At 52.2% G+C, this 142,296-nt stretch overlaps 1 protein-coding gene across 3 annotated transcripts; it reads left to right on the top strand.

Annotated features, from left to right (window-relative positions):
• The first annotated feature begins 32,380 nt into the window (after nt 1–32,380).
• Nucleotides 32,381–95,195, top strand: Dnajb6 (DnaJ heat shock protein family (Hsp40) member B6). Of its 3 annotated transcripts, none has more exons than XM_071610650.1 (10): nt 32,381–32,499; nt 50,885–50,975; nt 54,205–54,314; nt 56,539–56,598; nt 57,369–57,479; nt 67,796–67,924; nt 69,028–69,169; nt 70,982–71,052; nt 90,257–90,466; nt 93,829–95,195. In XM_071610650.1, exons 2-10 carry the CDS (start codon nt 50,911–50,913, stop codon nt 93,909–93,911), a joined length of 981 nt encoding a protein of 326 aa, XP_071466751.1. In that variant the 5' UTR covers nt 32,381–32,499; nt 50,885–50,910; the 3' UTR covers nt 93,912–95,195. The 3 variants fall into 3 exon arrangements, with proteins under 3 accessions (XP_071466751.1, XP_071466748.1, XP_071466752.1); XM_071610647.1 differs by having other exon boundaries at nt 67,793–67,924; XM_071610651.1 differs by lacking the exons at nt 67,796–67,924; nt 69,028–69,169; nt 70,982–71,052; nt 90,257–90,466; nt 93,829–95,195 and adding exons at nt 59,714–59,818; nt 61,524–61,890.
• The last annotated feature ends 47,101 nt before the right edge of the window (nt 95,196–142,296 follow it).

Below are 142,296 nucleotides of genomic sequence, written 5' to 3'. Positions count from 1 at the left end.
CCACGGGCAACAGCTCCTGCCTTGGGGCTTGGCACCCTCCCTGCTGGGCTGGTGGAGCCCGGCTCAGCTCCGCCTCGCCCCACCCTCCCCCAGTGCCGGGCATTGGACCTGGGGTGCTTGACCACTGAGCTGCATCCCCAGCCTTTTTCATTTTTCATTTTTCATTTTCATTTTTCCCTGGGTTTGTGAGGATGGCCTTGAGCTTGACACTCCAGCCTCTGCTGCCCAGGTCTCTGACATTCCAGAGTGCACGTCTCAGACCCACCGCGTGCCCCCACACATCCCTTTCCTTGTTCACGCCTCTCTTGTGGCACCGAGTGCAGTCTGACAGACTTACGTATCTCACTGGTCATTTTCTCCACCTTCCTCCCAGAATAAATATCACTGTGTGGTGTTGTAGGTGCCCACTGAGTGCCAGGCACCCAGAATAAGGCCCAGGATGCAGCTGGTCAAGTTCCCATCTATAGTGTTCAGATTCTTGTTGATGGGCCCAGATCTTCGCGCACCCCTGGGAGCCTGCCTTTGACTGGGAGATGGGCCCACCTGCTTGCCAGGACGGGGCGTTGGCGCCACCCAGTGGCCAGTCCAGGGTCTGCACCCTGGCCACCCTGGGAGGTCCCATGCCTGCTGCTGGCTGCAGCTGAAGTGCTGCCGCCACTTGTTGCCCGCCCCTCGAGGTGGCCATTAAAGTGATGGAAAGATACAGCTGATGCTCATGTCTGTCACCTTGGCCCTTTGTTCCACTCCTGGGTGACAAGACCTGCGTCCAGAAAGCCACAATTCACAATTGTCCGCAGGCCAGGAAAACATAAGTGCCTGTCGCCTGCTGGCCCATCAGCACACAGTGGTCCATCCATACCCCGGAAAACATGAGAATGCAGGACTGTGGCAGAGCTGCTGAGGCTGAGGCAGGAGGACTGCCGGAGGCTGGGGGGTCGAGGCCAGCCTGGGCACCATGGCAAGATCCCCTTTCACAGAATACATCCGCCGCAGCACGGATGAGCCTTGAAGCCAGAAACGAAAGGACACACGGTACGGATGCATCTGTGGGACATCACCAGAAGGGCAGGTCCACAGAGAGGAGAGTGCTGTGGTGGCCACCAGGGCCTGGGGACGGGAGGGAGTGACAGCTCAGGACTGCTGCATGTCTCTGTGGGCCGACGGAAATGCTCAGATGGTGGTGGTCATTGCCATCCTTGTGAATGTACTGAAAACAGGATTATAGACCTTAAAAGTGGACTGTAGATTGTGGATCATATCAATAAAATTGGCTTAAGCAGTTCCATTGTCTTTTATTTATATTTGTGAGATTTGCATCATCAAAGGATGAAAATGAGGTGAGCTTTGTGGCACACACCTGTAATCCCAGTGACTGGGGAGGCTGAGGTGCGAGGATCTCAAGTTTCAGGCCAACCTCGGCCACTAGCAAGGCCCTAAGCAATTTAGTGAGATCCTGAGGAGAGAGAGAGAGAGTGTGTGTGTGTTTGTGTGTGTGAAGTTCCCCTGGGTTCAATCTCAATTTCAAAAAAAAAAAATTAAAAATGAACTAAGCATATTGGTGTACACCCATAATCCCAATATCAGGAGGCTGAGACAGGAGGATCACAAGTTGGAGGACAGCCTCAGCAATTTAGTGAGTTACTTCAAAGAAAATAAAAAGGAGGCTGAGATTGTGGCTCAGTGGTAAAAGCGCTTGTCTGGCATGTGTGGGGCACTGGGTTCAATTCTCAGCACTGCATATAAATAAGTGAATAAAATAAAGGTCCATCAACATCTAAAAATCTATATTAAAAAATAATAATTTTTTTTTAAAAAGGGCTAGGATGTAGCTCCCTGGTAAAGCATCCCTTGGTTCAATCCCCAGTGCCCCCCCCTCAAAAAAAAAAGAAATGAAAACAATCCTACGGTGGGCCCACAGGGACAGCTCACTTCCTGCCTTCCCAGCCTTAAGACCACCCTTGTCCTTAGAGCCCTCCCTCCACCTCCGGGGTGGTAGAGGCTGACTCTCTCCATGCCGCCTCTCTGCCCACCAGGTTTCCCGTGGTCCCCGTGCAGGGGGACCCGGACTGCACTGACCCGCCTGAGCATTCTCTCCACTGGAAAGTGCCCGCCGCGTCCGCCACCCCCTTCCACCAGAGGGGAGCGTGCGCAGGCTCCTTGGTGCTGCCCTCTCAGTGTCCAGCCTGCACTGGGAGTGGGCAGCAGCTCACAGCGCCCACGCCTGACCCCGGGCACAGGAGGCCTCCACACCCAGGCCTGGGTTCCAGCTGGGAAGTGGGTGAGGTAGATGGCCAGCCGCCGGGTGGGGCTGACCTGCTGACCAGCACCCCTGGACCTGTCCCCCCGCAGTCACCCCACGGACCGCTATGACCGCACCATGTCACATGCAGTGAACACACGTCACGTCACATGTGCAGTCCTCGTGAAGCAGTGGTCACACCATGGTCACAGCCGTCTATGCAAGCCATCATCGTGTGTCTGAAGTCGCCATACACACCTGTGTCACAGACGCCTGCTTGTCACCACTCCTGCCATCTCCACACAGGCCGTCGCCACCATGTACCCCGTCACGGCCTCAGCCTTCCCCCCACTGCAGCAAGGGTCCCTCCGGTGCCCGTGGCGGGCCTTCCTGGCCATTGCTGTGGGCTGGTGGCCTCCTGCAGCACCAGCCCTGCCCTGCTCTAGGCGGAAGTCCTGTCTTGGTGACACTGAACCAAAACCAAGGTGTTGCTCCTTCAGGACTCCAAATCCGGCCCCTGGGTCCCCTGGGCTCAGGGCTGTCTCCCAGCCTCGGCCAGGTGACCATGCGGCTCACTGTCCATGACTGTCCCTCTGAAGCCACACACGATGGCATGGGGAGCCCACCAGGATGACACCCTTCACAACCTCGGCACAGCTCGAGCCCTAGACCTTTGCATGGCGGGCATGGGTCCCAGGGGTTAGGACCCCACATTCTGGGAGGGCACCGTCAGGCTGCTTCACCCCTATCTTGTCAATGGTTTTTATTTTTAAATATTTTCCCTTATACCACTGACCCTCTCTGGGCCTCAGCCTCCCTGGTTGCAGATGAAAGTTGGGCAAGTGGGTCAAGGCTCTTTGTGTGGCGTCCCGTGCCAGGTCGGACAGTTCCTGGGCTGTGGGCAGGAGGCCTGGCTCATCCTCACACTTCAGCATACAAATTCATTTTAGCGTCTCCCTTTTTTTTTTTTTTTTTTTGGTACCAGGGATTGAACCCAGGGGCACTTAACCACTGAGCCACACCCCCAGCCCTTTTTTACATTTTATTTAGAGACAGGGTCTCCCTGAGTTGCTAAGTGCCTTTCTAAGTTGCTGAGGCTGGCTTTGAACTCGTGGTCCTCCTGCCTCAGCCTCTGGAGCCCCTGGATTATAGGCATGCGCCACCACATCTATCTTACTATCTCCCTTTGTTAAAACTACACGTGCAGTGTCACTGGTAGCTCCTGCCTGTAATCCTGTTACGCAGGAGGATCACAAGTTTGAAGCCAGCCTGGGCAATTTAAAATAAATTGTCTCAAAATTTAAAAAGGTCAGATGTGTTGGCTCACGCCAGCCATCCAACAGCTTGGGAAGCTGAGGCAGGGGGCTGCCATGTTCAAGGCCAGTCTCAGCAACTTAGCAAAACGCTGTCTCAAAATGAAAAATAAAAGGGCTGGTGGTAGGGCTGGGGATGTGGCTCAAGCGGTAGCGCACTCGCCTGGCATGCGGGCGGCCCGGGTTCGATCCTCAGCACCACATACAAACCAAGATGTTGTGTCCGCCGAAAAAACTAAAAAATAAATATTAAAAAAAAAAAAAAGGGCTGGTGGTAGCCGGGCATGGTGGCACAGGCCTGTGATCCTAGTGGCTTGGGAGACTGAGGCAGGAGGATGAAGAGTTCAAAGCCAGCCTCAGCAAAAAAAACCAGGCCACGGAGGTGGCTCAGTGGTCAAGTGCCCCTGAGCCCAATTCCTGGTACCAGGGGGGAAAAAGAGGGCTGGTGTGGCTTGGTGGGGAGGGCCTGGGAACAATCCGCAGCACTGCACAGATACAGCACCCGCGCGTGCAGGGGAGCCCAGGACTCTTCAAGGCCTGTTGAAGAAGGGCTCTTGCTGCCAGGTGCCCTTCCTTCCTGGGGCAGCACAGGGCAGAAGGGAGCAAGGACCCGAGTCAGGGCAGGGCTTCGCAGAGACTGCGGATGGATTGGAGCACAAACACATCTCTCTCAATGAGTGAAAAATACTTTTTGTAAAAAATTTGTTTGTCGCTTATCTGAAATCGGGTTTCAAGGGGCACCCTGCATTTGGCAGAAGCCTCACCCTGAAGCAGTTCATTTCCCTGATGGGCAGCGGCAGCCCAGAGCAGGCAGGCAGGGACGAGTGGCAGGAAGAAAAGCCCGTCCAAGGGTGGGGGCCCCTCTGGACCCCATGTTCTCTATGGAGGACCCTTGGCTCTCAGATCCTGCCGGGCCACAGACCATGGGGTCTGCAGATCCACGGAGCATGCTCTATTTACAGTGGTCATCTGCCTGACCTGAACTGACCGTGATGAATTGATTTCATTTCCTACTCCTGCATTTTCCAATAAATATTTACAGAGCCTAAGTCCTGCACCAGGCCTTATTCTGCGCCCTGGCCTTCCTCTATCAGCTCAGTCAGGGAGTCCAGTCCACTTGTGTTTGGGATGGGGGAGAGAGAGCTGGGTGCAGAGGGGAGGGCCTGGTGGAGCCAGGTGCCAGCCGCTGGGGCCTGGGAGGACCTTCAGGAGCTGGTGTGGGAAGGTGTAGGAAGGGGGCCTTGCAGGCCTCGGGCTTCACTTGGACAGTGCTAGGGAGTAGCCGGGGGTCTAGAAGGAGGGTACAGAGCTCCCAGGGTCAGACTGGCATTGCCAGCAAATTGGCAGAGAGACGTGTAGAGCAGCTCCTCGGGAGGCACACCCCTGACCGTGGCCAGCTGCCACCAAGGGCGTGGAAGGCCCAGCAGATGCTCTGGGTTTCTCAGGAATGACTCAGGTCACCTTCCCAGGAACCAGGGCCACCCGTTCAGCGGGACCATGAGCCAACCAAGGCACAGGCTAAGTAACTGACTGGCTCCTCCTCCTCCGGGAATGCAGAGCTCCCAGAGGTGCTGGGCGGAACCGGCTCACGGTCCCATCTGGGCTGGGCTGCTGGGCTCCGTTCCTCCTGCCTTCTGGGGACTCAGGGACCAACCAGGTATGTCCACCTCAGCTGCGCTGAGTCTCTACTGGAGGGGGGACCTGAGTGCTGACACTAGCTGCCTGGGCCCAGGTGACTTCCTTCCAGAACACCCACCCCCTGAGGCACAACCCACTGTGCTGTCCTGTCTCTCCAGGGACTTGGCCACATGTGCAGACAGTTGAGGTCATCATAGCTGCTGGCATCTGCTGGGCTCAGGCCAGGATGCTGGCAGCCTCCTAGCAAGCACAGGACGAAGGACATCAGTCCAAGGCCACAGTGCTGCTCAGAGAAGCCCTGCTCAGCCCAGAACTGCCCAGGGCACCTGTGCCCAGCGGGGGGACCATGGGGACGCCCTTAAATGTTTCCCCAGAAACATGCTTCTTCAGCAGGGTTCCTCTGCTGCCTCTGCAGCTGTTGGTGCTCAGGTGACATGAAGATCCAGTGTCCATGGGCAGGCAGTGCAGGGCCCAGCCAGGGTCACCAAGGACACTGGATCCTGCAGGTAACTTAACACGCAGCTCCAGTGACAGCCGCCTCTCCAGCTGTGGCCTGCACATCTGCAGATTCAACCCCAGCTGAACGTGTCCGGGGAAGGCTCCACCCTGCTCATGGCACCCAGATGCTCCTCTGGCTGCTCTTCCCCAGGAACCACGGTTTTCAGAGCAGCAAGTCTGATGTGTCGGGTGTCCTTAGGGACAAGGCGTGTGGGTCCTCAGCAATGCTGCAGTGCTCCATGGGAGAGCCTGAGCCTGATGCATGAGGGTGTGGGCGGGGTCCTGCAGCCAACCCGAAGACATCAAGGCACAAGGGCACTCACGTCTTTCAAAACGACTGGTCCCATCCAGCGGTCCACACGGGTGTGCAGAGCAGCAGCCAGGACCCGGCGCTCCCTCCCCACCGGCCCCCTCCACGGGCAGCCCCTCACCCTGCGCCAAGGCCCTGGATGCCAGGGTGGGGGACTTCCCGTCAGGAGGTCCCCACCCACCCTTGGGTGCTCCAGGCACACACCTGCATCCCAGCAGCTCCTTAGGCTGAGGCAGGAGGATCACAAGTTCAAAGCCAGCCTCAGCAACTTAACAAGGCCCTGAGCAACGTAGTGAGGCCCTGTCTCAAAAGAAAAAAAGAGGCTGTGGATGTGACTGAGTGGGAAAACCCTGGGTTCACTCCCCGCGCCTCCCAAGAGAACCCCACAAATGCAAAGGTACAGAGATTAAGAGTATCGAGGGTGACTGCAGAGTCGCCCGGCTACCGGGTGGAGAGGGACAGCAAGACCGAGGAGCCCACCCCTCACACCCAAGGAAGGGACAGCAGAGCCCGGTTGGGGGCACTTCTCTGGGGCAGTGTCCGGCCGTCCTCATCCTCACGGGCCACACCTTCCCCGGGGGCCAGGAGCCGAGGCCCAGGAGCCGAGGCCCAGGAGCAAGGCTGTGGAGGACACTCCCCAGAGGCCAGGTAGGAGCCCAGTGCGGGCTGCAGCCATGGGGCCTGCCAGCACTGCCCTCCCGTGAGCCAGGATCCTCCTGCTCCAGCCTCTGTGCAGACAAAGGTGCCCCTTCCTAGCAGCTGCGGGCTGCAGAGGTCAGAGTTCAGGACGCAGCGCACCCACTTCTAGGGAGCAGGCCTTCTGAACCCAACGTCAGGGGGTGGTGAGGACTCCGGTCTGCCTGGCAAGGCGCAGAGGGACGCGGCCTGCGGTTCAGGGAACCCTCAGGAGTCACCCTGCCTGGAGCACATGGGAGGGGACAGGAGGGTGGAAGGGAAAGGCCAGCTGTTCCCAGAAGACTCCAACAGGGGTGGGCCAGACACCTGGATGCACCCGTCAGAGCTTCCCCCTGGGGAGGGGTCGCAGGGTGCACAGGACCCCAGAGCTGGCTGGTGAGTTGGAGGCAGCGGTTGGCCTTCAGCCTCTGCCCCAAGGTTGCAGGAGCATGGGTCCCACACCCCCAGCCTGAGGTCCAGGGAGGGACAGCCAGATAGCAGAGCGCAGAGCCGGAGCCCCAGCCACTTTCTGCCCTGGCTCTCCTCTGGAGGTGAGTCCCACCCTGCAGGGCCGCTCTGCGGATCCGCACCTCACCACCCGAGAGCCCGCTCCACGCCTGCTGTCTGGGGTTGCCAAGGGCTGGCTCTTAGTCACCCTTGCTACTCCTGACCCACGCCCTGTGAATCAGGGCTGTGGCCTCCATGCAGGGCCTCCGACTCCATGCTGACCTCATGGCGTTGGGCCTAATTGCCGCTCCACCTGCAGGGCCCCGGCCGCGGGCTGTGCATGTTGCGGGCGGCAGAGCAGCCACACGCGGAGGTGATGCGCTAAAGGATGCCTGGAGAGACTTCCCCCTGGCACCCAAGGCCGGCTCTGGCCAGTCTCACACAGTGACCACTGTGCGAGTGAACCAGGGCCCAATGCCGCCAGGGAGAGGGGACAGCGGCACCTGCCATGGGCCGCAGGGAGGGGCGCGACCCTGGGATTCACATCCCTGGCTGGTTCTTGTTAGAAATCAGGAAGGCAATCAGAAGCCCTGGGGTCTCTTGTGAGCGAGCGGTGTCCTTCACAGACCAAACACCGCCTCTCCACAGTGAGGTCAGAGTTTTACTTAATGTTCATTTTTTAATTGTAGTTGGACACAATACTGACCCAGGGCCTCACACATGAAGGTGAGCGCTTTACCTCTGAGCCACAACCCCAGCCCGAATGTCAGAATTTCTGAGTAACAATAAATTCACAAGCGACACCACTTCCGTCACTGGCGTTCACAGAATACTTGTGGGCCACCTGGTTGTCGTAAGCCAGGTAGTCGCAGGTTCTTTTATTCCAATCTTACTTTCTAATATCCGTGAGGCTCAGGCCACACATCCCCTTGACACATTTATCGTAGGTCACAGAAAGGCTGGGAAGGGTCAAGGCAGCCACAGGGTTCAGGAGGCTGAGCTGAGGGCAAAGGCAGAGGGCAGCCAGAAAGAAGCCTGGTTGCTGCTGGTGGCCAGAGAAGACTGAGACCCAGCAGAGGAGCTTGTGCAGGGTGCAGAACACCCTGTCAAAGTGCAGGGACTTCTTCTAGGCCAAGGTCCCGATGGATGGCAGTGTCAGACGGTCAGCTTGGAGTGGGACTTGCTTGGTCGTCATGGGCAGAAGAAACCAGACTCTGCTAAAGCCCGAGGACAGAGATTCAGAGGTTTGTTGCTGTGACGATTTTCATGGGTGAGGCTCCTGGCAGGTGACCAGGTGATAGATCAGGGTGACTTTGTATGTGTGTGTGTGTGGGGGGGGGGTGGTGTTCCTTTTATAGGCCTCAAGGGAAGGGGTTTCTTCACTGGATGGTCAGCTGTTGGTCTAGAGTGTTTGATGAGCTCATGGGCCTGGTTTTTCCAAGAAGATCTTTTTTTTGGGGAGGGGGAGCAGTTTTGGTACCAGGTATTACATTAAGGACCCTTAACCACAGAGCCACATCCTCAGACCTTTATTATGTTTTATTTAGAGATAGGGTCTCTCACTGAATGGCCTAGGGCCTCACTAAGTTGCTAAAGCTGGCCTTGAACTCATGATCCTCTTGTAACAGCCTCCCCAGCCACTGGGATTATAGGAGTATGGCATCGCACCTGGCCCGATAGTTTTTGATACACCCGTGCATCCAGGTGCTTCTGATTGATTCAGTTGTGCCTCTGAACAATATGAAAATGTGGTCATTTTTATTAGCACAACTAGTACATTTATGACTGTCCCTTATGGTGGGGCCAAGCCAATGGTGGTTGTTTACTTGCAAATTAAGGATGTAGAGTCATTGCCTCAGTACTTAATGGAATAAAAAATGTTCAGGCACAGCCTGAGAGCTCTGCTCTGTACACCATGGGGTCACTAGGGCAGGCACAGCCTCAGAACTGTTCCTCTGTACACGAGGGAGTAGCTCAGAACAGGGCACAGCCTGCTGTCTGGGAATTAATGGAAATTCCCCAAGTCAGTGTGTATTTCTGCATTACACATCATTTTTCACAGTATTGACTGACAGTAATAGTAAGAGTGAATCATTTTTCTATGATAGGTCCTAAGAAAACCTTTGGGTTTTACAAAGATTAGGGCTGCGCATGGTGAAACACATTTGTAATCCCAGCGGCTAGGAGGCTGAGGCAGAAGGATTGGAGTTCAAAGCTAGCATCAGCAATTTAGCAAGGCCCTAAGCAACTCAGTACGACCTTGTTTCTAAGTAAAAAAAAAAAAAAAAATATATATATATATATATATATATATATAAAGGGGGGGCTGGGGATGTGGCTCAAGCGGTAGCGCGCTCGCCTGGCATGCGTGCGGCCCGGGTTCCATCCTCAGCACCACATACAAACAAAGATGTTGTGTCCGCCAAAAACTAAAAAATAAATATTAAAATTCTCTCTCTCTCTCTCTTAAAAAAAAAAAGGCTGGGGATATGGTTCAATCCCCAGTACCCAAAATAACTAATCAATTAATTAATTAATTGAAATTTCAAAATAAATAAATAAAGAAGGCGCAGTGCTGGAATGTAGCTCAGTGCAGTGTTTATCTAGTATGCATGAGACCCTGGGTTCAATCCCCAACACTGCCAAGTAAAACAAAAAAAGTTTTGTTTAATAAGGAACAGTAAACCAGGTGCGGTGGCACACACCTGTAATCCCAGCGATTTTGAAGTTTGAGGCAGGATTGGGGGTTCAAAGCCAGCTTCAGCAATGAGGAGGCACCAAGCAACTCAGTGAGACCCTGTCACAGAGGTCAAGTGCCCCTGAGTCCCATCCCCAGTACCTCAAAAAATAAAGTAAAATAAGGAACAGTCAGCTCTGCACAGGGGCACACACCGGTGTCTCAGCAACTCAGGAGACTGCGGCAGGAGGATCCCAGATTCCAGACCCACCTGGGGTGACTCAGCAAGATCCCGGGAGGTGCTGCCACCACACAGCCCTGCGGGAAGGGCAGAAGGACAGTGCAGAAAGGCCAGCCCATCTGAAGACAGGCGACCCTGGGTCAGAGGCTCGGCTCCCTCCCGGCCCGGCCACTGGGGCCCACAGCTGTGGGCGACACCATGCGCCTCAGGACGGGATCCCTCATGAAGACTGCCAGGAGCCGGGGCCAGACCTCTCCCCAGCACCCCGGGACAGACAGCCCACTGACCGCCGGAAGGACCTAGAGTCCTGAGGCCTTCATCGCTGCCCTAGGAGCTCGGCTTTCACTAGGCTGCCCATGAGTGTTGGTCCTGGCGGGGGGCACCCAGGAGGGAATCCCACAAGGAGCAGAGGACAGGCCCTCGTCACGAAGCTGCTGCCCCACAAGGGACGGAAACAAGAAGGAAAAATCCTCCCTGCTCCTTGGCTCCAAATGCCTGGAAAGAGCAGCTCCCAGGCAGAACTGCCCGAGTGGGGGCTTCCTGTGGGATCTGCTGCCCCCGCTGCAGCCCTGCCCAAGAGCACGTCACCTGGGGCATCCCAGACCTTCTCTGAGCCTTGCCCCACCCAGACCTGCTCTCCTGGAAATGCCGGGCTCCTCTGCTCCACAGACTTCCTCTTCCCTGAACAGGCCTGTCTCAGTGAGAAGGCAAGGTCAGCTGATTCTCACTAACATGGGAATGACTGAAGGAGAGCCCGCCAGGCCGAGGCCACCAGGAAGCCCACGCACGTGGGGCACCAGGAGGGTCTTCTCAGGGGCACCTGGGAGCTTGGTTCACTGTCTCTGCCCTGCCTCAGTGTGCATGTGCTGGTGGGAAGGTGGGCGGTCAGGCCCAGTCCCAGGGCAGGCTGAGTCTTGGGGGATGCAGACAGGTTTGCCTGCTGCGAGGGAGGCAGGGCCAGGGGCAATGGGGGGTGCTCTACAGCCTGCCTTTGAAGCCAGAGCTGCCTGCCAGGGCTCCTGTGCCCAACGGTCGCCTTATCTGCCAGCCACAGACAGAAAACAGCCGGCCCGTCCAGCCTTGTGGCAATAGGCAGGGACGTCCTGGAAATGCCTGTGTTCTCCGAGGGAGGCCCAGGCTGCGCCCCTGGAGGACCTGGGAGAGGAGCTGGAGGTGGGCAGAGCATGAAGGTGCAGGGACTCTGGCAGGTACACCTGCTCAGCCTCCGGGTAGGAGGGCTTCTGGGAGGAGAAGTGGCCACGCCACAGTCTCAGAACAGCGTGGCAAGTGCTATCCAGCCCACCCTCTAGCTGTGCCTGTTCTGTGCAGTGCACCTCCATTGGCACTGTCTGCCGCCCAGGTGTGCGAATTCCTCCTGGCTCTGGAGGCCTCTGGGAGGAAGACCAGCAGCTGGCTTGCACAGCGGGCGGGTGGTGGACAGGTCGTTCTGCACACAGGCCCTGAAGACCAACTGGGAGAGTGGAGGAAACAGACATCTGTGAGGCCGGAGGACCTCTGGGCAGCTTAGGGACACTCTGTCCCAAAGTAAGTATTTTAAAGGGGAATGAGATGCAGCTCAGTGGTTGAGCGCCCAAGTTCAGTCCCCCATATATAGCTCAGCTGGTAGAGTGCTTGCCTCACACACACAAGGCCCTGGGTTCAATCCCCAGCACCACAAAAAAAGAAAAAAAGTGTAAGAGGGATGCACCACCCCCAGACCTTAGTGAACAGCAGGCTGTGGTGTGGGAGCTCTCTGGAGAGATGAGAGCACATGTGCATTGTAAGTATATGCACAGGTATATGTGTGTGAGTATATGTGCCTCTGTGTGTGCGAGGGGTGCTGGTGCATGTGGCCCTACAGCAGGACTGGCCCAGCCTTGTCCTGGGAGGCCACCTGGGGTCCTACAGCAAGCACAGGGTGGGTGCAGCCACAGCTGGACAGTGATCTCTGCAGGGGCACTTGGGCCAATCTCCCGACCTTCCAAGTCTCTGCAGGGAGAGGTCTGAGGGGTACAAGGTCATGCTGTGGACCTGCAGCCACAGGGCAGCTACAGTGAGGTGCCTCCTACAGCACCTGGTGCAAGTAAGGACTGGCAGGGGGTGGGCTGGTCTTTGGTGTTCCGTCCCACCCTTCACAGGTAGGCATGGAGCAGCTGCCCTGGTGATTCCCAGATCCAGCCCCCAAAAGCCCATCTTGTGGGCTTATACAGGCCCAGGCCCTGGTTAGACAAGGACCTGCCTCTTCCTGGGGCAGGTCATTGCTGACACACCCAGGGAACTGCCACACCTGAGTCAGAGGAGGTGAAGGACAGTGGGACCATCTCACTATGGAGGGCCACCTGCCACTCATCCCCTTCAGGACAAGCGAGGGGCCTTGGGCCTTCCCTTCCCGGGCACTGCAGTCCCTGAGCATCTTAAACTCTCAGGAGCACAGAACTGCGGAAGAGCCACGTGTGCCCACGTGAGGCTCTGTCTCCAGGCCCCGCTGGGGCTCAGGGAACTGTGGCATGGCTGAGGGCACTCCCTTCTCGGAGGTGGGCACCCTGGGCAGAGCAGGCCAGAGCGGGCCTCTGTCCCCTGTCTTGGCACTCTCTTTCCAGCTGCTGTTTCCAAGGTTGCAGAAATGGTGCTGGGTGATCTTTTTTCCTAACCAGGGCTTCACACTCGCTGGGCAAGCATCGGAGCCACACTCCCAGCCCTGGTTAAGTCTGTGGTTGGCAGGGTCGCCCGGGAGCCATGTGACCGGCTTGAGGGCATTCCCTTTACAGCAGCACTGCCTTCTCCTCTCCAGGGGCCAGCTCTGAATTCTCCAGAGTTCAGATGAAGTTTCTGCTAAGCCAAAAAATAGAGACAGCCTCCTGCAGACATCCCCTGGAGGCGCTGACTGTCAGGAATGTCCCAGGTGATTGTGCTTGGGCAATAGGCACCTCTCCCTGCCTGGCACCTAATTAGGCAAGGAACTCCCTGATGAGGTCACAGCGGTGTCACCAGTTGGCCAGGATCTGGGTTTACATCCCCCCACCTTGCCCCAAAGAGGTGCTGAGTCAGAGCTGGTACCTGGGGCTGCAGGCAGGGTGGTCTTACTGATGGCCTCTGGGCCCAGGTCCCTCCTCAGAGTGCTGAGTCCTCTCCCCGGTTGCTGGCCTTTGAGGCTGTTAGAGGAGGCCTGTGGCCTAGTAGAGCGGAGAGCTTCCATGGTGTGAGGATAAGAACCCCATTTAGGGCTGGGCTGCGGCTCAGCGCAGAGCACTCGCCTCGCATGGATGCCGTGAGGCCCTGGGTTTGATCCTCAGCACCGCATAAAATGGATAATAAATAAAGGTATTGTGTTCATCTACAGCTGAAAAATAAAAACCACCACATTTAACCTCAGGAGATCATTGTGGCCTCTCAAGTGGTAGGGACTGTGATTTGGTTTATATTGGAAGGGAGAATTCCAAGCGATCCCGTAATCACGGTCCACTCACTTTTTTCTTGGTACTGAGGATTGAACCCAGGGGTGCTCTACCACTGAACTGTCCTTTTTATTTTGAGATAGGGTCTCACTGAGTGGCTGAGGCTGGCCTGCATATCGAGGTCCTCCTGCCCCCGCTTTCCGAGGGTTGGGGTCACAGGCATGCCTCACTGTGCCCACCAGTGACATTCTGAATGAGTCTGAACCTCATCGATTGAAACACACTACACATTTTGTCTCCTACATCTCTAGGAGCATATTATTCATCTACAAAAGTTGCTACATGCATGAATTTACGAATCTTGGTGTGTGTCGATGACCTCGAAGACGGACGGAGGCCACCGTGAGGGACCTGTGACCTCAGGAGGTTTTTGCAGGCTGTGCTCAGAGAGCCCCAGGAGGGACAGCAGGCTGTCTTCCTCAGAACCAGTGGACCCCCTAGTGGCTATTGTGGGTTAACTTAAGTCCCCCAAAACTGTCAAGCCTCAGTGTCACCAAAAAAAAAAAAAAAAAAAAGCAATGCTGATTCTTTTCACTTGAGTTCAGGGCTCTGGTCCCTGGGCTCCGGGAGGAACTGTCCACACTCCTGCTTGGCTGTTCCTGTGCTTGCAGCTGTACCTCTGCGACCCCCGCCTCTGTTGCTGCCTGAGGTCTTCCCTGTGTGTCCTCTGTGTCTCCTGAGGGCACCAGTCACGTCCCATCAGAACCCGCCCTGCTCCAGGGAGACCTCATCTCAGCTGCATCTGTAGTGATAAAGTCACATTTGGAGGTACTGGGGGCTAGGACTTGCACATATCTTTCCGGGGGACACCATCAGGGAGAGGAGGAGCCTGGAGAGAAGGGGGAGTTGGACTCGGGGCCAGCGGAGCTCTTGGCACACCCCGGAGAAAAGAATCTCTGCATGCTCCAGCCACGGCCTGGACAGGTGCACCAGGAGAGCTGGGCAACAGGGACAGCAGGGCCTTTGGGGTGAAGGAATGGGCACTGCAGGCAGGAGGCAGCCCTCTCCCAGGGAGAGACACCCTCCAGGACGGAGGGACGGAGTCGGGCTGCAGCTGCAGGGTTCTGGGCCAGTTTTCTTCCTGGCACTTGTGCGTTTGCCCTCTCGTGTTGCTTTTTTTCTTTGTAGTGGAATTGTACCCAGGGCCTGAGCACGCCAGGTGAAACCTGCACCACTGACACTCCCAACCCTTTTTGTTTTTTTTAAAGAGGGAGAGAATTTCAATATTTTATTTTTTAGTTTTTGGTGGACACAACATCTTTGTTGGTATGTGGTGCTGAGGATCGAACCCGGGCCGCACGCATGCCAGGCGAGCGCACCACCACTTGAGCCACATCCCCAGCCCCCCCCCCCAACCCTTTTTATTCTTCATTTTGAGACAGGGTCTCCCTGGGTTGCTGAGGGCCTTGCCCATAATTAAACTTTTTCAATCAGGCCGTCTTCAGTAGTACTCGTCTGGCCATGCAGACTCCTCAGGGACATTGGCAGAGTGGCACTAGATAAAGGACAATGAACAGTAGACGTCGAGCTGACAGCAGTGGGAGGCACAAGCCTGTGACCCTGTGGAGCTACCGCAGGGGTGTGGGAGGGGGCAGTGGGCGGGGGCAGCTCTTCCGTGGCCTGAGAGGACACACCGCAGGCTGCACCTCCACCCCGGAAGCCTCTGTGCCTTGACAGAGGGGGCTTCTCGAGCCCAGAGCTCGCCCAGAGGCTTAGAGCTCTCCCCTCTGCCTGTCCAGGCCTCAGCCACAGGGCGCAGGCCCTCTCTGCGAAGCTGCCTCTCGGCTCCTGGTCCCCTCAGCTGGGCTTCCTCTCCCTGCCCTGATGGAGGTGCAGGAAAAGCCCCGGGGAGCCATTTCCCCTGGACACGGCTTTCAGCATGCAGGACACACGGGGGCCCAGCTGCCAGGTCTGGCAGCCCTGGGCTGTGTGAGAAAGCTCCTACGGTCCCTTGCCAGGAACTGACCCTTGCCCAGGACATCTCCAGCTCAGATTGGTACCACGGGCCGTCAGCCTTTGGGGCGGAGGCCTCTGGCCCTCCTGCTCCTTCAGAGCACTCCCCTCTGCCCTCTGCACAGTGGGCCACCCTTCTAAGGTAAGAGGGGCTCCTCCAACAGCTCCTCCAGCAGACACCTGCTCTGCACTGGGCTGCCCACGGAGCGCCACAAAAGGGGAGGTCTCTTCAGCAGTTGCTTGTGATGTGTGTGACCTTCTGATTTAGTGCTTAGTCAATAGCCACGTTGTTCCTTGTTCTCTTTCTCAGGTCCCTTTCCTGGGTGGGGGACATTGTCTTCTCTTGAAGCCTCTGGACTACTGAGAGTGCTAAGGAGTACACTGCTGTGGGACAAACCTGCATCTCTAAGTGTTAGGGAATGTTCATTAGAAAATGAGAGCCCCCCCCTCCCAAGAGCTGGCCGGCAGGCGTGGGACTGAGCTGGACCTGCAGGCCCTGCGTCCTCTGCTCACAGGCCTGGCTCCCATCCCTTCCCCACAAGTCACAACTGCAGCCCCGGCCTTCCTGCAACTCAGGACACCTAAACTCTGACCACCTGGCCCTTTGCACTTGGGCTTTTGTGGGACCCAGTGCATGTGTGCATAATTAAAGTGGCTTTCCCTACATTTGCTTTCTGTCAATCTAACACATAGGCCAGCCAAAGACCATGAGAGGGTGGGGGAGCTTTCCCCTCAGGGAGGTGGTGGTGGTTTTGCCTATTGCTGGTGACGGCCAGTGGCCAGCAGCTCCTGGGTGTGAGTCCCGACTTCTACATGGACCCTAACTCTTCCTGGGGCTGCGTGGCACCTCCTGGTGTGGGTCCAGAGGGAGCCAACTGGGAGTGGCAGGGAACCTCAGCCTCAGGAACCTGCCCTGGACATGGTTCCAGCCTCTCACTGCGGTCACAGGGAGACAATTCAGAACCAGCCCTCACACCAGCCTACTGGCCAGGAACTAGACTGGAGGTTCCAGTCCTTGAACTTGGGCACTCAACCACTGAGCCACACCCCCAGCCCTATTTTGTATTTTATTTATTTAGAGACAGAGTTTCACTGAGTTGCTTAGTGCCTCGCTACATTGCTGAGGCTGGTTTTGAACTTGTAATCCTCCTGCCTCAGTTTCCTGAGATGCTGTCATTACAGGTATGTGCCAGGCGGAGATTTTAGTTCTAAGGAGGACGCGGTTCCTACCTTATGGACTCTGAAACAGAGATGTTTTCCCACAGGTCGGGTTGAGGCTTCTTTCCCAATGCCCTGGACTCTGTAACCACTGCACTGCCCCCTACCCCATCCACGGGAAGGTGTGGCCCACCCAGAGGAGGAACTCCTTCTGGATCCGGATCCCCCCTACAGATCCTGTAGGTGGGCAGGAACAACACCCAAAACCCCATAGAGATGCGGCTACTTCCTCACTCTCAGGGTCTTAAGGTATTTCAGTGTCCCCCAGGGTCCCACTCCACAGCCTGTGGTGCTCCTTAACAGAGCACTCCTGGTTGACCAGGGGGAGAGGGTGTTAGGGCTACTCTGGTGACAGGAGGGAGCCAAGAAGGAGCCTGGGAAGCCACAGTCCCACTCACCGGCCTGGCTGGTGAGCTCAGAGCCCCAGCACCCTTCCAGGTCAGTTAATCAGGACTCAGATCACCTGAGGCCAGAGAGAAAGGGAGCCATTGTTACCCTGTGTTAACAGCTAAAGAAACAATTGTCACCCTGGCAAAACAACAATGAGCACATTATGACTTCATTTCTCATGAATGAGCCTCGCAATTGCCATGATTTTCCGACTTTAAAATTATTTTTACTGTGAAGTAAGGAAAAGTACCAGATTAAAACAGAGGATAGGGGCTGGGGTTGTGGCTCAGTGGTAGAGCGCTTGCCTAGCACCCGTGAGGCCCTGGGTTCAAGCCTCAGCACCACATAAAAATGAAATAGATATTGTGTCTACCTACAACTAAAAAATAAATATATTTAAAAAAAAAAAAAAAGCAAAGGATAGCTTCCCCATTTCCAATCTCATAGCCATCCTAAAATGGAATTCTCTTGTTCTTAGTGCTGGGGATCGAACCCAAGGCTTCCCGGTAAGGCACTCTACCATTGAGCCCCACCCTGGAATTGCCTGTTGGGATTAACAGTATTTTCAGAACTACCCTGAAAGTTTTTCTTTTTTTTTTTTTTTTTTAATAATTTTTTAAAAAATATTTATTTATTGTTTTAGTTTTCGGCGGACACAACATCTTTGTTTGTATGTGGTGCTGAGGATCGAACCCGGGCCGCACGCATGCTAGGCGAGCACTTGAGCCACATCTCCCCAGCCCACTACCCTGCAAGTTGCACAGTGTTCTAAGTGAGGACAGCGGTGTCACAGTCTTCCTGCCCCAAGTGCTCAGCCATCAGACTCACAGGGTTGAGCAACCTCGCCTGTCCTTCGTCCCTGCTTGACCCTCACACTGAGTTGAGCACTTGGTCTGGGCCCTCTGGATACAAGAGAACTGTGTGGGGGCTTGGGCGACCCAACAGGGTCTCTCAGTCTGAAGGTGACTGTCCCCAGTCTGAGTGATACTGTTACCGCTGTTGACCGGTGACGAGTCCTTGCTTCCCCAATGTTGAAGAATAACACCAGAGGAGCACGCCGAGGCAAGGTCAGAGTAGAAATTAGAAGTTTATTAAAGGACAGCAGAAAAGACTTCTTCCTGAGGAAGAAGGGGACCCAAGAGGTGGAACCCGTTGAAGGGCAAATGTGTTCCCCTTTTTATAGTTTTTGTGATGGAAGGTAGGTGGGAAGGCCCGAAGGGTTGGGACACAGGTGGGCCAAAGAAATAATCTGGGCACTTCCGAGTCAAGTTTGCTGTTCATTAACATTTCTTTGGGATGGGCTATCTTCAAATCTGTTGTGGGCTGTTTCCCGGGGTTCATTAGCATTCCAAGAGTTGCTCAACTTTTCCGGAAATTCATTCTCAACACGGCCTCCATTTTAGATTTCACTCCATATTAGACCCGATTTACCTAACTACACTGACTACCTAATTTTAAATCTGGCTTCAATACCGCTGGTTACATGTTGAAGTCTGAACATTAGGGAAGCACGCCGAGGCAGGCATATAAAGCAGGGTTTATTTAAAAAGCGGTAAGTAACATAGACTTCTCCCAGGAGGGAGAAGGGGGCCATAGCTGGTATCCTGATATCCCAAGGAAGGAGGGCGTTCTGCCCTTTTATGTAAGTCCTAGGCTTCCTTTGTTCTCCTTCCCCTCTATCTCCTTCCGGTGACTAGGCCTAGGACGGCTCGGTGGGATGGCCAAAACGTGGGAAACAGGTGGGCTGGAGGGGCCAGGAGGGAGTGATCCGGGCGGGAAGGGCCTAGGGTGAGTTGATCAGCAGTTCCTGGCTGCGTAGAGCTGCTTCATTAACAATTCTTTAGGATGGGCAGTCCAGGCTGGGCTCTGGGAACATTCACAGTCACATTTCAATCTCCCAGGGGCACAGTTTCCAACCTTTGGTCTGTTTTCTTCAATCTGGCCCAATTGATCTTTCTGTTTTTTAATTCTGGCTTCAAGAGCATCTCCTGGTCAAAGCAGCAGGCCTCTCCTTCCTCCAGGAGACTCCTCAGGGCTCAGGGAAGGGCCCGTGCAGGTGTGGGTGCTACCTGAGGAAGGAATTGGGGCTGGGGAGGTGGTTCAGTGGTAAAGCTTCTGTTTAGCTAGCATGCCTGAGGCGCCGGGTTCCCACCCTAGCACCAAGAAAAAGAAAATAAACAAAAAGTAAAGGCAACTTCCCAAATTCCTTATTTCAAAAAAAGTGAAATGTTGAGGAACCTAACAGTTTCCTGAGAAAAGAGAACATGCATTCGCTGTGGGGGTGCTGCTGAGTGCACACGTGGAGACACCCAGGAGCAGCCAAGTGTCTGTTTGGGGACAGAATTTGCACACTCTTTTGCTCTGGGTTTAGAGACAAAAGCAAGTGACCAGCCTGTTCTGGGACCCACGCTCCTTCCTGCTGGTGCTCTTTGCGACTTTGGTCTTTGTGATTTGGCTGGCCTTTTTCTTTTTTATCGAGGATTGAACGTGGGGGCCCTCTACCACTGAGTCACACACCTAACCCCTTTTAAAAAATTTGTACACAAGGTCTCAGTTTCTGAGGGCAATTGGAATTGCAATTATATAACCAATAACAAGACCAAGACCAAGCACTGAATGAGCAGTGAGGGAGACTTTGAGGCAGGAGGATCCTGAGTTCAAAGCCAGCCTCAGCAATGGTGAGGTGCTGAGCAACTCAGTGAGACCCTGTCTCTAAATAAAACACAAAATAGGGCTGGGGTGTGGCCCAGTGTTACAGCAATCCCTGGTACCCAATAACAACAACAAGAAAAGCACAAGCAGGAGCTGAGCTTCCAACCCACTTCCCACCCTGAGATGGGCCTGGATAATGCCAGGGCAAAGGAGTGCAGAGACGAGGAACAGCCCTGCCTGATCACAATGAGGTCACAGGTCCTCTGGGGTCACTGGAAGCCCTTTAGATCCCTCCAGTTTGGGCCAGTTCCCCCCCCCCCAGCCACTCCTGGCCTTCAGGTGGCCTGAACTCAGAGACCAGCAGGATTTGGGCGGGGTGGAAGTTCCTCTAGGCCACCCAGGTAGGACAGGGGAATGTCACTCTCTGGAGAGCCTCCCTGAACCGCTTTCCGCTTCCCGAAGCCCAGGACCCCACATCCCTTGTTGCCTCCAAGCCCATTTCCTACCTGCTGGGAGCCATTAGCCAAGTAGGTATGACAATTTCCTTGCCAGCGTACCCCATGCTGCTGACATGTTGCAGCGACATGGAATGTAGGTGACCTTGCTCAAGGACCAAGGCAGATTAGGGTGTTCCCGGTTTTAAGATAATCGTGTTTAGGGCGTTCCCAGTTTAGGTTCCAGGTTTAAGGTTTAAGATTATTCCTGCTGGGAATAGGGCGTATCCTGCTGCCTGAGTTCCCCTTGAGTTCTCACGGGATTCAGACAGTATATTTGGGAGACAGAAGCCCAGTGGAGGTGGATTTGGGCAGAGAACGTGGATTTCCCCAGAACGTGATTGTAGACGGCTGGTGTGAGTTCGGGAATAAAGAGTTGCTGTTTGAATCTACAAGCTGTGTGGTGGCTCTTGATTGTGTGCCCAGCCAGACTGCGGCATTTGTGCCCAGCCAGACTGTGGCATTTGGTGGCCCGTACGGGGAACTTCTGAAGCTTAGAGGTAAGTGAAATTTCTCACCCTTGAGGAAGAGAGAAAGAATGGGTGAACATTTCAAAAAACAATGTGTTATTGTTTTGATTTATTTTGTTTTTATTTCAAGTTGCCTGTTCCTAGAACTTTCTCAGGCAAACTGGGGAAAATGGTTGACTCAAGGTTTGAAGTTGTTCGCCTCCGAGGAAGAAAAATTGTTAGAGGAAAGAGGCACCCCAGTAAGACCAAGAGCAGTTAGGACATATGTTGATACAATACAAAAATGTAGCCCATGGCTTTTTAAAGACGAGTTATTAAGTATATCAATGGGACCATCATGGTATCCTGTAGAAGGAGTTTTCTTCAAGAAAGAGATGGCTAGTTCTGTTTACTACACTTGTCTAAGATCTTGGTTTTTACAGATATCTGATTAATTTACAATGCTAAAGTGTTAAAATATCAACCACTAAATATGAAATCAAGTACTCTTTACTTATTAAGTTCCATAAGGTAATATATTTAAACATTATGTGTGTTTTCATAAATTGGTAAATGGAAAAATGTTTAATATTGCTTTGTGTCTGTGTCTTTGCTAAAACAAGTTTACTAAGTGTTAAGATTCTATCATGTGTAATTTATATACAAAGAGTAGAAAAATTTTCAGTTGGGTTTCAATTATAGTATAGTATCATAAAAAACATGAAAGTCTTTCATCTTATTAAAGTGGAGTAATTTGTCTAAATCAGAAATTTTATAAGAGTTGTTTCAAAATGTGAATTTATAAAAAGGGTTAACGGTTAAAAAAGAGAAAAAGATTCAAGATATGGAAATATATTTTAATATAAAAGGTTAAAGGAAAAAGAAATGTCTCTAGATGAGTGATAATCTGTGTGGTAAAGTAAAAAGTTGTAAAATGCCATTTAAAAAGATTTTGAGGAAACTAGACTTACTTTAAAAGCTTGAGAAAGGAAAAAAGAAGAAAAAGGTATTTGTACATGGCAGATTGAGACAAAGCTTCTCAATGGAGTTTAAAAAAAAAAAGCCTTTGGTTGAAGGGCAGCCATGTAAACTAACATTAAAGAGATTTAAACAGAATCTAAGCCTCGTTTAAAAGAGTGAAGTTGTAGGTGGTGAAAAAGTACATTTAAAAGTACAGTGTAGATGATAATTGGAAGGCTTTAAAAGGTTAAATTGAAGGTGGTTAAAATGCCTTCATGATGGAGGAAAGAAGCTTAGTTAATCTTAAAGGCATTGCTTAAAAAATGGGAAGATAATAGGATAAAAGATATTTAGATAAAGAAGATTAAAAATTTAAAGTGAAAAACTTTAAAGACAGAAGTATAGAAAGTTAAAAAGAAAAAAGATAAAGAAGATGTAAAAAGATAGAAAAGATGTAGGAAGACAAGAATTTTAAACCCACAAAATAGGAAAAAAAAAAACCCTAGGAGGAAAATAAGCAACTAAGGGTAAAAATACAAACCTTAGGAAAAAAAAAACTAGAAGATAGAAATAAGATAGAAAATGGTTGAAAATGTCAAGTAAGGTATTACACAGATAGAAAATGCAAAAAGCTAAGACAACTATTAGATACAGACATACTTATTAAAGCAAAAAGAGGGAATTGGAAAGGGGTATATATCCCCCATAGATAAACTTAAAATAACGCTTTTTACTCTAAACTTTTTAAATTTGGATTCATCAGGACTTAGTGCTGCAGAAAGACATATGTATCCAAAAAATGTACATAAGCCTAAAGTACTTTGGAAAGATATTCTAACAGGACAATGGAAAGGTCCTGACCCAGTGATTGTCTGGAGTCGGGGGTCTGTTTGTGTTTTTCCACAGGGAGAACAGCAGCCCATTTGGATTCCAGAGAGATTAACTAAAACAGTCTCTACAGATCGAAAAGAAGATGATTTGACTCAAATCCATAACAGCTGATATCCAGAACTCCAGCTTGGCCATTCTTACATCTGCGACAGTGATTAACCAGGATGCTTTTTTCAATAGCTATTTTATTATTGCATTTTTCCACATCATAAGGTTCTATTTTTATTTTTTGAGCTCATACAAACCTAGGTTAATGTTTTTCTGATCAGTTTTATTTTTTGACTGTGGAGTTTTTAAACATTGCAATGGAGATTTCACCTAGGTAAAGCTACAAGGCCTTTACTATTTTCTTATGTGTTGTACGTTTGTGTACACTCTTGTGTTTTGTGTTGTATGTCTGTATGTGCGTATGTCCATATTTCTTATATGAGGAGCGCTCATGAAAAAATGGATCCGAATTATTATTATTTTTATTCACGTGATTTAAATGGTTTAATTTAAATTAGGTAAATAGCTGTTAAGGATTGTTTTTAAAGGTGGTTAACAGATCTGTTTGTTTACTAGTTTAAATTAGGTAAAAGGCTGTTAAGGATTGTTTTTAAAGTAGGTTAACAGATCTGTTTGTTTACTTTCACCTTTCCTTTTCATTATATTTAATAATTCTTTTCAGGATAATGTCTCTTTAGCATCATTGCCAGAATTCCTATCTCCATCCCAGTGCCGGTGAAGAACTCAACAAGTAATGCTCAATCAAAGAGTCAACTTACTATGGGAGGAAACGGATTTTGGGAGGAAATGGACATATTGATAGATTCCTCTGCTTTGAACTGCTTGCAGAACTTGCCTGGACTATGTAACTATCGTTTGGTGCAGCGAATTGTGGTAATGCTGGCATATCTTTGCTGATGGTGTCACCAGTGATGCATTTTTTCCCAAGGAGCCGTCAATTGGCTTGGTGTCGTGGCATTTCTGTATCCTCCTCCCTTCTGCTAATGATGGTCTAAAATTTGGGGGCCAATGGCTTATGCTGGACCGGTAGTCAGTGACGGGTATGATCCAATTGCAGTGGTATCAACCTAAGACAGGAGGCTGACGCCTAAAGGTCAGTTTTCCGATGACGGGTAAGAACCATATGTTGAATTGGACAACCTACCAGGCATGGTCCATAAGCCACATTAACCTCACTCCCCCACTGGCACCAAGGCCAAATTTGGGGGCCAACAGAGGTGAGGCAAAGAACCTCACCCCCCCACTGGTGCATAGACCTATCCACAAGTATGGCTGTATGCTGGACCGGTAGTCAGTGACGGGTATGATTCAATTGCAGTGGTATCAACCTAAGACAGGAGGCTGACGCCTAAAGGTCAGTTTTCCGATGACGGGTAAGAACCATATGTTGAATTGGACAACCTACCAGGCACGGTCCTTAAGCCACATTGCTTGTTGTTTAATTAATCAGAAGGGGGGAGATGCTGGGAGCCATTAGCCAAGTAGGTATGACAATTTCCTTGCCAGCGTACCCCATGCTGCTGACATGTTGCAGCGACATGGAATGTAGGTGACCTTGCTCAAGGACCAAGGCAGATTAGGGTGTTCCCGGTTTTAAGATAATCGTGTTTAGGGCGTTCCCAGTTTAGGTTCCAGGTTTAAGGTTTAAGATTATTCCTGCTGGGAATAGGGCGTATCCTGCTGCCTGTGTTCCCCTTGAGTTCTCACGGGATTCAGACAGTATATTTGGGAGATAGAAGCCCAGTGGAGGTGGATTTGGGCAGAGAACGTGGATTTCCCCAGAACGTGATTGTAGACGGCTGGTGTGAGTTCGGGAATAAAGAGTTGCTGTTTGAATCTACAAGCTGTGTGGTGGCTCGTGATTGTGTGCCCAGCCAGACTGCGGCATTTGTGCCCAGCCAGACTGTGGCACCTACCCAGACCTGCTCATCTCCAAGCCCCCTTCCCTGGAACTCTGCTTGCTCCAGGGCCAGCTGAACGTCCTTACAGAACCCACTGCGTGTAAGGAAACCAAAGGGCCTTGGGGACTTTGCATACCCTAAAGCTTTTATTAAAATCCCATTTCCCTAAAGGTGTGTACATTTGTTGGTTGAAATTTTCTTTCAGGAGATAATTAACACACCTTTAATCTGTAGAGTCAGAAGAGCACCGAGCTTAGTAAATGTCCCAATGAGCATTACCAGGCATGGTGGCACACGTCTATAATCTCAGCAACTCTGAAGGCTGAGGCTGAGGACCTCAAGTTCTTTGAGGCCAGTCTCAGCAATTTGAGGCCCTAAACAACTTAGCCAAACTCTGTCTCAAAATAAAAAATAAAAAGAACCACTGGGCATGTAGCTCAGGGGTAAAGCACCCCTGAGTTCAATCCTCAGTACCAAAAAGGGTGGGAGGAATTTGGAGAAGGCTTGGTTAATATCAATGCGTTAAAAGAGAGGGCTGAGAAACAATCCAGATGTGTCACCTGATAACCACTGCAGGATCTTTAGTCGTCTGGGATTAGGTGCAGTGCTCTGTGGGGACCCAGTCTTGGTGAGATAGACCAGACTCCAAATGTGCCACTGAAGTCCTAGCCCAGAGGCCTGACCTGGGATCCCATATATCAGGACTGGCCCCTCCTGCAAAAACCCACTGGAAAAGGTGATGGCGAAAATCAGGAGAAGTACTTCGCGCAGCAATGTTACGCAGGGATAGGAAAGACCCCTGTCCTCAGCCCTGTCTTCCAGTGGCTGACAGTGACTTTTAAGTTTTATAGAGAGGGGAATGGAAGCCACAGTGGGGAGTCTGCTCAGCCAGGGAGAGCAGGTGATCTTCATCAGGTCTGCTCCACAGCCCGCCAGGCGGGTCCTAGTCAGGGCACTTCCTCCCATCACAAGGTGTTCAGTGGATCAGCCCTTGTCCCTGGAAGCCAAGGGGAGGGATGTGGAGCGACTGAGACAGACACAAAATGAGACAGAGATGCCAAGCTCTCGACACCGGAAGCTCGGTCCTTGTCCTCAAGGCCAATCCAATATGAGGCACAGTCTTGAGAAAAAGCAAAAAGAAGGTTTACTGCTTTGCTAGCAAAGGAGAAACACAGGGGCTTCTGTCCCAAAGACAGTGATTCTGCCCATCCATAGGAACAGGGAGCTTTGATAGATGTGATTCAGAGAAAATGAGATTAGGGAGGAGAGATCCGCAAGGAGATCAGGGAAAAGAAGATCAGGGAGGAGATCAGGAAAGTTAGGGAAGAGAAGAGTGGGGGAAAATGTAAGTTTCCAAGCCACAAGGGACATAGTCAAAGCATCAAGTGAACCCCTGCTACATCCTAATCCTGCTCCCACTACGGACATTCGCAAGGGAAGCCAAGTAGCTTTTTTTTTTTTTTTTTTGCTACTGAGCATTAAACCCAGAGGTACTCTGAAAGCGCAAAATGAGGGTGCAGACTTCAACAGATTCAGGTGTTATGCTCGAATTCGGGACCCCCAAAAGACCACCAGAGACCAAGATTGATGTAAGCAGCAAAGAGGTGCTTATTGCGAGCTAGCTCGGTTCTCCGCGAGCACACAGCAACTGGTGACGCTGAGAGGCCCCGAGTCCAGGGTTTGCAGCAGTTTTATACACTGTTTGGGGAAGGCAGGGACCTCACATACATCAGAGCAAGGGGGATTCGTTTAAACTGATTGGTTTTAAGCCAAGAGGGGAGTTCTTGCTGAACTACAGGGTTTCCCAACAGGTTATCAACCACCATAAACTACTGGGAGGGTCGTCTGGCATCCCAGGTATTTTCCCTGTCTCATGCTGATTGATGGTTGCTAGGGGGTTGCTATGGGTCCCCACCTAGCCTGACTGAGTCAGGGACACCTGGTGCTGCAGACCTCTCCTGTTATTTGTAGATAAACAACTCAGCAGGGTGGGTATGTGCCTAGGAGTGCTCTGTGGGTCTTTCCCAGGACAAGGGTCACACCCCCTTCCTTGGACAGGCTTTGCTCTGAGGTAGAGGCTGGTTTTTCACAGGAAAGCTGGCGCCTTGGGTACTCATTTTCTAGATGCAAAAATGGCCAGTGGTTACAGAGAGGATTTTGGTTTATAGGGTACATTAGGGTGGTTTCATCATTGGAACTCGTGGGTGTGCCCTTCAGACTGTGAGGGGCTTGCTCTGTGGGTTAAAACTCAGGAGGGCAGCTGTAAAGGTTGCAGCTCTAGGTTACTTGGGGAGATAGGAGTCGGGACTGGGAGGGATGGGTGTTTCTTTTTCGGGGATTTATTGTCTCCCGGGGTTTCAGTATTCCCTCCTTCCTTCTGGGCCCATTGTTAAGTATTTACTGTGTGTCCTTTTAGGACTGATTTGCAATGGGGGAAGGTCAAAGTCCAGAGCCTGACATTCAGTATTGGCCTCCTTCCCAGGACCCATTGTTATGGGGAAGGGTAACACTTGGCTAGTTTCCTCTACCTCCTCCTGAGTTGCTTTGTCTCTCTGCTTTTCTTTGGGGGCTCTTTTGTAGAATTATTATTTCCATAACTCTTAACACTCTACCACTGAGCTACATCCTCAGCCCTTTTTATTTCATTTTGGGACAAGGTCTTGCCAAATTCCTGAGGCTGGCCTTGAACTTGTCACCCTCCCACCTCACCTCTGCAGTTGCTGGGATCACAGGCGTGGCCACAGTGCCAGGCATGGTCTTCCTTTTTTATACCCCCCCCACCTAAAAGTTTTCCCAAAGGGATTCTGTTTTCATCTGAAGAATGTGGAACAGCTTCTCTTAAAAACCATACCCTTTTATCTTCTTTTTTCTTTTCTTGGTTACCCTTGGCAATGGTCCCTGATGCTGAAACTCTCAATCCAGCCAGGGTTTTAGCTCTTAACTCACCCCCACCCTCTGATGCTAATCTGCCAGTCCCTTCTCTGGGCTGGAGCTGCTCCCCAGCCCTCAGCACCAGCACCAAAACAAAGGATGGGTCCTTGCTTCAGGCTGAGGCCCTAAGATCCTGTCTCTGGGAGAGAGATTGTGTGGGAAGCCCAAAGTAGTGTCCCGTGGCTACTGACACCTGCTCAATGGATGAATGGTAATACCCTCCTATGTTCTGTCTATGGCTTTACTTCAAACTCAAGCACCTCAAAGCCACACGAACAGAATTCTGAATGGGCTTTCTGTCATTTGTGGTTTTCATTTTATAAAAATTTACTCTTTTTGAAAAGTGATAATAAATAAGTCAATCTATTTCTTATATTTATAGTAATCAAAATTAAAACTTGATAAAATCACAAAGAAGAAAGAAATATCACCATCTAAAGCAATTTTTTTGGGGGGAGGGGGAATACCTGGGATTGAACTCTGGGGAACTCGCCACTGAGCCACATCCCCAGCCCTATTTTGTATTTTATTTAGAGACAGTCGCTGAGTTGCTTAGGGCCTCACTAAATTGCTGAGGCTGGCTTTGAACTTGCAATGCTCAGGCCTCAGCCTCCAGGCCTCTGGGATTACAGGCGTGTGCCACTGCATCTGTCTCTATCTAAAGCTCTTCCTGACCATTCATCCAGCTTTCTCTCTCTGTGTGTGTATGTGTGTGTGTGTGTATAAATATACAAATTTTTGTGTGGTACTAGGGATTGAACCCAGGGCCTTGTACATGTGAGGCAAACAGTCTACCAATTGAGCTATAACCCAGGCCATTAATATGACTTTAAAAAAAACTATGTTTTGCTACACTTACTATCTCATTAATGTGTCTTGGATATGCCTGATGTCAATAAACATAACCACATTGTCATTATTCATGACAGTACCAGGAATGGAACCAGGACCTCAGCATGGCAGGCGGGTACTCCACCACTGAGCCCTACCCCAGTCCCCACTCACTGCCATTTTTATGGACTGTGTGGTCTTTCATAGTGAGGTGGTGTTGATTCTCTGCAAACTTGTGATTAATAACTGTGTTTCTTTTTTTTTAATGTTTATTTTAGTTGTCAATAGACTTTATTTTATTTATTAATATGCGGTGCTGAGAATGGAACCCAGTGCTTCACACATGCTAGGCAAGTTCTCCACCACGGAGCCACAACTTCAGCCCAGTTTTGTTTCTTTTCTCCCCACTTTGCGGTTATTGCTTTTGTGAAAATTTGTGCAGTATTATTGTCTATTATTTGATCCTATACCAATTCTACTGTTAGAGAAAAGATTGCAGACCTGCTGAGACTCTTATCTCATAGATGGCAGATGGTGTGGCAGTATGTGGTGGGTGTGAGCACCTGTGGACACAAGAACACTCAGCACTTGCACACTTGCCTGGGAAGAGTGGACTCCCTTCATCAGTCTCCACAGAGGTTGGTGGTACAGAAGGACTACTACTGCTGAGTGCTGAGTGGCACATTTACTACTGCACCACGGAGCTCCTTCTCCCATTGAGAGAGGAAGTTGTAGAGAATGACTGGTCTCCCAGTCTTCTGTCCTTCCTGCAAACCACAGACTTACCACTGTTTGGCTTCCTTTCCCCCAAAACTTCCATAGCATTCCACTGCCTGCAGGGCAGTCTCTGACCTCGGCAGTCCCTTACCTTTCCATTCCATCTCCCTTTTGTCTGTCACCTTGAAACCTGGTGACAGTCACACTGATGTGCTCACTTGCTCAGTTTCTCTGCTCAGCAAGTTCAAGTCCTTGCTGGCCCACTTTAAGGGGCTCTCCTGAGTCAGGTTTCTGGGAGCACCTTCACTGGGCTAACATTAGTTTTGGAATAAACAAAGGAGCTCTGTCATTTCACCAAGAGCCACTGCAAAATGGCTGCACCATCCAATGTTGAAGGTATTCACACCTGTTCTCTTAGCTGCCTGTGGATCCAGGAGGCTGGACTCCGTGTTGCTAGTCTGTATGTCTCATACTACAGATGTTCATATATACAAAGGTTTTCAAATATATATATATTTGGAGGGTGGGAAAGAGAAGCTATTTGTGGCTAGTCTGACACTTACTACTTAAAATTCACACATCTGGGAGCTGGGATTGTGGCTCAGAGGAAGAATGCTTGCTTAGTATGCATGAGGCACTGGGTTCTATCAGCACCACATGAAAATAAAATAAAGGTATTGTGTCCACCTACAACTAAAAAATAAATATTAAAAAAAAATCACGTCTGCACTTCAAGCTTAACTCAATGGCTGTGGGGACTTAATCTGCATATGAAATGTCACATTAGCAAGTTAACTTGGTGAAAGGTGAACACTAGAAATGAGACCTTGTCACCTGCTGGCCAGCAGGGTGCCTGTGACAAACTGGGGTGTACCTGAGATTCCAGTTCTTTTTTTTTTTTAAATGGTGGAGTTGGAATGAAGGTTGAGTGGAAGTTTATTTTTTATTTTTTTAGAGAGAGGGAGAGAGAATTTTTTAATATTTATTTTTTAGTTTTCGGCAGACACAACATTTGTTATGTGGTGCTGAGGATCGAACCCGGGCCGCACCCATGCCAGGCGAGCACGCTATCTCTTGAGCCACATCCCCAGCCCAGAGATTCCAGTTCTTGCTGAGATTATTTTAGGCTTTATTTTGAGATGTCCTTACTAAAACCAAAAATTGTGTTATTTCTTCCTTTTGACCACTCATTTACCTAACCTCCTAAAATATACAGAAAACTGAGTCAGACTTTTAGAATCTTTACTTTTGTTAACTAATATATAAAAACTCTATAAGGTGACACAATAAGAAACACAAGAAGTAAATAAGCAGTATGAGGCAATCTTTCAGGTGTCCTTTGTAGTGCTGAGGCTTGAACTCAGGACGTCCTAAATGGCTGGCAAGAGCTCTCCCACAAAACCTCATTCTGAAGTAGAGGATCTAGAACTGTAACAAGGACTTCGTGATTCTTTACTTGGGCCTTCAAATGACCAGTGAATAACTAAAAGCAGGATAAAATTAACTTGGTACCTCTGGCTCCATTGCACATTATCTCTGCTCTGAGTCATCTTGGATTCCAGGAGCAACAGGTCTGATCTATATAGACATCATGTGATGACTTGGAACTGACTCCCCAGACAACAGCGATTTCCTGTCCCTATCAGGCAGCCTGACCAATCATGACCAACCAGACTACAGCCACCTCCCTGTTCCTGCTCCTTTATCACCTGGACACTCACCTCAGTGTCCCCAAGACTGGAAAGCTGGTCCACTTTCTCTTCCCTGTGCAGTTAACTGATACAACAATTGTCTTCTTTGCCTTTCACCACTATTTCCATTTGTACTTTGGGGCGAGTGGTCAGATCTGATTTGTTGGAATTCCCAAACATGGGCCTCTAGCCTAGGGCTTTAGTAATGGAGCCACTAACCCAGTGTGCCAACTGCCTAAGAGAAGAAACTGTATGGGTGAGGACACTTTTCCTTTCTACCTTGTGAGGATTCTGTAACTGGATTTGTCAAAGGACAAAATTCTAACTCAGTGTGACAATCTCAATTAGCTCTATTTGTGATTCTCAAATTCGGCTACAGTAGGTTCCCTAAAATAGATTAAGTGTTCCAATGGGCTAAACAGAGGAAATTTTTTTTTTTTTTTTTTGGCACCAGGGATCGAATTCAGGGGCACTGAGCCACATCCCAGCTCTATTTTTTGTATTTTATTATTTTTTTTTTTATGGACACAATACCTTTATTTTGTTTATTTTTATGTGGTGCCAGGGATCCAACCCAGTGCTTCAAGCATGCTAGGCAAGCGCTCTGCCACTGAGCCACACTCCGGCCCTATTTTGTATTTTATCTAGAGGTAGGGTCTCAACTGAGTTACTTAGTGTCTCTCTGTTGCTGAGTCTGGCTTTGAACTCATGATCCTCAGGCCTCAGCTTCAGAGTTGCTGGGATCATGGGCATGCGCCACCATGTCTGGAAACCCAGAGAAAGTCTGCAGAACAAACCATTGGCAGACAGGGGGATCCCAAGTTTGAGGTCGGCCTCTGCAATCTAGAGAAATCCTCAGCAATTCAGAGAGACCTGTCTCTTTTTGTAGGTGCTGGGGATGGCACCAAGACCCTTCTGCATTCCAGGCAAGCAGTCCACCACAGAGCTGTATCTCCTTTCTCAAAGGAAAAAAAAAAAAAGCCATTGGGATAGGGCATTTCAATATTAATTTCCTCCTAAATCCAGGCTGGCCCACAGAACAATAGAAAAATACCTACTGGGTTTGGTCTACCTTTTGGTGCAAGGATTAAGGCAGAGGGAACTTCACTGTCATGCGTGGGAAACCGGCCTGGGAAATTCCGGCCCCAGCACTGGGGGTTGGAACCCGAGCGCTCTACCCCAGCCACATTCCCAGCCCCCTCCGTGCGCGTGAGTGTGCCAGAGGGTACATCCCGGGGCACTGTCACTGAGCCTCACCCCCAGCCCTCTTTCTGTTTTCAGACAGGGTCTCCCGAAGTAGCTGAAGCTGGCCTCGCACTTGCACCCCTCTGCCTCCAGGGTCTCCCGCGAGGCCGTGCTGCGTTGCGCGACAGGCTCCCGGCCAGTCGCCCGGGAGGGCCTGCAGCCCCACGTCCCAGCCCAGCGGGGCTGGGGTCACAGACGCACGCGGCCCGGCTTCCCCCGGCATTTCCAGCCGGGGCCCTCGGGTCGGCTTCGTCCGACTCGGGCCTCTCGCAGTTCCAGGCGAACGGGTCCAAGAAGCCAACCAAGGGTGCCGGCTAACCAGCTCCGGCGCGGGACACTCGTCACGTGCACGAGGCAGAAAGAGAGCGTCGCGGACAAGGGGCGGGAACGACCCCACGACGCGCGGCGACCGCCCGCCCGCAGAGCGCCGCACAGCCCGCGCGGTTGCGGAACCTTCGCGAAGGGAGGGCGGTGCGGGGCGCGTGCGCGTGCGCGGCGTCAGGGCCGGGCGGAAGTCGACGTCGCTGCGCCGCCGCCGCGTGACGTACTTCCTGTTTGTTGTTGGAGAAAGGAGAGAAAGGAAAGCGCGAGGAGCCGCTGCCGTCGCCACCAGCGCAGCCGTGCCGCACTGTGAGTACCCGTCCGTCCGCCCCGTCCCGTCCGCCGCGTCCTCGGTGAGCCGCGTCCGGCTGGCGGGCCAGCGTCTGGGTCTCGGTGGTGGCCGTGGCTGGGTCTGGGGTCTGGGTCAGGGTTTGGGCCGGGTTCGAGGCCCGGGCCTGGTTTGGGGTCGGAGCCGTTTCGGGTCCCGGGCTGGGGCCGGCGCCTGGGTCTCGGCCTTGCTTTTGGCCGGGGTCTGGGTCTGGTCTTGGTGGGGGTCGGGGCTGGGTCGGGTCGGGTTTGGGGTGCGGCTGGGTTCAGAGCCGCGGTCTGAGCCTCCGGCTCTGCACCGGGGCGTGGGTTTGAACCGGGCGCGGGGCTGGGGCCGGGCTTTGACCGGGTGAGGGTCCCGTGAGGGTCTAGGCGGAGGTCCGAGTCCGGTTCCGGGGCTCGGGTTGCGCTTGGTTCGGGCCAGTGCCGCACGCTGCCGCGGAGAGTCGGTTGAGCCGGGCCGTCCGCGCGGGGCGCCGGGGTCGGCGGAGCTCGGGCCCGGAGTCCGCGGCCTGCACCCCGCGCAGGCGGGCTCGGCGGGCGGGCGGCCGGCCGGAGCGCAAGGCGGTTTCCACAGCTCCGGGCGGTGGGGAGCCGGCCTGGCGCCGGCCGCTCCTGGGACCGCTGGAGTTTATGTAACTAAGTTTATGTAACTAAGTTTGCGCTCCTGCGCGTCCGCGTCGGCCGGGAAGCGCGGCCGGCGGCCTCCGGTTGTCCGGGGAGTGAGCTTGCGGCGGGCTGCTTGGCACCGGTGTGGCCTGGGACGGGACCGGCTGGGGACGCAGAACCGCGTCTCCCCGGGAGGCCTCGGGCTGCAGCCCAGCGGAGTAGGCCCAGCAGCGCCCTGGGCATTTTCGACGTTTTACTTCAGGGGTTTGCTTTAAATTTTTGTTACTAAAATACTTTATTTTTACTTCCGGTTCTGGGGCCTGGAACCCAGGGTCTCGCGTCTGCTGGACCAGCGCTCTGCCACTGAGCCACACCCCCAGCCCAGCGGTTAAATATTTTAAAGCAACTGATTTAGTAGAAAAGTTAGACTAAGCGACCGTCTCCTCATAGCCCCCCAAGAAAAAAGGAAAGGCAAACTGTAATCTAAATGTTTCAACTTTCATAGCTACTTGTTCCTTGAGGTTGATTTCGTTTTTCTAATCTTTCGTATCGCCATGAATTAGTGGTGTTTAAAAGGAATTGTATACTTTTCCCCTAGTCCTGTCTCTTGTACTTTCGGGGACATTTGCTCCAGCTTGTGTTTTTGTTTCCACCACGGGGGGAACCAGGAGCTCCAGAGGGCTTAGGGCTGCCTTTTGTGTTTATATACACTGATGAGCTGCGTTTTTTTCCCATTATGAATGATAATATAAAATTTGGAGAATGAGTTACCTTTTTTTTGGTGTAGTTTGTAGGTGTGGGTGACATGACATGAAGTGGGACAAAAAAAGCGTTGAGAGGTGGGTTTTTAAATTTTTTTGGGGGGGGCAGTGGTGATTGAACTCAGGGGCTACATCCTCAACCCTATTTTGTATTTTATTTAGAGACAGGGTATCACTGAGTTTGCTAAGCAAGCTTTGCCTCCCCAGCCGCTGGGGAGAGGTGAGTTTTTGAAGTTGGTATTGTGGTATGGTGGAAGATTTAAAAAAAGATTTGGGCGAGTTCAGAACTCGTTGAAACATCAGTTTCCAGACTTATTTTGTAATAGATAACAAAGTGTCCAGATTCAAGAGGTATGCTGGCTGCAGGATGGACTTAACTGGAGTTCTGGGTGCAGAGCATTGTTTCATACAGTGAAGACTATATGAATATGGGATTACTATGTGTTGTAATACCTACAACTAAGAGGCCTGGATTAGTTTTTCCCTTTGAGCAATCCCATTATTTTAAGTGGTAGAACCAAGGGTATAATCATTTTCTCTTGTGCTCTTGTTTTGGGACAGTTTCAAGCACATAGGCAATTGTACCCATAACAACCACCAACAACTTTTTGTGGTTTTGGGGATCAAACCCAGGGCCTCATGAATGCCAGGCAAGTGCTCCACTAACTACTGAGCTGCATCCCCAGCCCTTTTCATTTTTTGAGCCAGGGTTACACTAAGTTGCTTAGGCCTTGATAAGTTGCTGAGGCTGGCCTTCAATTTGGGATTCTCCTGCCTCAGCTTCCCAGGGTTGGTTGCTGAGATTGCAGTTCTAGGAGACTTTTTTTGGCCTCTGCTTTTTTTTTTTTTTTTCCCTAGATTTATATGTGGTGCTGAGAATCAAACCCAGTGCCTCACACATGACAGGCAGGTGCACTGTGGCTGAGTCACAGCCCCATTAAGTTCTTTTTATTTGAGACAGGGTCTCACTAAGTTGCACAGGCTGACTTTGAACTTAGATCCTCCTGCCTCAGCCTCTCAACTCCTTGGATTATAGGCATGAACCACCACTCCTGGTTTATCTTTCACATTTAAAAAAAATTTTTTTTCTTTTTAGTCGGACACAATACCTTTATTTTTATGTGGTGCTGAGGATCCAACCCAGGGCCTCGCATGTGCTAGGCAAGCACTCTACCGCTGAGCTACAACCCCAGCCCCTATCTTTCACAGTTTTAAAGAAAGCACTTTAAAACACTTCTAACTGGAGTCTAACTGGTATGACACATGTACCACTTTCCACTTTACTGTTAATCTGATAAGGTTACCTTCTATGTTTAGTGTTTACAGATGAAGAAACTTAAGCCATTTCTGATGTCTGTCAATAAGGAGTAAGTGAACATAGTCAGCTTTCATATTTGATGTTTTGACATGATTTTAAAAAAGAACTTTTATAGAGAGTTGGGTGTGGTGGTACCTGCATTTAATTCCAGCTGGGAGGCTGAGGCAGGAGGATCACAAGTTCAATGCCAGCCTCAGCAGTTTAAGGCCCTATGCAACTTGGTGAGACCCTGTCTCAAAATGAAGGGCTGAGGATGTGACTCAGTGGTTAAGTGAGTTTGGGTCAATCCCTGGTAATAAAAACAAGCTAAACCAAACTTTTTTTTGGTTTAAGTCTCCTACTTCACTGGAAATGATTCTGTGTTGAAAATTTGGTGTGAATTCTTCCAGGACACCATCTAGTGGTAAAGGGCTGGTAGCTGCAAGCCCCTTAGTGAGCAGGATGGATCAGTGGCAAAATTGAACCAATGCTGATTTCAGAGGGAACTTGACCCTAAACAAACTGAGATTGAGAAGAAAAGTGAAACTGGTCAAACGAAGGTAATAAAATGATGATGTAGGAATGGAAAGACAAGGGTCAAGCTACCTGGAGAGAGTGACACTGGGTAGGTCAGCCAGTAAGATTGGACATTTGCTTTGTTTTTGGTACTGGGGATTGAATCCTGGGGTGCTTTATTACTGAGCTACAATTCCCAGCCTTTTTTGAAATAAGGTTTCCCTAAATAGCTGAGGTTGGCCAGGATCTTGTGATTCTCCTGCTTCAGCCTCCCAGAAATCCTTGGGAGTATAGATGTATGCCACTGCACATACTTTATTGTATAGGAGATTGAATCCAGGGGCTCATATCCATTGAGCCTACATCTCCAACTCTTTTATTTTTTTATTTTAAAACAGGTTCTTGCTAAGTTACTGAGGCTGGCTTCAAACTTGGGATCCACTTGCTCCAGCCTCCCCAGTAGTTGGGATTACAGGTTGGCATCACAGTGCCTGGCTTCATGTTTTTATTATATTACTGATGAGGTATTTGTCAAACTTAATATTTGGCTCCTTTCATGTTAGTATTCTACTTAAGAAATAAATTTCAAAAATTTTTTAAGGTTTGGAAAATTGAGTTTTGGTAAATATTAAAAGGATTTAGGAGTTCTGGGTGCACAGCATTGTTTCATACAGTGAAGACTATATGAATATGGAATTACTATGTGTTGTAATACCTACAACTAAGAGGCCTGGATTAGTTTTTCCCTTTGAGCAATCACATTATTTTAAGTGGTAGAACCAAGGGTTCATGGTGGCATGCCTGTAATCTCAGCAATTACAGGCTGAGGCAGGAGTATCACAAGTTCAAAGGCTGCCTCACCAATTTGGTGAGGCCCTGTCTGGGGAAAAAGGGGAGGGTTTGGGTAGGGACTAGGGATGTAGATCAGTGGTAAAGCGCCCCTGGGCTCAATCCCTGGTACCAAAAAAGAAAAGTATTTGGATTCCTAAGGCTCATATGTAGTACCTATCAAAGAGGAGACAGGTTCGGTTTATTTATACTGCTCTTGTGTATTGCAGAAGCTGTACTTTATTTGGCTATAGCTTGGTTTTCTCTGAAAATTGTTACCTTATCTAAAATTCATGAGGACTTTTTTGCCATTCTGAATAAACAAGAGTGACTGTTATTCTGGCTGCCAGACCCTTGAGCTATCTGCATATTAAAGCACTCAAGGCATTTTAGGAATCTTCAGCTGCAGTTGAAAATTTTTTTTTGTCTTTTGAGGGGAGGAGTAATTTCCTCACACAGTATGATTTTGACCCCTGTAAAACTGTTTTTGCCACCACAAGCATGTGAAAAGTCTGTTAAAATTTATGTTGTCCATACTCGCACACATTTTGTCTTGGTATGTGCACCAATAATTCTTTTTTTTTTCTAAAGAATTTTTTTTAGTTGTAGATGGACACAATATCTTTATTTATTCATTTTTTTATGTGGTGCTGAGGATCGAACCCAGTGCCTCACATGTACAAGGCAAGCACTCTACCACTGAGCCACAACCCCAGCCCAGTGCACCAATAATTCTTACTTCCTTGTGTCACTTTGGCTTGATCCTTCGGGCTAGGCCTTGAATCTGAAGGCCTTTATTTGTACCTAGACAGAAATGTCCAGAGTGCTCAGGAGATGACTTGGGAGTTGGTCACACCCGTAAGTGTGTAACAGATGATGACTGCTGTTTAAAAGAACAACCTTTGACCTGGAGTCATGGCAAAAGCTTCCTGTGTGTGTCTCAGGAACATATTGGGGCATTCAGGATACAGGTGGAATGCATTAGTAGATCTGTGATGAGGAGTGCTGATGATTTACTACTGTGGCTTCCTCCCCGCCTTTTCTTACCTGTGTTATATTCTGGGAATTCAAAAGATGATGAAATGACATTTAGGAAAGGTGTCCAGATTTGTGACCTTTTCATTTAAAATTCCCTACTTCTGTTCCATTAAGCAAATTTTCCTGCACTAAATTTGTTTGATGCCACAACATGAATTGAATTCCTCTGAAAATAAATATTTAAATTACCCATTTATAGGCTAGTAGAAGAAATAAGCATATTAATTTGTTATGTCCTATTCTTGTGCTGGGGATTGAACCCAGGGGTGCTTAACCACTGAGTCACATCCTGAGCTTTTTATTACTTTGAAACAGGGTCTTTCCTTGTTTCCCAGGCTGGCCTGAACTAGGAATCCTTCTGCCTCAGGTCCCCCTTTCAAGCTGGGATCACAGGTTCTGCCAGTGGAGCCTGGCCCTACTAGAACATTCAGGCAGGAAGATCACATGTTCAAGGCCAGCTTGAGCAACATAGCAAGGCCCTGTATAAAATAAAAAGGGCTGGGGGCATGTACAAGGCTTGTGTTTTATCCCCAGCATGGCAAAAAACAAACAAAACCCCACAAAAATTAACAATAAGACTTAAAAATGTAACTTTTGGGGGGGGCGGGTGCTGGTAGTGGTGTTGAGGACTGACTCAGTGCTTTACCACTGAGCTTCATTACATTCCTAGCTCTTATTTAGAGACAGGATCTTCCTATTGCTGAGGCTAGCTTCGAACTTGGGATCCTCCTGCCTCAGTCTCTAGAGCTGTTGGGATTACAAGTGTAATCACCCATCTGAGGTAAATGTAATTATAGTGATTTAGCTCACCTGTAGAGTAATTGTGGAGGGTAGTTAATTCAACTTTTGGGAGCTGAATTACTGCTTGGGGATCGAGGAAATAGCGTATAATGCAAAACAACAGTAGGGGAATAGGTATCCTCTAGTCTTCTCTCCTAGAAAGATGATCTTTGTGATGTGAGGTATACCTAGTCCTAATATCTACGGGTCTTAGTCCCAATACTTACAAGTTTTAATTTTTTTTGTATTTGTAAGATACATCTGGAGAATGTTGAACGTGTAAATAATTTGGTAGGGGGGTACAGGGAATTAAGCTCAGGGGCTTGCAACCACTGATCCACATCCCCAGCCCTATTTTGTATTTTATTTAGAGACAGGGTCTCACTGACTTGCTTAGTTCCTCACTTTTGCTGAGGCTGGCTTTAAATTCTCCATCCTCCTGCCTCAGCCTCTTGAGCTGAGCTGTGTGTGTGGTAAATAATTAAAAATTTTTTTTTTCTTTTGTAGTTGTAGATTGGCAGAATGCCTTTATTTTGTTTATTTTTATGTGGTGCTGAGGATTGAACCCAGTGCCTCACGCATGCTAGCTAAGTGCTCTGTCACTGAGCTACAGCCCCAGTCTGGTAAATAATTTGTTGTCTGGATTAAAAAAAAAAAAATTTTAACATTTAAGAGGCCTGCTGAATTGGAAGGAGAGAATTTCTTTCTTAGCCACAGTTTCTCCTTGGATAACTAAGGGTTTCTTTTTCTGGTTATTTTTTTGAACTTTTAAAACATAATGTAAATAGGTAAGAATCGCTGGTTTTAGTCTTTTTCATCCATGTAGTTGGTTGCATCATCTGGCAGGTATGGTGCATTGAATGCAGACTTCTCTTTGGGCTAGGTCTAGACTCAAATAGAATAAAATTTGTTCTCTTTCAACAATATCTAGCATGTATTGGGTATGCAGTGCCATTGTAAAATTTCATTAATTTGGATTGGCTAATATAAATTCATCTGAAGTGGACTTTGGGTTCACACTGAATCAATGGGGGGGGGGTGGTGCTTGTTTCTAGGACAGATTGGCAGGTTTACATCCTGCCTGTTGCAATAGTATCATGGATTAGGATTAGCAAGCAGTTCTTTCTTAGACAAGTTCCTTTTGCATACTCCAGCAACAGTTTGCTTTCTATCTATTTAATATTTATTGGGTATTGGAAATCGAACCCAGGGACTCTACCACTCAGCTATGTCCCCAGTCCCTTAAAAATTTTTTTCTTTTTTTGAGACAATGGTCTCCCTGAGTTAACTGATGCTAGCCTTGAACTTGGGCTCTTCCTTTCTCAGACTCCCTTTTGCAGGGGGATTACAGGTGTGTGCTGTGCGTCATTATGCCTGGCCGGACTGCTATCCTTATTTCTGTTTCTAGGCTGTCAGGAGCTTATTCTTGCAGTTCATTGTTGATCTAGTTCAGCGTTTTAGCTGCACGTAATTATATCTTGTAGAAGCACCATCACCTTAACCCGTTTTGCTGGTATGTAGCTCAGTGGTAGACAGCTTGTGTGAGAAAGGCCCTGTTTTTTTCTTTCTTTTCCTTTTTCCTTTTTTGGTGCTGGGGATTAATTTAGGGCCTTGTGCATGCCTGGCAAGCACTCTACCTGCTGAGCCCAAGGCCCTGGTTTTGATTTCTAACACTTCAAAAAAATAACACAAAATTTAGGTCCCCTGTGGTACCCCCCACCCCCAAGCAGTAGTAGCAGGGTCTGGCATCTGGTGGGAATGCATCATCTGTGTGAAGAGTGTGTGTTGGAGTACATGCCTGTAATCTCAGTGGCCAGGAGGCTGAGACAGGAGGAGTTCAAAGTCAGCTTCAGCAAAAAAAAAAAAAAAACAAACCAGGTGCTAAGCAACTCAGTGAGACCCTCTCTCTAAATAAAATATAAAATAGGGATGGGGATGTGGCTCAGTGGCCAAGTGCACCTGAGTTCAATTCCCGGTACCAAATAAAAGAGTGAATGTTGGGAGGCTAGGCTGTAGTAGCATGGTGTCAAAGCAATTGCTTACCTTGTGTTAGGCACTGGGTTTGATCCTTAGAACCACCTTAAAAAAAAAAAAAAAACCAAGGCATCTTGTCCATCTGCAACTACAAAAATAATAAAAAAAAATGAATGCTTGAAGACAGATAAGATTTGGAATGTAGTAATCTCAGTAAATCCTTCATATGATTTGGTTAAAAGTAAAAGAAAGGCCAACAATTAGGTGGAAAAATGAGCAAGGATGTTGATAAGCAGGTCTTGGGAAACAAAGCTGTAGATGGTTCTTGAACCTCAAAGGTACTTAACTGTACAGCCTGGTGGTGCAGCCAGCAATTCCTGTGACTCAGGAAGTTGAAGCAGGAGGGTCCCAAGTTCAGGTCAGCTTGGGCAACCAAGTGAACCCCTCAGCAAGTCAGAAGACCCTGACTCAAAAAGTGGGGGTTGGGCTGGGATTGTGGATCAATGGTGGAGCACTTGCCTGGCATATATGAGGCCCTGGGTTCCATCCTCAACACTCCATACAAATAAATGAGTGAATGAATGAATGAACAAATAAGAAAATAAAAGATTAACAACTAAAAAACATTTAAAAATAAAGTGGGGGGTGGCTGGGGCTCGGGGCATACGCGTGTAATCCCAGTGGCTTGGGAGACTGAGGCAGGAGGATCTTGAGTTCAAAGCCAGCCTCAGCAAAAGGGAGGTGCCAAGCAACTCGGTGAGACCCTGTCTCTAATAAAATATATATAAAAAAAGGCTGCAGGGGCTGGGTTGTGTGTCGGGGTAAGGTCCTTGCCTAGCATGCGTGAAGCACTGGGTTCGATCCCTGGCACCACCTAAAAATAAAAACAAAATTAAAGGTATTGTGTCCATGTACAACTTGAAAAAAAAAAAAAGGCTGGGGATGTGGCTCAGTGATTAAGCACCCCTGGGTTCAATTCCCAGTATCAAAACAAAAGGGTGGTGCTGGAGATGTGTGGTAGAGTACCCCGTGGTTCTCAATTCCCAGTACCAAAACAAAAACAATGAGCAGTTAGGCTTTACTTACTATGATGGAAAAATCAAGCAAGGAAGTATTTCTGATGACTGCGAAAACCTGAGGCTGATAATAATAATCAGAATATAAATTGGTGCCAGCCACCTCTGAGGAAGTTGGGTAGCAGGTCTGTCTTTCACTTGGGGTTGAACCCATGGGTCCGTTTAACACTGAACTTCATCCCAAGCCCTTTTTGTTTATTTTTAAGAAATTTTGAGGCAGGGTATGGGTAAGTTGCCAAGGGTCATGCTCAGTTTCCAAGGCTAGTCTGGGATAACAGGCTTGCATGACCGCCCTCACTTTTTTCCTTTTCCCTGGGGATAGGATCCAGGGCCTTGGATGTGTTAGAAAAGTGCTCACCCACCGAACTAAAGCCTCAGCTCAGTATCTTTGGTTTATTTGATTATTATTATTATGATGATTATTTTGGTGTGCTGCGGATCAAACCCAGGGCTTTGTGCATTTAAGGCAAGCACTCTACCAGCTGAGCTATCTATATCCCTAATCCTTAATTTGAAAGCATTCCGCAGCCTACCTAGAGATCTTGCTTCCCTGAGACAGCATTGGTGAAGAGGGCAGCTCTAGAACCCTGGGTCTGATCAGGCCCACCTTTGTGCAGTTGTTCTGTTGGGCAGTGATTGTGCTGACCTTTGTAGGGCTGTCCTGCGAGGATGAAAGGAGGGAGAGTAGATGAGACTAGTACTCCCCGTAGTAAGGGCTCAGGTATTATCTGTAAAACTGACTTTTCGTGATGTCAGGGTATCTGTTGTGGTGTGGTTTGAGATGGCAAAAAGCTGATGGACCATTGGGTCCTTATATGCAGACTTTAGAGATTGAATTGATTGATAGGAATGTCCTGCCCAGGTATACTGGGAAAGAGGTGGTAGGGTGGGTTGGAAGCTAGGTAGGAGTGTTCTGGAAAGGAGCAGTTCCTGCCCCACGAGAACATATTTCATCTGGATTAGGTACTGTGTTTTTGCTGTGTAGCTTGTTCTGCTCCATTTAGCTCAAAAAAGGAACCTGCAGCAGTCGTTTTTATTTTGGGTTATCATTGTGTCTGAAGGGACTTCTGGCTTTAGTGGGTTTTTTTTTTGGGGGGGTGTGGGGGTTTACCACTGAACTCCCTCTCCACCCCTTTTAATTTTTTATTTTGAGAGAGGGCCTTGCTAAGTTGCTGAAGCTGACTTCTTGCCTCAGCCTCTCAAGTTGCTGGGCCTGGAGACTTTTTTTGATGGTCCCAACTGGGAAGGTGTTTCACCCATCCAATGAGTAGAGGCCAGGGATCTGCTAAATAATACAATGCACAGGACAGACCCCCTGACCCACGGGACTGAAGCGGGATGCCTGTTTCTCTACCTTCTACTGTCTGGCATTGAATGAGATAACTTGGGTAAGTTGCCTCTTCCTGGCTCTGCAAGAGACCCTGGGTAAACCTCTGTTTCTCTGAGTTTGTGGGGTAGAGTTAGGTGTGGGGCAGGGGGAAGTTCAGTGAATCTTTTTTTTTTTTAAATTCTTTTTAAGAGAGAGAGAGAGAGAGATTTAACATTCTTCAGTTTTCGGTGAACACAACATCTTTATTTTATTTGTATGTGGTGCTGAGGATCGAACCCAGCGCTGCGCGCATGCCAGGCGAGCGTGTTACCGCTTGAGCCACATCCCCAGCCCATCAGGCAATCTTTGTATTGGAAAAAAAATTTTTTTTTGGGTACTGGGAATTGCACCGAGGGCCTTGAACATGCTAGGCAAGTATTCTACCACTGAGCTACATCACCAGTCTTGAAGTTCCTTTTTTAATGAAGCAGTTAAAACTGTGTACCAGTGTCCCTTTTCCCATGGATTTTTTTTTTTTTTTCATTTTGAGAAGGGATAGACCCATAAATCATGTATTTCTTAATTTTCTTTCTAATTCTTAAGCCATTTAAGGGCTTCTGCAGTGTGAATTGGTCGTGTAGGCCTAGAAGTTTACTTGATGACAGAAAAAAATCTGTCCCTATTGTCTCTACCCTCTGTTTTTATTTTGATATTGGAAATTGACTTTGGGCACTTTATTATTACTGAGCCACATTCCCAGCTCTCATTTTTTGTTTGAAACAGGCTCTTACTAACTTGCTTAGGACATAACTAAGTTTCTGAGGCTGGTCTTAAAATTGTAATCCTCCTGCCTTAGTTGTCTTGAGTGGTTGGGATTACAGGCGTGTGCCACCGAGCCTGGTGCACCTTCTTTTTTTAGAGTTTGAGTGCATATGTTGTGATTTGTGTCGGAATTTTTTCTATCTCCTGTACGGGGTTATTATTCCTGATTTTCCCTTCCTCAGTAAATATCAGCTTTGTCTGCCCCAGTGACTCCATGTTCCTTCCCTAACATTCTATATGGAGTTTGTTAGTTGTGATTTGTGTTTACTTGCCTGTCTTCACTGAACTTTTTTTTGTGTGTGCACTCTGGGGATTGAACCCAGAGTGCTTTACCAAAATTACAACCTTTAAATTTTTTTTTTTTTTTGCTTAGAGCATTTTATAGTTTGCTTGAGGCTGGCCTTGAAACTGTCCTCTCCTACCTTTTTTTTTTTTGTGTGTGTGTGGGGGTGATTACCAGGGATTGAACTGGTGGGGGGGCTTTCAACCACTGAGCTACATCCCCAACCCTGCAGGGTCTCACTGAGTTGCTGAGCTCCTTGCTATTGTTGAGGCTGGATTTTGAACTGGCAGTCCTCCTGCCTGCCTCAGCCTCCCAAGTCCCTGGGATTACAGTTATGTGCTACCACGCCCAGCCTGCCCTCCAACCTTATCCTTCTTGTTTCTGGGATTATAGGCATGTACCACTGCATGCCCAGCATTATCTTTCTCCGGAATTAATGGCTTCTGTTGTTCTCAGAGCTAGCATAGATGTTACAAACAGCAAGTTTGGGTTTTTCTTTTCTTTTTTTTTTTTAAATTTTTTTTTTATTTGTAGGTGGACACAATGCCTTTATTTTTATTATGTGGTGCTGAGGATTGAACCCAGTGCCTCATGTGCGCTAGGCAAACGCTCCTCCACTGAGCCACAACCCCAGCCCCTGTTTTTTTTCTTTTTGTGGTTCTGGAGTTCAAACCCAAGGCCTCACACACTATACCACTGGGCTATATCCCCAGCCCATAAATAGTAAGTTTGTATGGGCAAGGTCAATCAGAATTAAAGCATTGTTATCATAGCAGATTTGGTTGGTTGGACAATGAACCAAGCTGTGAACTCTCTTCATCTGCTCCAAAAGATAATGCAAAGGCAGGATAGTAATCCCAGGTTCAAGTAATCCCAGGTTCAAAAAGACCTGGGGGCAGCTTGGGTTGTGGCTCAGTGTTAGAGTGCGCGCCTGGCATGTGTGAGGTACTGGATTCGATTCTCAGCACCACATACAAATAAATAAAGGTCCATAACAACTAAAAAAAAAAAATAATAAAAAAAATAAAAAGGGGCTTGGGTGGGGGCTGAAGATGTGGATCAAGCGGTAGCACGCTCGCCTGACATGCATGCGGCCCAGGTTCAATCCTCAGCACCACATACAAAGATGTTGTGTCCGCTGAATACTAAAAAAAAAAAAATAATAAATAAATATTAAAAAAATTCTCTCTCTTTCTCTCTCTCTCTCTTTAAAAAAAAAGGGGGCTTGGGTGGCTCAGTGGTAGAGCACTCGCCTAGCACATGCAAGGCCTGGGTTCGATCCTCAGCACCACATAAAAACAAGTAAATAAAATAAAGGTATTGTGTCCAACTACAATTAAAAAATAAATATTAAAAAAAAGACCTGGGTGTTTATCAGAGTTTTATTGTTACCAGGAGAGTCACAATTGCCTTCCCACTGCACTGGTTTAGAAAGAGATATAGGAGTCTTACTTTCTTCTGTAGATGGCAGTCTACCTAGACTGTCTCTGAGCATTCATGTTGGATTCCTGCTAAGAGCCTGCAACATTGGGACATGCTCAGAGGGGACGGACCAGGTAGGTTGGGTTTCTTAGAAGGGAATAGAAGTAGTAGAGAGTCACTATTGCAGCACTCCAGTCAGAATAGCAGCTATTATGAAGATAAGCAACAATAAGTGTTGTTGAGGATGTGAGGGAAAAAAGGCACACTCATACATTGCTGGTGGGACTGCAAATTGGTGCTGCCAATATGGAAAGCAATATAGGGATTCCTTGGGAATCTGGGAATGGAACCACCATTTGACCCAGCTATCCCTCTACCTAACCCAAGACTTAAAATAGCATACTACAGGGACACAGCCACATCAATGTTTATAGCAGCACAATTCATAATAGCTAAACTGTGGAGCCAACCTAGATGCCCTAGAGTGGATGAGTAGATAAAAAAAAATGTGGCGGGCTGGGGATGTGGCTCAAGGGGTAGCGCCCTCGCCTGGCATGCGTGCGGCCCGGGTTCGATCCTCAGCACCACATACCAACAAAGATGTTGTGTCTGCGAGAACTAAAAAATAAATATTAAAAAAAAATGTGGCATATATACACAATGGAATTTTACTCAGCAATAAAGGAGAATAAAATCATGGCATTTGCAGGAAAATGGATGGTGTTGGAGAAGATAATGCTAAGTGAAGTTAGCCAATCCCCCCCCAAAAATGCCCAGTGTTTTCTCTGATATAAGGAGGCTGACTCATAGTGGGGTAGGGAGGCGGAGCATGGGAGGAATAGATGAATTCTAGATAGGGCAGAGGGGTGGGAGGGAAAGGGAGGGGGCAGGGGATAAGCAAGGATGGTGGAATGTGATGGACATCATTATCCAGAATACATGTATGAAGACTCAAATTGGGTGTCAACATACTTTATATACAAACAGATATGAAAAATTGTGGTATATATGTGTAATAAGAATTGTAGGGCTGGGGTTGTGGCTCAGCGGTAGAGTGCTTGCCTAGCATGTGTGAGGCCCTGGGTTCGATCCTCAGCACCACATAAAAACAAATAAAAATAAAGTTATTGTATCCATCTACAAATAAACAAAATTTAAAAAAAGAATCGTAATGCAAAAAAAAAAAAAATACTAGTCAAGAGAGGGAAGCACCATGATAAAGCCCCTACATAGGCAGCTGTGTGGAAGAGAAACCAAGATCTGCTTTCTAAAACTGAACATGTACCAGAGGGTGAACATTCCCTGGAGACCTGTGGAGCAGGATCAGGGAGAAGACAACCCTTGGTTTCAAGTCAGGACCTGCCTTGGAGATGGCGAGGGTGGTTGTAGGAGGTGATCATAGACAACCCCTTAACTCTGGATTCTGACTAGCAGGTTCCAGACAGCAGCCAGCTGCTTGTCCTTCGATCCTGTCTTGGAAGATTAGCTCACTGTTTTTTGTTCTGGGTCTTGGAATGTTAAAGGTCAGATAGCAGTACTTGGGATCAAATAAGTTGACAAACCCTGAAATCATGATTTTTACTTCTGCTAAGTAGCTGCTGTCGTTTAAAAAAATATTTGCTCCAAGTAGGTTGGTATTGCAAAAGGATTTACTTGAATCATGAAGTGTTTTATTGTGGGTTATTGGAAGTGAGCCTCAGTGTTCCTTTAGCAGAATGGGTGGACGTGGAAGACCTGATGTAGCTCAGTGGTAGAGTATTCCTAGTTTCCATCCCTAGTGAGGACATGACATCCTTGTAGATGGGTTTTCTAACTCGGTGGTTCATGTCCTGCATGTTCACCCCCACACCCCTGGATACTTCCCTCCTGTTGTTATTGGAAGATCATCTTTGCCCTCCCCCACCCCTCCCACTGCCTTACTGGGGATTGAACCCAGGGGCATTCCAGCACCCAGCTACATTTCCAAACCTTGTATTTTAAAGACAATATCTCACTAGGTTGCTTAGGCTAGCCTTGAACTTAAGATCCTCCTGCTTCAGCATATCAGGTTCCCAGGTTGCTGGGATTATAGACAGGCACCAGCATACCTGGCTTCTATTATTTGTTTAGGCATGCATTTATTCATGTGTATGTGTTTATTTATTGGGGACCTGGGGATTGAATTCAGGGCCTGGCTTATGCTAGGCAAGCACTCTACTACTGAGCTACACCTCAGTTTGTGAAATAAGTTTAAATTCATAAGAGAATCAAGGAAAGTAAGTTTCTTGTGTTTTTCACCCAACTTTTATTAATAGAATATCTTACGTAACCATGGTGTGTTTCTCAAAATGAAGAAATTCACTTGGGGCAGTATTGTTCCCTCTGCTTCCCATGCTGTAGTTCCTTTTCCGTTCCAAGAGCCAATCCAGAAACCAAGGTTGCATTTGCCTGGCCTTTGTTGGATACCTCTAAGCTGACAGAGCTGTCTTTTCTTGACCAGCCTATGATTTTTGATAGTTGTTTACTTTTGCTTGGCTATAAGTCCTGGGCTCATCTTGTACCTCTCCTGCCTCAAACCTGGCATTTGTTGTTACAGTGAATGTTCCTCTAATCCCCAGCTGAGGGGACAGTGTCCCTCGTGGCTGATGTTGTCCACTGCATGCCCAGGGGATCCTAGTGACGGATTCTATAGTTGGCAGTTTACCTCTGCAGCGTGAGGCTCTTGGAGTGGTTAAGGATAAGAAGCAGGGTGCTGGTAGAGCTAGAGGAGGGGATGGAATTGGAACATTTGGGAGCTAGGTCAGGCTAGGTGGATAGGACTGTGATGGTTTGTGTGGGCTTAGTGATGTTGGAGAGGGTGGAAGTCTCCAGGACCAAGCAGTGTGGGAGTTACGAGGGAGAGGCCAGGTGCTGGAGTAGGGAGAATCGGGGGTTAAACTTTGGTTCTGCTTGGGATGCCTGCTAGGTGCTCAAGTGGCCACGTTGCTTGGTCATCATCTATTTGTGTCTGAAAGGCCAAAGAGAGACCTAAGGTTACACTTATATTTTCAGCTTGGTTTTTGTATAGCGGTTTTGTCATAGGGTGAGTGGAGGGAACCTTTGCATGGGCCATGGAAGACCCATCAGAGATTACAGGAAGGGCATTTGGGAAGACAGGCAAGGAGAACCTGAAATCTCTGGGTTGGTACCATGGAGGCTTCTCTTATTGGTGGAATCAGAGTTCCTTTCGTGTGTTTGGGTGGGACAGAAGTGGCCAGCTAAGGCAAAAAAGCAGAGGAGTATAAGCAGGTTGCAATGGGACTGCAAAGAGCATAGATTTTGTTTTGGTTTTTCCTGGTACTGGCATTGCACCAGGGGCATCCTGGAACCAAACCATATTCCTAACCCCTTCTTAAATTTTAGTTTGTGACAGGTTCTGACTGAGTTGCCCAAGCAGGTCTTGAGCTGGTCCTCCTGTCTCAGTCTCCAGAGTTTCCTGGATTATAGGTGTGTGCCACTGTGCCTGGCAGGGCAGGGTTTTGACTCTCCAGTTGGTTTTGTCTCATTCATTACCACTGAAATTGTTTTTCACAGAGTCTTCTTCATTTAGTAAGAAAAATGGCTAGCATGGAGTGTATCCCGCAAGCCAGGCCCTGTCAGCTAATGGTGCACGTCCATGCCCCAGTTATCCCTGTGCCTGTCTTGCAGGGCAGATGTGTGGTAGCTGAGTCTTTGCAGAGGCAGATGTGGCCTCCCAGTGTGAACCTGTTCTTTCCTCCATGCTCAGTGCCTTGCCGCAGCATCTTGTGCCACACTAACATGTCACTCCCACAGATACTCACATTAGTGCAAGTACAAGACAAACTGGCCTAAGAAGTGACACACTGGCTAGTCTCTTGCTACACATGGCTCAGGCGGTGGGTCTGATTGGAGCTGGAAGGCAGACCTGGGATTTCCAACCTTGTTCTGGTGGGTGCTGCTGTTGGCATTGCTGTTAAAATCTGCCTCAGAGCCTTTGCAGCAACAGCTTTGCATTGCTGTTTTGATGTTTAGCTTTTCCCCCTAGAACTGAAGGGGTTCTGATTCTCTGCTGCTTTTTGGTGGCTTCTGCTATGTTGTGGCTGAAGTTGAGATTTGGATTCCTGGAAGATAGAAGGCTGCTCTGCTCTTGGGTCTTAGGAGAATTTTGTTGTTCTGACTGGTCTAGTCCCCTTAAGGTCTTTAAAATACTCATGTGCTGTCACTGTAACCACCAGTAACCTTATATTGCAATTTACTGTATTAAAAAAATTTCCCCAGTACTTTATGTAATGTGAACATTTCAAGTGGAGTTGAAAAAACTATACCATGAACAACCATTTTGCCCATAGGTACATCGCCCAATTGATACTTTGTCTTGTCTATATCTGGCAAATGAGATTTAAGGGTTAAGTTGGAATAGTTATAAGAAAACAGTAATCACATAGGGTATTTTGACCTAATTGTTACTGAAAAAATTCTGATAATCTCTTTAAGAAAAATATTTGGTACTGTAAATGCCAAATTTTATAGTCTTGTTCTTTTCTGAGTTATTTTTTTGGTACTGGGTATTGAACCCAGGGGTTCTTTATCACTGATCTATATCTCCACTACTTTAAATTGTTTTCTTATTTCTGATACAGTCTAGATAAGTTGCCCAGGTTGTTGTCAAACTTGTGACCTTTCTGCCTCAGCTTCCTGAGTTGCTGGGATTATGTGTGCACTGCACCTCCTAGTTCCCGCTTGCATTTTTGTTTTTGCTTTAAGATGTCCCCTACTTTGCTTTTTTTTTTTGCTTCCCAGGAAACCCTCGGGTGCTTTACCATTGAGCTACACCCACAGAGCTATTTTTAAATTCCATTTTGATTGGGGGTGGGGTACTGGGGGTTAAAATCCTGGGGTGCTTAACCGCTGAGCAACATCCCCAGCCCTTTATATTTTATATTTGAGACCAGGATTTTCTGAGTTGCTTAGGATCTCCCTTTGAGGCTGAGGCTGGCTTTGAGCTTTCAATCCTCCTGCCTCAGCTTCCTGAGCTGCTGGGATTACAGGTATATGCCACTGTGTGTTAGTTGGCAGTGATAACCATCTAGCTAGTGTTGAGGCAGGGCAGTGTTGTGCTGGTTCGATAGATGGGCACTGGGGCATTTGAAGGCAGATGGTAAAGTTACACTAGTAAGTGTAGTCCAGGGCCTTTCCCTTTTTCTGTCTGGGGAATGTGTGGGAGGTCTTTTGCTGTTTCCTGCTGTTCCCCTGAGAGCAGCAGAGCCATGAAGGGGTGTTTCTTAGGGCAGGGACAGTGTGTTCCTGTGAGCCCTTCAGCCTTGCCCAATGCCTGGCCTGGGAATGCAGTAAGGGGGGAGGTAGCTGAAGCTTCCCAAGCGTGCCTGTGTCCAGGGAAACAGATACAGAAAGCCTTTTAGCTGCTGGTCAAGTGGCCACCAGCCTCTGCTCAGGGCTCAGTCACCTGTTTGTTTCATTCAGTCTATAATTAGATGATTTCACAGCTTTTTTTCTTTATCTAGAAGGGTCTTTGGGCCCAGGTCTTGAACCAGTTCCCAGACTAGGCCCAGACTGACAAGCTAGTGTCTGATGAACAGAAGTTCTCCCTGTGGGTCAGTAGGTACAGAGGTGATCTTCCTGTCCCCCTCACAGGTCTTACCCTCATGAGCCACCCAACTTTGGCAGTCTTGTCAGTGACCACACATTTTTAATTGCAGGAGTTGTTCTAACAATCTGTTAAAACATGGTGGATTACTATGAAGTTCTAGGCGTGCAGAGACATGCCTCACCCGAGGATATCAAAAAGGCGTAAGTAGATTTATTTCTGAAATGATATATAAGATAATGTGTAAGCATACATCGGTAAGTGGATAGTATAACTGTTACTTATTAAAATGGCTTTTTTTGTTTTTCTTTTGTGATGTTGGGATTGTAACTCAGGACCTCACATGCTAGGCATGTGCTCTGCCACTGCACTATAACCCTAATTCTAAAATGGCTTTTAATGTAATATATCATCAATGAATGCCACAGTTTATTTAATTAATTTTTTTTTATATTGGATTAAGCCCAGGTGTGATGTTAAAACCCCCCAACTCCTCCCCACCTTTTTTAAAAAAATATTTTTCAGACGGGGTCTTGTTAGGTTGCTTAGAGCATCATTAAGTTGCTGAGGCTGGCCTTGAACTTGGAGTCTTCCTGCCTCAGTCTTCTGAGTTTCTGGGATTACAAGAATATACCACTGTACCTGGCTAGTTCATGCAATTTTAATACATAAACAATACAGATGAGCATTTGAATTAGATGGCCTTACAGTTTACTTATCAGTAAGGTTGTCTAGTTATTGTTCCTTTGCTTTGGGACTGAACTCCTTATATGCCTGAAGTAGGTTAAAATTGAGAGGCCCCAGGACAAATGGTGCATGCCTGTAATCCCAGTGATTTAAGAGATTGACTTTGAGGCCATCCTCTGCAATTTGGTGAGACCCTGCCTCAAACAGTAGAAATGACTGGCGATAGAGCTCAGGTTGGGGGACTCTCGGGTTAAGTCTCTAATACTACACCTTGCTCCTTGATTTTTCTTTTTTTTTTTTTCTTTCCTTTTTTTGGACTGAGAATGTGAAAATCTCTCAAACCCTGTGCATTGGACTCAGCGGTGCTGTTGACTGTCACTCTTACGCACCCCTTTCAGGCAGGGTAGGGGCCAGACCTGAAGCCTAACCCATGCCCCTGTTATATTCCTGCTGACCCTCATGAGTGCTGAGAACTCCTTCACTGCCCACTGTGCCTGTGTCTGTGCAAACAGGGCGAGTCCCAGGTTGCATATGGCTCCAAAGGACTCTGGATCCATTCAGTTCATTGAGGTGTTAACTGAGAACAAGACTTTCAAACAACTTTAAAAAAACTCTTCAATATATGATGAAGTCTAAACTTCTAAATGGGAAAAGGGTCCCCCCCCCCCTTTCATTTGGAGCAGAAATAGTCCTTTCAAAACATTGAGCTTGGCACATACCTGTAATCCCAGCGGCTCGGAAGGCTGAGGCAGGAGGATCGCGAGTTCAAAGCCAGCCTCAACAAAAACGAGGCTCTAAGTAGCTCTGTGAAACTCTGTCTTTAAATAAATAAAATATAAAATAGGGCTGGGGATGTAGCTCAGTGGCCAAGTGCCCCTGAGTTCAAGCCCTGATATACAGCACCTCCCTCCCCCATCAAAAGAAAAAAAAAAAAAGTTGAATTAGGGATGGGAATGTAACCTAGTTGTAGAGAAGATGCTTGGCATGCCTAAGTCCTTTGGTTCCATCCACAGAAGTGCTTCAAACCAGTTGACCAGTTAGGTTAAGATAGCTGTCAGTGTCTCCTGTTTCAGACCCAGCCAAGAGGCTAGCTGGTCGGCACAGCCCACTGAGGAGAGACCAGGCTGGCCTGGGTACTGTCACTTTGGAGTGTGAGTATCTTGCACATCCTGGATGGGAGGCTGTGGGGTTTTACGCTAGGTCTACACTGTTCTTATATTTGTTTTAGTTAATAGCCACTTTTACAGAGAGACAGAACAGTGGAACAGAGAGATAGTTGAATTCCTTCTTCCCTCCCCCTCCCCCGGGGATTGATCTCAGGGGGACTGAACTCAAGGTGACTGAACCATAGAGTCACATCCCCACCCTTGTTTTGTATTTTACTTAGAGTCAGGGTCTCACTGAATTCCTCAGTGTCTTGCTGAGGCTGGCTTTGAACTCCATCCCCTGCCCCCGCATCCCAAGCCACTGGGATTACAGGCGTGCGCCACCGTGCCTCGCAATACTTTTGAATAATATTTTTGAATAAACGTGTAGTAATTTTATTTACTGATGGAATCACATGCCTGGCGTACTAGCATTGGAGAGCAGATTGATTTTGCTAAGTACATGCAGGTTGATTTAAACGTAACTTTAGAAACAGGCGGTTACCTTTGAAAGCAACAAATTTTCCCTATTAAGTTGCATAAATATTAGCTTTTTCACATGAGCAAAATGATAACCACGGGGTGGCTGTTAGCTTTGCTGCGTGTATTGATAGTTTCTATTTGAGGACTAAGGGGGTGTGGCTGCTATCTCCCCAGCCCCCCTTTTTGTACCTGGTTGAGCCCAGGTGTGCTTAACCATTGAGCAACATCCCCAGCCCTTTTTTATTTTGAGACAGGGTCTTCCTAAGTTGCTTAGGACCTCACTAAGCAGCTGAGGCTGGGTTTGAACTTTTGATCCTCCTGCTTTCGCCTCCCAAGCTGCTGGGTTTACAGGTTGGCACCATGGGACTCAGCTTCCCCTGCATTTGAATCACAGGCCAGGGTTTTCTCCTTTGATACTGACCTGCTGGTATACAGGTTAGACAACTCTGGAGGTTGGTATTACAAATAACTTGTTGCTTTTTTTTGGGGCGTGGGGGGGGAAGGTGGTGGTTGTTGTTTGTATTTTGTTTTGGGGAAAGAACCCAGAAGCGAATCTCCAGGCCTTTTTTTCCTTAAAGATTTTTTTTTTTTTCGCATTGTAGATGGATCAATACCTTTATTTTATTTATTATGTGGTGCTGAGGATTGAACTCAGTGCCTCTCTTGTACTAGGTTAGCGCTCTACCACTGAGCCACAACCCCAGCCCATATTTTATTTATTTCTGCATGGTGCTGAGGATCGAACCCAGTGCTTCACTCATGCTAGGCAGGTGCTCTGCCACTGAACTAGTCCCTCCCAGGACTTTTTATCTTAATATTTATTCATTCATTCATTTTTTTGGTGCTGGGAATTGAACCCAGAGCTGTTTACTCACTGATCCATATCCCCAGCCCTTTTTATTTTTCTAACTTGAGATGAGGTCTGGCTTAGTTGCCTAGGGCCTTGCTAACTTGGTGAGGCTGACCTTAATCTCTGGATTGTCCTGCCTCAGCCTCGTGAGTTGGCTAAGGTTCTAGGCATGTGCCACTGTGTTTGGCTAAATTATGTTAGTTTTAAAAGCTCACTTGTTTTATGGACTTTGGACATATGTGATAAATATTCTGCTCTTTTCCCAAGATACCGGAAACTTGCACTAAAGTGGCATCCAGATAAAAATCCTGAGAATAAAGAAGAAGCAGAGAGAAAATTCAAACAAGTAGCTGAGGCATATGAGGTGTTATCAGATGGTGAGTAATGCTGAATTTCAGGGGAGGGCTCTGAGTGGGTGAAGTAGAATTGGGAATGGAGAGGCAGTGAAGCCTTCCTCTGGCCTAGCAGGATGTGGACACACATCCTGTCACCAGGTGGATTTTGAGACCACTGAGAATGTTTCTTTCTGGTGAAGCTTGGAACGTACCCAGTTAGCCAAAAGTGTTGAGGAGCACTCAGGATGACTTTGATAGAACAGTAGGAATGCCCTGGCTTGGAGGAGCTGAGGAAGACATTGGACTTGGGGTTGGGGTTGGGTTGCAGGGCTTTGTTTTGTTTTGTATTTTGGCAGTACTCAAGATTGAGCCCAGGAATACTCTGCCACTGAGCTGCATCCCCAACCATTTTTATCTTCCATTGAGATAAGGTCTCCCTAAGTTGCTGAGGTTGGCCTCAAACTTATGATCTTCTTGCCTCAGCCTCCCACATGGCTAAGATAACAGGCATGTGCCACCTTGCCCAGCTTGCAGGGCCCTGCTTCGGTCACTGCATGTGGTTGTGCTTGCCCCTGCTGTCCTCTCATCCTCATTGCCTTACTTGGAAGTATACCATGTTAATGGAGTAAGTTCTACTGCTTGAGTGGACTTTCAGTAAAGAAGGAAGGGAACATACAGCTCAGAATGAAACATCAAAATCTCTGTGTTTTCTCCACCCTAGTTCTAGAGCATAGGTATCGAATGGCAGAAGCATTGGCTTAGTTTTGTGACTAGGTCAAAGGTCAGTTATTGGTGAGATGGTTTCAGTGATTCATGGTGAAGGCAAGACTGCAGGGGCTTGGTGGGAATGGTGACAGAGACTGGAATCTACTACCCACACTCTGGGTAAGGCAGAGGCAGAGGAGGTTAGCAGGGTAGGGACTGATTAACTGTCCACAGGAATTGGGCCAAAGCCTCACGTGTTCTGTGTGTGGTCAGGTGACAGTTGGCTGTTTGAGAAAGGAGCCCAGTGTGACCTTCTCAGCAGTCACCAGCATACTGCCTCCTTGCTGCATCAACGCTGCTCATAAGCGATGAGTCTCAGATACCTTGCTTATCAAAACACAGCGTTGATATGGAAAACTTTGAAATGTGGCATTTATTTTTTTTTAAATACTTATTTTTTAGTTGTAGGTGGACACACACTATATTTATTTCAGTTTGATGTGGTGCTGAGGATCGAACCCAGTGGCTCATGTATGCTAGGCGAGCACTCTACCACTGAGCCACAACCCCGGCCCCTAAATGTGGCATTTAAGAACATAAATTGCAGATGGGACATGGGGCCTGAAGGGTGTTGAAGACTCCGTCTCGGGTCCTGTCTTGCTGATAGTGTGACCATGCCATGCTCCCACACTGAAGGTTTTCAGGCACTTCTGACATTAGCTGTATTGAGGAGTGCACTGAGGCTTCATATTCAGTGGAAAGAACCTTTAAGTAGTCATGAAAGTCTCTGGGTGGAGTCTGTGTTGGTCATGTACCATGACTGGCCTTCCGCCATAGCTGAAGTTTTCAGAGGTAGGGCTTGGTAACCCCAAATGGGTATCTTCTAAACCTGCTTGCCCACTCTGTGGAATAAGGTTTTCAGGGAACACAGGTGGTGGTGTGCAGTCAGCACTGGTGTGTCCATAGCGCTGTGCTACAGCTCTCTTGGTCCTGGAGATCTGGGGATGAGCAGCCAGGCCTGCAGGCTGAGGGCAGCTCCTCTTCAGCCTACCTAGGGCACAGACCTGATCCCCTGTTGGACTTTGTAGTTAAGGGGGATCACTTCTGTTCTAGGTAGGAATAGTTTTGTGCTTGGTTATATGATAGGTCTCCCCCCCCCCATCTATAGCCTCATGTATGCTAGGACGGGTTGATTGTAATGTATGCATGAACTCTAAGCAGTAAAGTAAAATGATGTAACCGAATAGACATTAATAATTTCTAAAGAACAGTGCTTAAAGAGTTTTCCTCATCTTCTCTCAGAACAGGGTGTGTGTATATGTATGTATATATATATATATATATATATATATATATATATATATATATATATATATATATATATAAGGTCCTTCTCCTGCTCCTCTTGTCTTTTAAAGCAAGGGCAGACTTAAAATTCATGAAAAACTGAGACCTCATTTACAATTTGGGAAATGTCTTATTACTTGAATTTACCTTATTGATTGAATTTTGAGGATTTGAAAAGAACTTGGCCCTAATAATTCTGTTTTCAAATTTAAAGCTAAAAAACGGGACATCTATGACAAGTATGGCAAAGAAGGCTTAAATGGTGGAGGTGGAGGTATGTAAATGGATTTCCTCTCTAGAGACAAAGGTCTTGACAGTCATCCTCTGACTTGGAGTTCAGTTCAGTGTTTGAATTGTAAATTACTGAGTTTCTTGGTCAGCCTGTTTGCTAAATATAGATGCAGCCTGAGAAGTGGACTGAATTGGGTAGGGGAAGGAGAAATTGACAGCATTAAAAACAACAACAATAACAAGAAAAAACAAACCTATTAATCTTTGTTAGACCAGAAAGTCTATGTTGATATAACTTTATATACATAGGAAATTGTTCATTATTTTGTACTGTCATCCTGTGAGCTTATACTGTTAGACTAGTAATCAGTATTAGTAAGTAAATTTTCCATCAGGGTTTGAAGAGAAGATTACTGAAAAGCTAAAAAGTGTGTTTGTGGAAAGCCCCTGTGGTGGTCTGACAAGTGGTGCTCTCTGAACTCCTGCGCTGAGCCCATGTGTTCAGGCTGTAACAGTAGGAAAGTTGGGTGAATACAGTCTTGTTTCTCATAGATCTAAGTAATAAAATCAGCAGTGACATGCTGATCCCAGATTGGGAGCTGCTCAGAAGTAGTAATGAAGGAATTGCTGGTGGGACATTCTGAGCACAGAGTTTCAATAACAGTAGGACTCATTTTGAATTTCAAAGAACCCCAGATATATAAAATAGGTTCTTTTTTCTTTCTAGGTCATGATTCATATAATGTTTTACAAAAATATTTGCTTATAGGCACCAGAATTCTTATATACTAAAGCTGTGCTATGTTTATGTAGGTGGAAGTCATTTTGACAGTCCATTTGAGTTTGGCTTCACATTCCGGAACCCAGATGATGTCTTCAGGGACTTTTTTGGTGGAAGGGACCCATTTTCCTTCGACTTCTTTGGTAAGTGAATTTCCTGTGGTGGTCAGTTGTGGTATGTGTGGTGTGTCCATGACATGGTGAGGGCTGGTGGTGACCTTGCTATGGGGTGCTGTGCCTGGGTTATTAACTTTTCTGTTTGAGCAGGAGCAGTCAGAACATATCTGCCCTCTTCAGAGATTTTGTTTTATTAACTTCTTGGAGAGTAAAGATTTCTGTGTGGTTTTATTTTGCTTTTGCCCTCTCAGGCAAGGCAGTGGTGAGATTGGAAACGCTGTTTCCTCTATGGTGTTGGGGATGGAACCCAGGGCCTTGTAAAAACATGTACTCTACGCCTCAGCTACATGTCTAGCTCCCCTCTCAAACACCAGTTTCTGTAGGAATTTGTCATGGAATCTTCCTCTTGAAATCCTTAAGTGTCATGGACATTGTTTAGAGGACATTCGATTATGAACTTGCCTTCTTTTTTGTCTGGGAGTGTTATAATGGTTGAAGCCACAGTTTGTGAAGAAAGGAATTTTACTGGATCAAGGCAGCAGAGTGTCTTGGAGAGTAGTTTTGCTAAAGGAGACTGTTTGTTCACAACTGCTGGGTTGTAGGAAATATTTTTTTTTTTTTGTCCTGGTGCCTGATCCCAGGTTTTGTGTCATGTCTAGGATATGAACTGCACATTAGGTATTCTTGTTAGCTGTCTGCTAGTAGAATTTCCATTCTAGTTTCTAAGCTTCCTGTGTTTGATGCTTGCCGGGTAACCTGGGAGGCCAGGGTTAAGTGTGCTGCCGCCGCCATTTCTGTCTTTTGTGCACTGGGCGGGTAAACACATCTTGTGCTTGCCTCCTTCATTGATTGGAGCACAGTTGAAGAGACTGAACACCACTGGCAGACCCCAGGAGGGAAGAAGGAAGAGCAGTTGTGTCTACCAGTAATAACAGGGAGACAAGTGGAGCCCCTGCTTGTCATGGGCATGAAGAGGAGCAGGTTGCCACTGGATCTGGTAGGTTGCCTTGGGCCTCTTGAAGATTACGTGATGCAGTCGAGGTGATCCGCAGTGGAGATTCATAGTGTCCTTGTTCTTTAATATGGCATGTCCTGACTCTGAGCATACCTTATTGCAGGAGGGAATAATAGTGAGTACCTTCCAGCATGCCCGTAGGCAAATGCAGCTGCTGAATCAAAGCAGAACATTCAGATTAGGGTCAGAGGAGAATACGTTGCCTTTACATAGAGGAAGAGTTGACTTTACTGCTGCCGTATGTATTGTGAGGGCTCCCTATAAAGAGTACACGTCTGTAATGCTCAGAAAGCTTGGGATCTTTGAGCTTTTCTGGTTTTGAATTTTAGGTTACAAATCCTCAGCTGCTAAGGGTTTGTTTAAATACTCCAAATCTGAAATACCTCTGGTCCCAAGCATTTCAATTAAAGGACACCATATAATAGGAAAGAGAACCATATTTATATCCATGTCACTTGACCCTAATAGGCAAGAGATATTTCATGAAAGGAGGATTGACCCACTGGTTCTGCCTTGAATATCACATGTCACACCATAGGCTCCAGCAAGCTCCACTCTATTGGTTTTGCAGGCCAAGGCAGTGTTAGGGTTATAGTATATGTTCCCAAAGCCACAAGTCTCCTGGTGGCTAAGGAGGAAGAGACCTACATTTCTGACCCCTGGGTCTTGATTCAGGAGATGAAGCACCTTCTCAGAAGGCCAAGTTCCTTAAGTGATAATTTTATCTTACATGATTAAAAGTTCTTTTAAAGGGGAAAATGTCCCCTAGTGACGAATTGTGCACCCAATGTTTTCCTTAAGAAAAATATTGATGCATTAGCCGCCTCATTAAAAATGACTTGAGATTTATGTGTGTAAACACACACATATATATTCCGCTCCCTCCCCTTCCCATGCTGGGGTTGAATCCAGGAGCTCTTGACCCTGAGCTCCATCCTTAGCCCTTGTTTGGTTTTTGAGTCAGGGTCTCACTGAGATGCCTCACTTTTGCTAGGGTGACCTTGAACTTGAGATCCTGAGTCCCTGGGATCACAGGTGTGTGCCACCCTGCCTGGCTCCTTGACTGTTTCTTTCTAAAGAAGATATAGGGCTTATAATTAGAAGTGAATGAGTAATTATTTTTACTAGTCGAAAATGATGCTAAGCTTACTGAAACTACTCTTAGGTGCTTGACTCCCCGGTGGCGGCTCAAGGTTTGACAGTAGGTGCTTCCCGGCAGTGATGCTTCTCCAATCCATTCTTGTAGGTGTTCTAGGGGACTTCCATTTTCAGGCTGTAAGGATTTACACACAGGAAAAGAAGCTGCACCATGGCTACTACGTGTACGAGGTGACTGTGCAGCCTCCTGGCGGTATGTGTGGTATAGAGCGGAGTGGTATACAGGGCTGGGACTTGGTCAACGTTTATCAGAATCGATGTCATTTTCACAACCCATTACAGAGTCCATTTATTGTAGCAAAGTATTTTTTAGTCTTAATTTTTCATATCACCTTTTTCCCTGTTTCTGTTTGGCTTTCAAAAGAAGTACTTTAAACTCCGTTGTCAGATACCTGGGTACCCTGGCTCGTTCCTGTAATCCCGGCTGCTTGGGAGGCTAAAGAAAGGATTAGGAAGGTTTGAGGCCAACCCAGGCAACATAGTGAGAATCTAATGAAAAATCTGCCCAGTGTGCTCACAGGCAGACAAAGAGAGTTACTAGTGAGGACAGCCTGGATCACTTAGACCCTGTCTCAAAATAAAAATTAATTATTAGGGCCAGAGATTCAGTGATGGAGTGCTTACCTAACTAGCATGCATGAGACCCTGTTTTCCATTCCCCAGGAACACTCCCCCCACCCCCCCCGCAAAAATGAATAAATAAAAAATGATTTCAAAATCAAGGCCACCCAGGGCAATTTTATTTTTTTTTAAATTGGGAATTGAACCCGAGGGTGGTTTACTACTTAGCCAGTCGTTTTTAGTTTGAGACAGACTCATCACTAAGTTGCTGACTTGGAGTCTCTTGCCAAGCCTCCTGAGTCATTGGGATTTCAGGCATGCTCCACCTTTCCTGGCTCAGCCTGGGCAAAGGAAAAGTTCTGTTTCAAGATGGTTTTGAGCTGAACGTGCATTTGTCATGACAAGAGCACAGGACTCCTTGGGGGAACTTGAGATGGTCCAGGTTTTGGGGGTGGGCCTCAGAACCAGAGAACTGAGGAGCAGGGCAAAGGCTGGCCTAGGGTCCTGTGGGAACTGAACTACTTTTGACACCCTAAAGCTAGCAGATCTCCCAGGAAAGCTAAGAGAGGTGGATTCTGCCAGCAGCCCTGAAACAGTACTGGCTCGCAATATTTGAGGCTCCCAGTTCTGTTTAAATTTTTTCCACAATATAGAGCACATGCATATGGGCCCTTGACAAAATGTTAATTGGAAGCCAATTTGAATGAGGATGTTCCCTTCATTTGTCTTTCATCACAGGACACCAATGCTGTTCTTGGATGCCAAAGTCCTTGGTAATAGTAGGCCTTTTCTTTTGATACCAAGGATTGAACCCAGGGGTGCTTTACCAATGAGCACATTTCTAGTGCTTTTAATTTTTTATTTTGAGACAGGTTCTCCCTATTTGCTTTAATAAGACCTTGCTAAGTAGCTGAGGCTGGCTTCTGCCTTATGATCCTACTGCCTTAGCCTCCCAAGTCGTGGGATTACAGGTGTGTGCCTCTGTGCCCATGGACAGTAGGCCTTTTATTGATCCATTAGAATGATTGTTTGGAACATTGGGTATTAATTAACATTTTTATTTATATTCTCACTTCAGAAAGCCAAAGCAGAGTGGGAGGACTTTCCCAGAGAGCCTTGTCATGCTGGCACTCCCGTGTCTCTTTCTCTATGAAGACTCTGGTCTTGCCAGCCTTGGTGAAGGAAACCCTTGTAGCAGTGGGGAACTTCCCGTGGGTAGAGCCAAGGGCAGCCCGCTGTTGGGGAGGAAGGAGCCTTGTGTTGAGGGTGAAAATAGCCTGACTTTACAGAGCCATGATCTCAATTTGGTGTAGTGAGTCAGTCGTTTTACTCCCTAGGGTTCGAGGAAGTGGCCAGTGAGGACTTGGAGCCTAGTGAAGAACTAGAGCAGCTCTGTTTTGAGGAGGCAGTGGAAGATTCTCCAAGTGACGAGAACAGTGAGGTTTTGGATGTGATATCCAGCGAGGAGCTGGACCTCTTTAGTGAAGAAGAGCCAAGCGAAGGCTGTAGCCGGGGCCAGGGCGAACTTCTCAGTGAGGAGTTGGACCTCATATCCAGCGAGGAGGAAGCCAGCCCTGGGGACACAGAGGAGTTCAGCGAGGAGTGCGAGGAGCTGCTGAGCGAGGAGGAGCAGTACAGTGGGCCAGAACTTGAGGCACTACTTGTTCAACAATAAATTGCAAAAGGAACTGCCCCGTCTCTGCTTTATAAGAAAGTTTAGTTTATTTTAAAGTTTATTCAGAGTGAGAAAATTTCTTCTATCACATTGGTAGTATACTTGGTCAGGTGACCTTTGCTACCTTGGAGATGTGGTTAAAGAAGGGTGGGGTATTGAAGCACCGAGTTTCCAGGGGCTCCTGTAACAAAGTACCTCCAACTGAGTGGTTTAACAAACTTCCCTCTCATAGTGCTGGAGGTCAAGTCCAAGATGAGGCGTTTGCAGAGCCCATTCCTCCTGGAGGGGAGGGAGAAGCTGTCCCAGACTGATTCCAGTCCCCTGTGGCCCCATAGGGATCTTGGCTTGTTGGGTGCTTTTCTCCTGTGTCTGCTCATCCCACTCTGCAGCTACCTGTGTCCACGTTTCCTTTTGACAGTGGCACCAGTTGGACTAGACTCAGACCAATGACTTCTTGTAACTTGTATCTGCCAAGACTTAATTGTGAATAGGATACCATTCGTTGGTTGAATCTTTTTGAAGGGCCATAATTCAACCTGTAATAGACTTTCTAAGCAGAGTCACTTAGGTTTTTGTCCTAGTCTGTACATTTTAGAAACTAGCAGCAGACTTTTTTCACTTTTGTACCAGGGATTGTATTCGATCACGGAGTGACATTCTCAGCCCTATTTTGTATTTTATTTAGAGACAGGGTCTCACTGAGTTGCTTAGCATCTCACTTTCTCTGAGGCTGGCTTTGAACTTGTGATCCTCCTGCCTCAGCCTCTCAGGCCACCAGGATAATAGGTAGACGCCACAGTGCCTGGCTAGCAGCAGACTTTAGAAAAGGCATGTTAAGATGGTTTAGTCTTCATGTGGATTTATGATCATAGCTGAAGGCACTGCTGTGGTTCACGTGGGAGCAAGTGTCCTTGGATATTTACAAATATCATGCATATGACACCTACACAAATGAAGTTTAAGAAAGCTAGAAAGAGAATTTAAAGTTCATTTATAAACAGATGTTTTTAGGGGTTTTGGTTTTGCATGTAGCTCAGCGCTTCTCTGCCTGTAACTTCCCAGATGAGTCCATTCCTTGGGGAGATGTTCTGGTGCACACCACATCTGAGTCTGGTTCAGTGTGTGCTGGGGAGCTGGCCTCTGGGAATGGCTTGCCCTTGTGCGATGCAGCATTCTTACCTGCTTCTGCATGTGTCTCAAGTGATTCAGCACATTGCTTCCTTTGCCCTTCTTCACAAGCAGCGGCTTTCTTGGGAAGGTCATTTTGAAATTTGTGGTCTTTGCCATGAGAACCTGGCACTGGCCACCCCTGCAGCAAGCTTGAGATGTTCTGTGAGGTTTCAGGTGCTGTTTTTGAAATGAAGCCAGCAGTCAGCTCTCTGTGGCATTTCCTGTTTATCCTTTTATACCCACCCCACCAAGGAAGGCATTAGTATCAGATCTGTTTGTTTGGTTTTTACGCTGCCCCTTTTGACACGCTACTAGAGATGGCACATAGGGGTTTCCACCAATGAATGTGTGTTCATTTTTGGTGTCTATCTAAATTGCCCGGGCTGCCTCAAAATTGGGATGCTCTTGCCTCATTCTGTGTAGCTGGGGTTCTATAGGCATGCATTACTGTGTGCCTGATTCATAAGCTTTTAATGTTTGTTGTGGACCACCTAAAGGTTCAGAGAGCCATACCCTTACCTGCATACAGAAGTTGTCCCCTGGTTTAGACTCAGGCTTTGTAGGAACAGTGTTGGGGGCAGTGCCTTTTGTAGAGCTCTTAATCCCCCTGTGGCAGAAGTAACATGATGTCATCTTTAAGCAGGAGCAGAAGGGCATGCAAGAATCTGCTGTCCTCTCAGGTTCCTACTGGTAGGGTATGGGTCCAGTGGCCATGTCTCTGATACCATCTTGGATCAAATCAGCACCCCAAATGTAGAAGGTTTGAGATGGTCACCTCCTAAATGAGAACAAGAGAACTTCTATCACATAGGAAGGGTGTTTTGTTTTGTTTTTTTTGGTGTTGGGGGGACCAGGAATTGAATTCAGGAGCACTCAACCATTGAGCTACCTCCGCACCCTATTTTGTGTATTATTTAGAGACAGAGTCTCACTGAATTGCTTAGTGCCTCGCCATTGCTGAGGCTGGCTCAGAGTTCCTGATCTTTCTGTCTCAGCCTCCTGAGCTGCTGGGATCACAGGTGTGTGCCACTACATCTGACCCCCAGCCTGTCTTTTATTTTAGTTTTGGGAGTCTGGCTCTTAAACTAGGATCCTCTTGCCAAGCTGCTTTGATTATAGGTGTGGACCACTGTGTCCAGCTCACATAACAAATTTTCACAGTAGCTGTCACATTTCTTGTCCAGGTTGTCAATCTGTTCTGTGGGGACACCCAGGTGGAGTGCAGCTGGCATGCTGGCACTGACAGCTGGTGGCACAAGTAGAATGCACAGATCTTATCTGGGTTATATGAAAGTTTTATCCTCTGGCAAAAGCATGACATGTTACTAGATTTAGTTCAGGGTTATAGTTTAAGTTTTCTTTCAAGTATTAGAGCAAGTGGGACATTCAGATCTCTTTACATGGAAGCTCATACCTGAACTTCCTATGGGGTGACGACTGCTGTGGAAGGTGGGAACTACATCATCAATCAGTGGGTTTAACCTCTTGTTAACTGTAGAAGCTCCTCCAACTCCTTTGCCTGGTGCAGGGTTTGGTAGCACCACTATCCACTCCCAACCCGTGCCTGGCCTGGTCCATGCCATGGTGGACGTGTTCACATGCCCTGTTGCATATTCTGCCTCCCCTTCTTCTGGCCTCTTTATCTCTTAGAACCAGCAAACAGTGCCCACTTTTCTGCATGCAGGACTTTAAACTCTGTATTCCTGAGCTTACCTTTAGGTGGAGCTGACTGGGCATTCCTTGTTCAGAATAGTTCTGGGTGTTTTGTTTTTTTTTTTTTCTTTTTGTACCAGAGATTGAACCTGGGATGATTAAGTACCAAGCCATGTCCCCAGCCCTTTTTAGTTTTTAAGACGGGGCTTTGCTAAATTGCTGATGTTGCTTTCGAACTGGTGGCTTATGCCTCAGTCTGCTGTGATCAGCTGGGATTACAGGTGTGTGCCACCACACCCAGCCAGAATATTCTTAAGGTCGTGTGTGTGTGTGTGTGTGTGTGTGTGTGTGTGTGTGTGTGTGTACACCCAGGATTAAACCCAGGGGCCCTTAATCACTGAGTCATATCCCTAGCTTTTTTTATATTTATAGTCTCCCTTGAGTTGCTTAGCACCTTGCTGAGGCTGGCTTTGAACCCGTGACTCTCCTGCCTCAGCCTCCCTAGCAGCTGGGATTACAGGCATGTCCGGCTTAGTGTATCCCTCTGTCACTTGCCTGCCTGTTCCCATCTGTCCTTGAGCTTCCTCAGTGTCTGCTTCTCTCCATCTCTAGACCTCCCTAGGGTATTGCTTCTCCCCTTTCCAGTTGCTGCAGCTTTTCTTGGGCCTAGTTGACTTATAAACCTGCGTCGTTCCCGAGTCATTGGCTGGCTGTGTGCAGTGGTGGGCATGCTGTCACATTTTTGACTCTTGGCATACGCGCTTCCTGGTTTGCCCTCTCTTGCCCTCTGGCTTGGATGCATGCCACACTAATTATGTTGTTCTGTGTTCTGGATGGATTCTGTCTACATGCATTCATGTTTATCAGGAATACTTGTTTTTATTCCTTGCACGTTTTCCATTTTTCTGGAAGAAAAACACAGTACTTTATCACTGAGAACCCAGCTAAATTACGAAGTAGTATGTATAAATTGTGTTTTCAGTGAAGCTGTCCTTGATTACCACAGCAAAGAAAAACTTTCGGAGCTCATCTTCTAAAGGTTGTGTTGTGGAGCTGGGGTTGTAGCTGAGTGGAACACTGGGTTAGCACATGTGAGACACTGGGTTTCGATCCTCATCACAAGATAAAAAAATAACAAAATAAGGATATTGTCAATCTGCAAATAAAAAATGCATCGCTGAATTTAGGGTAAATCATTCATTCTTAATTTGTCAATACACGTTTTATTTTTATTTTTTCCACTGTAAACACATTTAATTGTCCTTTTCAACAGAAGTATCTTAGTAAGGCTTACTGCAGCATTTCCTTAATCTTCATGTTTTTCTTTTCTCTAAGTAGACTTACTATGCATGTGTTTAAATGATAAGACAATTTGTCTATACTGTGTAGAAAATCACCTTCTTACTTCATAAAGCTGACAGATTAGAATACTGCAATTTTAAATTAATGATCTGTATACTTTTTTCTAACCTGAACTTATGTAGAGATTATTAAAAGTTTTAAAAACATAACTGATTATAAGCATTTTATTACTGTTTTGATTTTTTTTTTTTAATTAAAATGCCTATTTCTATTCTAATCCTATTTCTAAAGCTGAGCAAGCTGGTTGAATCTTTATTTCCTTAACAGTATTTGTAAGATACAGCTTCATAATGCCCTGTAAACAATGCATAAATGTAGTTTGATACATGTTTTTGCATTTGAAAATATTGTGTATTGCAAGTGGTTTTACACAAAATACTGAGTAGTAAAAATTTTACAATTACAATAATGTAATTCAAAGTTTTAACCAAAGAAAAAGTAAATGGCACAAGTTGAGCAGTCAGTCTTCTAGGATGTTTGTAATAATATAACCTGATGACTTTGTAATTTTCTGCATAAATAATTTTCATTTTTTTCCCTTCATTAAGACAAATTTTCTGAACCTCCCTCTCTTTCAGTTTCTATTTCTTGTTTAAAACCAGGTATTAACTGTCTTGCTTTCCATACCTTTGCTTTATCAAGTTTTACAAAAAATATTTTATTTCTTGCTCTCCTGAAAATTCTTGGTTTTGATTAGAAGTCTAAAAAAAAAAAAAAAAAAACCTGTAATTCAAGCACCTTGGGAGTCTGAGACGGCAGGATTGTAAGTTCAAAGCCAGCCTCATCAATAGCAAGGTGCTAAGCAAATCAAGGAGACCATATTTCAATAAAGAGTAGGTTTCTATAGGTCTCTAACACCACATCTCCATATAATGTCTGCTGAGAAGGGTCCAGGCATTTCCATTGTCTTCAGAAAAATCAATGACCACATCCCTTAATGTCAGTGGTTTCATTTCCTGGCTTTTGGTATGCTAACTTTTTTCCCCTGATAGTTTTTTTCAGCTCCTGTGTAGTGCAGAAACCAGGAACTCTTGACCTAGGTTTGGAAGCATAGAAATAAGTTCAAAGAATCTACTCGTCTTATTTTTGATTTTTGGAGCATTTTGGTATTTGAGCTATCAATGAGATACCCACTGATGTCTATAATTTTCTACTAAAATTGCTTCAATCACAGTGTAATGTTTGACAGTTAACACTGGTTTAGATTGTACTTAAACTAATAACTTAAAAAAATTGTTTTTGAAACATCATTTCACAGAAACGTGAAAGGTGTTCTTGGGCTTCTTGGCTGGATTCGTGGGCTACTTAAACATTGCCTACTTGGTGCCCCATTCTGAGTTTATAATGCTCCAGTAGTTCATGTTGTGTCTTAATTCCCTGAAGAAGGCAGCTTGGGTTCACTGGGTACAGCTACCTGTGCGTGAAATCAGGTCTCGTCGCCAGGAGCAGTGTCCCATTAGGACACTAAGCTAAAGGCAGCAGGCAGCTCTGGTGAAATGCGGGGCAGTCCTGAGTTTGTGTGTGTGCACGCGTGCATTTTTGGTCTGTGTCGAATGTTTACCTTGTTATGTGCCTTTACTTGAATTAAGGTAGTGAGAAAGTATCTCATGATAAGGCCTGGTTATACTACTCATTTTATTTCTTCTCCAAATCTATTGGTAAGTTAAGGCTTTAATCTCTTTTCCTCCTCCCATGAAAAAAAAAATCAAAAAGATTTATACAATACACCTTTCTGTTTGTTTCTAGAAGATACATTTGAAGACTTTTTTGGGAACCGAAGAGGTCCCCGAGGAAGCAGAAACCGAGGTGCAGGCTCATTTTTCTCCGCTTTCAGTGGATTTCCAACATTTGGAGGTGGATTTTCTGCATTTGATACAGGTATTAAATCCCTAGATTTAATTTGTTGTTAGAGGAGAAATTAGTGCTTAGAACACTTAGAGCAGTTTGAATTATGTTTATTCTTTTTAGGAGAAGAGCTTTTTGCATTTGTCAGGATTTTGCGTGTACAAATCAGTGCTTAATGACCTAATTATTCAAGAATGTGAGTCATTCATAAGGGATACCATATAATGAAATTCCTGGCTAAAAGGGTAATGCATGTTTGAGTAGGCATGAAGCAGCTGCAGTGGACAGTCTTGCTAAACTCTGCATGTGTTCTTGCCTCCCTTGCAGTTAAGCAAAAGGGCGCAGTCCCATCTAAGCATTGTGTAGTTGGATGGGATTGGCGGGTTGGCCCATGGCCTGGGGTGTGTGACCTTAGCCAGACTGTTCCCTTGAAGTGTCCAGCCCAAGCACATGGTCAACCACAGTGGTTGGTGATGTGCCTACAGAGGTGGGTGCTCCTGGGTCTGACTTGAGTTAAACTTTGGTAGTTTGAATTGCCATTTTTTGCACAGTTGAGTTCATTCCCCCTCACCATGATACCTATGTTACCCAGCACACAGCTGCCTTGGTTGGGCTTCTGTGCATGGTGTGCCCGGCTCTCCCCAGCAGAGCTCTCAGTGGGTGTCTGTAGTTTGCCAGGCTGGGCCTGGTGAGCATACAAAAACAAGGTTGTTGAAAACATGAGGGAAACGGCACTTCATCTAAGCCAGTGTCTGTGGCTTGTGTTAAGCAATCCTGCCTTTAGGTATTATTGTGGGCCGGCTTACTCCCTCTTTTTTTGCCGTTGGTGCCCCATGTGCCATGGGGTGCCACGTAGATACAGTGGGAGGCCCACCGCCATGCTAGAGTGTCAGTGAGGTCTCAGCCACTTGGGAGTGGGGAGAGATGCCTAGAGGGAATCAGCCAGACCACCCCCTGGTTGTGGATACTGCCAGTCCTCTCAGTGCCCCTTGTGCTACAGTGGTTTTGGCAAGAGCTGCTCTTGTGTGGCTTTCGACATCAGATGGTCTTCTGCTAAATTTGAACTTAGTCCTATTTTTGAATTAATACTAGTCATTATTAGCCCCTAGTCATCTTTATTCTCTGTTTTCCTATAGGATTTACTTCATTTGGGTCACTAGGTCACGGTGGCCTTACTTCATTCTCTTCTACATCATTTGGTGGCAGCGGGATGAGTAACTTCAAATCAATATCAACTTCTACCAAAATAGTAAATGGGAGAAAAATCACTACAAAAAGGTAGAGTGGAATTATGCATTTTATATTTATTATGTCAGCTTAATGTTTCATTGGTGTTGTGTACTGCTTATCAGTCAGCTGAAGTATAAGCTGCATGAAAAATTTCTTAATTAGCTGGAATCTTTCTTTCCAATGTTTTCTTCCCCATTTAAAAAAAATTTTGTTATATGACAGCGATTTTTTTCAGTGTTTTTTGTTAAATTATTAGAAGTGATCTTTATTTAATATGTAATAATGTGTAATAAGTTTTCCCAACATTGTTAGAATGATAAAATGAAAAACCATTAGTTGTGGGCTGGGGCTGGGGCTCAGTGGTAGAGCACTTGCTAGCATGTGTGAGGCACTGGGTTTGATTCTAACCACAGCATATAAATAAATGAATAAAATAAAGGTCCATCCATCTTAAAAAAAATAAAAACCTCTACGTTTAATTTATCAAAAAAAACTTTTTTTTTCTTCATTTATTGCCTCAATGTATTGTGAGTCCACCCCAGGGGCAGATTCCCCCCCCCCCCCCCTTAAATGTGGTGTTGGATTTTAGAACCCAGGGCCTGTGTATGCAAGGCAAGCACTCAACCAACTGAGCTATATCCCCAGCCCTTAATTTATTTTTTTTAGTCCTGGGAATTGAACCACAGGGGTGCTCTACCACTGAACTCTCTTGACTCTTTTAAAAATTTATTTATTTGTTTGTTTGTTCTAATCAGTTACTCATGACGCCAGCATGCTCTTCGATTCAATGTACACAAATGGAGCAGAATTCTTTTTACTTCTGGTTGTACTCAAAGTAGGGACACATCATTCTTGCAGTCATACATGTACTGATGTAATCATGACCGTCCCATTCTACCATCTTTCCTACCTCCATGCCCCCTCCTCCTGGACCCTTTTTATTTATTTTGAGTCAGGTTCATGGGCTGATCTGAAACTTGTGATCCTCCTGCCTCAACCTCCCACTTTGCTGAGATGACAGGTGTGCATCCCTGCCACCTCTCCCGGCTGCCCTGTTGTGAAGAATGGAAGCTAGGGTCTCAACCTCATACATTCTAGGAAGTGCTTTACCAGGGCTGCAGCCACCCCTCCAGTGCTGGGGTTTAAACCTGAGGCCTTTGGCATGCAAGGCAAGCCGTTCTGCCATGGAGCCACATCCCCAGTTCTAGCTTTAGCAGGGAGGTACACCTTACACAACAGTGTGAACACCCCAGTCATCACCCTTAAAGGATCTGCTTTACTTGCTTATATTGGTACTTGGAATTGAAACTAAAGATTGCTTAACCACTGAGCAATATCCTAAATTGCTGGGACTGGCTTTGAACTTGAGATTCTCCTGCCTTGTTTCTCCCAGTCACTTGGATTACAGGTGTGCATCAGTGCTCCTGAGTTCCTTAGTATTTTTGATGAACAGTATCTGCATATATTTATCAGTCAGCCTTGCAGTATTTGGGATGATTTATTATTCTCAGGATAAATAGTTTTTTGTATTGGGGATTGAACCAGTGACACCTTACTACTGAGCCACATCCCGAGTCCTTTTTATTTTTTGAGACATTGTCTTGCTAAGTTGCTAAGGCTGGCCTCAAATTTGGGATCCTGCTGCCCCACCTCCAGAATTACTGGGATTATAGGCATGTACCACTGTGCCCATCAGAATAAATCTGTTTTAAGAAAGATAGACCGATAGGTTGTCTTTGTTTTCCAGTTTGCACACCACTTTTGTAGTAATGCCCTTGTGAATTTATATGTATTATATTCACTCTCATATAAATATTTTGTTCATTTACAAAAGAGGTTTAAATGAATTCTATCCTACAGAATCGTCGAGAATGGTCAAGAAAGAGTAGAAGTTGAAGAAGACGGCCAGTTAAAGTCCTTAACGATAAATGGTAAGGAGCAGCTGCTACGCTTGGATAACAAGTAATTCAACGCACGCATTTAACAGAAATGTTAAACTATAACAAGCACCATTTGAGGATTAACAGGAACATTTTTTTGAAGATTTCAGACGAACTCGACTTTCAGTATAATTGTACCTAATCTAAAGTATTTATAAACAGCTCATCGGAGCCCCTATTTGTCATAGACTTTTGAGTTTATTGTTGGGACCACACAATAGGACCATTTTTTTTTGTCTTTAAAATTGTTGTAATCTCTGTATGCACTTTGCTTTTTTATTAAACGTAATCCAAGGTGAGCCTTGACTTTGAGTAGTGCTAGGACAAGATTGTATTCTAACACCAGCATGGATCTGCTTCCCATTGTGTTTGACATGTGAGCCAAGTAGTGTCAGCCTGCTGTGAGCTAACAATGCCAGGATGAGGCTCCTGTAGAAGTAATTTGGTTTTGTTTTTTTTCCAGTATTTAGTAATGAAAGATATTAATGCATTAATGGTAATACATTTCTGGTTTAATATAAATTTAAGGATGTTTTCTAGTTGTGCATGAATGCTGGCAACTTAGTAAAGTTTTGACAATTGTTTAAATATGTAATGTTAAGCTTAGGTTTAAAAATCTAGTAAACTGGGTCTTTGTCATTTGCTTAAAAAAAAAAAAAGAAAATAAATGTGAATGTGTTTGGTGCATTTTTTCCTGAGTGGGGTCTGCAGCCTCCTTGTGTCTGTGTATGATTTTGTGCCTGGGCTTCTAGTGTCACTCCATTAGTGTTCCTTTCATCATTAAGGTGGATACTGACTGAAAGGCACATGTAGACATTTTCTATTTGGAGAGTGTGTAGAGATTATAAAGAATTATCAGCAATCTTAAGAGATTATTAGCAATGTATTGAACATGTCAGTATAACATTTATATGGGGGAGGCGGGTAAAGCTTGTTAAAAAAAAAAAATTAGTGCTGGGGGAATTGAAGCCAGGGACCTTAACCATTGAGCCACATCCCCAGACCTTTTTATTTTTGAGACAAGGCCTCCCTCCCTTGTTGAGGCGTTCCTTGAATTTGAGATCTTCTTCCTCATCTTCCCCAGTGGCTGGGATTATAGTTGTACACCACCAATTTCCATTCTTTAAAGCATATTGTTCTGTAGGATGTATATGATATGATGTAAGATCACTTAAGCACAGTATACATGGTAAAGTAATGGAATCACAAGAAGTGAGCAAAAATAAAGTTGCTGCTTTTCTCAGTCTGTAAAACCTTTTGCAATTACCATTGGTAAGCAGAATCCTAGCTCAAAATCACAAATATTAAAAAAAAAAGGCCTTCAATTGCTTTTAAACAGTGCCCTGGCTGTTGTGTCCTGTGGTAAGGCCCCGCCCCCCCACCCCCCGCCATTGTTTTGAGAATGAGCAGTATATGGTCCTTCCCTGACTTTTAGCCCAGGTGACCAAGCTGTGGGATTTTCTATTAAATATCACAGTGTCTTTAATGAACCTTTTGTTTCGCTACTGCAAGTAAGTAAACAGTATTTTAACAGATGCCATAGGAACCAAGAGCAGCAGTAGGTAACAGGTAGTTAAAGAGTGCCATACGAAAGACTGCAGTGAGTGATGGGCCTGGGTGTGTTAGGAGATCTTGGCACATGACCTCTGGTTGGAGGTAGGTATGCATCCTGGGACCATGCTGGTACAGCTAGAAGTTTGCATCAGAAAGCCTGCTGTCAGCACAGATGATTTTGTTACAGAATGAGAACTTTCAAGTTGGGTTTATTACGTTATTAGTAAAATTGACAACTTACTTGTTTTTCAAATTTGGTTCCCTGGGTTTTTGAAGAAGATATTAAGTTCATTGCATGAGAAATGAGTCCAGAGTATAATATGAAAGCACCTTTGAAAAGTTACAAAACTGTTTTGTAGCAGTGAAAATACCATTTCCAAGATTGACATGGCAGAACAGCATTTCATGTAGATAATAAGTCTCAATAAATTTGATATTTCTTTTGTTTTCTGTATTTGAAAAGATGTCTCTGTAGTGTGGATTGCCTTTTAAATTGAAATCTGAAAGCAGCTTGATACAGCTTGATGCGTAGGTGAACTTGCTTCTGTTCCCTTCCACCCAAAGAGTGGATCCCATGCCCACTGTCAGGAGCTGCTTCGTTGGTTTGTGCCCAGTGTCCTTGTGGCGGAGGACCTCTTGTGAGGGACCAGTTTGCTGCATTTATCTTACCTCTGTCAAGCTTTCTTTTCTCTGTAGTTAGGTTTCCACAGTTGACTTGATTCAGATTACTGGTGGGTTTTATCCTGTACTTCTCAACAAAATGTAAGCTCAGTGTCCATGTGTTCAGGTTTGGTTTTGGAGTTCTAGTGACTGTTACAATATGAAAGACAATGGCTCCGAGCATTATTTATCTAATTCCTACTGGGCGTTCTTCTTCTGGCAGATTTTCAGAAGATCCCAGAGGTTTAGTCTAACCATTTGATTAAGCTTCTCTTACAGCTTGAGGACATTTCTTCTGAAGCACAGATTCCTTCTAGGATGGTAAGATCTGAAGAGCACTGGGATGATCATCTTTGGAGCAGTTTGAATTTATTAGTTACCTACTAAATTGCTTATTCCTGTAGAAACCCCCCCCCCCCCCCACACACACACACACACTATGGGTGGAACCCAGGGCCTCCTGCATGCTAAGCACTGGGCTACCTTTCTAGTCCTTTTTATTTCATTTTTAGACAGGGTCTCCCCGAGTTGCCAAGAACTCACTATCTATCCTCCTGCCTGTCTCCTGAGTTGCTGAGCTTGCAGGCATGTGTCCCTTTGCTCAGCCTAGCTTGGGTTCTGTGTTGTTTGCCTGCTGGGTGGTGGTGTCCTTTCTAAGGAATACTAATGCACTGTGCAATGACAGATGTTCTCACTGCACCCAGCAGTCGTTGGTACCTGGTTTCTCTCTCTCTTCTGTTGTGATCTCAGCCATTTGCATGCTCCCTGACAACATGGAGGTACGTGTTTCCTCTCTGGTGTAGGTTTTCAAGTGCAGTTATATGGAGTCACTTTGAACACTTGGTGTCCTATGGTCTAGCGGTAGCTAGCTGAATTATGAGACCAGTTTGGGGTGTGGTGGTGAAGTACAGACGAGATCTTGTGACCTTTTAGGGCCGTGCTTGTGCAGTTGGTAGCTGAACATGGCAGGAACTAGCTCATGTGTGTTGAGGTTATCCCTGTGTCACCTCTCCTGAGCCCTTGGGAGTCATCCCATGGTGCCACTTTTATTTGGCTTCCTTGCCCCCCCCCCCCCCCCCCCATTGAACCCAGGGTCACTTGGCCACTGAGACACATCCCCAGCCCTATTTTGTATTTTATTTAGAGACAGGGTTTCCCTGAGCTGCTTAGTGCTTTGCTGTTGCTGAGGCTGGCTTTGAACTCATGATCCTCCTGTCTCAGCCTTCTGAGCCCCTGGGATCACAGGGTCACGCCACAAAGCCCAGTTTGTTTTGACCCTCAAGAGCTGCTTCGCTTTGAAAGCAAACTTAATTTTGAGTAGGGTCTGATGGGCAATTTTACCATCCCCCCAGTGTTGGGGATTGTGAGTCCTTTATTTTTAATTACACACACACATATATTTGTGTGTGTGAGTGATATATAAATAAAAGAGAGAGGTAGAGAGTTTTTTTTTTTTAATATTTATTTTTTTAGTTGTCGTTGGACAGATACTTGCCGAGTTACTTAGGGCCTTTATGAATTGCTGAGGCTGGCTTTGAACTCTCTATCCTCCTGCCTCAGCCTCTTAAGCCAGCGGGATTACAAGCAGCTAAGATTCTAAGCATGTGCCACCACACCTGCTAGTGTTGGGCTTCGAGCCCAGGGCTTCTCTATCACTGACCTACATACCTGGCATTTTGTTTTGAGACAAGATGTTGATAAATGACTGAATCCTTAGGATTATAGGCGTGCACCAAATACCCCAGCTGACTCAGGTACATTTGGAATGTACTATTTTTCGCTTTTCTAGGGACCCAGACTTTGGTGCTGGGTTCTGACCCACAGTTGATTTATTAGAGGTAAAATTTGGGACATAACCCCAGTGCCCTCTCCCTCTTTTTATGGTGTTGGTCCCGGGGATTGAATCTGGGCCTCAGGTGTATTGCTAAGCCACTCCCCAGCCTCTGCAGCATAATGGAGCCGCTGATTCAAGGGCTGCCTCTTATTAGAAAAAGAAGCATAATTGTTGACCACAAGGTATGTCACTGCCTGTTTGCCTTCCTGTTTTTGTGGAGGAAAGTTCATCAGAGCATCCAAGAGTTGACTGTGACCTGATGATTTGGGCGTGTCTTGCATTGCTCTACCTCCAGTGAGGTCCCTGGAAGCTGAGTACTTTCTTTGGTGTTCTCATTCTGCATCAGAGCCTGCATCCTCTGTTTAGCTGGTTTAGCCTCCTGTTCAGGGCATTGTTCCTCTGTGGAGCAAGCCCTTCTCTCAGTGACTGTGTTCCATGTCGCCAAGTGGTCCGAAGCTTGCTGCTCAAGTGGCCTTCTGCTTCACCTTTCTCTTGTGCCCTGCCCTGTGGCTGTCTTGGTCATGTGTTTAGATAGTCTCTGGCCTGATGACACGGCTCTTCAGAGCACTTTCCCACATTTTCATTTTGTACCTTGACGTTTGTGTTAGAATTCCCAGCTTTCTCCCAGACTTCGTGCCGTCTTTATCCCGTTAATTTGTTAGATATAGCATCTCTTTTCTTGTGTACTTTTGTTCTTGAGGATTATTTCTGTGCCAGATCCCCTTACATCAGGTACAGTGATTACCTGAAAGGACAGCTCATGGAAAACTCTTCTAGTCCGTTCTTTCAGATACAATGCAAAGTCAGCTCCAGGTACCCTACAATCCTGAGTTGCATTGAATTGGTAGATTCACTTCACTTCCAGGAACAATATGGCTGACTTGGCCAGCCTTCCTTACTATTTTGGGTAGTGGTGGTGTTAGGATCCAAGCTCAGGCTTTTGCCAGGTGTGTTGTCTCACATGTATAATCCCAGTGGCTCCAGAGGCCGAGGCAGGAGGATGGCCAGTTCAAAGCCAGTCTCAGTAATCGCAAGGTTCTAAGCAACTCAGTGAGACCCTGTCTCTAAGTGAAATACAAAATGTGGCTCAGTCCCGGAAACCCTGTCTCCCCCCACCAAATAAAAACATCTAACGAAAAAAATTAATGCTGTTCATACACATGTGCACTTCTTTTTGTGCATCTGTGTGCTGAGGGTTGAACCCAGGGTCACTTTGCCACATTCCGAGCCCTCCCGAGCCACTGAGATTACAGGCGTACGTATGCCACCTTGCTTGACTGTGCATGCCCATTTCTTAAAGGAAACGTAGGTGGCCAGTGTGGTGGCCCACTCTGTAATTCCAGCTTCTTAGGAGGGTGAGGCAGGAGAATCATGAGTTCTAAGCCAGCCTCAGCAACTGTGAGGCCCTAAATATCTCTAAATACAAAAGAGTTCAATCCCCAGTAAACCGTGCTCCCTCTTCCCCCGCAAAAAAAGGGAACCTGTTTATCATGTCGTCTTTTTACTTAGTTCCTTTAATGTAGTCACTCCTGGATTACTCTCATTTCATTTTGCAATTTTTCCCCCTTTTTCTTGATACCAGGGATTGAACTCGGGGGGGCGGGGGGCATTCAACCACTGATCCACATCCCCAGCTATGGCTTCACACAGTGGGATGTCCTGGTGATTTCCCTATCCAGGTTCTCATTCTTTATTTATTTATTTATTTTTTAAAACCAGGGATTGAACTCAGGGGCACTTGACCACTGAGCCACCTCCCCAGCCCTATTTTGTATTTTATTTATTTAGAGGCAGGGCCTCACTGTTGCTGAGGCTGGCTTTGAACTTGCAATCCTCTTGCCTTATCATTCTGGGTGCTGGGACTATAGGCGTGTGCTGCTGCGCCTGGCAATTTTTTTGTTTGTTTGCCGCTGAGCTTTATCTCTAGCCATTTTTTGGGGAATGGTTTTGCTACCTTGTCCAGGCTGATCTCGAACTTGGGATCCTTTTGCCTCTGTCTGTAATAGCATTTAAATTTTTTTTTTAGATGTTGATGGACTATATTTTATTCATTTATTTATATGTGGTGCTGAGAATTGAACCCAGTGCCTCACAGATGCTAGGCAAGTGCTCTACCATTGAGCCACAGCCCATGTAATAGCATATTTTCTAGAATGAAAAAATTCTATGTTTGCTCACATCCCCCAGCCCCCTCCCCTTATTTTCTCATAACTAATCATTAGTATTTTTGGCAAAGATTTTTAGCTGAGTGCAGTGGTTCGACATTTGTAAGATGAAGTCCTCTGGAGGTGCCTGGCCTTCTTGGGTTGGCTTCAGCTTGCAGGTGGAGTCCCGCCATTTCTTGCAGTGTATGCCACGGGAGCATCTCCCCATCACCCATCATCAGGTTGAAGTGCCAGGAGTTGGAGTGTGCGTCGTGCCCCAGTGAGCTCAGCAGCACAGGGCACAGTGTGGAGTGTGCTGCTGCCAGTGACAGGGCTGGAGAGAGCTTCAGCCTGTGTGTTGCCAGCTGGGAAAAGATGCAGATTCCAAATTCCAGATATGGTTTTTACTGAACCTGTATTGCTTTCACAACATTGTAAAGTTAACAAAAAAAAAAAGTGAACCTCACACCCCAATACTGGGGATTCAGTCTAGGGGCACTTGACCACCGAGCAAATCTTCAGTCCGTGCCCCCGCCCCCCCCCCCCAAGGTCTGAGGACTGAACCCAGGTCCTTGCTAGGCAAGCTCTCTGGCACTGAGGTAAATTCCCAACCCCTCCCCAGTCCTTTTGTGTAACTTTTTGTGGTACTGGGCATTCAACTTGGGGAGCTACTGTTAGTAGAGCTAGTTCCCAGCCCTTCTGAAAAGATTGTGTTTTGACACAGGGTTTCACTGTGTTGCCTAGGTTGGCCTTGAACTTGAGATCTTTTGTCTCCTGAGGCACTGGGATTGTAGGGTGTTCCCTCTTCAGTTGTTTGTCTTGAGATGTTGATCTGCATTCTATATTTATAAATTTGAGTTTAAGAATTACCTTTTTTTGGTGCTGGGACTTGAACTTAGGCACTTTACCATGGAGCCACATTCCCCACTTCCTTTCGTCTTTTATTTTGAGACAGAATATCACTAAGTTGTTTGGGACCTCCCTAATCTGGCTGGCCTCTTTATTGTGATCCTCTTGCCTAAGACTCCAAAGTGACTGGGATTACAGGTTTGTGCCATCATACGTGGCTCAAGGCCAACTTTTTAAGTTATTTTTTAATTTTTTTAAAAGTTTTTTTAAAGAGTGAGAGAGAAAGAATTTTTTTTTTTTAAGTAAATAGGTTTCAGTAAATTTTTTTTTTAAATGTTTTATTTATTTATTTTTAAGTTTTCGGTGGACACAACATCTTTGTTTGTATGTGGTGCTGAGGATCGAACCTGGGCCGCACGCATGCCAGGCGAGCGCACTACCGCTTGAGCCACATCCCCAGCCCCGAGAAAGAATTTTTTAATATTTGTTTTTTTTAGTTTTCGGCGGACACAACATCTTTGTATGTGGTGCTGAGGATCGAACCCGGGCTGCACGCATGCCAGGCGAGGGCGCTACTGCTTCAGCCACATCCCCAGCCCCCCTCCCTTTTTAAAAATAAGTTACACTTATAAAAGTCTTCATTTTTGCTGGTTCTGAATCATTTGTAGTTTTGAATTTGTTTCCACCCAACATGGCCTGTGAAGCATCTGTTTTGGTGTAAATTATTCAGAAATTGCTAGTTTTACTATTTTAGTAGTGTGAACTCTCCCTCTGTTATTTCCCCCCAATCAAGTATGAAGTTCTGATTATATTTAGCAATCAGAAAGTAAATACCTTTACTTTCTGAAAAACAGATTTGAAATATTCCCTGTGTGTTTTTTTTTTGGGGGGGTGCGGTGTTGGGAATGGCACCGAGGGCATTATATTCTGTGGTTGCATCTCCTGCCCCATCTGTCTGTCATAGTCCCTTCCCTTTAGAGTCCCTTAGTCCCTTAGTGGGGCTCTACTGCGGTGCTACATTTCCAGATTTTTGCTAGGATCTTAAGTTGCCCAGGCTGATCTTGGAATTTGTAGTCTTTCTTCCTCAGTACCCTGAATTGCTGGGATTAAAGGTGTATGTCGCTGTGTCCATTTTAATTTTCCTGTCTCTGCCCTTCCTTCTTACCCGACCTTGGGATTGAACCCAGGAGCACTTTACCAGTGACCTATATTCCCAGCTCTTTTTTATTCTTTGAGTCAGGGTCTGGCTGGGTTGTTGGAGGGTCTCACCTCGTTGCCAAAGCTGGACTTGAATTTGTGATCCTCTTGCCTCAGCTTCCCAAGAGACTGGAATCACTGGCGGCACCACTGTGCCCGGCTTGTTTTAGGATTGTGGTGTGGCGCAGCAGAGCTGCGTGAACAGCTTGCACATGTGTCTACACTTCCTTTGCTTTTTGACTTAATGTTAACCTGGTATAGTTTTACTTTGTCCCTTGAAGCTCGTCTAGGACAAGTGGGCATGTAGGAGACCAGACCCTGCTTTGTGCTTCAGAAGGGGCTGCTGGCACTGCTGACCTGGTGGGGTAGGCCCTCCCCTTATGTGGGCACCTTGTCTACCTCCAGTGCTCTGGACAGAATGTGCGGTTCCTGCTGTGCTGAAGGCTCTGCTTCCTGGAGTCACTTTATTTTTTTATTTTTTAAAAAATATTTATTTATTTATGTATGTATCTTTTTAGTTTTAGGTGGATACATTAGTTTGTTTTTATGTGGTGCCGAGGAGTCGAACCCAGTGCCTCATGCATGCTAGGCGAGCACTCTACCACTGAGCCACCACCCCAGCCCCTCCTGGAGTCACTTTAATCGAGACCATGCTTGTGGCCCCTGTAGCAGTGTCTGAAAATGAGGGGAGTAAAAATGCTCTGCTTCTAGCAATTCCCTGTACTCCCACCTGCACCAGGTCTGGCACGTGCCTTGCAGGGGTGGCTGACCTTGTTTGGGCTCCACAGTAGCCCTGGGCTTCTTCCTCATCTTCTCAGCTCCTGAGGGGCTGGGTCTGCTTGGAGTGGCACAGCACAGCTGTCAGCATTTTCCCAGTGCTGAAAACCACTCAGGGCATCTTAAAGGGTTAGGGTTAGGGTTAGGGTTGGGCTCTGCAGTAGCGCCCAGGCTGAAGGACTTGACCTTCAGGGGACTCCCTGCAACTGTCCCTGTGCTGCCACCTGCCCTGGACCTGAGGGTGGAAGTGTGTATCTCTGAGCTCTGCCACTGTGCTGCTCTTCTGCAGAGGGGTGGCCGCAGTGCTAGTGGGGTCTGCCCCTCTAAGTGGGCTGTTGTCCAGGCCTGGTCCCAGGGACTGCCGTGTGTGTCTACCCTTAGGGCCGTGCCTGGCCTCCATCTGTTTCCTGGACATGGTTTGAGGGGTGACTACTGTGTGTTTACCAGGGTTGCCTAGCTGCACTGTCTTGGCTCACAGCACTTGGCCTGAGCTCCAGTGAGCATTTGGTGTTTCCTGCAGGCCCCAGGAGACTGAAACCCAGCTCAGGGAGAGGCGTCTAATATAGGGCCTGCTGTTGGGGGAAGTGACCCTGTGCGGCCTCCGGATCCTCTGGCCCTTGTCTGCCTTGGTGTGGTTTGTGCTTGACTCCCAGTTGAACCCAGGCATCTGCCTGTTTTTCAGTAGCTATCATTTTCTTTTTCTAGTAACATTGATAAGTGGTCTTCACATCTTCCGAAGACCCCTCAGTCAGTAGCCTGTTAGGCTTGTAAGGGCTGGGGATGTTGTAATGGCAGAGCACGTGCCTAGCATGGGCCAAGCCCGGATTCTATTCCCAGCAAGAAAAATAATAAACAAACAAACAAACAAATAAATAAAGTCTTAGAGTCTGCCTGCCTCACTCTGACCTGCCCGTCCTGCACCTCAATTCAGTTGCCTCGTGGGTGCCGCAAAGTGGCTCTCGTGTGTCCATATGTGGTAAGTAGAATTTTGAAATAATTTGAAATAGTTCAGGGCCTCTTGAGGTTTTCTTATGAGATACCTTATAATGTAGGCTCTGCCTGTTGGCTGTTTTCCATTCTCCACCTCGCCCCATTTTGTGGGGGGGGGGTACCAGGAACTGAACCCAGAGGTGCTCTACCACTGAGCCATATCCCAACCATTCTTCTATTTTGAGATAGGGTCTTGATAAGTTGCTGAGGCTGGTTTTAAACTTGGGATCCTCCTTCCTCAGCCTCCTGAGTAGCTGTGATCACAGGGCTGGCCACTACTTGACCTAGATTGTTCTGGGACAATGGTCTACAGACCTTTCCTGGCCACATTCTCAGCCCTATTTTGTGTTAAGTTGCTTAGCAACAGGGTCTCATTGAATTGCTTAGCACCTGACTTTTTTTTGCTAAGGCTGGCTTTGAACTCACAATTCTCCTTTCCTTGTCCATCCTGTTCTCCTCTAGCTTGCTCTTCCCTAGCAAGCCAAGGTCTCTGCCCATTCTGTCAGCTGCACACTCTAGGTCTGGGTCCCTTGGCCATTGGTCCCAGACTCTGGGTAGCTCAGGCAGCGAGCACCTGCTTGCCATGTCCTATTTTGTTCTCACCTGTTTGCTGTAGAGTTCAACAGTAGTAGGTTCTCGCTGTCCCCAGTCCTTGCCCACATCCACACCAGGTGTTGGAAGTGAGCCCGTCTTGAATGGGCCAGCAGGCGATTCTGGATGTTTGTGCTCCCTTAGGGAGAGCAGTCTTCATGATTTGAATATGTATGGGATCGAACTTTCTTCCCACCCCACAGAAGATGGACAGGAGCAGCCGCAGCAGAGGCCCTTGGACACTGTGGGCTTGGGAAAGCGGTGGTGTGTGCTGGTGGCCCTCATTTGCATGCCTTCAGCCTTTGACTGCACCAAGAACCAGAGCTGCTGCAGTGACAGCTGGTGCATGTTACTCACAGCTTCCAGATGACTTCAGTGGCTCTGGGCGACAGCTGCACGCCTTTTATTTGTTTTTAGATTTAACTTTGTAGAAGGCAGGACATCTTTAGGTATATTTTCTTTCCCAAGCAGAAAAGAAACTTGAACTCTTGTAACCAACCTATGTTTCTGTCATTTATAGCGTTTAATAATTCAGGACCAGCTCAATGTTACAATGTGCACTCAGCATCTGGAAGCCCTGAGCAGAAAAGCAGATGTTCGTTAATTCATGTGCAGGAAGGGTCTATCAGAAGTTACACAAAGTAGTCATTTACCTATGATTTGTAGAGTTTAGCAGTGCCTTTTTTTTTTTTTTTTTTGTACTGGGGATTGAACTCGGGGGAACTCAACCACTGAGCCACATCCCCAGCCCTATTTTGAATTTTATTTAGAGACAGGATCTCACTGAGTTGTTAGCACCTGGCTTTTTTGCTGAGGCTGGCTTTGAACTCACGATTCTCCTGCCTCAGCTTCCTGAGCTGCTGGGATTACAGGTGTGAACCACTGTGTCCAGCTAGCAGTGACTTTTTATACAACTAATGTGTATTGCCTTTTTTGCAAAAATTGCTGTAAAAAATTGTTTAAATAATTAGTGGTATATCCAGAAGTGGTGGTGAGTGCTTGTAATCCCAGCGACTCAAGGAGGCTGAGGTAGGAGTATCACAAGTTAGAGGCTAGTCTAAGCAATTTAGTCAGACTGTCCCAAAATAAAAAATGTCAAAAGGGCTGGGGGCATGGCTCAGTGGTTAAGCACCCCTGGGTTCAATCCCAAGTACTAGGCAGGGAGAGGAAATCTCTGAAAAAGCCAAAGGTATATTTCCAAAGGTAGGAGATGATAATAGCCAGTGGCTTCACATGGAAAATTTGGAGGATCAGCTTTCAGACTGTGATGGTGGGTGTGGCGGGATGATAGGAGCTGCACTTAACACAGGTTTTAGTTTTAGTTCAGAGAATGTGTCAGAGTGGAACCTGTGTCTTTAAATTTTGCTGAGGCTGGCTTGGAATCCGATACCTTTCCGCCTCAGCTTCCAGCGGGCAGGATTAGAGGTCTGCAGCACTAAGAATCATCTGTCTTGATGGAGAAGCTGATTGCTGGTTTGTTTGCTTTTTGGTACTAAGGATTGAACCCAGTGACCTGTACCACTAAGTCTCACTCATCTCCAGTGCTTTTCATTTTGAGGCAGGTTCTCTTTTTTTTAAAGTATTTTTAGTTGTAGATGGACACAATACCTTTATTTTACTTACACATGGTACTGAGGATTGAACCTCATGCCGTACACATGCTGTAGACAAGTACTCTATCACTGAGCTGCAACCCCAGCCCTTGAGGCAGGTTCTGACTTGCTTAGTGCTTCGTTAAGGTGCTGAGGCTGGCCTTGAAATTGGGATCCTCCTGCCATGTCCTTCCTAGTCGCCAGGATTACAGGCTTATGCCACCAGGCCCAGCCAGCTGATTGCTTCTTAAGGATGTCCCAGTTCTTTGATGGCTTTCTTTATGGAGATCTTGCAAAGGGCATTGGTTCAGGGCTTCTCTGCAGTGTGCGGAAGCTTCCCTGTGGCAGCAGGGTCCATAGGGTCTGCTGCTGGCCTCATTCTTGGCCTGGAGATCTTCCCTCCTGATGAGCATGTACAGAGCGATCCCTGCTCGGTTTGCTTTTCAGATGACTCCCCAGGTTTTAAAGGATTGAGCCAGGAGACAGCATCTGATGCAGACTTTTGAAGTTCGTGTGTGCTACTTGGTGGCGGAGCGCTTGCCTCGCATGTGCAAGGCCCTGGGTTCAATCCCCAGCACTGCCAAAAATAAACAACAATAAAAACACAGAAAAGCCTCAGTTTTAAAGCTTGAACATTAAATATATTAAATACTGATAATATTTGTTTTATTTATTTTTGATGTGTGTACATGGTACCGGGGATTGAACTCAGGGGTGCTCTATTACTGAACTAGTATTCTTTATTTTAAAAAACATCCTTAGTATTTTTTATTTTTTAAAGGTCACATATGATATATACATAGATTTTTTTTTTTAAGATAGAGTGAGAGATGGAGGGAGGGAGAGAGAGAGAGAGAGAGAGAATTTTTAATATTTATTTTTTAGTTTTCGGCGGACACAACATCTTTGTTTTGTATGTGGTGCTGAGGATCGAACCCGGGCCGCACGCATGCCAGGAGAGCGCACTACCGCTTGAGCCACATCCCCAGCCCCGATTTTTTTTTTTTTTTAAAGAGAGAATTTTTTAATGTTTATTTTTTAGTTATTGGCGGACACAACATCTTTGTTTGTATGTGGTGCTGAGGATCGAACCCGGGCCGCATGCATGCCAGACGAGTGTACTACCGCTTGAGCCACATCCCCAGCCCTAGTATTTTTTATTTTTATTTTGAGACAGGGTCTCATTACTCCTGCCTTGGTCTCCCTAGCCACTCACCTGGTCTCACAGGGCTGTAATGCAGTCGGCCTTGCCTGTTTCAGGCTCTGGGGGAGTTAGAGGAAGGCAGTCCCGGGGTAGTGTGACTAGGCTCTGGGACACGTGTCTCTGGGCCTTCTCCTCCTGTTGATGGTTTGCAGTCCATCTCCTCTGGGCACTAAAGTGGGCCAGCTGTGTGCTTTTTTGTGTGTGTGTCTCATCCTGTACCTGTGTGACCTTTTTGGGGTCAAGGTCCACTATGTCTTCAAAGGCACTATCCCTGGAGCCCAGCTGTCAGTGGAGACTGTGAAGATCTCCTCATGAAAAGCTTGAGTTGGGTCCTCTGCGTTGGCGTGGCAAGTGTGTACATTTCCATCCAAACGTCTTGTGGCACACCGTGCACCCTGCTCTTGAAGGCCCATCTGACTCCAGCTAATGGTGTGGAATTCCCCTGCTGCAGGAGCTGTGGTGTGCAGGATGCAGTGTAGATGGGAGCCCTGGATGCGCAGGTTAGCGAGAACCCCCAGCTTGACTTGCTTGGCTGGACAGGAGCATGGTGAGGCACAGTTTGTGGGCACTGAGGACTTTACTGGCATGTTCACTCAGAGCCCTGCAGAGGAACCTAGTACCAACTTGAGGCCACACAGGTGCGGGAGGCAGACTGGCCAGGGCCCCAGCTCATGCATGCGGCCTGTGTGCAGTGGTGACCTCATGACCAGGCTCTGAGGGAGATGGAAGCGATTGGAACCTGTTGATGTGGTTGAGGCTGCCCTGGTTGGTGCATACCCTGGCCCTCCCGGGGCACTGCAGGTCCATTAGCTCAGGGTGTGCTGGGACTCTTCCTGCAGTGGGCCCAAGTCCCTGCATGGGCTTTGTTACCTGAATCTCTTAGTACAGGAAGGATTCTTTACTCTTGTTACAGTCAGAGCTTTAAAATTTGTCTTCTAAGGAGTGGAGCGTTCTGTTGCTGGTGCTCTTACAGGAGTCTCAGGGGCGATTGCCAGCTCTTCCTCCCTGTCTCTACCTTGCTCCTTTGGTCCTCCTGACAGCGGGCCCTGGGAAGGGTGCAGTGCAGGGGTGTGTGTGGCGTGGTTGCAGCCTCCTGACTGCTGAGCAGCGAGCACTGGAGACCCCCATCTCCAGTTGTTGTGCCAGCATCACCATACCATCCTTTCTTGGCAATATCAAGGCTGAGTCTTAGATGCATTCAGCCTCTTTTTCTAGCATTTTATTCTCCTTCCTGAGAGAAGAGAAACCTTGACTCCCTCCTGGCGGTGCCTGCGGCCCATAGTTGCAAGGGGGCGCAGCACAGCCTGCGGATGGGTACTCCTGCCCAGGCAGAGAGCTGCGCGCTCTGTGTCGCGGGCCGCCTCCGCCTGTCCTCCTGTCCTGATCAGGGCTTAGCTGAGGGGGAGGCTGAGAGCTGAGGTACACACCTGTAATTCAGCATTTAGGCGCCCAGACAGGAGCTTCATAGTTGTAGACCAGAGTGGGCTGAGGCTGGGTGCAGTGGTGCACGCCTGCAGAGGCGTGGGCAGGAGGATAGCGAGTTCAAAGCCAGCCTCAGCAGTTTAGTGAGACCCTGTCTCTAAAAATTAAAAAAATAGGGCTGGGGGTGTGGCTCAGTGGTCCAGTGCCTCTGGGTTCAATCCTTGATTAAAAAAAAAACCCAAAGTGGGCTGGTTGTAGAGTGCTTGTCTAGCAGGACTCAGTCCCATCTCCAGCACTGGGGACAACAAAGGAAGTAAGGCTTCCTTGGTTCCTGGTGTGGCCTCCAGTGGCACTGCCAGGACATGCGGGCCCTCCGTCCTCTGCCATGGTGTCTGAGCCACACAGGCCCCTCTGCAGGCCGACTGAGGTTCTGAAGGTGCTGGCCACCCTGCTGCTGTGGGAGGTTGCTGGGATCGGCTGCTCTCCAGCAAGCAGCATCTTCGAGTGATGTTTGTGCTCGCTCTGGCCTGCTTTCCTGGCCACTGAGACTTCAAGGCATGCCCCCCCACCCCACCCCCGGAAGTGCTTGCTGCTGGCTCTCTGAGTTTCTGTGCTCAGGGCTGCAGATAGAGGGTAGATCCCCAGCATGACCTGGGTGCTTGGCTGGATGCCAGGGGGTAGGGCCCAGAGGGAAAGAACAAGCAAGGGAGGTCCTGGCTTGGCCCAGCCTCTTGGGTATTCTGGGAGCCTCCTGCACTGGAGGTTGGGCATGGTGGTGTCTTAGGTGTGTGGCGCTGTTGTAAGTTCTGTTGTGTTGTGGAAACCCGTCCAGTACCAGCCTGTGCCTGCTGTGGTTAGCAGCCCCACCCAGCACAGGAGGACAGTTGAGTCTCTGGATCACAGGGAGTGGGTTCCTTGGGCTACTGTCAGACCCAGGCAGGTCTGCAGACCACAATGTGGGGAGGGCAGGGGGCCGAAGACCAGCCCTGGTGGGTCGGGACATTCCAAAGCCAGCCAGGGCAGGTTGAGTGGCGTTGTGTGGCAGTGGAAGTCAAGATGCTTAGAGAAGCTGGCACCCTGGGAGTGTTAGTCCTCTGCCCTGGCCCTTGGCTGTGGGACACTGCTGTGCGAGCCTGAGAGCAGGTACTCCCAGGGCCACCCTCACGGGCCTGTGCTGCAGGACTGGGGCTTGAAGTCCTTGGCGGGAGCCCGTCTTGTGGCTTTGCGGCCACCCTCTACGCTGCGGGTGGCCATGACCTGGGCTGTCTTCCGGTGGTGACGCGGGTGGCCATGGCCCAGGCTGTCTGCAGGGTGGTGACGGAGGTGGCTATGGCCTGAGCTGTCTGCAGGGTGGTGACATGGGCCCATGGTGCAGGTTAACTGAAGGCCTGTGTGTCACGGCAATGGGCACGGGAGGAGTCCAGGGTGCTGGCGTGGTCGGGCAGTACCAGTGGGAATTCTGGAGGAGAATTGCATGCACCTCCGTTTCCACTTTATTTCCTTCCCAGGCACTTTTCAAATGTGGAGGTTTTGTGGGGACCTTATGGCCTCCATGCCTTGGTTGTCATTGGTTAAAAGGTGCTGTGCTTGCCCACCCCAGTCACAAGGACCCGGGCAGGAAGGCTTCCTGGAGGGGTTTGCTTGGGAGCAGAGGTGCCCGAAGAACTGCACAGGGAAGTGGGAGCCGGGAGCCAGCAGCAGAGGTTCCGCCCAGGTTGGGGCAGGGAGGATTGGAGAACTGTGCTCTCAGGTGGTGGCCTGCTACCGCTGGCCCCCTCCAAAGGCCTGGGCCTTCTCCCTGTGGGAGACACAGAACAAACAACATGGCTCTGAATTCTGAGTGATCCGGGCCGGCCCAGAAGCACTGGGAGATTGCGTCACTGCACCTCACGATAGCTTGTTTCAAGGCAGGCTTTTGTCCACCTCTGCTGCGGGTGGCCATGGCCTGGGCTGTCTGCAGGGTGGTGACTGCGGGTGGCCCCCCTAGTCCTTTTATTTTACTTAATTGAGGTAGGGCCTCGCTGAGTTATCTAGGCTGGCTTTGAACTCTCGATCCTCCGGCCTCAGCCTCTGCAGTCACTGGGATTGCAGGCGTGTGCAGTGTCTGTCTGCTCTACCTGTGTGTTGTTTAGCCCTCTTCTCTTCTCTAAGCTGACAGTGAGCACAGAGATCTAGCAGCTCTAGAAGCAGTGCATTTCTGCAGCCCCACCTTCAGGGAGGCAGGTGCAGGTGGAAGAGGTAAGGAGCCACAGCTGTGCAGAGTCTGGCTCCTCTGCAGGCAGTGGCTTTGTAGCCTCAGAGAGACCAGGCTGAAGTGTGGGACCTTGGGGACTTGTGAGCTAGCTCCATGGAAGACCCGTGGCTGCACGAGGGTCTGTTGGGAGTACTTGGTGAGGTGTGCAGGTGTGTGCCTGGGTGGAGCCTGGAATGGCAGAGTGTGCCAGACACCATTGTTCCGTGTGTTTGGACAGGAGACGGCTCAGGCCCGGCTCAGGCCCGCCTGCTGATGGGCCCTTGCAGTCAGAGGTAAGTGGATGAGTTGGCGGCGCTGGCCCCCCAGAGTCCTGTGCTCAGCAGCAGGCAGCCTGTGGGCAGTCCTTTACCTGGAACTCTTACATTTCCTTCTCAAGTGTCCACACTTGGGTTGACAAAGTGTAGTTTTTAAACAGAAGTTCAAGCTGGGATTCTGCTCCGGGGCGGGGATGGGCTCTGTGCTTGGCTTCCTGCTCTTCCTTGCCCAGGACAAGGGGCCTCCTTGGTGCTGGTGTGGCTGGCTGCAGCTGGCCCAGGGCCAGTGCCGAGGTGTAGCAGGCTGCCTGGGCCCCCTTCGGTGTCTTGTTTCCGAGGCAGAGAGCACGGATCTCTCAACTCCTGCGTGCCCTGGGTGCTCACATGCCAGGCCCTGTGGGGGGCACCAGCTCCTCATTGCCCCAGCCTGTGCCGGGCCTCTCTGCAGGGTGCTGCGTTTCAGTGGCAGCACCCCTCCAGCCTGGCCGCCTGCCACAGACTGTCCCGAGGTGCCATTCTGAGCCCTGGTGCCTGTGGGCATCTGCACACAGCCACTCGGTCTCAGGCCTCAGGGCTTGGGCACGCTGCAGAGTCCACATCCTGCCCACTGCCAGGATGCCACCCTCAGCCCAGAGGCTTCATGTGACCCAGAGGAGATCCATGTCTCATGGGGGCCTTCGGCCCTCTGGCAGGACATGCTGGATGCTGTGAGTGATGGGTGGGGCAGTCAGTACCTGATGTGGTAGCTCATGACAGCCTGTGGTGGCCTCTCAGCTTGCCCTTTGGGAACTCAGTCACGTGGCCGGAGAGACAGGAGAAATAGGATTGCTGTGGACGGTGCAGGGGCCAAGGCAAGGTGGACTTGAGTGGACTCCGGGAGTCGCTGGCTCCAGCTGGTGTGAGCTGTAGCTGGGTGAAGCCCCAGCATGGAGCCTGGCACCAAGTTCCAGGGGTGGTGTGCAGGTGAGGACATTTGAGACCCTTGACTAGCATTTACGTCCTCAGTTTCAGTGGCAAACACCCTGGGCTGACTGGGAAACAGGGATGAAGGAGCCACCACAGGGTGACCCCTGCCTCGGTTTGTTCCTCAGCAGGTGCGAGGCCTTTGCCTCCCCCGGGCTTGGGCTGTGCAGGAGGGCAGCAGGTGTTTTCCTCGCAGGGAGTGGAGTCCAGGGAGATGGGCCTGGTAGTTTGGGAGGAGTCTCAGCAGCGCTTTCTCTAACAGATCCATGAAGTGCTGCTAGTTGAGAACTTGTGGAGAATCAAAGTCAGTCCTTCAGACAGTACTATTTTTAGATGTTCTTCCTTGTTTCCAGTCAGTGTGCAGAAACTGTTCTATGTTTCAGGTTGATAAGGGCCTTGAGAGTGACTCGTGTCGAGTGGTGGGGGCACTGATGCCAGGGCCCAGGCCGGGGCAGTGGGAGGAGCTGGGGCTCAGGAAGGGCCAAGGCACTCCTTTGCCTGGCAGGATGGCTGGATGGGCACCCTCACGCCTTCACGGGGTGCTTGCTTCAGCCAGCACAGGAGGACTCTTCTCAGCACAGGCCCAAGAGCTGACTGGGTCTGCCGCCTCCTTGCAGGTGGCACGGTTGGGTTGACAGCCATCCTGTCCAGGGTGGTTGTCCATCCGCGCTTCAATGGGTGTTTGCCTGGATGGTTCTGAATATGCCCTGCAGGGTGGGTTGGAGCCGCTGTTTCCATAGCATGATTCCGTGGGATTGTAAGTCAAGGCCCCAACAGTGCCAGCCTGGAATGGCCCATTTCTTTTTCCAGAAGTCTTGTGGCTCTAGGGGTAAGCAGCTCCTGAGGGCATGCCACCCTTGCCCTTGAGGGCGGGTCTCCCGCTCATGTGCTCTCCCTGGTGTGTTTTCAGGTGTGGCTGATGAGAATGCCCTTGTGGAAGAGCGCCTGCGGAGAGGCCAGCCTGCCCTGCCCGCCCAGCACGCCAGCACCCGCCCTCAGAAGTCCTGCCGCCCCACACAGATGGCCAGGCCTGCGCCACAGCATAGCATCTGGGAGCAAGAGGAGGAGCAGGACAAACCACGGGTCCCCAGCACCTGGGACACGCCCATGAGCTCAGCAGGTGTGCAGAGGGAAACTGGTGTGGAGCAGCCCCAAAGTGATCCTCCCCCAAGTTCAGGACAGAGAGGACAGAAGTCATACCTGTGCTGCTGTGTTCTGACCTGAGCAGGTGTGGGGAGCCAGGGGGCAGGCACCAGGCCCTGGGGGCAGAGGCAGAGGAAGGCCTGTGCCCGAGCTCACCTCCAGGAGCTGTGCCGCGGGAGGCCTAGCTGTGGCTGCTCGAAGCTCTCCCTCCATTAAAGCAGGGTCCCACTGTTCTGCGGTGTGTGTGGAGTGCATTGCCCGGCAGGGGTGAGGGCTGCTGCGCTTGCCATGTCGCTCCATTACCTGAGTGCTGCTGTTGGAACCTCGTGCCAAGAGGTGGAGATCTGTCACTTGCCCTGATGGTCCCAAGCCACACCTATCTTCTGCATCTGCTTCACCCTTCAAAGAAAAAAATCCCAGCCAGCCCGGCATAGTGGCGCACGCCTGTGACCCCAGCAACTTGGGAGGCTGAGCAGGAGGACCGCAAGTTCAAGGCCAGCCTGGGCCGTTTAGTGAGACTCTGTCTCAAAATAAAAATGAAAAGGGCTGGGGATGTGGCCCAGTGGTAGACCGCCCCTGGGTTCAGTCCTCGGCAGCACCAAACAAGCAAAACAAAAACAAAATAGAAAACCAGCAAAGTCCCCAACAGTTTGGGTGGAGGTGGCTGCCCTGGCCGCCCTTCTGTGGGCCTGGCACCCAGGACCTGGTTCCTGAGTCCCCGCTCTGCCCTTTTTCCTCCTGGCAGCGCCTGGAGGTCTCTGGCTACCTGTGGTGCTGAGCCTGAAGCCCAGTGTCGCTCCCTGTGAGGTGTCTGTGCCCCTGGGTCCCACAGCTGTGTGGAAGCTGGTGGCCACAGCAGGACAGTTGTGGAAGGGTCCCTGCTTGGTAATCTGAGCCAGGGTGGTGCAGGCAGTCTCAGGTGCTCTGAGCAGGAAACCGAAGGGAGGAGTTCTACTGCTTTGCTTTCACAGAGCCTCCTTCGTTCCCGTCTGGTCATCCCCAGACAGAGCAGTGTCTGCAGGGTTTAGAGGAAAAAAACGCACCCTTTCATCAACACTCACCTGTGGGCAGGTGTGGCTGGGCCTTGGGGCAGCTGGCACATGGCCCCTGTGGCCAGCTGCCCTGCTCTGCAGCAGGTGTGCCAGGGAACGTAGCGGGGCGTCAGCTCTCCCAGTGGGGCTGAGGGACAGGCAGTGTGCTTGGCCTTGCCCCACGGAGGGGCCTGCGAAGCCTCCAGGACCTCTGTCCACTGCTAGTACTGAGGGCTGTGAGGGCTGCGGGAGGGCAGTGTCCTCTCAAGGGTCTCTGTGAGGTACAGGACCTGCAGGTTGTAGACTGCGGACTGGCTCGCTAGGTCATGCATGGCCTGCAGGTCCTAAGAGCTGGTGTGCAGGTGTGGGCTGCCCAGGGGACCCACCATCCCAGAACTGTGGGCCTTCTGGAAGGTAGTGCTTCAGCAGACCCGGCCGGGGACCCTGGCTCAACACCAGGCTCCTTCTCTCCACGGTGGCATCTGTTGCTGTGGATCCTGTTGAGTTTGGGGAAAGTAGGAATTAGCAGTGGAGACAGCCCTGCAAAGTCGTTGGTCCACGTGTCATCGGGTTCTGACCAGATGCCATTTTTGAATGGGAAAAACAGTAGACTTGTGAATTCAGAAATCCTTGCACAGGAGAGGTGGGCGGTGCCGTCCTTGCCCATCGGCCCCTGCGTGTGGTGAGCTGGGGCATTGCTGGTCTGTGCCCCCGTCAGGGGAGGCTCTGGATGTGCCAGAGCTGTCGGGTTGCCTTTCCCTGTACTCAGGTCCCAGGCCTGAAGAAGAGCACCAGAGCTGAGGAGCATGGGTCCTTGCAGGTGCAGCATGCTGAGCCCTCTGCAGGAGTCAGGGAGGCAGGAGGCAGGGAGGCCGGAGCGGAGTAGAGGAAGTGCCCTGGACACCAAGTGTCCCCTCCCCAGCGCAGCAGAGCCATGACCCTGGGGCCTCTCCCCTCCAGCAAGAGGGTTTGCCTCCAGGACTTGCTCATCTGGGTTGCAGGTCTGGGTGCTCCAGGTGTCAGGAGAGGACGGAGCCAGGGTGTGCCTTCCTGCAGTTGTGGCCTGGAGCCAAGCCAGCCCAGAACACTTAGACACTCTGGCTGTCTTCTGCATGCTCCCCTGTGGCCTTGAACGTCCCTGCCAATGCCTTTTTGTTGAATTTGCAAGTTTGGGCCTTTTTTCCTTAAAAAGCAGTGTATAATAAGGAACACTGTCACCTTGAAGTGCTAGGGACCCCAGCTTCACACTTCGGCTTCTCGGCTGCACCGCAGAGTGGCCTGGTTTTCCCAGGAGCTCGCTCTCCTTGCCCAGTGTCGGAGTGTACCCTTGCTTCTAAGGGATGGAATGACTGTGCATCGTGCCTGCTGAAGCAGACAGCGGGTGCCCTGGGGTTTGGGGAGTGGGACCGTCTCCCGTTGCAGAGGAGGTGGTGTGAGACCGCACCTGGGCTTGGTGGCCTTCGCCCTGCTGTGGCCATGGATCGCTGACTTCCTTTAAAATCGCTCTGCTTCGTTTTAGAGGTACAGGCTGAGCTGCAGCCAGCCACCTTGAAGTAACATGTGGAAAGGTGTATTCCTCTTCCACATTGGCTCCAGCACCCTGTGGGCCTGTCAGGAGCATGTGGCCATTAGAAAAGAAACTGAGAAGGACTCGGCATGTGAAAGTCATGAGAGAAGACAGCGTGGACCCTGAGGCTTGGTGTCTGTGGGAGGTGGCCCCTGTCACTGCTGTGCTGACCCTGTTCTTGGCTTCTGGCAGTCTGACCTTTGTCTTCCTGTTGTGATGACATTCCCAGTTGAAGCCCAGGCAGCCACGGGTGTGCAGGGACCTGTGTGGGGGAGGTGGCCCCGATTCAGCTCCGGCCCACTCCCCACCCACAGGGCTGGGGACTGGCTGTTCATGGCCCTTGGGGCAGAATACCCAGGGTGAGCAGTCTTTCTTCTGATTGGCTGGACAGGTTGGACATGCACCATCTGACTCAAGGGGACATAAGGGGCTCTGTCCCGGGTGAGAGATGGGTAGGCGCTGCCTTCTCCGCCTGACCTGGGGCCTGCAGGTGGTGAGGCGCCCTGGGTCTTGGCTGTGCATCTGCTCAGGGCCCTGTGTGGGTGGCTTGTGAGCAACCCGAGAGGCTTTCCACGTGGGGTTCAGAACGGCAGTGCGTGTCTTTGTGGAGGTTAGACGTGGACGAGACCGATGGCCTTTTTTTGCTTTCTTTTCAACGTGGGGAAGTTTCTAGCCACCTGCCTGTGTCTCATGGGGAAGCAGTTGCTGGTGTGCAGTGTTTTACAAGCCGTGTTTCCTTAGGGTTCAAAGAAGGTGGCAAGAGGAAGAAGCAGAAGCAGAGAGAGGAGTCGAAGAAGAAGAAGTCGACCAAAGGGAACCACTAGGCTGGACTGGCCCTGCAGCCGCGCACAGCCTCGCTCGCATGGCCGGGCACGCGCTAGGTAGCAGCACTCGCGGTGCTGTCCCAGGGCCACCTTGCTTAGCAGGATTACGACGTGCGCTCACAGATCGGTAGGATCAGGGGCACTGGAGATGGGGTGACATCACGGGTGGTCTTGACTTTCTGACTCTGCTTTTCCTCAGCACTAAATCTGTGAGCGTTTTTCTCTAGAATTATGAAGGGTCTGTCTCATTCTTTCCAGCTGTTCAGCCACCACACCAGCTACTGAGGTGTTCGTAACTGTAGAAGGCTACGTATGAGGTGCTGCTGGGAACCCGGTGTTCATGACACACACGGCCTCCTTTCCTGGTGGCTCGGGGCTTGGAGTTAGGATGTAGTTAAGTGCAGCAGAACTTGAAGATAATGTACACTGCACCTGAAACCGTGGCTGGCAGGGTACTTTTTGTTCAGAGCAATTTGCCACACATAGCAGACCCTCACAAGTCACTTGAGATGTAAGACCATTTCTAGTATTTATTGTTCCAGTTTAAATCCTTTCCAGGTAGTCCAAATTTGACTCCAAATATTTAGTGTTTGCTACATCTCATTTTTTCTGCTTGGGCCCACAGTTGTTCTTTTAAGCAAGAAGGTTTGCTCAGCAGTGCCACCTCAGCTTCTGTGGCTCAGGGTCTTGCTGGGAGAACAGACTGGTTACTTACCTGTCTGCGTGCGTGCACACACAGATGCAATCAGTCAGCTTTGAGCACGAAGCTTGTGCTGAAATTTCAGTTTGCAGACTTTGGTCCCTGACACATTTTCTTCTATCTAGACTCTGCCTAGCCTCCTGTACCTGTTCCGTTTGCTCGATGCTTGGCCGCCTAACCTGGCTTTTATGAGCACCAAGGAGACCTGGTGTTGCCCAACTTGCCTGGATGTTCCTCCCAGGACATGCCCTTCCCTTTTAACACGAGGACCTGCTTTTCCTTGTCCTCTTGGAAGCGAGCATTGCCATGGCCTCAAGATGCCAGCAGTGTAGTCCAGCCTTGTGGAGACCAGGAGCATTCTGGTGCGAGCCATGCAGTAGTGTCCAGGTTGGGCCAGGAGCAAGTGTCCCTTGTGGTTTAAAGTGAGGTTGCAGAGGAGTTTGCTGTGTGTGGTTTTGGGGGAGTGGCGTGGGCGGTTGGGTGGAGAAGAGATCGGTATTTAATGCTTAATTGTAGAAATGTGACCCTGAAGGCACACTGTATTTTAATGGTACCTACATAAATAAAACATGGACACACGGACACTGTTGGTCTCTTTTGTGTTCATTCTGTTGGTCTTTTTGTGTCCTCTGCCATCTTTGTGGCCTTTCATGATCAGGAAGTTGCCCTGTTATTACCAATTAAAAAAAGGAGCCATTCTTCATTGTTTTCAATCCTCTAGATACTGTGATGTTCCAGGGTCAAGAGATGCAGAAAGGCCCCATTACGGTGACATCCAGTAGACTGGTAGCTGACGAGTGTGCGGGCCTCAGCCAGTGACGGAGAGAAAGAGGGGCTTTGCAGCGCCCACTCTGGGTTTGAGAGAAGGCATAGCTCATTGCTTAGGTCCCAGGTGTCCTGTGGAGCCTGAGGCGGGCGGCTCTGCCTTGCAGCCAGTTCCACTGCTGCCTGCAGCCACAGCACCACCTCAGGCTGGCCGTAGGCGCACAGAGCAGGGTCATCACAGCCACCAAAGCGGTGGGTCCCCAGGTCTTCAGGAACCAGGCAGTTCCCCCTGTGGTCCCTCCCTGTGGGAGGGAGAGAGGCCATGTGGAGTGCCTGCTGCGTGCCAGGGCCACAGGGTGGGGCCTTGCTCTGGGGAACAGGCGTAATTCCTGGTGGGGGCTGGCATCCAGCTGCCTCTCAGCTCGAGGCCTGGTCACTGTTTACTCCACGATGCTTGCTGCAAACCTGCCTGTGGGGCCGCGGGCACCAGGCCCAGCCCTGGTGCCCCTGGTGCTTGGCATCCGTACTCTCCACCCAGCAGCTGTGAAGTGGGGCGTGCCTTGTCCTCTGCCATCTTTGTGGCCTTTTATGCTCCAGGTGGAGGATGTGGGTGGAGGGCGGTGAGGAGGGAGGAAACCTGGCTCCTGCTTCTCCACGGGGAGTGATTGGGAAGGGTCGGACCAGGACCGCAGGGGAGGCTGCACCCCACCCCACCCTGCACTGCCATAGGCCTGGCGCCCTGGTTAGGTGCTAAGGGCTCCGGATCCCTCTTGCCAAACCCGAGTTCACATAAACACTTGGAAATACACCACAGTCAACAGAAAATGGTAGGAAAGGGCGGTGAGGCCCTCGGCCCTCTCCTATCCCCTGCTGCAGTGACTGGCCAGATGGGCATGATCCACAGGAAGCCCACCTGTGGCTCGGCACCTCAGGAACGCAGCCACGGCATGAAAAGCCACCTCTGCGATGGCTTCTGTTTTTTCTTTTGCTAGCTGTTGGGGAGAGACCTGAGGTTCAGTCTAAATTCAGTCCCTGTCCCCCTTCAAATGTCCTCACCACTCCGAGGTCTTGTGTCTCTCCCAGGAACCCTGAGATCCCTGGTCCTGGGTGGGCTTCCACCCTTGGAGAAGCTTGTTCCTTATTTGATTCTGCCCCCAGATGCCACCCAGTGGACATCTCCTGTGAGTGTCCTTGTGGCTGTTCCATCCAGAGATGACCAGTGGTCTGTAGTCACCTTCACCTGAGATGCCCCTGCTGCTGGCCTGTGGGCTATGGTGGGCATCAGCTTGGGGCCACCCCACTATGCTGGATCATGATGGGGCAGGTGGCGACCTAAAGCCTGCAGTGGGTGGCAGCCAGCGCAGGTTGGTCAGTGCAGCTCTGCTGAATGTGCAGAAAGGCTGGCCTCCAGGTGGACAGACTGCCAGCTCCCCGTCTACTGCACGATGCTTGCTGCACACCTGCCTGTGGGGCCGCGGGCACGTGGTCTTGGGGCTGAGTCCTCACAGTGCCTGTGGGGGCCTTCTGCAGGAAGCTGGGCTGGAGGGCGTGAGGACTCGGCCACCTGCCTGCCCTGGTCCCTGATGACCCACGCTGCCTCCTCATGGCCCTGCCTCCCACCCAGGCTGCACGTGGGGGCTTCTAGCAGTGGGATCCATCTCCCGTCCCCCCATGTCTCCTGCGTCCCCTGCACTCCTGCCGCCCTGGAAGATGTGAGGAAACCAGAGTTCCCTGTTCCCCTGCGTGTCCCCGTGGTGGAGGGCAAAGTGCAGACTGGGTGGACACCAGCTGGCTGCTGCCACGCCCCAGGAGGACACGGGTGGCCAGAGCCCTTGGAGCAGGGGCTAGGTGGGGAGGGCTGGGGTGTCTGGCCCTGTGTCTGGGAAGAGAGCAGACAGGTGTGGGAAAAGCAGTGGACATGCAGCTGCCCTTGGGGCCGTGCCCGCTGGGTGCACCTCTGTGACGGGGGCTGGGCTGCGTCTCTGGCCCTGTTGCTGTCTTGGAGGTGGGAGGGGAACTGTGTGGGGCTGCTCCCCACTGCAGAAGACCCCCACCTGCCCCTGTTCCTCAGTGTGAGGTAACAGGTGCAGTTTCTGGAAATTGTGTTCTTTGCTCCAGAGTTTGTTTTCCGCGAGTGGAGGAGTCAGAGGAGGAGCCCCTGGCAGGTCCGCCGCCTTCAGGGGTCCACCCCTCCTTGGGCTTCACCCTACACCGTCCCCCAGGATCTGCACGCCTTCCTCCAGAGGGTGGGCTTGTTGGACCTGCTGGCTAGCTCTTCACGGAGGCCCCCAGGGCAGGCACTGGACATGAGGGACAGGAAGGAGTGCGTGGCTGGGGAGCCCCTGGGCCCTCGCCGCCTGCTTTAGAACTTGCCGTGAGCCGTCTTGGGCTTTTTGCCCTCTACAGTGCACATGCCACAAACCCACCACTCCCACCCTGCGGGCACCCTCTGGAGACCACTGAGCATGAGGACTGTGTGGGGCAACTGTCACCACCTGTGTCTCCAGAACCGGTCTTTCTGTCCCCAGCGAACAGACTCCCCTGCCTCCTGCCACTCCTGTTTGCACTTGCCCACTGGGCACGGTGCTATCAAGCAAGCGCGTAGACGCTGCGTAACGACGGAGAGGGACATGCGTCTCCCATCCTACCTGTGTTTGAGTGACCCACTGGGCCCCCTGTTGGTGGCATCCTGCAGTATCTGCCCTTTGGTGGCCTTTTCATGGATATCCAGCAGGGTCCTCTCTGGGAAGTGTCCTGCTTCTCTTCCTTGGAGGTACCCGTGTTTCTCCCTGTCCCCCGTTGGTGGCTGTCGGCTGGGCTGTCTGCTGCCTGGGGTCAGAGATGAGGGCAGGAGGGATGTCAAGGTGTTCCTTGAGGCCTGTGGGACTCGGCATCCTGCGAGTGGCCCTCCTGGTGCCCAACTGGGCTGGCCTGGGACCAGGACCTTTCCTAGCTTCTTGCTCCTGCCTGGCACTGCCTCCTTTGGCACCCAGCCCTGGGGACCAGCACCTGGGAAGAAAGGCCCCTCTGTTCCAGCGCCTGCCGTCTGCTGCTCTCCAGGCCCGGAGCACAGTGGAGCAGCTGTGAGGTGGTGAAGACGGCTGATGGGCAGCTCTGCCGTTGCCCCAGTCCTCCCCCGCCCTGGAGCTGCCAAAGGAGCCAGGGTGGCTGGAAGAGGGCATCCCGTGCCCACCAGGCTGGCTTTGCTTTGGCTAGCACCCTGACCTTCCAACCCTCCCAAGCCTGCTGTCCACCATTGCCTCTTGCTTGCTTACATCTGGGGTCCCTGGTGCACCCTGGTCCCATCCTCCGGCCGACCTCACATGTGTGGTTCAGATGTTATGGGGGAGAGTATCCCGGGGCCAACCCGGGACTACATGTGCCCAGGGGAGGCTCTGGTGGGGGGTGTCCGGGGCCTGTCCAGGAGGTGTGCCCAGGGGAGGCTCTGGTGGGGGGTGTACAGGGCCTGTCCAGGAGGTGTGCCCAGGGGAGGCTCTGGTGGGGGGTGTCCGGGGCCTGTCCAGGAGGTGTGCCCAGGGGAGGCTCTGGTGGGGGGTGTCCGGGGCCTGTCCAGGAGGTGTGCCCAGGGGAGGCTCTGGTGGGGGGTGTCCGGGGCCTGTCCAGGAGGTGTGCCCAGGAGAGGCTCTGGTGGGGGGTGTACGGGGCCTGTCCAGGAGGTGTGCCCAGGGGAGGCTCTGGTGGGGGGTGTACGGGGCCTGTCCAGGAGGTGTGCCCAGGGGAGGCTCTGGTGGGGGGTGTACGGGGCCTGTCCAGGAGGTGTGCCCAGGGGAGGCTCTGGTGGGGGGTGTACGGGGCCTGTCCAGGAGGTGTGCCCAGGGGAGGCTCTGGTGGGGGGTGTACGGGGTCTGTCCAGGAGGTGTGCCCAGGAGAGGCTCTGGTGGGGGGTGTACGGGGCCTGTCCAGGAGGTGTGCCCAGGGGAGCCTCTGGTGGGGGGTGTCCGGGGCCTGTCCAGGAGGTGTGCCCAGGAGAGGCTCTGGTGGGGGGTGTCCGGGGCCTGTCCAGGAGGTGTGCCCAGGAGAGGCTCTGGTGGGGGGTGTCCGGGGCCTGTCCAGGAGGTGTGCCCAGGGGAGGCTCTGGTGGGGGGTGTCCGGGGCCTGTCCAGGAGGTGTGCCCAGGAGAGGCTCTGGTGGGGGGTGTCCGGGGCCTGTCCAGGAGGTGTGCCCAGGGGAGGCTCTGGTGGGGGGTGTCCGGGGCCTGTCCAGGAGGTGTGCCCAGGGGAGGCTCTGGTGGGGGGTGTACGGGGCCTGTCCAGGAGGTGTGCCCAGGGGAGGCTCTGGTGGGGAGTGTCTGGGGCCTGTCCAGTACATGTGCCCAGGAAAGGCTCTGCTGATGGGGCCTGAAGGTGAAGCTGAGGCCTTGGGACAAAGGTGGGGGGTGGAGCAGCCTTGCCTTTGCCTGGTGACCACACACCCAAGGGTCCCCCCAGGCTAGGCCCAGAGAGAAAGGGCTTTGGCTAAGGGTTGTGGCCTCTTCTCTGAGGTTGGCTGGACAGTGTGCCGCTAGTTTCCCAGACCTGTGTGCAGGCCATCAGCATTTGCCCTGAGGTTGCTCAGGTGTCCTGCCAGGGTAGCCTCGACTTCCCAGAGGAGCTTGTAAGGTCACACGCAGGATTCTCTCCAGGCCAGTCATGGACGGGTCTTTGGCATGGCCGCACCAGGGAGCAGCAGTGGACCTCAGTGCGGAGGCTTCACCATGGCTCACGGGAGGTCTCTGTTTTGGGGATGGAATATGTGTGCTGGGCATCCCTCCATCACTGAGCTGCATCCCAGCCTTCAAGTCTTCGATGTGAGCGATGGGCCCTGGCCCTCAGGCAGGGCCCTCCAGGCGGGCTGTGAGGAGTGGCCCTGGCCACCTTTGCAGGCAGCCCTGCTGGAGACAAACTCTAGTTATGCAGAAAGAGAATTTCTGTTTTGTGTCCTTCCTGAGACTCTGGACACTGAGAGGCAAAGAGGAAAAGCATGTCACAGATGGGGGACTAGCCTTGTCCTGCGTTCTGGAACCCCTGAGAGCAGTCCCCAGCAGGGGGAACGTGGCCAGCTTCATGTGGCTCTAGGTGTTGGAAGACGGGCTGCACAACAGAAGGGTGGGCTGGGCGGCGCCCCGACTGTGTGTGGTGGACACTGGATCCTTCAGGTCGCTCCAGGACGCCTGCTTCAGGTGGGTGCTGTGAACCACAGGTCAGCCACCTCCGCTCTGTGTGGACAGTCAGGTCATCTTTAAGTACCACTGTCTCTGAACAGCTACATCCCAGGTCCTGGGGCTGTGGCTTCAGCAGATGACCCTGGTGCTCAACATTGCTCAGTGCTGCCCGAGACACCCTCTTGACACACCCTCTTGACACCGGCTCCCTCTTGTCAAGAGCCCTGCCTGGGCCTGGCCACCTCACCTGCAGCTGCGGCCTGCGCTGAGACTGGCTGCGGCTTCTGGGCAGCGGTGCCTCCCGGCCTTGGAGCAGCCTGCCACAGCGCGACCCTCCTCCTGTGTCGCGGGCCCTTGTGGTTTTGCTTGATCAACAGCTTCCATTCTTAGTGGACAAATGGAATTTGGTTTTTATGGCATAAAAATTACTGTTTCTCTGACTGCTTAGCCATTTGCTGTGACACAGGGTGGCACCAGTGATGCGGAGACAATGAATCTTCCCATTGCTGAGAAAGTGACTTTGATTGATGGGCTGGTGCTCCGCTGTCTGTTGGGGCTGGTGCTCCGCTGGCTCTTGCGGCTGGGGCTCGTGCTCCGCTGGCTCTTGCGGCTGGGGCTGGTTCTGACCACTTTCCTGCACACAGAGGCCAGGAGGGCAGAGCTACAGAAGCAGAGACCCCCAAGGCCATCTTCGGGAGGGGTGGGTCACAGGACCCTTTGCTGTGACCTGGATGTTTTCTCTCTTTTTAGTTGTAGATGGACACAATACTTTTATGTGTTTCAATCAATCAGGTGATTTTCTGTGGTGCTGAGGATGGAGCCGGTGCCTCCTGTGCGAGCCGAGGGCTCTGCCGCTGGATGTTTTCTTATTCCCGTCAACAAACCCTGCTAGCAGCTGTTGGGGTTTGGCTGTGAGGAGTCCCCCAGAAGCTACGTGTGAGACAGTGCGAGAAGGTTCAGTCTTGAGTCATTCCGTGAACTGGTCCCCTGATGGGATTAACGGGGTCACTGGAGTGCTGGGGTGGGCACTGGGCTCGGCTTTGGGGTATACATTTGTATCTGATGAGTGGGGACCTCTCTCTGCTTTCTGACCACCCTGTGAGCTGCTTCCCTCCACCACACTCTTCTGCCATGATGTCCTGCCTCTCCTCGAGCCCTGAGCAATGGAGCCGGCCTTCTGTGGACTGAGACCTCTGAAACTGTGACCCCCAGATAAACTCTCCCTCCTTTAAAGGTGTTCTGGTCGGGTCTTTTAGTCCCAGCAGCGAACAAGCAGACTGAAATAGCAGCCCTGCTGGAGGGAGCCCTGCTGGAGGGAGCCCTGCTGGAGGGAGCCCTGCTGGAGGGAGCCCTGCGGGAGGGAGCTCTGGGGCTCGGGCTGCACTGCTTCCAGTTCTCCCAGGCTCATGATGTGGGGACCCTGGGAGGGGTAGGAGGAGGTGCCTGGGGGGTCCTCACAGCCGCGAGCCTCGCTTTGCCACATCCTGAGGGTGCCGTGAGCTTCTGTGGTCTAGGGCGGCACACCTCAGCATCACTGTCAGCCAGAGACCTCTAGAAGGCTGACGGGCAGTGGCCTCTTCAGGCCCAGGGTACAGCTGGTCACTTTGCCCACTGCTCTGACCTGTCCTGTGTCAGTAGGCCTCACCCTGGGTCCAACCCAGCTGTGTCCTTCCTCAGCACCTGCTGCATGCCAGTGCTCAGCTGGGGCCCAGGTGCCCAGGGCTGACCCCTCCTTGGGAACAGCATCGGGAGGAAGCCCCTGAACTGGCCACTCCACTTACGGGCCAGGGCGGTGCAGCTGCCTCTTGGGTTTCCCGTGCTCTTCTATTTGCAAGATTCTGGAGCCTGTGAGCCAAGCAGCCTCCCCAGGAGGCCTCTGGGGAGATCCCTGTCAAGATTCCTGGGGAGCATCTGCCTGGGTGGTCGTGGGAGGGCAGTGAGCCGCATGGCCAGGGCCACCAGAAGAGCATAATGTGCCCCCCATGCTGATGAGCAGTGAGCCCCCGGAGGAAAGGCCAGGAGGCAACCCATCTACCCCCAAACTCCATGCCCTGGAGGTGCCAGGGCCTCTGGGCAGTTCTGCCAGGAGGGCGGGCCTTGTGGGATGGTGGCCCTGCACCTGGGGACGGCACCTGTGGGGTGTTCAGGGACTGAACATCTCATGTCAGAATCTCCACTGGTTTGTGCTGCTCTCTGAGCGTGGCCTCTGCTGCCTTGGACTCACCTTTCCTTGACCAGGGGCGTGGGGACGTGGGCGGTGGGTAGGGTGGGTGCTCTCTGCAGCTGAGGCACATCCCAGCTCTTCTCCAGGGTCTGCTGTGTCCATGGGGGCAGTCCTGGGGACTGCCAGCAGTCCAAGTGCTGTCCCAGGTCCTGTGGAGGGTGCTGCGTGTGCTGGAGCAAGGAGAGCAGGGGACACAGGTGAGGATGCAGAGGTCAGCACGCAGCCCAGGGAGGGCAGGAGCACACTCAGGTGGGAGAGGTGGGCCTTCCTTCAGGGCCCAGAGACCTTCAGCCCTTTGGGAGGAGCACAGTGTCCCAGGCCACCACAGGCCAGGGATGGCAGAGGCTGCCCTCTGTCTTCCTGCGCTGGCTTCTGCCTTGGGCTTTGTCTGGATTCAAAGAAAGAGGGGACACTGTGCGATGTGAACTGGGGGACCCTGCCATGCAGAGTGACTTGGCTCACAGAAGCTGGAGCCTGGCTGTGCCCTGTTCTCAGCTTAGACCTTCGTGTCACCCCACAGGACTGGATGTGGCCATGTGAGGACCACCCGACAGAGACCGCTGGCCGCAGGGAGAATGTGGCTCCTGATTTGCTGGGGTGCAGCTGGCGCAGAGGTGCCGGGTGCAGTGAGCTGCTCCTCCGGCTCTTGGGACTTTCCCTTGGTCCTGTGTGGCCTGGGGAGGTGGAGGAGGGCTTGTGGTCAGGCCAGGAAGCCCACTGGAAAGAGCCAGGGGGCAGGAAGCGGAGGCGTCCTGGGTCAGAACCGCCTCAGGAGTTCACGGGGCAGCCTGGAGGCTCATTTCTTCAGTGGTCGGAACATCTGGAAGTGGACAGTGGCAATGGCTGCACTCTACACACCGAAACCTGCCCAGGCCTCCTGAGCCCCGGGGGCTGTGGCTCGGTGCCAGCTGGAACCCTTCACGGGGTGCCCTGCAGGGGGGTGCCTCAAGACAGTGACCTTCTGCTTGGCCTGTGGCACCCAGCAGGCTGCTATAGCGCCTCAAGTACACACCTGAGGTTTGTTCATCTGTCCATCTGCCCACCCCTCTCTCCGTCCGTCCACCCACCCACCCCCTCATCCACCCCTCCTACTCTCCGTCATCCATCTGTCCATCCGCCTGTCTGTCCAGTACACACCAAGGACTGTTGGGGACACACAAATGCACGTGTTGCCATTCTGCCCTGCAGAAGGGACAAGGGCATGGTCCGCGGGGCAGGACCAATCACTCCAGCCAGTCTCGCAGGCCCATGTGGCCATGTCCCCAGAGGGACACAGGCTCAGATGGCTATACTGGGATCCAGAGCAGGGCTGCCTGGGGGTGGTGGGATCAGGGTGTCCTGAGTGGCTTGGGTGGGGTGGGCCGTCTGTCCAGGCGAGGAGAGCCTGACCTGGGCTTGCCTGCTGGGTGGGGGGTGAAGGAGAGGGAGGGTTCTGGGCGGCAGGGATTCCCGGTGAGGCTGGCAGTGAGGGCCACGACTGGCTGGGCCGAGCGCAGCGCAGGGCAGCCCGGAGCCCCACCCTCTGGTTCTGGGCCTGTCACACTGCCCGTGAGTGCATGGCAGTCCACGGGCCAGCAGGGCCCTGTCCAAGCCAGGTGGGGGCAGGTGGGCTGTGGGAAAGACTGGAACTGCTGGTCCCTGGGGCTCAGGCCTGAGAGTAGGGAGATGGCAGGTGCCACCAGGTGCCTCACACTCTCCGGGAATCCTGCTGCTTCTGTCTTCCTTGCTGCTTGTAGGGTATGTCACTTGATGGGTCACCTGTCACCTGATGGGATCCCCTGTTGTTTGGTGGGTCACCTGTCACCTGGTGAGTCATGCACTGGCCATGGGTGTCAGGCATGGACCCTGCTCTGGAGGTTTTCATGGGCTGGGACAGTTGTGTGCGCCTCTCCTGCTCCTCGTGCATGGGCCAGCTCTGGGAACCGTGCGTAAGGACTCCAGGGTGGAAGGGGTCATTTGCTCTAGCACCCTGCTCGCTACTGGTCTGCTTCCCATCCCCCACAGGCCCTCAGCCACAGCCCCCCGAGGGGGTCTCTCCTCTGCAGAGGACTGGTGGTGACTGAAGGAGACTGCCGTCTCCTGACCCTGGAACCTCTGGACATGACCTGATGGGGCAGGGTCTTGGAGAGGAGATCGTCCTGGATTCAGGGCAGACTCCAAGTCCAATGCCAGGTGATCTGAGAGAAGAGAGAGTTGAGGCCCAGATAGAGGCCACAGGGGATGGGGGCCCCGACGCGTGGAGCCACCAGGAGCTCTGTGAGGCAGGAAGGCCCCTTCCGTGGGCCCTGGAGGGGGCCAGCCCTGCCCACGCCTGGAGCTGGACCCCTTCTGAGGCATGAGAGACAGCCTCTTTGTCCATGGTCATTGGCTGCTGCAGCCCTGGACAGGGGCCACCGAGCTGCCTGCTGGGACTGCGGCCTGGCCGTGCTTCTGTCTTGGCTGGAAGTTCGATCCACCCCGTTTTGTGCTGTTGCTCTCTGGCCATTTGTTTGGACAGGGTCCTGGTATGTTGCCCAGCGTGGAACTCCTGGGCGTGAGTGGGCCTCCCAAGCAGCTGGGACTACAGGTGCACGCAGCTGCACCCAGCCCCAGTGAAGTACTTCGTCAGCATTGCCATGTACCCATGGAGCCGGGTGGGACTTGAATCTAGCCACCGGGAATTCACGTGCTTCTGCAGAAAGGCAGCATAGGTTCTGAACATGCCCTGGGCAAAGGTGGCATCTCACAATGCAATATTTGCATTGGACACACGAGGGCGCCTCCATAAAAGGAAACGGAATGTGCCCAGTGCCCCCCTCCCTGCACGGTCCTCACTCAGGCACGCGCATGTGCGCACCCTCCCCCTGCATGCACACACACAATGCACTGAGACACCCTGCAGTACTCGCCGCATGCACACACAGGTGTGAACTCGCATGCCCTCACCCCACACCCCGTACACACACTCACACTCACACACACTGCCCACCTGTGCACAAGTGCACACACAGTGAATCAGTCTTCCTTTAATTATGTCCGAGTTCATAAAGGCTGGAATTCCCGAAGGGGGAAGCCTGCAGCAGGCGCTGTCCCTGGCTGAAGAGGACCCTTGGCCTTGCTGTGGAGTGGGAGGCTTCTCCTTCAGCCGCTGCCATCCCAAGAGGCGCTGCAGAGGGCTCTCGAGGGTGCAGCTGTAGGGGAGGGGTCAGTGCCCCCCAGAAGTTCAGGTCCCTCTTTTTTCCTGCAGACACATGCCCCAAAGTTTCCCAGATATTTTACCCAAATGTCTGACAAACGGTGACGGGTGTTTTCCTGGGCTAAGAGACAAGTCAGCCCCTGAGGTCCATCACCTTCTCGCTACGCAGTCCTGCGCGGCCCCAGGTTGTGCGGGGGAAAGTCGAGCCTGGGCTGGGGGCGGGGAGGCCGCCCTGCGCCCGGCTGTCTTGGCAGTGGGTTCTGAGGTCCCTGGTGGACTGCCCGGCTGGGTCACTAATCCAGACATGAGATGGCACCGATGACTGGCCTTCCTCCCGTCCTGGCAGACGCGGTGCCCACCAAGGCCCATGCCTCCTCGTATCCCATCCTCCCACAAATTGTTAGGAAAGCAGGGAGAACTCGAGCCCGCAGAAGGAATGAAGGAAGAAGAGAAGTAGAGGTGCACCAGCCCGTGACTCTCCCGAGGGAGGCATTGCCCCCCTGCCGAGGCTCTGTGCCCTGGCTCTCCTCCTACAGAGCGGGTCTCCAGAACCAGAGAGCAACGACTCAACCCAAGAGAGCCTGGGCACCCCACCTGGGGCGGAGAGGCCTAGAGCAGGTCACTCCGTCTACGGGACTCCCGTCAGGTCAGCTGGGGCTCACACTTGGATTTCAGAGTAGCAGCACACGACAGTGACCACAGGCCGTGGGCATGGCCGTGGGCGCCTTCTGCACACATGTGGACTGGGAGCAGGGGAGCACCGCGTGTGCCCCAGGCTGGGAAAGCACACCATGGCCTGGAGGCCTCGGAGCCCTGGGCCCTGCCTCGAAATGGAGGGTCTAGGGAAGGAGCACAGCCCAGCTAGGGTTTTGACATGAGGTGACCCCCAAAAGCTCCCGTGTGAGGCATCCTACGAAGGCTCGGAGGCGAGAGCCTTGACCTGGGGACCGACTGGGTGGCAGCTGGGGGTGGGTGTGCCTGGAGGGCTGCCTGGGGTCTCTGTTCTGGTGAGGACTCTGCCTCCTGGTGGCCTGTCCTAGCTCCGTCCTTCTCCACACGGCCTCTACGCCTGCCCCCCACCTCAGGCCCAGAGCAGTGGAGCCGGCCACCTGTGGACTGGGACCTCTGAAACCATGACACCCCCAAACTTTCCCTCCTCTAAAATTGTCCTGGTCAGACAGTTGGCCACAGCTGTGGAACAGCTAAGCCCAGCCCCGGGGACGGACACGGCGGAAGCCCCGGGCCTCGCGGGTGTGGCCCGAGAGCGGCGGTGCCAGCTCAGTCCTCTACCGGGGTGGCCTGGGGTGTCACATGTGGTTTCCCTCTTGTGTGATGCTGGGAGTCGGGTTGGGCCTCAGCCTGACCGGGACTCCCGTGTGCCCACCACTGGCAGCTCACAGGTTTGCCTGAGCTGTTCTGAACCCCGCAGCCGTTATGTCTGTCAGGGCCGGTACTGGTGGAGCTGGACAGGCCAGGGGTCCTTGGACGTCAGATGGTTGGCGGAGCTGTAGAAGGTGAAGTGTGGGCGTGCAGGCAGGCATCTCATGAGGTGGGATCTCTTTCTCTGAAATACATACCTTATGAACACTTTCAGGGACACAGATTAGCAATCTCAGTTTTAAATTTGATTTGAATAGCAGTGTCTTTGTAGCTGCCCCGAGAGATCATGAAATTCGGTGTTTACAATATTACCAAAAGCTGACTGAATAGTCAAAACACAGTATTGCTTTGGATGCCCAGCACGCGCACACGTGCACGCGCACACACAAACACACAGTAGTATAGAGTATTGCTAAGGTCGTGTGTGTGCTTAACCCAAGGAGCTCTGTGATCCAGAAGCCATTCAGAGTTCACATGATGGGAATGTGAAACTGGAGTTAAAAAGCACAGGGATCTTCTTTGGAAGAAAAAACTCAAGCTGGCATGAAGAGACCTGGGGTGGTCAACACCAAGTGACCCCCTGGACACTGTCTTGCTTCCTCCCTCACACGCCATTGATGGTGACAACTGAGGAGAATGGGCACCAACAATTTCAGAAGCTTCCATGAGCCAGGAGTCTGGCCTCTGGTCTGTAGGTCTGGTGGCCAGAGCCCGTGTTGAGAGCCACAACCAGGTCAAGATGGCGCCTGGCACTTTGCCAGAAGGAGTGGTTGAGAAGTAACGCCAGCGAGCCATTAAGATGATGATAATTAAGTTAAGCTGTGTATCATTATTAAGCTAATGACTGCTGTAACTGATGATGCAACAAGCTGTGTATTCAGTTGTGTACATAAACCTCTGCTGTCCGGCAATAAGGCGGCTCCTGCTACCTCGGGTGCCCGCTACTTTTGAGTTCTCGCGGAGTTCCCATTGAGTTCCGGTGGAGTTCCCGTTGGGTTCTGGCAATAAAGTAGTTCCTGTTTGAACCTACAAGTGGCTCGTGACCTCCCGGTTATTTGTGCCCAGCCAGACTGCGGCAAGCCTGGACGGCCTGGGGTGGCCTGGGGTGGCCTGGGGCGTCCTGGGGTGGCCTGGGACAGCCTGGAGCGTCCTGGGGCTGCCTGGGGCCTCCTGGGGCCCCTGCAGTGGCTTGAGTCTTCTTGCACTCTCCATGGGGAGCTTCTGTGGAGGCAGGAGACGGGCACGCAGCAGCACACCTGGGCTGGCAACGTGGTGCGTCTGGCACCGGCGTCTGACCACGTGGCAGGCAGAATCGCCAGGAGCAAGTCACCTTTCTAAGGTCTGGAGGTCAATCTGCACTGCTACCCACCTCGGGGTGGCAGGACACCCGGACAGGGACACGAGGTGATGCTCGTGTCAGGAGCCATCCTGGTGACCACAGGGACAGGTGGTGTGCCAGGCAGGGGCTTGCAGGAGGGCTGTGTGATCAGAGCCCTTGGCTGGCCCAAACTGGTGGCCGCCCCAGCCGGGAGAGCAGCAGTCTCACCATGCGGTGCCTGTGACCAGGCTTTCTGTGGTGCCTGCAGGTAGCCAGTACCACGGCAGGTCAGCTCATGTGGGACCACACTGACCGGGGACCGGCCGCTGGGGCCAGGAGGCTGCGGCCCTGGGGACCAGGAGGCCCAGGAGAGGCGGGCGAGCTGAGTCGGGCTTCCTGGTTCTCTGCCCGACACTGGGCCCCATCCTGCACCTGGACAGGTCATGGCCTGTTTGAGGCTGAGGCCGCACGCCCAACAAGCAGCACTAAGTAGCTGCCTTGGGAGGAGACACGATCCTGGACAAGCAGCCATCAGGATCTTCCTGACCCCTCGGGGCAGGGCCACGTGGAGGAGGGGGCCACGTGGAGGAGGGGGCAGAGGTAGGACACTGATAACTGGGGACACGGATTGCTGGGGACACCAGAAGCTAGCAGAGGCGAGGAGGGACCTTGCAGGAAGGTGGCCCCACCAACACCTTGGCTTCGGCCTCGGCCTCCTGGGCCCTGAGGCCCCGTTGTCAAGCCGCCATTTTGTCTTGGTGTTCCAGGACCACGGCCGTCTCGCCCAATGCCCCCGAGGGCCCGAGCTGGCCTCCAGCTCTGAGGAGCGGGCCGTCCACCTGTGGCCTCCCCCAGGATGGGCTCCCACCTCAGGGCCCTCTGTCAGAGCCGGGCCACTGTCCCTGCCTTTCCCTGGAGGCTCTGTGACCCCAGCCACACCCTGGAGGAAGTGTGAGTGGCAGGGCCCACGGCGGCACCGAGCAGTGAGGCCTCCACATCCATCCGGCCCTGACAGCCCCGCCCTGTTGTCCTGCCTTGCGGGCCTGGCACCATCTGTCAGTGTGAAAGTGACAAAGGGCGTCCCTTCGAGGCCCACCACCTGAGCCAGGCTCTGAATCAGTGTCCTTCCTCCGCGGCTGCAGGGACACCACTCCATCTCTTTCCAGTGTCACTTCTCTCACTCGCTGCTGGGGAAATGGCGTGAGGAGATGGACTGTGGAAATGGCCACAGGGTCAGGAACGGGGTGAGGCCACGTCTCCTGCAGCCTGGGGGCTCCCGCTGTCCTCCGAGCGTGGACTCAGACTCGGAGGTGGAGGACGCAGCTCTGCAGGGTCCGGGAGCACCGGCCCCCGGGAGGGGGAGGCTCCTGGGCTTGGTGCAGCCTGCCCTGACAGTGGCCAGTGTCCCTGATCTTCATGGCCAGCATGACGCTGCTCCACGGGACGTCCAGGCAGGGGTTGTTTCCACATGTAGAAGGGTGGCTGCTGTGTCCTCGTCTTCCCGGGACGTGGGGTGGGGCGAGCTAGTGGATCAGTGCACGCCAAGTGTCCTTGCAGGGGCAGGATGCGCCGTCCCTGGTCCTGTTGGTTCCAGGTGTGGGCAACGCCTCTGAGGCCCTGGGAGTCGCTTGTGCTCCGGTGCTGGAGCGTGGGCTCGGGCCTGGGCAGCCAGAACCAGCCGCCAAAGATGGAGGGGGGACGGGCGTGCAGGGGGGGCTTGCCTGTGGCCCATGGCAGGGCGAGGCCCCTCCCGTGGAGGGCAGTGGTGCTGAGGGTGTGTGGTGGCCACATGGCGGCCACCGTGGCGAGGAAACCCAGCCTGGGAGAAGACTCCCCAGGCTCACGTAGGGCACAGCCGTGGAGAAACTGGGCCTCTAGGGACATCCACCTTCCCTGCAGCCCTGCGCTTGGCAGGGACAGGGACACGGGGACCCAGGGCTGCCCTCCAGATGCCTGGACTTGAGCAGATGGCCCTGGCTGGGGGCGAGGCAGTCACGGGGTCCTTATCCCTGCGAGGAGAGGCCCTGGGGGCAGGGCAGAGGGAGGCCTGGGGACGTGGGACCACCTGGGCTCAGGTGGAGGAAGGAAGGGGGACCCAGCCCGCACACCCCCCGGTGCTCACAGCAAGGCCTGGGCTGGGTGCTGGGCCCGGGCTGGGGCAGGAGCCGCGGGTCTGCCCGGCAGTGCATGCGCTCCGCCCCCCGCTGCCACCGGGCCCTACAGTGAGTAGCACAGAAGCGCCAGGCTACGGAGCTGGCATCTTGTGGAGGTGGCGCCCGCTGTGCGTCTCCTCTCTTCACCAGAGCCTGAAGCTCACTCTGCGCCTGTCTCTGTCCCTGTCTCTGTCTGCCTCGCCTGGTCCTTCTGTCCCCAGGAGAGCAGGGCCCAGGCTTCCAGCCGCCCTCCCTGTGCTCCAGGCCCCGGGCTGCCCACTCCATCCTAGCCGGGCTCCCTCTGCGTCCCCCTTGCCCACTCTCAGGGCCCGGGAACCCGTCTCCTGAGTCAGGCAGGGCAGACGAACGGAGCCAGGGAGCGTGTGCTTGAGGGCCACTTAGATGGCCCTGGCTTTGTCTCGGCCTCCAGCTAATGGTCAGAAGTTGCCAGATGCAACTGTGGAGAGGTGAGGCAAAGACAACCCAAATGTACGGAGCGCGTGGTCTCCGGTGGTGGTTCCAGCGGCCGTGGAGGTCAGTTAGGAGCGTTGAGTTCTGATCCTGGCTGTGTGGTGCCAGGGACGGAACCCAGGCCGCACCTGCTAGGCAAGGGGTCCTGCCGCTGAGCTGCACCCCGCTCCTTGGCCCGACGCTAGGGAGCAGGAGGGAACCAGCCCGGGCGGATGGCAGGGCTGGGCAGGGACGGTCAGGTCAGCAAAGCCGGCAGGCAGCTGCAGAGGGAGGGTGGGTTCCCTGGGCACCATGAGTCTAGTGTCCACTTTGAGGGGGCCAAGCAGGAAGAGCGTGCGGAGGGCCTGGTGCAGCCTCAGGGCAGAGGCTCAGTGGGCCGTGGGGGGCGGTGCAGAGGCAGGTGGGTTGGCTGCCCACCTCCCGGCCTACGGAGTCAGCGGGCCGCTACGGCTCTGCACAGCCAGGTTCGGGTGCCCAGCGCAGATGACCGCTGGCCGGGCCTACCCTTGGCGAGTGTTTACTGACTTTGCCCTGAAGGCCGGTTTGCACACCCTTGGGGCGGGCCCTCCAAGGCGGGCCGTGTGGGTGGCGTCCCCCTCCACGCTGGGCAGCGCTGGCTGCGTGAGGATCCTTTGCCCGCGACGCACATGTGGGCCCGGGTCTGGCCCACACTCGCTCCTTTGCCCTCTTGCCCTTTGTGGGTGGAATAACTGGTGGCCAGGGTCCCATCGGGCTCGCTGGACACTGCCTTGAGGTCTGTCCCTGTCCCTTGCCTTGCTGCCTTCTACTCAATCTGATCGTCAGGTTCACAGAGTCTGTAGGGGACTGTGTAGCCTCCCGCCACCGTGGCCCTGCCCTGCTGCCCCAAGAGGCCCCTGGGGACCGTTTCCTGAAGTTGCCACCACTAGCCTGTGCTGGTGCAGCTGGTGGTGGACGATGGGAAGTGAAGTGAGGCCACCACTGACCGTCAGCACTCAACCTTCTTCCCCCAGGCTTAGGAGTCCGCATGCGGAGACTGGGAGCCCTGGGTCAGGCCGGCCCTGAGGGACTGGGGCATTGTGTCCCTCAGCTTGGCCACTGTGGCCTGCAGTCAGTTACATCAGGGAGCCTCGTGCTGTGTGGGGGGCTTGGTGGAGTCCGGTGTGTCCCACCCCCTGGGGTCCTGGCCTGTGGCAGGCAGAGGCCACAGGAGAGGGGCTGGGCTGGGACTCGACAGGGACCAACCTGCGTCCCACGGGTGCCAGCTTGAATTATCAGTGAAGTGCTGGCCAGCTCCTTGCCTTACTAAGCAGTCAGTACTGACCGCTGGCCACAGAACTGACTTCCAGAACCTTCCGTGGTTCTGTGGTATGTAAAGCCCCAGGGCCGCCTGCCTTTTCAGAGCTGTGATTGTGGCCGGGTGGGGGCCACCTGGGCAGGGGCTGATGGACCTGCAGTCAGAATCCTGGGCCAGTCACCGGAAGGACGAGTGGGACGTGGATGGCAGAGGACATGGCAGAAAGAGCGCCAGGGAAGTCACGGGCCAGGTGGGAGGAGGGCCCAGGCAGCGGTGAGGAAAGGGACGGCCGGAGCAGGAGGCTGGCCGAGGTCTGGGAGGAAAGGCCAGAGGCAGTGGACGTGGACAGGGAAGGGCTGTGCAGCTCGTGGTTGGGAGGGTCGCCGTCCAGGTCTAGGAGCCTTGGCACGGGCCACCCTGGCTGCTCCACCTCATGGCTTGGGAGGCCGTGGCCAGGAGCATGTGTTGGGGACCAGCCACCAATTTCACATCCACTAGGAGCAGGAAGAGAGGAGGGCACCAGGTCCCAGGGGCCCCTCTGAGAGGATGCCCCAGTGACCCCAGGACCTGCTCTAGGCCCACTCCAGAGCCCAAAGCGCCTCCCAGTGGTGCCCCTGGGGATGGAGCTGAGGCATAAGGCTGCGCTCCAGCTGCTGGAGGCATGGAGGCCGGGAGGCATGGAGGCCCGGGAGGCATGGAGGCCGGGAGGCCTGGAGGCCCGGGAGGCATGGCGGGCCGGAGGCCTGGAGGGCCGGGAGGTATGGAGTGGCCGCGCTGTGGGGCTACTTCAAGATTCCCCTGTCTGGGCTCTTCTTGCTTTTTGAACCCTAAGACCTGAGAGATGAATGGAAGGGGATGTTTGAGCATTTTTAATGATTAAAAAATTCTTTTTAAGTCCTGATATTGTTCAATAATTAACTTTCTTTAGATCCTGCTGTTTCTCAGGTGGAAACTTAAAGGCAAATGGCAGAGTCAAAAAGAAAGAAAATCAACAACCATCAGCCCTCCCCAGAAGCCCCAACCAGGCGTGCTCTGCCCTGCCGTGTCCAGGGCACCCGGTGGGCCATGCAGGGGGGGGCGGGTCTCCGAGGCCACCCTTGCCACTCTCAGGCAGGACCGCGGTGCACAGCCTGGCCCCGTCTGACAGGCCCTCTGCCCCCATCAGGGCCAGCCAGCTGCTGCAGCTGCAGAGGCCCTTGGCTGAGGGTGGGCCGCGCTGGGGGCTCACAGCACGGGGGGGGGGGGGCAGCATGCAGGGTGTCCGTCTCCCTCCAGCGTGGCAGAGGCCAGGGTCAGTGCGCTGGTTCCGGCCCCCAGCTGCAGCACGTGTGGAGTTGGGGGCCAGGGCTAGGCCCATGTGCCCTGGGGTCCCTGCTCAGCCTCTTCTGAGCTGTGGGTGTCACTGGGTGTGGCTTTAGGAACCTCACACCCTGTTCCCTGTTGCGACTCATCACGTCCCTCAGACTCTGGGGTTGAAACCCAAGCCTCAGGGGTGGCAGTGGGGGTGGGGACTTGGTTTAGAGGACGTCTCCAGGGCGGGGCTCTTGTTGGGATTGGTGCCCACAACTCTGCCACTTGAGGACATGGAGTGGTGGCTGTCTGCAGGCGGGGAAGAGGCCTTGACGGGAGTCCAGTCCCCACACCTTGACCTTGGGCTTCCGTTCTCCAGGCTAAGGCAGGACCTTCGGTGCGCTGAGCCGTGGCCTGTGCGTCCTGTCACTTATGGCCGGGAGCAGACAGAGCCCTGGTCCTGGGCACTGGCAAGGTCTGCAGGCGGCTTCCCTCCACGCTGGGCACACCTGACAAACTTGGTGAGGTCATCAGGGAAGCGCAGACCAAAACGCAGTGAGCACCTCCGGCCCATTAGGACGGCCACTCGAGAGCAATCCAAACACCACGAGGTGGGCAAGCACGAGAAGAATCAGCGCCCTCACAACTGCTGGGGAGCGGGAATGTGACACTGCGTGGCACCACAAGCCAGCTCCTCAAAAATGAGCAGAACTGCCCCGTGGCCGGCTCCTCCGGGTGAGGCTGGGATGTGGCACAGAGGGGCCTTCACAGGGTTTCCCTCGAGGGTTCTGGGCTGAGCTGTGGATCATTTCTCTTGATTTTGCTTTTTTTCTAGAAGGTTTTCTTTATCTGGTTTTGTTTAGGTTTTTTGCGGCGTCGGGGAAGGAACACAGGGCTCTGCCCTGAGCCACATGCCCCACCCTAGGGAGGTCTGGAAGGTCTGCTTTCCTCTGCTCTGCGTGCGGGTGGTGATCCACTCCTTAATCATAAGGTCAGTCGAAACCCTGTGATCACCAGCCAACTAAGCTTCCGTCAGGAGTCGGATCTGACACCAGGTGCCTCCCTCGGTGACCTGGGTGTTTCTTGCTCCAGCCTGGGGCTGGCTCCTCATGAACGGGTGGGGACTGGGGTGTGGCCGTGAGGTCTGGCAGAGCTTGGCCTGTCCTGCAGGGGCGTGGTCAGGCTTGGGGCAGTGTGGTCTCTACCAGCCCGTGTCCTTTTATTAAAAACAGCATTCCTGACCTGCAATTCACATACCGTTCAATCCACCACTTAAAACCGTTCAAGACAGTGAATTTTAGCATGTTCAGATCCGCAGTGATTGCCACGCTGATGCATGCCCCACGGGGCTTGGAGGTGCTGACCACTGGGCCTGGAGGAGCCAACCATGGGGTGTGGAGGTGCTGACCACTGGGCCTGGAGGTGCTGACCACGGGGCCTGGAAGAGCCAGGAGGTGTGGAGGTGCTGACCTCAGGGCAGTTCTGCTCATTTTTGAGGAGCTGGCTTGTGGTGCCACGCAGTGTCACATTCCCGCTCCCCAGCAGTTGTGAGGGCGCTGATTCTTCTCGTGCTTGCCCACCTTGTGGTGTTCGGATTGCTTTCGAGTGGCCGTCCTAATGGGCCGGAGGTGCTCACTGCAGTTTTGGTCTGCGCTTCCCTGATGACAAGTGTGTCGAGTGTCTTCTCAGGCGCTCATGGTCACTTGTAGGTCTCCCTCCGGGACAGGTCTGCTCTCCGTAGCCCCCAGCCCCTCCACCCCACCCTGATTTCCTCAGTACTAGGAATCGGACCCACCTTGCTCACTGGGTTATATCTCCAGCCCTTTATCTTATTTTTTAAAATCTCCAGACAGGGTCTTGCCAAGTTGCTCAAACTGGCCTCAAACCTGTGACGGTCCTGCTTCAGTGTCCCCAGTGGCCAGGCTTACAGAGGGGCCGCCATGCTTGGCTGCCAGCTCCTTCCTCTCCCATGTGCATGCCCAGTCTCAGCACCTTAGCTGAGACACGTTCACTCCCCACTAGGATCCTGGCACCCTGGGGGACGTCAGCTCTTACAGATGCCCAGGAGTGCTCTGGACTCTCGGGTCCACTCTGCACTGAGGCCAGGACCACACTGTCTGGACCTCATTGCTCTTGGTAAGTTTGAATCAGGACATGTGAGCCTTCCACCTTGTTCTCTTTCTAAGAATGTTGGGTAGCTCTGGATCCCTTGCTGTTGCCTATGAATTCCAGAACCGACTTCTCAGCCTCTGCAGAGACGGAAGGGATTCTCATATAGGGATCCTGTTGAATCTGGGGACAGGAGCACAGCTGTTAGAACAGCCAAGCCTTTCAATCCATGAACATGGAGGCTTCCCACTCATTAAGGTCTTCTTCAATTCATTTCAGCAATGATTTGTAATATTTATATTTGTTCTATTAAATTTATTCCTAAGTATTTCATCCTTTTTGATGCTACTGTGAACAGAATTGTTTTAATTTAATTTTTATATAATGTTTGGAAAAACAATCGAGGGACCAGAGGCCAGAGCTCAGTGGTAGGAGCTATCACTAGTATCTAGTATGTGCAAGGTCCTGGGTTCAACTCCCAGCACCCAAAGGAAAAAAGAAAGAAACACAAAGGTTCTGTACATTGCTCTACCTTCCCAAGTGCCTTTATGAGTTCCAACAGGCCGTCAGTGGATCCCTTGGGTCGTCTGTAGACAAGGTCACGTCATCGGCAGGTCGAGTCCTACACATCCCGCTCCGACCCATTTGCCTTCTGTCTCTTTCCCACAGAGTTTGCCCTGTTAGCACCAGTGCCAAGTCCCACAGCAGTGGGGGGACCGACATCCACAGCTGCTACTGGCCCTCGGGAAGCCCCGGGCCCTTCACCACTCAGCAGGGTGCTGGTGTGGGCGCTGCGGATCTGTGCTGCACCCACGGAGAACTTCACTTCCATCCCACTTTTTTTGCAGTCCTGGGGCATGGAACCCAGGACCTCTCCTATGCTAGGAAAGCCCTCACACTGAGCCATGCCCAGCCTGGCACCACCATCACCATCACCATCATATTAGGAAATGGGGTTGAGCCCGGGGGTGTTCTACCACTGAGCCACACCTGCAGGTCATTTTGTCTTCATTCTGAGACAGGGTCCTGCTAAGTTGTCTAGGCTGGCCTTGAACTTACAATCCTTCGGTCTCAGTCTCCCAGGTGGCTGGATGGCAGATGTGGGCACCAGTTCTGGCGCCTCCCCTCTACCTTTCCCTCAAGTGCCTTGGGATTTTGTCGAACGAACGCTAGGCCTCCAAAGCCCGATTAGAACAGATTCTTACGACCCTGGCATCGTAGGCTCTGCGTTTCTCCATTCACCGCGGCTTCAGGGAACGAGGCCCTCTCTGCCCAGGCCCTCGGCCCTTGGCAGATCCCACGCTGCGCAGGACTGTGGCCTCCCCAGCTGATGGAGTCTCCTTCCAACACGTTACTGCAGCGCTTCTGCGGGGCTTCTGAAGTGGCCCTTAGTAGCCAGCCCCCCTGCTGGGCCTCGCCAGGTCCCCTGGCCTTCAGGAAGTCCTCTGCCACAGCCACTTGCTCTGCCTCCTTTCACAGAGAGGCAGCTGAGCCTGGAGGGCAGTGGGTTGCCTGGAGTCCCACCCGGCAGGGCCTGGGGCCGACTGGCCCAGTGTGCACCTGCCTGGTCTGGGGGCCATGGGCAGAGGTTCATAAGCTCAAGGGGGTGGCAGTGGAGAGAGCTCCTGTCTCGCTCATCACCTGTCCTCGTGTCATGAGCTGCCGGGAGGAAGATCCCACTGCTGAGCCCAGGAAGTGGCCGGAAACCAGCAAAGCCTCCTTCGGCAATTTGTCCCTTAATCAAAGCCAGCACTACCTGTGGCTTGGTGCCCCGGCTTGTTCCCTCCCTGATCCTCTGGACTTTCCCCATTCTTCAGATTTCTAGGTCAGAGCGTTGGAGACCTGCAGCTCTTCGGCTGGGCTCGGAGCTTTGCTCTTGCTAGGATGTTCCCTGGGGCGCAGGTGTGATGCCCCTTTTCCAGAGGACCTCAGGTCCCACTTTCTGCCAATCCCCTACTTCCTGGCCCAGGGCAGGGGAGGTGGGCTTCAGGGCCATTGTTCCTGACCTCTCTGGAACCTGCCCCTGAAGAGCCGAAGATTTCTTCTGCAGTCCTGGAAGCTGCAGAGGAGGCCAGGGGAGGCCGCGGAGGCTGTTGTGCTGCAGACGGCACAAGGTGCTGTGGTGGGTGTGCAGACTCACGGTGTCTGTCTGTGGCAGAGACCCATGGGGCCACCTGCCCTCAAGTCACAAGGAAGGGAGAGAAAGGAGTGAGAAGAGAGAGGGAGGAAGAGGGGCCAGGAATGGCTTGGGGGCTGGTGCCCTCCTGTGCCTTGGTCCGGAGGAGCCCAGTTACTGGGGGATCTGGAGTGTCCCCTGAGGTCTCCTGTGCTGAAGGCTTGTCCCCATGGCATTCAGGTCTGGACACAGGGCTTCTAGGAGGTGAGAGGATCACAAGGGCTCTAATCTCACCAGTGCATTAATCCACTGATGGAGTCACATTGGAATGGACAACAGGAAGGAGGTGGTCGCCAGGAGGTGGGCATGTGTCGGAGGAAGCGGGTCACTGGGGTGTGCCTAGGGGGACTCTGTCTGCCCCTAGGTGTTCCTCACTTGCTCTCTCTCGCTCTGCTTCCTGGCTGGCAGGAGCTGGGCAGCCCCTCTGCACGTCCCCCCGGCCATGACGTTCTGTCTCGGAGCCAGCCGTCCACAGAAACCTCTGAGCCCCGAGCCACCTGCGTCCTCCAAGTTGCTCCAGCCAGGTGTTCTGTCACGGTCAGGGAAAGCCGGCTAACACAGGTCCTGCCCGGCCTGGGGGTGGCGGGGAGCTGGGAGGGGCATCCCTGGAAGGAGACGCAGCTCGAGCTGCCTGCCTGCAGGCCCCCCTGGGCGGGCAGCTGTGGCCGCAGTGCCTCCCGCCCCCACCCTCGTGTCCGCCCCCACCCTCGTGTCCGAAGCTGAGGCACCCAAGCCTGTGGGTGCTCACGAAGAGCCTCCGAGGCAGGTGGCCAGGCTCTTGGAATTTTGCTGGCCTGTGCCCAGGTTCCAGTTGTCTTTTGGAAGTCCTGCCAAATGTCTAGAACCTGACGGGTCAGCACCGGCCAACAGGGGACGGTCTCTGAACTTCCTGATGGAAACGGGTTTCCCCAGTCCCGGCTGCTCCTCCACGAGCCTCTTATTCAAGAATTGCTGAAGGCGCAGGGGCCGCTGAGGAGCCCCTCGCCCAGGGTGACCATGGAAATGCTCCCGTGTCCTGCCACCCTTGGCTGGACGGCACGCTCTGTGCTCTGCGTGTGGACACAGCTCATGCAAGACCAGGCTGGACTCCCTGCGGGGCTTCGGCTCCTGCCTCAGCCAATGTCAAATGTCATGGGCACTGTTTGTGTCACCAGCCCCTCCCCCCACCTGGAGCGCTGTGTACTTGTCATCACCCCCACCCCTGTTCAAACTCGGCCTGGAGCTGGCTCCCCAGCGGCCGAGTCTCACCTCAACACTTTTCTGAGACACAAAGCTGTTCCCTGATCTGCTGACAAAGGTTCATATGTGAAACCCGTTGGTTGTCCCTGGCTTTGTGGCATGGTCATCTTTGGGCACTAGAAATCTGGTAAGCAGAGAAATAAACCCTGCCAAGGGCACTAGCTCCCAGCGACTCTGGAGGCTGAGGCAGGAGGATCATAAGTCCGAGGACAGTCTCAGCAACTTAGACCCTGTCTCAAAATAAGCCCGAAGAAGGACTGGGGGTGTGGCCCAGTGGTGAGCCTGGGTTCCATCCCTGGTACTGCAAATAAATGACTATAAAAAATACAAAGTAAGTAAAACAGAAGTACAACTTGTGTGTGGGTGTGCGTGGGTGTGCGTGGGTGGGCATGCCTGGGGTGTGGTGAGATCAGCCCAAATGCAGGACTGGAAGGAGGGAGCCTGGCCTTTTCTGAAGCCTTACGGTTGGTGGTCTTGGCTGTGAGGACCCTGGGGCTTGGCAGGGTTCAGGTAAGGCCGTGAGTCCCTGCCGTGCTCATGAAGAGCCCAGGAAGTGCCGCAGCGGGACCTCCGAGGTTCCTGCAGGGCCCTGGGCCTGGCTGGGGAGCAGCGGCTGGAGCCGGAGCCCCTGGATCCCGCGTCCTCCCGCGCCATGGGAGGCCCTGGCCTTTGCCCAGCACTGTCTCAGGGCCAGGGCCCCTCTGAGGCTTGCCTCTGGGTGGAGGTGTCCTCTGTATCTCGCCATGGGCACCGCGTGGGACCTGCTCTTCACAGGGTGGGCCTGGCGGGTGGCTGGGGAGGAGGGATGTTCCTCTTGCACTGTGGGGTTGCTTCTTTAGGGGGACACACATTTTGATGAACACGAGATGTGCAAAGTTATCTAGAAGAGCAGATGTCTTCTGAGTCCTGCGAGGAAATTCATCAAGGGGGAGGAAGACAAGCTCATTGACTTGGATCTTGAGGCCCCGTGGGCTCCTGAGAGCCTGGGTGGATTCCTGGAGGAGGAGAGGCAGGTGTGGCCCCTGTGCCCCTAGGACAAGGCCCTGGTCCTGCGGCTCCCTGGGCTCTGGGCTCCCCGTGGAGCTTGTGTGTCTGGGCTGAGGAGCGGTGAGCTCGGGGTGTCCACTGGAGTGTGCAGAAACCCAGAGTGGTTCTGACGTCCAGAGGCCGTTGAAGATGACGTTGTCACTTGGTTTTAGGAACCATCAATTTCAGACAGAAAAAATGCCACCAATTTTCAGAGATGGGTTAGTTTTCCCAGTAACATCAGGAGAGACATCGGGATGGCCCCGGGAGAGGCCGGGCTGCGTGGGGACCCCTCCTGGCCGGCAGCAGGCACTCTGTTTTCCTCTAGCAGCGTGCACAGGCCCTTGGCTTGAGGCCGCAGGAAGAGGACGGTGTCCCCTGCTTTGGTCTCCAGAGCTGCGGGCAGGCAGGCAGCCAGGGAGGCCGGCGCCCATTCAGTGCTCAGCTGTCCAGCTGCGGGGCTGGGCGCTGTCTGTCTGTGTGTTTGTAGGAGGACCTGGCAGCAGGCCTCTGCCACGGAGCCTCGCTCACCTGCAGCTCTACAACACCAACCCGCTCATGCGGCCCAGGTTTCCAGTGGCTCCAATTCACCTCCTGAAGCCTGAGCCCAGGTTCTTCCTCCTGCCCACCCACCCTGTCCTGCCCGCAGCCCAGCCCTGTCCTGGAAGGTTTGTCCTGCAGCTGAGCAGAGAAGCCCCCTGCAGTGTGTCAGGAGGGCAAGGGGGACGATGCCACCCCTTCCCTCCCCTCCCTCTTAGGTGGTGTCCAAGCACAGCCCCCTCAGCTGGGTGCTCACAAAACAGCTGCAGACGCCCCTCAGCCACTGGGCATGTTGCCCCACCCACCTCCACCCCAGCTCTGCCACACCTAGCCCCACCCCACCTCCACCCCACCTACCTCCACCCCAGCTCCACCCCACCCACCTCCACCCCACCTACCTCCACCTCTACCACACCCAGCTCTGCCCCACCCACCTCCACCCCACCTACCTCCACCTCTACCACACCCAGCTCCGCCCCACCCACCTCCACCCCACCTACCTCCACCTCTACCACACCCAGCTCTGCCCCACCCACCTCCACCCTACCCACTCCACCTCTACCTCACCTAACTCCACCCCACCCACCTCCACCCCACCCACCTCCACCCCACCTACCTCCACCCCACCTACCTCCACCCCACCCACCTCCACCTCTGCCACACCCAGCTCCACCACACCCACCTCCACCCCACCCACCTCCACCCCACCTACCTCCACCCCAACCACCTCCACCCCACCTACCTCCACCTCTACCACACCCAGCTCTGCCCCACCCACCTCCACCCTACCCACTCCACCTCTACCTCACCTAACTCCACCCCACCCACCTCCACACCCACCTCTGCCACACCTAGCCCCACCCCACCCACCTCCACTCTACTCCACACATCCCACCTCCAATCTACCCACCTCCACCCCACCCACCTCCATCCCACCTCTAACACACTTACCTCCACCCCACCCACCTCCACCCCAGCTCTGCCACACCCATCTCCACCCCACCCACCTCCACCCCACCTACCTCCACCCCACCCACCTCCACCCCACCTACCTCCACCCCACCTACCTCCACCTCTACCACACCCAGCTCTGCCCCACCCACCTCCACCCCACACACCCCACCTCCACCCCACCCACCTCCACCTCACTCATCTCCACCCCACCCCTCCCACTGCAGCCCCCACCCCTGTTCCTGTAACACCCATGTGAGGGGCAGGGAGTCCCAGCCTCGCCCCTCCTCCCCGTGGTGCAGGCTGGGCTGGCTCCTGGTTGCTAGGACTCGTTGCTAGGATCAGGCTGTTGCCAGCCCCGGCAGGAAGCATGTAATGAATTATGGATGGCTGATTTTCTCTGAGAGGGCTGATCTGTAATGCAGATGAGCTCCAAGTCCCCTCTTTTCTTCTGGTTTCTTAAGAAAAAAATCAGTTTTAAATCCAAAGCTGGATTGTGGCAGTCCCAGTGGCCGTTGGCGATGGCTCCTGCCACAGAGGATGTTGATTCTTATGCAAGGAACAGCCAGGCCGGGGGCTGCTGTTTGTTCTAGGGAGCGTGTAGGATTTTCTCTGAGCGCTGAAACCGGTGGGGGCACGCTCTCCCTGAGTGACCAGAACGGATGGGGTGTGCACTGGCGTTCTCTAAGTACTGGCCTTCCTCGGGCGGGCAGACGCGGGGGCAGGGGCAGGAGGCCAGGGCTCCAGCCTCCCTCCTCTCTTCCAGCCTCCACCCGAGGCAGAAGTGTTTCCTGAGAGTGGCCCGTGACAGGCTGGGGTGGGAGAGGGCCACGTTGACACAGTGTCCGTGCCACAAGCCTGCCTCGAAGCCAGCCACGGATGGCCAAGGGGACGAAGGGCAGGCTGGGCTCCCGTCTAGCACCACTGGTATCCAGCCGTCCACGCAGGGTCCGCCCGGTGCAGGGGGAGGGCGTGGCCAATTCCTCCTGCAGAGCAGCAAGGGCGCCCTGCTTCTCCTGGCCGGGTCCCAGCCGGCCCTCCAAACCCCACTGCCCCAGCTGCTCTGCAGAGAGGAAATGTCACCAGGTGGAGTCAGCCGAGGCCTAGCCAGAGCCCAGGAGACTCAGGCAGGAGGGGTGGAGCGCGACTCCCAGGGCCAGACGCTTTCTGGACAGGGTGGCGGGTACCTGTCGCGGCCTGCCCCCGGCAGCAGGCCACCGCCACCCCAAGGCGCGGGGCCGAAGAGGGAGACACAGAGGAGGGGCCTCAGCTCAGAGCAGTGTTTATGCTGGAGCCAGGACGAAGCCGCCAGGTGAAAATCGCCCCTGTGCCCCACGCCAGCCGGGCTCTCAGAGGCAGGCTGGGGAGGGGGAGCCCCGGGAAGCACCTCCAGACGCTGCCACAGGCTGGGAGTGAGATGCAGTGTTGGGCCTCTTAAGGGAAGAGCCACGGAAACTGGGTAGTGATCGTCTTCAAACTGAAAAGATAGCAAGATGGGGAGGGAAGGCCCAGGGACTTGGCCGTCCCCCCAGTGCTCACCTACAGAGTGACAGAGGACAGAGACAGCCGACCCTGGGCCCACAGCCGTGCCTCAGGGTGATTCTTCTCCTGTGTGAGCTTGGAGCCAGTGTGACCTGCAGAGGCGCCTTGGCCTCCCGATGTGCAGTGGAGACATGTGCAGTGAGACGGCTGGCAGGCAGGCGGGCGGCGGCACCCGCCAGGGAGTTCTGCGGCTCACGCGATGCTGGTGTGACCGCTGGCCAGGCGAGGTGTTAGATTAATGTGAAAGTGGGCTATTTTGAAACATCCAGCACAGGCAGGGCTTGTAGGAAGAGGATGTTTTAAAACAATGTGCTTTGTGCCGTGTGGTTCCTTTGAGTGAAATCAGACAGACACGCGTACGCCAAGCCGAGGGCCGTGAGGGCGCAGCAGCCCTCTGTGAGGGAAGCACCCGTGAATGCAGGGCACACGGTGGCACCCCCCTTCTCGCGCAGTGCAATAAACAGGCGCCGACTCCAGCAGCTGCTCTCGCAGTTGTTAATATGTCATTAATCGCATATCAGCTGTGCGTCAGGCACGGCCAGCAGTGACTACTTGCTGACCAGGACAGCAGAGCGTGGCCACGTCGCACCTCCGTCTGGAGGACGGGGGGGGGATCCACCCAGCCCTGGTGAGCGGGTGGTGCCAGGGAGCGCTCTTATGCCTGTGCCCAAGGGGCCCTGTGTGTTTCAGGCAGAGATCGGGCTGCATTTTGGGTTGAATTTATAAAACTAAACCACCAGTGGAGGCTGCACATTTCTCAGGTACCAACTGCAGTAAGGGATCACTTGGCCGCCTGGCCTCCAGCACGGTCAGCATGGCGGGTGGTCCGTTTTAACGTCAGGGGAGCGTGCCAAGGAGCCCCACCTGCTGGGGACGCTCAGCACCACCTGGGGATCCCATAAGCTGGCGCTGTGCCAGCAACGCGCTGGCCCCTTGGGCTGAGGGGCAAGAGTGGCCCCGTGCTCACAGGCTGCACTGGCTGGCCCCGGCACGAATGCAGCCGGACAGCAGTGGTGCCGACCGGAGGGTGGGCCAAGTCATTGAGTCCAGTGCTGGGGACAGGTGGGCAGTAGCCAGTGCCACCCCTGTGTTCACTGTTGTTAGGGCTCCGTTCTTCCTGCTTGGTGGGACTGTCTAGCAATGGCTGTCTCCACAACCTCTGGTGTTCCTGCCTGTGGCTCAGTGTTGGGCCTAGGGCCACGTGGACAGAGGTGCTCTGGTTTTTGCATAAGGGACCCCACTTTCCACTGGACACAAACCTGAGCAGAATGTGGGGGAGCCTTCCCGGCGGCTGCCCTGCAACCTGTGAGGTCTGTTGCGGAGCCCAGAGCCTCACGGTGGCACCGAGCCACTGTGCCCAGCTCCTTCCCTGCCAGCTTCCCCTGGGTCCCCCCATTTCCTCCTGCCATGGCAAGCCAGCTCTGGATCCCACTCAGGGACATTAGGTTTGTGACGTTGTGACAACGCAGATTGGTGGGCATGCAGAGTGGTGTCCCTGAGGCCACTGCAGGCTGGGGCACTGGGGACAGGGACATCCAGACCCATGCTGGTGGCATTCCACTGCTCTCCCCGAGTCAAAGCGAATTTCATTCAATCCAACTCAACGTGATCTTGTGAATAATTGGAAAAACCTTTAGTTGCAAAAATTCAAGAGTCACATAAAATCACATCTAGAAGCCCCACAAAATATGCAAGCATTGTATCCAGACTCTTCTCAGCATCAAGAGGCGTCCCCAAATCAGCCCCTGCAGCTGCTCAAGGGGCATGAGCCTTGAGGTGAGGGCAGAGACCCCAGGGCGGTATCCAGAGCCTCCCTAGAATTTGGCTCAGCCAAGGTGTTAAGCAGGTTGCGAAGTGCCTTCTTGTTTCAGGGGCTGGTGTTGAGGAGAACCTCGGCACGATCTCTGATTCCCATCTAGGTCTGTCCTTCCTGCAGTGAAAACCATATCGTGCCCTCTGCGGCCCCTCCCGGGTGTTATCACCGAGGCTTGGCAACCTGGACGAGGCCTTGGATGGACGCACACGCCCTGGACTTCTGATCTTGGTGCAGATGGCGCCTGCCTCCCCATCTCTTCTGCCTACCCCGTCAGGCAGAGAGCGTGCACCTGGATCTCACCGGGGAGGCAGAATGGCTCCTCCTGGGAGAAACCACCCAGGGGGTTCTGGGGGGGATGGGGGACACCCAGGTCCTGGTGGCTTCTTATGGATGCGGGACCATTTCCAATGCTAATGTTTTGAGAAGCCACATTAGATGCTGTGTGGCTATCTAGAATTGGGCTTCCCAGTGTGCACGTGGCAATCTGCTTGTTGGGACAATCAGGAGGCCGTGTCAGGGCGCGGTGTTTCTTGGGCTCCACACGAGTCCTGGCGGGGCAGCCAGACTCGGAGACTGAAGGACTTGGACCATGCTGGGTTCCAGAGCTAAGCCAGTTAACCAAGGGGTAGGTGGGCACAAGATGGTGATGACCAGGCTCCCTTACCAAGGCTTCCGTGGGCTTTTTGAGTGAATAGCCAAGGTCACGAACACCCTGATTCCTTGTGTTCTCAAGGCCATGAACGTCGGCTTCTGAGCATGCGCCCATGGTGTAACCTGTCGGCAGCTGCCTTTGATGTCTGACCTGCACATAAAATAGGGCTGTGGAAGGGCTGGTGGGAGTGGAGACTGGGGCTGGCCAGGGGCTGCTGCCCTCTCTGAATAAAGCACGTCTACTCTCCCAACTGCATCTTGCATCCTTTTCCACCTGCTGGGCTCCTCAGTTGGTTTCTTGGGTCTGAGCCTCCATCCTGACAATTAGTGAGGTCTGCAGATCTTGCGGAGGTAAGAGATGCGTGGACCCTGATGACAGGAGGGGCCTGTGTCCACTGAGCAGCACGTAGCACCTGGTTGCTGCAGTCCTGTTAGGAGGGACTCCTGGGGAGAGCTGGGATGCTGTGGTCTCCGTGGGCACAGGGGAGATGTCCGATTATCCTACAAGGAGATGTGGACCCTGGGGGAGACTGAACTGCACCAGCGTGCTGCAGGAGGAAGGTGGCAGCCTCAGGACAGATGAGACAGGGACACAGCCTGAGGGACCACAGGGATGCGGGGTGCATGTCTCTTACAGCTCAGAGACAAAACACTGAGGCGGCTTTACCAGAGACGGCCAAGGTGAGGGGGCCACAGGACAGCGAAGGGGCCTTGGAAACCAGCGCACAGGTACGGAGGAGGATCTCCATGCCTCGAAAACCCCCGTGGCCTACCACGTGGTGCTAATGGAGAACCAGGAGGAGAGGGATCAACTCCTGCAACCCCCAGGTGGTGATGCGGAAAGTGAGAGGGAGCCGCTGCTGACACCAGTGGGCAGCGGGCAGGGCGGGCCCAGGTAGCCACGTCCACCACGCCTGACAACAGCTCATGGACTTGGGAAAATAATTTAGACAGAGGCCACGAGAGCCCCTGACCACTTCGTTGTTTTGCCTGAGTGATTTAGGGGTGCTGGGAGCAGACAGGGGAACACACACTGTGTGCTACATGTTCTTGATACTGCAAAACCCTGTGACTTAGGTGTGCCATCAGGGGCTGAGAGAGCCCAGGTGTGCCAGGAGATGGCAGGGGGTGGGCGGCAAGAGGGCCCAGGTGTGCCAGGAGGTGGTGAGGACCAAGAGAGCCCAGGTGTGCCAGGAGGTGGTGAGGACCAAGAGAGCCCAGGTGTGCCAGGAGGTGGAGGGGACCAAGAGAGCCCAGGTGTGCCAGGAAATTCTGGTGGGGTCCCGGTGTGGACTACTCCCGTGTGCCCATGGGTAGTGCCTGAGACACAGGTGGCCCCAGTGTGGACTACTCCCGTGTGCCCACGGGCAGTGCCTGAGACACAGGTGGCCCCAGCGTGGACTACTCCCGTGTGCCCACCGGCAGTGCCTGAGGGGCTGGAAGCAGACAGTGTGTGGTTTGACACTGGTGCGGGACAATGTAGCCAGTGGGCTGGGCTATGCACCACTGGATGGGGACAGCAAATGAAGCGTCTCCCACAGTGATAGTACTGACAGTCAGGGACAGGTGTATCAGGAACAGGTGACTACAGGGCATGTCACTGGCCACGTCCCCCACTAGCCCAGGGAGTGCGGAAGCAGATGCTTTGGCTGGGCTGCAGGGGTTAGAGCGGGCACGTCCTCTGACCCGGTCACTGGTGCATGGCAGCCTGCGTGGGCAGGTGTGAAACCACGTGGCATGTGGTCCACGTGAGGCCTGCCTCGAATGTGGGGCCCCGGACGGGCCTGCCCAGGTTGACCACGTTGGCTCTCTGGAAGGCAGAGGGCCCTGCTTGTCCTGACAGCAGGGGGTACGGCTACAGAGTGTCCCTGGTCTTGTGGTCAAGCGGATCAGCGGGCTATGGTTCTCACACTCACAGTGCTGGGCTCTTCACCGCCAGACCATCACAATGGGTCACTTCATGGTCAGGGTGTGCAGTGATGGGCCACTCAGTTACAGATTTGGTGGCACAACCCAGACTGCCACAGGCTGTGGGCATGACAGAGCGCCGTGGTGGCCGGCTTCAGTGAGGACCCAGGGCTGCAGCCACCCACCTTGCATGGAGGGGAGGGCGCAGCGTCTGTGGTGGGAGTTGCGAGAGCTCTGAGCGAGCGTCCCTGGCGAGGAGGACCAGCTCCTGTGGGGGCTTTGCTGCCTCGCAGAGAGCACCAGCAGGGGCCGGTGGCCCCTGGGTGAGGAGTGAGGGAGTGTCCCTTGCCCGCTCCCACTGGACTGAATCGGGGGCTAATTGTGGCGTGGACATGGCCCTGGACAGAAAAGGCCCACCTTTTTTGGTAGCCCTGTTAGCTGCATGGGGAGGAGGTGCCAGGGGTAACTAGTGAATGGCCCCCAGGTGCACGTGACTTGGCTGGGTTCCTCCGATGGGACAAAGTGTTTAAAGAGCAAGTTTGTCATTTCCCTTTGCCCAATAGTGAGTCCCCTGGGCTGGTGCCCATGCAGCCTGCCGAAGTTCAGGACCAAGCTGTCCAAGGTGGCATTGCCCCCCAGGGAAGCCACTATGGGTGGCCACTGTGCTGTCCTGGGACCCGAGGCTGGCGTGCATTCTCTTGGATGGACGCGCTTTACCTGCGTCAGTGCCTGTGTCTGCTCTGTCCTTCATCTGTGGGCATGATCTTGCCAACACCGCTGTGGGCTGGGCACAGCTACGTCAGGACAGCACACAACTCTGCGTGCTGTGAGTTCTGCGCTGGACTTCCCTGCTGAACCCGGCTCTGTCCCTGTGTAGGGCACCCTGTCCTCCAGAGAATCTTAACTGAGCATCTCCAAAAATCTTCATGATTGATTTTAGGAAAAGAGTCTCCACAAAACAGCTCAATGGAGGGAAACTTCCAATTTTCCTGCTGCTCTATTCCTTGGCCACTGGCCTAGAAGAGATCAGCACTCCAGGTGCTAGATGCCCCCTTACTAGTTTTCCACAAATATTTATCCAAAATAGTAGTTTGTAGATGTGTGTTTGCAAATGGAAAATGTGATTAAAAAAAAAAAAAAAAAGACAGATCCTTTAACAAGGCTCTGGCCTGAGCTGGGCTTCACAGAGACGTCTACATTTCTAGGACAGAGAAGTTGCCAACTGGGCTCCCTGGTGACAGGTACAGGGGGAGGAAAGAAAGGGGAGAAGAAGCTCTCCCCGTCTCAGGTGCTGACCTTGAGGGGTTAACTTGCCCTGAACAGTGAGAGAAAAAGCTGTTTTTATGTGAACTTCTGCAGACTGTGAGCTTCTGAGCCCCTCCCCTCACAGGCTGGGTATAAAGTTCTGAAACTCCCTGAACTCGGGGTTCAGGGGATTGATTGTTTACAGCAAAAGCTTTGCCCTCCGAGCCTGGCTGCAGCCCAATAAACCTGCTTCCTGCTGTCTTTGGTGCCCTGCCTCTGTCCCCTGCAATAGCTGGACAGCTGGACGTGGCTGGAAAAGACATGGCTGCCCCGGCAGGTGGAGGGGGCTGGCAGTGGGTCCGAGGGATCCCAGGGATGGGCCTGCTTCCTGGTTGTGTGCTGTTGAGCTTGTACTGTTGGGTCCTGTGGATGCGGGGCTCTGCCCCCTCACGAAGGGGTCCTGTGGAAGACTTCGGATGCGCAAAATGTAAGGAGAGGAATCCTAGGGGTGGATTGGAGGGCAGGCCCGTGATGCTGTAGTTGGGCTCCCTCGCCAGCCCTGCCGGCTGCTTTCAGCCTGTGGCCAAGGTCATGAACCCCCGATTCACTGTATGTACCCAAGGTCACAGACATTTGCCTGGGAGGATGTGCCCACTGCATAACCTGTTGGCAGTGTCCCTTCTTCCTCTGGCCTGCACGTAAAAGGGTCTATGGAAAGACTTGGGGGTGGGGGTAGGGGGACTGGCTGGGGCTGGGGGCTGGGTCCACTCTCCCAACTGCTGCTTGCTGGGGTCTGAGTCTCCGTCCCTGACACAGGCCCTGGGACTTGGCGAGAGCCGCGTTGGAGCCCCCCAGGAGCGGGAGCCCTGGGGGAAGTGGGAGAGGTGCAGGTCACGCTGGGAATCTCTGATGGGAGGAGTGGGGGTAGGAAAGCTGGAGCTAGGTCCTGGCTACACACCGCTGGGCTCTGCAGCGGGCTACAGCCAGGCCACCTCCTGAGAGTGAGTCTGTCCTGGTGGGGGACTGCTGCTCCCCGTCTCTGGCTGAGCCCCAGCCCCAGAGTGACAGGCTCCTGCACAGGAGAGCCGTCCTCTGTCCCCACCCCTGCTCTCTCTCCAGGACTGAGGACAGAGTCCGCTGGTGTTGGAGGACTTTGATGTCACTTCTTCTGGGACGCACAGATGGAAAGATTCATGCTCTCCCCGAAGGAGGGCGAGGGTGGTTTGCGGACCTGCCTCAGAGGAAGCTTCCGCTGATGGGAAAGAAGTGACTGGAACTTCACCATGACCACGGGGAAGTGCCAAGTCAAACACTTACTTGGAGAGAGCTTGGGTGGCTTGCCTGTCACACCTCTGCAAACGGGAGGTCGGGATCCAACAGTGGCACAAGCCACAGGGCCCTTGGACGCCTGGCCCCGCGCCCCCCACCCCACCCTCTTGTTTTTTCCTGTGCACCTTCAGACGCACCTGCAAGCTCTTCCTGGCCAGAAGCTGGGTCCTTGCTCAGCCCCACCCCTCGGGGAGCCGCTGTGGCCCTGCTGGGGCTGCGCAGCACTCTGTCCTCTCCTCACCGGCTGAGGGCCAGGGTGCACCCCCGTGAGTGGCAGCGGGGTCCGCTGAGGTTTGGGAGTACTGTTCCAGGGAGCAGCGGGCTAGCGTGTTTCCTGTGTGTTCTCCCACGTCCCCGCTGTGCAGGCGAGGAGCAGGCGGACAGGGGCAAAGGCGCTGCAGGCCCCACCACAGGAAGCAGGAAGCACTGAGTCTGCCTTCCCGCCCTGTCAGGCGAGGCCTGCGTTGTGACACAAGAATGTCTGATAAGGGACATTAAGTTAGGAAGTCCCGGCATGGAATTTCCCCTGGCGACAGTGACCGCCTTCCTGACCTCGCGCAGGGGTACCGCCTAGCTTTCTCTGTGGGGTGAGTCCCGCCACTCCCCTACACTTGGGGAGCTGGCCCCCCAGGCTGCCCACCGCTGACAGGGGCCTCCTCCCTCCTGGGTGGCCCTGGCAGGAGAATGGGGGTGGGGACACGCAGCCTGAGCCTATCTGAGGGAGCGAGGAGCCCCTGCCCTCCACCCTCTGCCAGGGTTTTTGGCTGCCTTGTTTCTGGGCTGGGGACTGAGCCCAGGGTGCTCCCGGCTGAGCCACGTCCCCGCCTTGTTGTTTCTCACTCCGGCAGGTTCTCCCTAAGTTGCCCAGGCTGGTTCTCCGCTCTCACTGGGAAGGCACGGATGTAGAACAGCGGGAGGTCGGCCTCCTGGGTGCCCATGTCTCCTGGAGCAGGAGGGCACTCAGGCCTCTCCTCGCTCTCCCCCTAACCCGCTTGAGAACAGCGGCCCTGGGCCTGACACCGCCCAGGCCCTGTCAAGATCTCTGGGTGAGCAGGTTCAAGGGCTGCTGAGAGGGCGCCCATTCCTGTTTACACACGTGGGGGCTGTTCCCAGGGCTAGTGGGCAAGAGTCAGAGGCCCAAGGGACACGGGTGGCAGCTCTCCAGGCCAATGTTGTGCTTTCCTGAAACACACACGGGGACGTCCAACAGCAGAGCTGCAGGCTCCCTCTGGCCCTGCCCATGCAGGTTCACCCTAAAACAGCCCTCCTCCCAGCACCAGGTGGCTTCTGTAAGGTCCCCGCTTACCATCTGAATGGCCATCTTAAGTGACAGCTGCCATTTTCAGGGAAAAGTTTTGCTTCCCACCAGGGCGTTTCTCAAAAGGCTCACCACCCCCTCACAAGACTCCAGCCCTCACACCAACCCAGCCGCACACCACCCAGCCTAGTACCAACCCAGCCCTCATACCAACCACCCCCATACCACCTAGTCCTCATACCAACCTAGCCCTCACATCAATCCAGCCCTCACACCAACCCAGCCTCATACCAACCCAGTTCTTATACCAACCACCCCTCATACCAACCATCCCCTCATACCAACCCAGCCTCATACCAACCACCCCTCATACACCCCTCCTACCAACCAGCCTCATACCAACCCAGTTCTTATACCAACCAGGCCCTCATACCAACCCAGTCTTATACCAACCCAGCCCTCATACCAACCCACCCCTCATACCAACCACCCTCCACCAACCACCCCTCACACCAAGCACCCTCATACCAACCACCCCTCACACAACCACCCCTCACACCAACCCAGCCTCATACCAACCACCCTCACACCAACCTCCCCTCATACCAACCCAGCCTCATACCAACCACCCCTCACACCAACCACCCCTCACACCAACCACCCCTCACACCAACCCCTCACACCAACCCAGCCTCATACCAACCCAGCCTCACACCAACCACCCCTCACACCAACCACACCATCACACCAACCCACCCCTCACACCAACCCAGCCTCATACCACAACACCCTCATACCAACCCAGCCTCACACCACACCCCTCACTACCAACACATCATACCAACCACCCCTCATACCAACCACCCCTCATACCAACCACCCCTCATACCAACCACCCTCCTACCAACCACCCATCACACCAACCCAGCCTCATACCAACCACCCTCACCAACCACCCCTCATACCAACCACCCCTCATACCAACCCACCCCTCACACCAACCACCCCTCATACCAACCCAGCCTCATACCAACCACCCCTCATACCAACCCAGCCTCACACCAACCACCCCTCAAACCAACCACCCCTCACACCAACCCAGCCCTCCTGCCAACCACCCCCCATACCAACCACCCCTCACACCAACCACCCCTCATACCAACCACCCCTCACACCAACCACCCCTCATACAAACCACCCCTCATACCAACCCACCCCTCATACCAACCACCCCTCATACCAACCACCCCTCATACCAACCCAGCCTCATACCAACCACCCCTCATACCAACCACCCATCATACGAACCCAGCCTCATACCAACCACCCCTCATACCAACCACCCCTCACACTAAACCAGCCCTCCTGCCAACCACCCCTCATACCAACCACCCCTCATACCAACCCACCCCTCATACCAACCACCCCTCACACCAACCACCCTCATACAAACCACCCCTCATACCAACCCACCCCTCATACCAACCACCCCTCATACCAACCCAGCCCTCATACCAACCACCCCTCACACCAACCACCCCTCACACCAACCACCCCTCACACCAACCACCCCTCATACAAACCACCCCTCATACCAACCCACCCCTCATACCAACCACCCCTCATACCAACCCAGCCCTCACACCAACCACCCCTCACACCAACCACCCCTCATACCAACCACCCCTCACACAACCACCCCTCATACCAACCACCCCTCATACCAACCACCCCTCATACCAAACACCCCTCATACCAACCACCCCTCATACCAACCCAGCATCATACCAACCACCCCTCATACCAACCCAGCCTCACACCAACCACCCCTCATACCAACCACCCCTCACACCAACCCAGCCCTCTGCCAACCACCCCTCATACCAACCACCCCTCACACCAACCACCCCCTAACACCAACCACCCCTCACACCAACCACCCCTCATACCAACCACCCCTCATACCAACCCACCCCTCATACCAACCACCCCTCACACCAACGACCCCTCATACCAACCACCCCTCATACCAACCCAGCCCTCATACCAACCACCCCTCACACCAACCACCTCTCATACCAACCACCCCTCATACCAACCAGCCCTCATACCAACCAACCCTCACACCAACCACCCCTCATACCAACTACCCCTCACACCAACCACCCCTCATACCAACCACCCCTCACAGCAACCACCCTCATACCAACCCAGCCCTCATACCAACCACCCCTCATACCAACCACCCCTCATACCAACCACCCCTCATACCAACCCAACCCTCACACCAACCACCCCTCACACCAACCACTCCTCACACCAACCACCCCTCACACCAACCACCCCTCATACCAACCACCCCTCATACCAACCACCCCTCACACCAACCCAGCCCTCCTGCCAATCACCCCTCACACCAACCCAGCCCTCCTGCCAACCACCCCTCATACCAACCACTCCTCACACCAACCCAGCCTCATACCAACCACCCCTCATACCAACCACCCCTCATACCAACCACCCCTCATACGAACCCAGCCTCATACCAACCACCACTCACACCAACCCAGCCCTCCTGCCAACCACCCCTCATACCAAGCACCCCTCACACCAAGCACCCCTCACACCAACCACCCCTCATACCAACCACCCCTCATACCAACCACCCCTCATACCAACCCACCCCTCACACCAACCCAGCCTCATACCAACCACCCCTCATACCAACCACCCCTCATCCAACCACCCCTAATACCAACCACCCCTCATACCAACCCAGCCTCATACCAACCACCCCTCATACCAACCCAGCCTCACACCAACCACCCCTCATACCAACCACCCCTCACACTAACCCAGCCCTCCTGCCAACCACCCCTCATACTAACCACCCCTCACACCAACCACCCCTCATACCAACCACCCCTCATACCAACCCACGCCTCATACCAACCACCCCTCACACCAACCACCCCTCATACCAACCACCCCTCATACCAACCCAGCCCTCATACCAACCACCCCTCACACCAACCACCCCTCACACCAACCACCCCTCACACCAACCACTCCTCACACCAACCACCCCTCATACCAACCACCCCTCATACCAACCACCCCTCATACCAACCCAGCCCTCATACCAACCACCCCTCACACCAACCACCCCTCACACCAACCACCCCTCATACCAACCACTCCTCACACCAACCACCCCTCATACCAACCACCCCTCATACCAACCACCCCTCATACCAACCCAGCCTCACACCAACCACCCCTCATACCAACCACCCCTCATACCAACCCAGGCCTCCTGCCAACCACCCCTCATACCAACCACCCCTCACACCAACCACCCCTCATACCAACCACCCCTCACACCAACCACCCCTCATACAAACCACCCCTCATACCAACCCACCCCTCATACCAACCAAGCCTCACACCAACCACCCCTCATACCAACCCAGCCCTCATACCAACCACCCCTCATAGCAACCACCCCTCATACCAACCCAGCCTCACACCAACCACCCCTCACACCAACCACCCCTCACACCAACCACCCCTCATACCAACCACCCCTCATACCAACCACCCCTCATACCAACCACCCCTCATACCAACCACCCCTCATACCAACCCACCCCTCACACCAACCACCCCTCATACCAACCACCCTCGTACCAACCACCCCTCACACCAACCACCCCACACACCAACCCAGCCCTCCTGCCAACCACCCCTCACACCAACCCAGCCTCATACCAACCACCCCTCATACCAACCACCCCTCATACCAACCCAGCCTCATACCAACTACCCCTCATACCAACCCACTCCTCATACGAACCACCCCTCATAACAACCACCCCTCATACCAACCCAGACTCACACCAACCACCCCTCACACCAACCCAGCATCATACCAAAGATTGTCATCACCCCCTCATACCAACCACCCCTCATACCAACCACCCCTCATACCAACCACCCTCACACCAACCCCAGCCTCATACCAACCACCCCTCATACCAACCCAGCCTCACACCAACCACCCCTCACACCAACCCAGCCTCATACCAACCACCCCTCATACCAACCACCCCTCATACCAACCACCCCTCATACCAACCCAGCCTCACACCAACCACCCTCACACCAACCACCCCTCACACCAACCACCCTCATACCAACCACCCTTCATACCAACCACCCCTCATACCAACCACCCCTAACACCAACCCAGCCTCATACCAACCACCCCTCATACCAACCACCCTCATACCAACCACCCCTATACCAACCACCCCTCATACCACCCAGCCTCACACCAACCACCCCTCATACCAACCACCCCTCATACCAACCCAGCCCTCATACCAACCACCTCTCATACCAACCACCCCTCATACCAACCCAGCCTCACACCAACCACCCCTCATACCAACCCAGCCCTCCTGCCAACCACCCCTCACACCAACCCAGCCTCATACTCAACCACCCCTCATACCAACCACCCCTCATACCAACCAACCCTCACACCAACCACCCCTCATACCAACCTCCCCTCACACCAACCACCCTCACACCAACCACCCCTCACACCAACCCAGCCCTCCTGCCAACCCCCCCTCACACCAACCCAGCCTCATACCAACCACCCCTCATACCAACCACCCCTCATACCAACCCAGCTCATACCAACTACCCCTCATACCAACCCACTCCTCATACCAACCACCCCTCATACCAACCACCCCTCATACCAACCCAGCCTCACACCAACCACCCCTCACACCAACCCAGCCCTCATACCAACCACCCCTCATACCAACCACCCCTCATACCAACCCAGCCTCACACCAACCACCCCTCACACCAACCACCCTCACACCAACCCAGCCTCATACCAACCACCCTTCATACCAACCACCCCTCATACCAACCCAGCCTCACACCAACCACCCCTCACACCAACCCAGCCTTATACCAACCACCCCTCATACCAACCACCCCTCATACCAACCCACCCCTCGCACCAACCACCCCTCATACCAACCACCCCTCATACCAACCCAGTCCTCACCACCAACCACCCCTCATACCAACCACCCTCACACCAACCACCCCTCATACCAACCACCCCTCATACCAACCACCCCTCATACCAAACACCCCTCATACCAACCACCCCTCATACCAACCCAGCATCATACCAACCACCCCTCATACCAACCCAGCCTCACACCAACCACCCCTCATACCAACCACCCCTCACACCAACCCAGCCCTCCTGCCAACCACCCCTCATACCAACCACCCCTCACACCAACCACCCCTAACACCAACCACCCCTCACACCAACCACCCCCCTTAACCACCCAACCACCCTCATACCAACCCACCCCTCATACCAACCACCCCTCACACCAACGACCCCTCATACCAACCACCCCTCATACCAACCCAGCCCTCACACCAACCACCTCTCATACCAACCACCCCTCATACCAACCCAGCCCTCATACCAACCAACCCTCACACCAACCACCCCTCATACCAACTACCCCTCACACCAACCACCCCTCATACCAACCACCCCTCACAGCAACCACCCCTCATACCAACCCAGCCCTCATACCAACCACCCCTCATACCAACCACCCCTCATACCAACCACCCCTCATACCAACCCAACCCTCACACCAACACCCCTCACACCAACCACTCCTCACACCAACCACCCCTCACACCAACCACCCCTCATACCAACCACCCCTCATACCAACCACCCCTCACACCAACCCAGCCCTCCTGCCAATCACCCCTCACACCAACCCAGCCCTCCTGCCAACCACCCCTCATACCAACCACTCCTCACACCAACCCAGCCTCATACCAACCACCCCTCATACCAACCACCCCTCATACCAACCACCCCTCATACGAACCCAGCCTCATACCAACCACCACTCACACCAACCCAGCCCTCCTGCCAACCACCCCTCATACCAAGCACCCCTCACACCAAGCACCCCTCACACCAACCACCCCTCATACCAACCACCCCTCATACCAACCACCCCTCATACCAACCCTACCAACCCACCCCTCACACCAACCCAGCCTCATACCAACCACCCCTCATACCAACCACCCCTCATACCAACCACCCCTAATACCAACCACCCCTCATACCAACCCAGCCTCATACCAACCACCCCTCATACCAACCCAGCCTCACACCAACCACCCCTCATACCAACCACCCCTCACACTAACCCAGCCCTCCTGCCAACCACCCCTCATACTAACCACCCCTCACACCAACCACCCCTCATACCAACCACCCCTCATACCAACCCACGCCTCATACCAACCACCCCTCACACCAACCACCCCTCATACCAACCACCCCTCATACCACCCACCCTCATACCAACCACCCCTCATACCAACCCAGCCCTCATACCAACCACCCCTCACACCAACCACCCCTCACACCAACCACCCCTCATACCAACCACTCCTCACACCAACCACCCCTCATACCAACCACCCCTCATACCAACCACCCCTCATACCAACCCAGCCTCACACCAACCACCCCTCATACCAACCACCCCTCATACCAACCCAGGCCTCCTGCCAACCACCCCTCATACCAACCACCCCTCACACCAACCACCCCTCATACCAACCACCCCTCACACCAACCACCCCTCATACAAACCACCCCTCATACCAACCCACCCCTCATACCAACCAAGCCTCACACCAACCACCCCTCATACCAACCCAGCCCTCATACCAACCACCCCTCATAGCAACCACCCCTCATACCAACCCAGCCTCACACCAACCACCCCTCACACCAACCACCCCTCACACCAACCACCCCTCATACCAACCACCCCTCATACCAACCACCCCTCATACCAACCACCCCTCATACCAACCACCCCTCATACCAACCCACCCCTCACACCAACCACCCCTCATACCAACCACCCTCCTACCAACCACCCCTCACACCAACCACCCCACACACCAACCCAGCCCTCCTGCCAACCACCCCTCACACCAACCCAGCCTCATACCAACCACCCCTCATACCAACCACCCCTCATACCAACCCAGCCTCATACCAACTACCCCTCATACCAACCCACTCCTCATACGAACCACCCCTCATAACAACCACCCCTCATACCAACCCAGACTCACACCAACCACCCCTCACACCAACCCAGCATCATACCAACCACCCCTCATACCAACCACCCCTCATACCAACCACCCCTCATACCAACCCAGCCTCACACCAACCACCCCTCACACCAACCCAGCCTCATACCAACCACCCCTCATACCAACCCAGCCTCACACCAACCACCCCTCACACCAACCCAGCCTCATACCAACCACCCCTCATACCAACCACCCCTCATACCAACCACCCCTCATACCAACCCAGCCTCACACCAACCACCCCTCACACCAACCACCCCTCACACCAACCACCCCTCATACCAACCACCCTTCATACCAACCACCCCTCATACCAACCACCCCTAACACCAACCCAGCCTCATACCAACCACCCCTCATACCAACCACCCCTCATACCAACCACCCCTAATACCAACCACCCCTCATACCAACCCAGCCTCACACCAACCACCCCTCATACCAACCACCCCTCATACCAACCCAGCCCTCATACCAACCACCTCTCATACCAACCACCCCTCATACCAACCCAGCCTCACACCAACCACCCCTCATACCAACCCAGCCCTCCTGCCAACCACCCCTCACACCAACCCAGCCTCATACCAACCACCCCTCATACCAACCACCCCTCATACCAACCAACCCTCACACCAACCACCCCTCATACCAACCTCCCCTCACACCAACCACCCTCACACCAACCACCCCCTCACACCAACCCAGCCCTCCTGCCAACCACCCCTCACACCAACCCAGCCTCATACCAACCACCCCTCATACCAACCACCCCTCATACCAACCCAGCCTCATACCAACTACCCCTCATACCAACCCACTCCTCATACCAACCACCCCTCATACCAACCACCCCTCATACCAACCACCCCTCATACCAACCCAGCCTCACACCAACCACCCCTCACACCAACCCAGCCCTCATACCAACCACCCCTCATACCAACCACCCCTCATACCAACCCAGCCTCACACCAACCACCCCTCACACCAACCACCCCTCACACCAACCCAGCCTCATACCAACCACCCTTCATACCAACCACCCCTCATACCAACCCAGCCTCACACCAACCACCCCTCACACCAACCCAGCCTTATACCAACCACCCCTCATACCAACCACCCCTCATACCAACCCACCCCTCGCACCAACCACCCCTCATACCAACCACCCCTCATACCAACCCAGTCCTCACACCAACCACCCCTCATACCAACCACCCTCATACCAACCACCCCTCATACCAACCACCCTCCTACCAACCACCCATCACACCAACCCAGCCTCATACCAACCACCCTCACACCAACCACCACTCCTGCCAACCACCCCTCACACCCAACCCCCCTCCTGCAAACCACCCCTCATACCAACCACCCCTCATACCAACTACCCCTCATACCAAACACCCCTCATACCAACCACCCCTCATACCAACCCAGCCTCATACCAACCACCCCTCATACCAACCCAGCCTCACACCAACCACCCCTCATACCAACCACCCATCACACCAACCCAGCCCTCCTGCCAACCACCCCTCATACCAACCACCCCTCACACCAACCACCCCTCATACCAACCACCCCTCACACCAACCACCCCTCATACAAACCACCCCTCATACCAACCCACCCCTCATACCAACCAAGCCTCACACCAACCACCCCTCATACGAACCCAGCCTCATACCAACCACCCCTCATACCAACCCAGCCTCACACCAACCACCCCTCATACCAACCACCCCTCACACCAACCCAGCCCTCCTGCCAACCACCCCTCATACCAACCACCCCTCACACCAACCACCCCTCATACCAACCACCCCTCATACCAACCCACCCCTCATACCAACCACCCCTCACATCAACCACCCCTCATACCAACCACCCGTCATACCAACCCTACCCTCATACCAACCACCCCTCACACCAACCACCCCTCACACCAACCACCCCTCATACCAACCACCCCTCACACCAACCCAGCCCTCCTGCCAACCACGCATTAGGACCGTCGGCTCTGACTCCGAGCCTCTCCCATTTATTTCCCTAACCCAAGCCTGTGTGGCCTCTCTGCTGTGGAGCGATGGCCTGTGTTGGTCAGCTCTGACGAACTCTCGTGAGTGTCTCTGCCTGGTCTCTCTTCCTCACTTCCCTTTCAGCTGCCTCAGGCAGAGCCCCGTTCAGCAAGGTCACCCTAAAACAGCCCAGCCCCGGTCGCAGTCCTTGCTGAGGTCTGGTTTTCGTAGCCTGGAGGCCCGCGACGGGGGATTCTGAGTGTTCCTGCGACTTCCATTTGTCTGTGAATTACTGATGAGACTGTTCTGCCGTCCCACATTTTGCGATGCACTTTGTCCCCACCACCGCGTGTCCTCACACGTGTAGACGCATTCCCTGGCGCTAGGGCACCCGCGGGGTCTCTCCAGTCTGGCTCGGGGCCCTCTACCTGAAGCTTTACTTTCTATGGTGGACAGCTTCCCTGTGACTTGTGCCCGTGGCTCTCAAGAGTGGAGTCTCGTTAAAGACAGGAGGAAAACACTCACAGGTCCCTTAATTTTAAAAGACTCCTAAATCCGTGTGGGTGTCTTCGGGGTGTGTGGTGCGAGGGAGGCTGCGGACTCCTTCCTCCTCTGCCGCCGTCCAGCGTCCCCTTTCCTCCTGGGTCTCTCTGTGTCAGTGTTTTGTTAGGGTTAGTCCCTGCCTCTGCCGGCCTGGTCGCCTCCGCTCTTTCCCACTTTGTACCCAGTGCTGAGCCCAGCACCTGCCCGGGTGGCCAAAGGTCTGCTTCGCAGTGCCCTGTCCACCAGTCGGCCAGCCAGCTGACCACGCTTCTGTGAATGTGTGTGTGTGAGGGTGACTCCACGGCCTCTGGGTGAATCTGGGAGTGTCTGCACGGCTCAGGATGTGTCTGTGGTGTGTTTGGGTGTGTGTGTGTGTGTCTGTGATGTGTCTTTGTATTTGTGGGTGTCTGTGGGTGTTCTGTGGTGTGTCTGTGTGTCCTGTGTGTCTCTGTGTGTCTTTGGGTGTCTGTGTGTGAATGTGTCTGTGGGTGTGTGTCTGGTGTGTATGGTGTGTCTGGGTGTGTCTATGTGTCTGTGGGTGTGTCTGTAGTATGTCTATGGGTATCTTTGGCGTGCTTGGTGTGTCTGTGTTTGGGTGTGTCTGTGTTTGGGTGTGTCTGTGGGTATGTCTGTGTGTGTTTGAGTGTGTCTCATGTGTGTGTCTGTGGGTGTGTCTGGGTGTGTCTCTTGTGTGTCTGTGTCTGGGTGTTCTCTTGTGTGTCTGTGTGTGTCTGGGTATGTCTGGGTGTGTCTCTTGTGTGTCTGGTGTGTCTGCGTACCCACCTCTGTGCACACCTGTGTGCAGGAGTCCTGGGGACGCTTGGTCATCTCCACATTGCTGACTGGGTGTCATTC

The sequence above is a fragment of the Marmota flaviventris genome, chromosome 1 (assembly GCF_047511675.1).
Source record: "Marmota flaviventris isolate mMarFla1 chromosome 1, mMarFla1.hap1, whole genome shotgun sequence".
NCBI classification, from domain to species: Eukaryota; Metazoa; Chordata; class Mammalia; order Rodentia; family Sciuridae; genus Marmota; species Marmota flaviventris.
Note: the sequence above shows the minus strand (reverse complement) of the source record. Positions and strands in the feature narration are given on the sequence as shown.

What these genes read in the sequence shown, in the direction of transcription:
- Dnajb6 (XM_071610647.1), top strand. Translation starts at nt 50,911, where the DNA reads ATGGTGGATTACTATGAAGTTCTAGGCGTGCAGAGACATGCCTCACCC. An exon ending in ATTTTCCTTCGACTTCTTTG is followed by an intron (nt 57,480 to 67,792) that starts GTAAGTGAATTT and finishes GTTTGTTTCTAG; the next exon opens with AAGATACATTTGAAGACTTT. An exon ending in CACGCCCATGAGCTCAGCAG is followed by an intron (nt 90,467 to 93,828) that starts GTGTGCAGAGGG and finishes GTGTTTCCTTAG; the next exon opens with GGTTCAAAGAAGGTGGCAAG.